The following is a 121373-nucleotide window of genomic DNA, read 5'->3' as shown; positions in this document are numbered from 1 at the left end:
TCAAGCAGTTGTCTTAGAACCAGGGTTTGCCAAGTGGGCAAACTTTGAAAAAACCCGCCCGGGTTTTATTGGGTGGGCCCACCTTGAAAAATCCCACTTGGAACGATAAGTGGGTTTTTTCAAAAAAAAAAAAAAAAATTTACTGAAACTTATTGTTTCGCATTTACTTTTATATAATTTATTGTGCAGCATAAATTTGTCAAATAGAGTTGCATGATTTATATGATTAAGTTTTTAATGTTAGTAAAGTAAAAGAAACTCGAATCTTCATATAATTTTATAGTAGGTACTATTGAACACTTCAAGTGGGTTTTTTCAAAAAGTAATATTTTAATGATATTAAATCAAATAAAAATTTAAATAATATAGTCTGAAAAGATCAATTTTTCAAATATAGTTGCATGCTTTATATATTAATAAGAGGGTTATTATATTAATTCATATGTTTAAAAAAATTGAAAAGAAACAATTTATTTCTTTTTTTACCAAGTGATACATTAACAAATTTAAACAGTTTTATTTTCTAGCTATAAAAAAAAGCTAAAACTTTTTATAAGAGAATTTTTTAAAATTATTTATCTAAAAATGAAATCATTTTCCTGGGGTTAATTATTTGAAAACAAATGGACAAGTAACTGATACTCTTTATAATTATATATAGTTTTAATTTCACTTTCTATTAATCTTATTATATAAACATGTAAGACCATTAAATATTTATTTCAGTTTCTTATTTAACTCAAGTCAGATGAAATTTTAGTTTTTACTGATTATAAATATTTACAGATTATAAATATTTGCAGATTATAATTTTATAATAGGTAATATCCATATGGTTAATAAATATAGTAGTAAATAAATGTGTGTGAAAACAAAAAGATTAATAAAATTGTTCCTTTTATATTACTGCATTTATATTTTATAATTCTTGAGTTAAAAAATTATGAAACGTAATGTGCTTAACAATAAAGAAGATTCAAATATGTATTAGTGATAATGCGTTATTTAAACTTATTATAAAACACATATAACCAGGGTTCCCCAAGTGGGCCCACTTTGAAAAAACCCACTTGGTGTTTTTTTTTCACAATTTTTTTTTTTAATTTGGTTCAAAAAGAAGTATCTTCTAATACTATCATTGGACACATTGTTGAAGTTAACAAATATTTTAGAAATGTTCATCAAGCACATGGATGGGCAAATGAAAAAAACAGCGGGATGACCCAATGATACTAGGTGGAATTCATATTGTGAGAGCGTAAAAACTTTTGCCAATATTTACCATAAATATGAAGAGATTGTTCTTGAACATCAAAATAAATCTAATAATAATATGTCAAAAATATTAAATAATATTGGGCTTTACCAATAAACTATCAATTGGGAAAAACAGATATCAATTGTTTCTGAAGCAGTTTTCATCAAAAAATAGTGGAAAATTACGGCAAAAAAAAAGTAAATAAAATTCCTAGCTTCCACAAAATTTCTGTCAATTCCTTTTTCTCTGCCCTCAGCACCAGCATCCTCTGTCTCTATCGAAAGACACTTTTCAACTTTCGGTTTGGTGCAGAGTAAACTTCGAAATAGATTAGGAATAGATAAAGCTGCAAAACTCGTAAAAGTGTATCACTATCTAAGAGAGAAATGTAGACACTTTGAATCTGTTGTATGATAATAATAATAAAGGAAAAAAATGGACCTTTTATTTAAGTTAACTCTTAACATCTGACAATTTTTAACTATTTGAAGAAAGTTCATCACCATTAAAAAACAGTTAAAAATTAAAATATTTTAAGATTTTTTAAATATTATTTTTAAGATTTCATTTGAATACAATTTATTTTGTATCTTTTAATCATGCTTAAAAATATTGAAAGCAAACAAAAAAAAATTCTATTAAGTGATACATTAAACAACAATAAACAAATTCAAAGTTTTATTTTCTGATTTTGAAAAAATAAGCTATAACTTTTTATATATGTTTTTTTATAATTTTAAGATTAATTTGTTTTTTTGAAACTATAAACTTAAAATGTATCTAAAAATGCATATATTTATCTAAATATTTGATAAAAGGGACACGTAAGTGATACTCTTTATAATTATACGTAATTTTAACTTCACGTTCTATTAATCGTATTATAAAGACATGGAAGACCATTAAATATTTATTCCAGTTTAATTTTATTACAGATTAAAGTCAAATGAAATTTTAGTGTTTACTTATACAACAGTATTTAATAAATAAAAATATTTTCACAGTAAAATTTAGGAGCACTAAATGAAAAAACCCAATTTTCCCCGGGTTTTTTCAAATAAAACCCAATTTTCCCCGGGTTTTTTCAATAAAACCCAGGCGGGCTGGGTTTTTTCAAAAATCCCCGGGTTTTTTCAAACCCTGCTTAGAACCCATCACTGGAAGGAATTCAGCAGCTAAGATCTTTCAAAAAAATGCATATATTTTTTTTAAATATCAGTACTTTTTCTTAAAAAATATTTATATAAATGGTGTAGCTGTAACTGTATTTATTTTGTTTTTCGAGTGACTGTAATTATACGAATTATCAAGTTTTAATAGCTTAACTATTGTTGAATACCATGCCAACTGAAACCAGTCGTAGAATTCCAAGCGTAACAGAGGGGAAATCACACAGGTATTTTATCATAAAAAATGTATTAAATATATGTGAAAGCAAAAATTGTGCAATAAGAAAGTTTCAAACTGAACCCCACTCGTTTTTATGAATATTAAATTCATAACTTGTAGGGAAGACCTAGGAATCATTTTGAATAAAAGACTCATCCAAAGATGGAGCCACCGAAGAGAAATAAGTTTTCACGCGTATTATAATTTGAGTATTTTTAACTTGAATTCCTCAAGTGTTAGATGTTCTATAGTTAGTACATCGAACCAATTTCTTACTGAAAAAAATTTAAACAGTGTAAATTATGTAAGAAAGCACCAAATGTAGTTTGCAGAAATCGCAATTTAACTTATCAAGCTTCATAAAAGCTTTTAAGAGAAATTAAAAGTAAAAATATATTATCATCTCTTTGAGGAAATTTATTTTCAGGTCTAATTTTTTTTAGTTTTTTTAATATCAGTAGAACAACTGAATTAATGTTATTTGAACAAAATTTAAATAATGGTTGAGGAACTGAATCATTCAAAATATTTTTTTTATTTCATATTATTTTGTTTTTTAACGCGCGACTTTATTGAAGCATATATTACAGTACAAAATGCAATGATGTTCAATTTCAAAAGTTATAAACTATTTTTTAGCCTTAAAAATTTATTTAAGTTTCTAATATCTAATTACGCTATATGTATCTTCAAGTTAAAAGAAATATATAAACAAATTCTTAATGCAAACAAACAAAAAAAATTATATTTCATAATGTAACAATGCAAAATCTTAAAGAGTTTGTAAAATAACTCATTTCATATTTAATATTCAAGTAGCAATCGTAACACGAATAGTTCCTTTCTTAAACTTACTATTTAAGATAATCTGATGTCCTAAAATTCAATTAAAAAAGTAATTATAATGCTATTTTTTTAGTCAAAAGGTATTTTAGAAAGGTAGTTAGTATATTTAGTGCATTTAACATAAGTATTACTAGAATTGACAATAAGCTATAATTAACATTATAATTCCTACTTATTTTTTAATTTTATTTTATAGCCGTCGTTGAACAGCCGACTCAATAATTTGGGTTTACGACTACTAATGTTCAACTCCGTAGCTTTGTAATTTTGAACCCAATCCAGAAGACAAGGTAACTCCTGGATCAAATATAGGGAGAAATTTTGCTTTCGTGTAGGACTTTTTGATGGAACTAATGCACATTTGCGTTACATGGAGGGGGAAACTACTAAAACCTCCCACGGTTAGCCTGACGGCAAGGGGACTCTAAACCATGATCCGCACCGATTTACCGATTTAAGCTTGGATTTTCAGAGTTCCTAGCCCGAAGGGCTATCTACCCTTTCATCGAAATTGTAATAAACATAAGGGAAGAGAGGCGGTTAGATATTTACTTAAGCATGGTACATATGATAAATAATAACAATGTAATATAACGAGAAAAAAGGCGTTAAAATAAACGCAGTTTGGGTTAAATAACGAAAAATACACGATTATAATACAATAATGATAATATAAACACGTTGAGAATAATAAAATATTTACAGATTTAGAAGTTATGTACATATATACGTCAAAAACGGGCTGATGCTCGAAGAGCGAAGGGATGCTGAGGAGCGGGCGCAACTCTTGAATCCCTGCATCACTCCCTTGCCTCCCCCCCCCCGAAGGGCTTCTCAGGTGCAGAGTGATGCAGTTCTTCTTGAGTAATTAAGTGTGGTTTACTTTAGTTAAAATATTTAGATAATATTCCGTCACTAATGAAAAATGCGGTGGCGGGGCTGAATTTCGCGTTATCGTTAATGTTCGAAGTCGAATATATTATTAAAGTTGCAAGTAGTACATTTTGTAGCATCTTTAAAAAAAGAATGCGTTTAGCCGTTGGAGATAATTTTCTAATTGATCAATTTTTAAGTCTTGATGAATAGTTTTGTTACTAACGTACCAGGGCGCACCTGTTACATATCTAAGTATTTTATTTTGAAAGGTGTTGAGCTTTTTGATTTTAATTTTAGTAAGAGCTCCCCATGCTGGGGGAGAGGGGCGTAAGTTAAAATGGGTCTGATGCACATTAAATAGATTGTTCTTTTAGTTGTTAAGGTCATTTTTGAATTAGATGATAAAATTGGTCTAAAAGAATGATAAGCAGCATTTGCTTTTTTGATGATATCTTTGATACGGATATTCCAATTTAGTGTGTTAGTCAAAATGACAAAGTATTTAGAGTCAAAGTATTCGTTCGTTAGTCAAAGTATTTAGAGCTGTTAACGATGGGGATGTTTTCACTGAATAATTTTAGATTATTATTGTCTACCACTGAGGGTATTTTACGTCAGAACTGTGGTCAGTGCTAGCCGGATAAGGAATTCGCATTGATCAGCCATCTCAGGGTTTCGAACCCGGTTCACCACACTGGAAAGCGAAACCTCTATCCCCTGAACCATCACGGCTCTTATAAACCGTCGTTGAACCGTTTATAATCGTCGTTAAAATTTAAGGAAAAAACGGAAAATCCAGAATAACTTTCGATTTAACAATCAATACCTCACGCACTAAGACTCTATCTTAATGGTTAGGGTAACATCAAATATGTTAATTAATTAGCGCAGATGATATTTTAAGATACATAATCAGACACAATGTACTTTCTATGAATGAACACAGGTTTTTTTTCCGACGGATTAGGATTTTTGGCACTCAAAATATGATATGAGAGATAGGGACAATCTGGAAAATTTGATCTCATGTTGGTCGAAAGTTTGGACCCCTTAATGTTAACCATATTTTTCGTAATATCTCGTTATATCTAGAGAATTGTTTAAGCAAATTGAAAAAAAAATTATTCACACACAATTATGAAATTTTAGAGAGGGGGCTAGTATGAACATCTTGAATAAATTTGATATTTATAAGTCAAATTTACTCCACGAGAATTCGAAAATTGGAATCATTAAAGGTACACTGTAACGTGCCGTTGCATAATTACACTATTCATACTTTAGTAGAAATTTGCAAAGGAAGGTTTTTAAAATGCAAAAGTAGCTTTTCTCTTTGCTCTTTTATTAACAAACTTTATTCTTGGAATTTCTACAAAAGGTGATTGTTGGTTGTAATAAATTGTGTAATATGTTATAAACTGTACGGTTTTTTACCTATTTTGATATTAATTTTTGCTCTGTATAGTTTCAATTAACCAGCATTCGGGCATAAATATATATGTCTTCGTGGGGCTAATGTAGGCGCCTGGTTGTGGGGTTCGTGTGAACATCTCCGCTCTGGCCCCGTTCAACTTTCAGTAGAAGAAATAGGAACTGATCACAAATAAAACACATGAATTAGTTACAAATGTAACACATTTAATGCTATTTATTTTCTAAATTAGAATAATTTTCTAAAGTGATACACCTTCAAAAATAGTGGTTTTACTCTCAAGTAAAAAATTTTGCGCGAAATCTTTTTATTAATTCATTTTCAGAAGGTTTCAAAAAATTTTAAGGAGGTGTTTTATCAAGTTTCTTTTTAAGAATATGATTCAATATCGTAAAGAAGAAAACAAAGTTTTTACTCCAGATTTATTTTTTGCCATACATTAAACTAAAACAACACATAGTGAACGGTTCCGTCTTCTTTCTATTGTGGGTTGTTTAAATTGCTGGAGTAAATGGAGGCTCTGACAGGTATTGCCAATTCGAACTATTTCATTATCAAAATATTACAATAGTTATTTAAGTTGATTCAGTTTAAAATTGGTTCTGCGTTTTTAAATAAATCAAATTGAATTACGGTTTTTAAATGCATTGATTTGCGTTCAAAATATTCTTTCTTAGTATAGTGACATTTCCGATTACAAATAAGTAGTTCAATTTATTAGGTCAATCTTTGTTCTAACGTTTTTGGCTAGTTTTCACTTTTTTTTTCTTGATTTTATTTTTCATTTTGTCTTTAGATACACTTTTCTTAGTTATTATAAAAAATTACTTAATAATTTATCAAGTTTGTCTATATTATCCCCATCGCATGTCTGCACAAACCTCGTTTAGTGGAGCTGTTGTGTGGATAAGATAAAGCTTTTTAAAAAAAATATTACAGAAAATGTAAACCAATGGAAAAATAATAGGTATAAAACAGAATGCAGGTGAACATCAAATTTATTGTAAAAAAATATACTCCATGAGTTAAAAATTGTATTGTAATTGTAATTGATCCAAACATAATTCCAATGCGAAAAAATTTTTTTAATAATTATTTGTTAACTTAATTATTATGTTTTTCAATAATAGTTAAAGAAATTGTGAATTGTAAGGTATAGAAAATTTTTACATAATTTTGAAGAATGTAATTCTATATGGTAAATTATAAAATTTGAACAAAAATGGTCAAATAGTTCCTAAAAAATCGATATTTAAATAAACGATTTTTTTTAAATTTTATTTTTAGGAAATTATTCGACCAATTTCGTTCAAATTTTGTATTTTGCCTTTTCATATTTTCAAATATACAACTTTTTTAAAAATTCGATTCATCAGGAATTATTCAACCGATTACGTTCAAGTTTTATATTTTGCATTTCAAAACTACATTGTAAAATAATGTAAAACATTTTACACCTTGCAGTTCAAAATTTTCTTAAACTAGTATTAAACAAATAAAACCTCCTAGGAGGATCTGGCAACCCTCTTCCTTGAGTAGTGCAATACAGGGCTAAAGAGAATAGAAGGGCTAGTTCACTCCGCTCTTAGAGCTGAAGCTACGATTTCCCTCCTCATGACGTCACTGTGTACACAGATCTCGGAGATCACAAGCAAAGATATTATGATAACTTTGCATCTTTCTCTTTGTAAAAATAAGTTAGATTTTTTCTGGTTACTAGCTTTCAAACTTTACGTAATTAACACATTATTTCCATTCATAAACATAGTTCAAAAAAACTTTCTTGGCCATTATATTAAAAAAAAATACCATTTTAAACTTATAAAAATGTTTTACTAGTTGGCGAAAATGACACTATAAATACTGATTTTAAAATATGCCGTTAATAGCAATTTGTTCATACTTAATCATTAGGAAACATCAACCTTAAACGCTAATTACTGAAACAAAATAATAATTTAGGTTCATAATGACATTAGAAATTTTACAATTGCTTATAGATATTTAAATTTACGATGATATAATTTATAGATATTTAAATTTAAGAGAATATAATTTTTTAAAAAAAATCATAAATATTTAGAATAACTACATTAAAAGATATGTCATGAAATTAGGAGAATTCCAACCATATACTATATTTTTTATTTATGCTTTTTATTTACATTTGAATTTTCTTTGACTTTATCCATTTTTTAATTTTCTTCCCCTGCCTTTCTTTTTGAAGTAACGAGGCGGTTTCTATTTAGATAATGAATTTTTGCAAAAGTTCTTAACGACAGAATAAACGTATTGCTGTTTTATATCAACTGTGTCACTTCGAAATCCATTCTTTACATAGTTGTTTATTTACTTTAGGGAACACGCGGAAAATTATATTTTTTCCTTTTGTTTTTCTATCAAAATTTTTTCAAGTTGCAATCGCGCAAACTGGCATTTCGATAATAGTTTTAAATTCTTGTAAATTCACTGCAAAAACTGAGGAAAGTCATTATAGAAAATAACAAATGTCTTAGAATATCTCGCAAAAAGAAATGATCCGATATTAGTTAGAGCTAGTAAGGCCGAACGCTGGGTTCTTGAAGTAAAAGTGCGAGCTTTGCGCCAAGTGACGTCACTAGAGAAAATCGCAGGATTGGCGCGGCGAGAGCTACTTCAAAGGAGTGAACCAGCCCTTTAGCCCTTAGTGCAATGTGTGGTTCTAGAAGTTGTCCTCACTGTATCGACACTGAACTCTCTCCCGACCATGTCTTTGATTGCCCAGCCATACTGGCGAAGCTCGCCAGGATCTATCTAGATCCCCCGCAGCAACTCCTCTATTCCATAGAGATTTTTGATGTGGCCAAAGCTGTTTTAGATACTTTTGGACAAATTTAATTTTCCTTGCACTACTGGACAAGACAACAACAACAACAACAAAATAAAAAATCATATTTAAAATTTACTTTTTTAGTGGACTTATCTTTAAATAAATTAATCTCATAATTGCGTGCCAAAACTTTCAATTCCGTAGAAAGTTCACGAGATACGCAAAAAGTATTTTGACTTTCTTAAAGTCGTCGTACTTACGAAGTACTTAAGGCGGTCGAAATTTTCGACATCTCTCCTGACGAAACTAATGAGACCATACTTCCATATTGCTGCTAATCCCCGTATTTTGAGAATTAGACATCCAAATCCGACTACAACAAAAAAAAAAAGTATGTTTATTCAGAGAACCCTGCAATGAAAAGGGTTTGTTAAAATTTGAGCAAAAATTTGCTAAAATAGCTCCAAAATAAATAAGAGTTGAAGTAAAAAAAACATGTATTCAAAATTGAAACATCATATACTCATTTTTGAGCAAAATGCATGTGGAGGGAGAATGTGGTCACTGCACATGCGTCAGCAGCAAGATATGTTTTCTTTATTGCACTGTTGAGAAAAATATCGACAGGATAATCTAATTCAATATAAGAAAAGTCTAATGCATCATGGGAATTTTATTCAAGTTCATCTGTGATCTTTGTTTTCCCCGACCTGTGTCAGAGAGATAATCTAATTTGTTATGAGGAGGGAGTAGAGAAAAGTACTAGCTAATTATTGTCGGCCCATTCTTTGATTTTTTTTAAATCAGAAATTAAGCTTATTAAAAAAATTATATCTTTTTCTGATTAATTTATTTATTAAAATGTTGCTTTAAGAAAAGGACGGGCATACCAAGTTTGAGCAGCTCAGAGTTTTCTTCATTAAAAAAGAAATGAAATTTTAATTTTTTTGAAACGAAATGCAATTTATTATTATTATTCTTTTTTAGTGTTCAGCAATTTTTTTTTTCTTTTAGACTTCTTTGCGTCATAGAACACTATAAACTCGCAACCCTGTTTTTCTAAAATATATTTTTTGGAAACTATGCTAGCAGTTTAACTTTATAAAACACATTCCATTCTACCTTGCTTGAGAAAGAGGTGCGGAAACTTTTGTTAGTGCCATTTTAATTTTTCTAAATTAATATTTCAATATTTTTTAAAGAAAAAGATGTATGTATGCTAAAATGTATGAACTATGCTAAAATATTTCAAGATGCATAGTCGAAATAAAATTTGCAAACAATGTTTTTGTTGAAATTAGGCAGCATGTTATTACTTTTTCTTATATTTTCAAAAAAGAAATTAAGACGAAATAACCACAATCCTTTAGTGTGATGTGCAATGCCTCGAGCTCATTTGTGTTCAGTTTTGTTGGTTTGCTTTTTAAGTATTTAGTTGTTGTTGCGTTTTTTTCCTTTTAAATGCTTAAAAATTTTTAGTTTTTAAACATTTAAGCGGACTTTTCTGTAACTTTAGGTAGGTTGAGATTATTCAATGACTCACACTTTTTAATAAAGGTTTAGCTAAGACGGTTTTGGAGGAATAGAAAAAAATTTAAAAACAGAAACGATACGTGTGGTTTCGAGAAAGTTCTATGCCATAAGAAATTAACAAATTGTTCAACAAACTTATCAAAACGTATATTTGCTTATAAAGCAGTCAACACATATGCCGCGAATATCTGCGACTTCAGGGTAATTGATTAAATACACAATACTATGCAATATAATTTGTTTATTCACCTGTTGATTTATTTTAAAAAGTGACTGGCTATTTCACTGTTTTTTTGTTTAAAGAAAACAATATCTACATCTTAAAGCAAAACATTTTTTTAACACATACAAGAGTAATCGTTGCATAATCAATTCTACTCATTGTTGGTATATGTCAAAATATTTTTGGCTGAAAAGAGAAGAAAATTAAAGTTACAAGTTTTCAAACAAACTTTAAAGTAACTAAATTCTTTTATCGCCTCATAAGCGAAGGAAATTGTACCGAATTAAGTAGGGTAAGTGGCATGGTCAAGTAATTATGATAAAAACCTCTTAAAATATATCATTGAATTCTCGCCAGTTTCGCGATAAATAATTTAACCTAGATGTTACATCTAATATCCATAATTCTCTTACGTGGCTCCCAAATTTTCGCTGTATTTCTTTTCCGCCGGTGGCAACGTTTGCTTTGTTTTGTTTACGTTACTATTTCTCATACACAGCGAATCGACCAATGATTGCTGCTAAAAATGTCACAGGCCAAATCTAGCTGAGGTGGCTCAACATATAGCGCTTTCAAAAACGGAAACTGAAATAACCAGAGAGCGTCAGCTGCGGCAATCTCATGCTATTAAGCTAGGCAGAAGTGAGTAGTCTTTGTCGATAGATCTCTATTTTAGTATTTTGTTGAAAGCGCTTTTTTCACGAATTTAGGCTCCCAAATTTTGGCTGTATTCCTTTTCCGCCGGTGGCAACGTTTGCTTTGTTTTGTTTACGTTACCATTTCTCTTACACGGCGAATCGACCAATGATTGCCGCTAAAAATGTCACATGCCAAATCTAGCTGAGGTGGCTCAACATATAGCGCTTTTAAAAACGGAAGCTGAAATAACAATTCAGCTGCGGCTATCTCATACTATTAAGCTAGGCAGAAGTGAGTAGTCTTTGTCGATAGATCTCTATTTTAGTATTTTGTCGAAAGCGCTTTTTTCACGAATTTATATATAACGAATTTATTTGACGATTTTTGATTTATATCACGAATTATACTATAGCACATTTCTAGTAGGTTTAACGAATTACATGTCATTTATTTGAATTCGATTTGAATTGTCATTTATTTGTCGATTGAGATAATTCTTTGGTAAGAGAGAAAGCTTTTATACAAAATAATTTCTAGACTTAATTTAACTCTATTCAAGTTAACAACTTAAAAATAGATCATAAGCTAAATTCTAAAATATCGCAGTTGGTTTAGAATTTTGTAAAAACCTTCCCTTGCGAAAATTTAAGGTACATTTGAGGTTGATTCGAGGTATTTTTGAGGTATCGAGGCTGTTTTGAGGTATATATGAGGTATATTTGAGGTTGCAGAGAAAACAACCATAAATTTACACCTCATAAAGGTTGTTATTGAGGTGTACGAGGTTATTTTACATACACTTCAGCACATTTTGAGGTTGCTTAAAATTCACTTCAAATCAACCAGGCTGATGGGATGGTTTTCAAGATATGCAGGTTGTTTTTCTGACACTTATAACAAAAAAAGTATTTATGAGGTATAAAAAAATTCCCCTCATTTCAACTAAAGAGGGTGAGGTATTTATTGAGTTGCATGGAGTCATTTTATTTATACCTAACCTCATTTTGAGGTTATTATAAATTCACTTCATATCAACCAGACTGATAAGGTGATTTCTGAGGTATACCAGGTATTTTTAATGACAGTTGTAACAAAAGAGGTATTTATGAGGTATAAAAATTTCTCCTTATTTCAACTAAAGAGAGTCAGGTATTCATTGAGGTGTATGAAGTCACACATATTTTATTTATACCTATGCTTATTGTAGGGTTGTTTAAAGTTGACTTCATAGCATCTAGATTGAGGAAGTGATTTTTAAGGTATACAGGTTGATTTTCTGACACTTATAACAAAAAAGGTATTTTTGAGGTATAAAGACATTTATCTTATTTCAACTAAAGAGAGTCAGGTATTCAGTGAGGCGTATGAAGTCACAAACATTTTATTTATACCTAAGCTTATTTTGAGGTTGTTTAAAGTACACTTCATATTAACTAGCTAACTTCCCAAAGCTCCGTGCAAGCCGGCGAATGGCGTGTGTGTTGACAATCGAAAGTCTGTGCGAAATTCGGTAAGTGTGTTTGACATTTATTAATTCAGTTTTCAAGTTTAAATTTTATTATTTTTGTTTTAAAGACGCATCTTGATCTTAAATAATTAAAGTCGGAGGATATTCTTCGAGGCTATTGTTGTATGCTTAGCAATAAGAGCGAAAAATCTGAATATTTCTTGTCGCTGTTTAATGTAATGCTACAAGTGAATCTTTAAATCAGGTTACGCACGGTATACTTTATTGTTTGCTATTTATTCAAATATAACTATTTTTTTTACTTTGCTTAAATGCATATGTTTTAACGTATCGGTATGCAAGCCGATTAATTGAATTAAATGTTCATAATTTCTCTTATAAATAAATCATTGAAAATTGAAAGATTTTAAAATAACAATTTTGCTTTGAAATTCTGCTACAACTGTATGATGGTCATTTGCCTCTTGGATATCTGTATGTATATGCAAAGTTTATATTGTTTATGAGTGAAATTACGTATTATAACACTGCATTTTAAATCTGATTAACATGAGATTTTGTTTTGTAACATATATATATATATATATATATATATATATATATATATATATATATATATATATATATATATATATATATATATATATATATATATATATATATATATATATATATACAGTAGAGTCCCGATAATCCGAGCCCCGGTTATCCGAGTTTCCGCTTTAACCGAGCTATCAAATATTTTAAGGATTTTTTTTGTTCTAGTTCATTTTTTATTTTTAAAAGTACCGCCGAAAAATAAATCTGAATTTTATCTTCCAAAACTCGGGAAAACAAAATCTAACAACTTGATCCCATGAAATGATCGTTAATATCGTCAATAATGAAAATGAACCTAGCGAAGATGATGAAGACAGTGACAATAAAAATCAACATATAAAAATCTCTCACACAGATGAACTTAAAGCTGACGAAAATGCTACTAAATACATAGAACAACAAAAAGAGGCGACACCAGCCTTCCTGTTATCCCTAAAAAATGGCGAAACATTGCTGCAGAAAAGCACCAAAGTTATGTAAAACAAAAAACGATTAAGGGCTTTTTTTAAGTAAAAACTCTTTAATTCTCGCAAAGTATACTTTTTAAGTTTTTTCAAGTAAGCTTTTTAATAATAATAGGAATTATATGTGGTATACTCGTATAAATTTTATATTTCTTAAATATATTGCATTTATACCAACTCTTTTTCTTTCTTTTTTTATACTCTTCGTTTTAACCGAGTTTTTCAGTTATCCGAGTTAGTCGTGGTCCACATTAACTCGGATAATCGGGACTCTACTGTATATATATATATTTACAGAGCTTATCCACAATAGTTCCCTGTTATTGCTGAGATGACCTAGGCTGTAAATAGCACATGTGCAGCAACGAGGAACAAGTGGCTAGCTAGCTACTCATCTCACATAATTAACTACTGAATTTATGTAATTGTTAATAGCAATGCTTTGCCTGATATTTGATGATTTAAAACTAGTAACTGTATTAGCTCACTTTTCATGTTTGATCACACAACTGTCATTTTTTCACTTAATATTTTTTTGCAATTTACTTATGTTAATTATTTACTAAGCAGATTATCATTACTTATTAGAATATTAAACAGAATTAAATGAAACCCGATTTCAAGTTTATATGACAATTGGCTTCAAGGTTATGAGCATTTTATGCAGCTGCTAATGGTTCGCTACTTAAAAAATTAACGAATTTCAGAAATCTTAAATATTTTAGAAATCAGTCAGAATTGTTTCTTGTGTAATTTTAATGCTGAATCGAATAAAAACCAATAGCAAATAAAAGCACTTATTGTTTGAAAGTTATATACAATTTTTTTTTTAATTTCATTCTATGAGATATGTTTTTATATTTAAACAAATGGTTGTAGCAACTAACAATTAGTTTTATTCTGCTCAGTGTTATAAGTTACATAGGAAATATTTTACTAAGCTTCCTTTAAAAGCATTATTTTATACCATTCTCTCTTAGACATTTTCGTCTCTTAAAATTGATCACAAATTTAAAACAAATGCTCCTATTAACTTGAGGTTAGTTTTATTCGATTGAGTGTAAAAAATGCATAAAAATTGGTACATAACTTTAAAATTTTATGTTATTAAACGATTGTTGATTCTTGATTACATTAATTAAAATATTAAAATAACTATTTTTTAAGAAACTCTGATGTGATTGACAATAATGGAAGTCCTTTTCAGAATCAGCGTCAAAAGTGTATTAACAATCTATTAGTTTCATAAAGTCTGACAAAAAGTTCAAAAATATTGACTAGTCTCATTGAGTATAAAGATAAGAAAGAAAATCTAATTATCAAACTTACAAGTACAATAATGAGCGATGTAGGATCAATTATGGGAAAATAAAAAGTGTTGAAATTTCCAAATAAGATTGGAATTATATATTTAAAAGTAAAGGTTGTTAATTGTAGTAATTTCTTCAGTGTATCTTATTTTGTGACTATGGTACGTGTTACATTTTTAAACGCTTTTAGCTACGAGGATTGATTAAAATGATAGAAGTAGAATGCAATTTATCTGAAGAAAAAAATTAATTTCATCCAGTTAATTTAAATCCTGAAGAAACAATTTCTAATATTTTAATATTTTAAAACCTGCAACTATTATTGTAAATATGACTTTATTACTAATTCATATTGTTTTCTTTTAGATTTCAATACTTCCAAGTTTCAACAGGGAGACAGAATTAATATTTAAAATAATTTTGTTGGTTTGTAAAAAAAAATTTATTTTAGTTTCAAATAAAAGTATTTTGAATTTCAGCCAAATAATTATTTAAATATGCAGTTTCATAGCTTTAAAAATTCAAGCACCTGCGACATCTATCTTATAAGAAAGTAACTTCCCACAAATTATTTTTTTTTAACTGTAGAACTGGGATAAGTGTCATTTCAAGATTATTTAATTCAATCTATTAAAATTGCCGGATAATTATGTACTTGAAACTTTCTTTTATAGTTTAACAAAAGAAGCAATTACTGCCGAAGATATAATCTTAAAAACTTCAGGTTAATAAATGAAGATCTTTACTAGTGAAAAAGTGTAAAAATATGCATTATTTTTTATATAATATCTATAATATCTTTGTATAATAGTGAGGTTAAAAATTAATAAACTAGGTGGACCGTATAACACCTCACGTTTGTGAATTATTACCTTCGTAAGTATTAAAAAAAACTTTAGATTGAGCTATATTAGCCTGAAGTGAAAAATGTCGCATCTTAGGTTGGTAAATTAATGCTTCTAAAAATACATAAATATGTACTTGAGGTTACGAAATAATAACTTAAGGTAGAACATGGAGCACCTCACGTTAGTAAAAAATAACCTTTCCAAGTGTCAAAAAGTACACCTGAAGTACATTTATAATAACCTGAAGTGTTAAATGAAACACCTTAGGTTGTTGAATAAATACTTCCACAAGTGTAAAAAATATATACTTCAGGTTGATAAGTAATAACCTAAGGTTGAAAACGAAACACCTTAAAGTAGCAAATGTCTACCTCTCCACAGATATAAAAGGAAACACCTTAGGTTGATACATATATACCTCTAGAGGTGCATTTAAGGTATATTTGAGGTTAATTTTGACGTATTCATTTGTACTCTTTTCAACCTAACGACGCATTTAAATAACAACCTCCTTTGTACCTTTAAAAATACCTCATTTATGCCTCAAAAATACCTCGATCTTTCCGTGTGGGTTAGCATAGAAGACTTGTAAAATAATATCAAATAGCAAACCATGCATACTTGTTTTCTAATTTTTATGTTTTACAGCAAACATAACATCATAAATCAAAATCTTTGTTGTAATAGTAAAGAAAGAACTATCTAATAAACTAAACTAATAATAATTACTTTTATTTCATTTGAATTATAAGCTTTAAAAATAACATGTTTAAAAATAAATTAAGTTATATACGAACAAACAAATCAGAAAGCATATATTTAAACCATATGACATTTATCAAAATTTAAATTTAAAACAATCGATGTAATACAAAACACTATTAGAAAAAAAAATATGTCAAGCTAATTGATTTACAAGAAAATTTCAAATATCCTACTCAATTACTTGCACCAACAAATAAATCTAAAATAACCGTTAAATGTTTTTTTGTTCTTCTTGTTATTCAATTAAGTCTGTATGCTTAGCATTTTTTTTTCATTATTCTGAATCTTCTGCCTCGTTCTTGGCGTCCCCTTTATCAGATTCTTCTTCTTCTTCAGGAGGAGCTAATTGCATTTTAATTCCTTTAGAAAGTATGAGGTCTGAAGCTCTGCTCCAAAGGTCTTTGATGTTATTCTCGGTCCACTCGCAGCTTCTGACGTTGCAGTTGCGACAGTCCTTAAAGAGTGATCCGGATTCTTTCAGGACATCCTTCGATCCCAAGCAATAAAGAATCGTTTGCATGCCTTCTTCGGTTGTTCTGTAGAGAGTTTTGGCGCAGGTTTGGTTCAGTTTTCCCATTGGGCCCTCTAAATGCTTGTAAAGTCCAGTGTTAACATAACCTAAGAGGAAAAAAATGTAAGAAATTTATCAGACAGTAAAAAATCACTAAAGAAATATAACAACATAATTTTAATACTTATTAACTCTTTAACAAAGAAATTTTATAAAACATATTTTTCATACTTTTTCAGTATTTTGTATTAATTAAGGTCAAAATAAGTGAAAAAATATCATGTTTAGCATTTTAATAGTTCATGGTTATGAAATGTAGCATGAAACGCCGCTGTCTTTTTCTACGTTAAGGTAAAATCTACCAAACTTGGCTCACTTCCAAAAAATACATTTCTTCTTCAAATTTGCACTTATTTGCAGTCAAAGAGAACATAACATCAAAGAGAAACAGTTTTTCTTCATTGAAATTTCTTTAGTTTACAAAATCAAATATTATAAGTTATTGAATATAAATAGAAAAAAAAATTTCAAACTACTTTTAAGGATTTTATATTTTAGTGTAAATATAATTCCGAGATTTAACAGAATTTTTTCGTAAGTATTATACTGTTTTTTATTCATTAAAATACACCAAAATGCATTTTTGATTTTTAATTAGAATGTTAGATGAAATATACATATAAAAGGGACACCGTTGTCCCATCTGAGTCAAAGGATTAAATATGAAATTATTATAACCAGTAACATAATTACAAATTTTCAAAATGTAATAACCTCCGCCATAATCACCATTTTACCAGAGCTGCAAACGCTTCACAATATTTTCTTCCATAAGCCACATTTTATATACTGATATTTTGTCTCATTCCTTACTCAAGGATATTTTTTAAAGTGTCCTAAACACTTATAAGATTTAACACAAAACATTGTTCTCAAGATAGATAAAACTAAGATAATACATTAAACTCAAGTCTGACTGTTAAAATGATCCTTCCTGTGCTGTAAGTTCAAGAAAATATACATTAAACAATTAATGAATGTCATAACAGAGACGAAAGCATAACAGAGACAGAAAGCATAGCAGTGACGAAAATGAGTTTGTGATATATTGCATTAAAAATATTTGGCTCGAAACTGTAACCAAATTATTTCGTGCAAGCCTTTCGTGCCAGAATTATCTCATTATCAAAGAAAGAGGTTTAAGAGGCGCAATAATAGTGTTTAACAACCAAACTTATAGCGAGAAATAGGAAGTAAACGCAGTGATTTCTGCACAAAGCTGAAACGAATTTCAATCAGAATTAGGGTACTCAGTGCAATTAATACAAGACATTTTACACAGTGGGACTAACTTCTTAAAGAACTTAGATTTAGAGTTTTGAGTTAATTAAAGACCAGAAATTGTAGAAAATCATTAACTTAAATTTTGATATAATTGAAAAACTGAAAATCGCAAATGAATGGAATGCTCTTCCTCTATAGAAGAAATTATATTCTTCTTTATGAGGTCATATTCTAGTGAGATATTGCTCAACTGTCATTTCACTACAGCATAGCTCGAAATTTCGACAGAAAAAGCAAAGGAAAGAGACTTCGTACTCTTGTGCATGTTAGTGAGAAAGATTATAACAATTAAGGAAAGGAGCAATTAATTATTAAGAATAGAAAGTCACAACATACGTCGAAGATGAATAAATCCAAATAATACGCAAATAGACGACAACCTTACAGCAAACGATGCATTTTCATTTTTATTTGGTTGGCATAGAAAGGTTAACTTAAATACCTTTTCTAAACTTAGTATAAATATTAGTGTGCAAAACTTGTTTCCTTAAAGAGTGAATAAAAGCATTCAGGCACCTTTATTAAAAAAAATCTCATATTTTAGCTCTTATTTACGAATACTATAAACCTTGTTTTTGCCTTTTTTCATTCTACTTCATCCAGGCTCTTCAATGCAATCATTGGATGAGTTAAAAATTTAATGATCAGGCAAACCTTTTTTTTAACCCTTCTGAGCGTTAGTCCCGGCATTTCCCACATTTTTAGCTGCAAGCTTTCCTGCATCAAAAAAAAGGGGGGAAGCAGTGTAACCATGTTATTCATGGAAAATAGCATTAAGTAGGTAAATTATCAATTATCAATTTTACCCAGGAACTCAATCATTGGAGGATTCAAGTGTTAAAGAAAGTACATAAGAGCCTGAGTAGATTAACTTTGTTTCAGTGAAGGTAATAAAATGTAAAATAAATCTTGAGAAAATGAATTTACCCTCGGTTTGAGAACGCTTTTTACTCTTGATTTGCAAATGATGATTCATTCTCGATTTCAGAGGATTTTTCCAGCTTTGTTTTGTAAAGGCGGATTTAATCCCGATAATAGGGTTGGTTATGGAATCTTAATGCGAATCCCACAGCTCGTAAACTAAAGTAAAATTAAATTTAACATTATTTCAAACCAGCGTGGTTTATTTGATAATCATTTATAAAACTTGTTGGGCTTTATAATAAAAGTTGGTGATGACATTAAAATCAACATTACACTACCATCTGGGATATAACCTTACGCTAGTTTTTATTTGTATCAGATCAAAATATTGCGGCCAAAAAGCCCTTTTGGATTCTCGCTGGACAATCTTGCAGGTATCAACAATAATAAAATATGGTAGAAACAAAACTTTTGTGTAATAAGAATAAGAGAACACAAGTGATAATACAGTATGGCATTGTAAAGAAAAACTTATGATGATTACAAAGCAGTAAAATTGACTGTTTAGTTTGAAAGCTGCAATTACATTATTACTTTTAATATTTTATTTCACTTTTTTTTACCGTCGTTGAACAGCAGACCCAATTTTTGGGGTTTACAGCTACTAACTCCGTAGCCTTGTAATTTTGAGCCCAATCCAGAAGACAAGGGAGCTTCTGAAACAAGTATAAGGAGAAATTTGCCTTCGTGGACGTCTTTTCGATGGAACTACTCTGCATTTGCGTTACATGGAGAGGAAAACCATAAGAACCACCGACTGTTAGCCTGACGACAAGGGGACTCTAACCCATGATCCGTCTACCACTAAAGATATTTTACGTCAGCACTGTAGTCAGTGCAAGCTGGATGCGGAATTCGTATCGATAAGCCATAGCTGGGATTCGAACCCGGTTCACCTCATGGGAAGGCAAACGCTCTATCCCCTGAGCCATCATGGCTCTTATATTTTATTTGATGCAAGTACACTCAAACACAAAATAATAAAGCATAATCTAATGAAGCCTTATCTATTAATCTTCCCAGATTTATTTTAATTCGCTAAAAAAATTTCAAAAGAGTATATACCAGGGTCGACAGAATATGAAACTACTCCTTCATCAACATATTTGTGAGCCAATTCTTTAGTCATGAGGTGAAGAGCAAGTTTGCTGCATCGGTAAACGTTTCTCATGTTGTAGCTGGACATCTTGCCTTCTAGTTCGTCCATATTCACAATGTGGCCGGAACGGAAACTACCACATACAATGTTTATGATGCGTCCTGGACTACTGGACGTGCCATGCTGGAGCATTTTTTCGCACAGTAGATTAGTGAGCAGGAAATGACCAAGGTAGTTGACACCTAGCATCATATCTAAATCATCAGAAGTCTTGTCTTGAGGACACAGTGTAGCTGTAACATAAAAAGTGCATAAATATGTTGAATGAAGAAAAAGTAACACAGAAAAAAAATCAAATCTAACACAATAATTAAAATCAAAATTTGCAAATACGCAGTTAGTATACATTGCATTACAATTACAAGTAACAAGTCCTTCTGCTTTCTGTAATCGTAATCATAAGTTTACAATTATAATTGCATTTAACTTGTTACATCTATAGTAACAAGTAATAATGAAGTACTATTACAAGCACCAATGATCAAGTGTTTAAAATGATTATGAATACAGCTATAATATTGAGTGCGTGAGACAAAAAATTTGAACTTGAAATTTGAAAAATTGAAACTTTTGATTCTAAGAAATAAAAGGATGCAGAATTATCAATTTAACTCTTGGTATGCTCTGCCTTTCATAATTTTTTTGAAAAAAAATAAATATTTAATAATACTTTATTCAAATTTGAGAATAATAATTCATTTGAAATTATGATGTGATTTTTAGAAGGAAAAAAAAGTTCCTTTATGGAGGCACTAGGCATGAACGGATATAAAGTTTTTGAATTTTTCAATATTAAAATCGACTTTTACTGTGGACCAATGGTTCATACAATTTACTAACATGAAAAAATAAAATTTTGATAGCGGAATGTTTAACCCCTTAACGATTGGTTAATTTTCAAGAAAACGGTCATAAAAGTGCCTGTTTTTTTCTTCTATCACAAATACACGTATTTGATTAGTGCTGACATCTAGTTTAAAATAAACTAATTATATCCAATTACCTTAAAAATATCCTGGTACTGTTATCTGTGTAAAATGAGAAATATGTGTAAAATGAGAAATAAAATGTTTTCCAGCAAAAGAAAAGAATTAGTTTTATTCTTATTGGCGCGTTACTACTGAACACTCCAGCGTGGAAATATCACGGGAGCAAGAAATAGAGGACGAAACCTCACCCCATCATTTTCACGAGAGCGAGAAGGAAGGGGTTAATTGAGTAATGCATACGAGTTTATACGTGTATATCTTAATTTTTACATTAGGCATATATTTATTTATGTGATTATTTTAATATCACAAATAAGGAAACTGTAACCTTTTATAGTGTTTTTCATGTATCCTTCAGCACTTATTTACAAACGAAAATCTTGCAAATCTACTGTAAAAACACACTTACCCGCATTGTTGACCACAGCATCTATTTTTTCTTCTGTTTCCACCAACTCTTGACAGAAGTCATAGACCGAGTCAAGACTTGTAAGATCCATAAACATGGTTCGAACATTGAAGGATCCTGTTTTACTACGCAAGAAGAACGCTGTCGAGTCTCTTCTGGCTTTTGTCCTACAGGCAACAATAACCCTAGCACCTCTTCGGGCAAGCTCAACTGACAGGGTTCGTCCCAATCCGCTACTGCCTCCTACAACAACAAAAAGAATCGATTAAAACTTAAGCCTAAAGAAAAGTAATAGAAAAACCAAAAAAAATACTTTAAAGTTATCAATAGTTTGGTAAATTCGGTTGGATGTATGGAGAGTTTACGTGGTAAAGTTATGCAGCATTCCTACCAAGGCAATTGAAAGACGCAACTCTAAGAGTGGAGTTGGTGCTTGGTTATGATTGGATAATTATGATGGTTCAAACCGTTCCAAGTGTTTCACGTTCCATAGTGTACGTTCTCAGAGTGCTAGCACAAAATTAAGTAACATAAAAAAAAATTTACAAATTATAACGGAGATATAATTTGGGACGAATTAAGTGTTTATTTCAAACTTATTTTCAAAGAGGAATTTAAAAAATCGCCGAGAAATCCTGTTACTAAAATGTATAACAAGTTGTGCAACTTATTATGAAATCGGACAGCTTGAAAACCTTATAACTTTAAAAAATATACAAATATATAAAAAAATTTAATTATGTAGATTCAAAAGCAAAAAGAATTAAATTTGAAGACCAAGAAAGAAAAACGATATATGGCCATGAAAGCTGATTCTCTGAAAAAAACGAATCTAAAGGCTTGAGATTTTTCAGGAGCTAGCATACGATTGAAATCATGAAAATAGAATATAGATGATTATCTCAAATACTTACTTACTTCTCCAAAAAATGTCACAAAATTTACAATTTTTGATGTTGCAAAAAATAAAATTCGAAAATCGGGCTGGACAAGAGCCATTTTTCTTCGAAATTCTTCTCTAATCAATATTTCCTCAGTAAAACTCCCGTCGTCTTCTTAAATATTTTTTTTTTGTTCGCCTTGTTTACGCATGAACAGAAACCATTTTCCTCATCATTACGCATGAACAGAAACCGTGACCCATCTTCAAAATGTAATAACTCTAGGGGAGGACAAATTTTTCACGTTATTGATATGACATGCCTAAACTTAGTATTCCTCAAAATGCAACAGATGGTTATCCAATCTCCATTTTTAGCAAAAATGGACGAAAACCGTTCTCCCTTATCTTCTTGGTCTTCATATATCCCAGATATTTTAATTAGAACCAATAGACATCTTGTGCGAAATCAGTTTATGTTGTAGAATTGATTAAAGTATTAATATAATGCTTCACTTAATTTTGCTCCGTGGACAACTATGATTCTTTATACTGGAAAAAATCAACAATTCTCTCTCCTTCTCTTTTTACATATTTCTAAGGCAAATACAATTTCAAAGTTCAAGTAATCACGGATAACGATTTCATTCTAGATTATTCATAAAATGATGCTTATCAATGACACTTTTCACTGCAGTAACTGCCATTTAAAACGGAAAAGATTTGAAATAATAAGTTTAATGCTAAACGATGACGATTAAGGCTGTTGAGAAATTTTCTCCAGAAAATTTTTAAAAATAATCGATAAAATTCTGAATGTTTCATGTTTTATTAATTTAGTTCGTGCTTAGATCGTGAAATTACTCTACTAAATTGATTCAAATAACTCAACTTTAACAAAATAGTCTTTCAAGGCTTAAAAGAAAACATGACATTATTGTTTTTAAATTCAATTTCCAAACTGAACAATAAAAACATTGAGTAGCATTCTATTATTTGCCAAATATTTTCGTAAGATATAAAATACAAATATTTTTCTTATTATTATTATTTTTCCTCTCAAATATAACCATATCGTAACTTGTATTATAAGATACTGCAATACATTTTGTCACATATTTATAAACTATAGTTTTGAAACATTCCATTACACAAAACAAATGTAAATTAATATTTAAGTGAGAAAATTATAAAGAAAAAACCAAACTTTGACCAATCATAATAAATGTAAAGCAGAGAGGAGATTAAAATTAAGAAGAGAAAGAAAAAAAAACAGTTTGCCTTGCTGTGCTAGGTTTCCAACAGGCTCTTAAGTTGTATACTTAAGTAAATTGGTTATCGATTATTTTCGTCCCTCCTTTGCTTTAAATGTCCTGAAGAGCGATTGCCCCGATTTCGAAAAAGTATTTTTTTTTTTCAAAAAAACAGTTAATGTATATTGACTTTTCAGTTCATTTTTTACAATAATTCTATATGTATAAAATAAAGGTGATATTGCGAAACAATAAGCATACTTTAAAATAGTTCCAGAATGAGTCCTCAAACAGCATTAAAGTATACCAGCAGAAAAATAATAAAAAGCAGCGTTTCCATTACTCCATTTTTTTATTTACTCCATATTTTCCCATTATTGATCATAACTGTAATATGGTGAGCTCGCATGTATGATGAGTTCCCATGTTTGAAATATTACATGTTTGTAATTGGTTCTGCATTCTTTTTTTAATCTAAATTTCTCTTTTATCATCCTACTTTCTCTTATGTTTAAAAAACACTCATAAAAAAATAAACTTTTTTAATGGTGAGATGGTGTTTCTTTTTTCTTATTTTTTTCTTATCACTTCATTTTCTCTGATGTTTTGAATCCTCATAAATTAATTTTTAAAGAAAAATAATGAGATAATACAGACTTATCTAACTACCTTTATTTTTCTCTTATCACTCTGCTTTCCCCTATGTTTTAAAATTCAATAATAATTAATGCATTTTTAATAGTGAGCTTTTGCGTGCTTTTTTTACCCCATTTTCTTTCCTATCATTTTACTTTGTTCTATGTTTTGAATACTTATAAATTAATTTTAAAAAATTCATGCGTAATTATGCATTTTTACCATTTCTTCATTTTATCTCTTATCACTCTACTTTCTAGTATGTTTTAAATACTCATAAATAGTTATACTTTTTAATAGTTAGATAACGCATGCTTCCTTTTATCCTATTTCCTTCTTATCACTTGACTTTCTCCTATGTTTCAATATTCGTAAATTTTTTTAAAAAATTATAGCGAGATAATGCACGCTTCTAACTACCTCGTTTTCTCTCTTATCACTCTGCTTTCTCCTATGTTTTGAAGACTTATAAATTAATAAATGTTTTAATAGTGTTATGATGCACGTTTTCTTTTATCTCATTTTCTTTATTATCTCTTCACTTTCTCCCATGCTTTGAATGCTTATAAATTAATAACAAAAAGTAATAAGAAATTCATGCCTCCAACTACCTCGTTTCCTATCTCATCACTCTACTTTCTTTTATGTTTGAAGTGCTCATAAATTAATAAACTTTTTAATAGTGAGATAGTGCATATTTCCTTTAATCCCATTTCTTTCTTATCACTTCACCTTCTCCTATGTTTTGAAATTGATAAATAGTTTAAAAAAAGTTATAGCAAGAGAACGCATGCTTCTAACTACCTCATTTACTCTCTTATCATTATACTTTCTCCTATGTTTTGAACACTCATAAATTAATAAACTTTTTAAAAATGAGATGATTCGCACTTTCTTTTACCCCATTTCATTTCTTGTCGCTTCACTTTCTCCCATGTTTTGAATGCTTTTAAATTAATGAAAAAGTAATGAAGTAATGCGTGATATATTTTACAATCATTTTTCGTCTCATCACTCTACCTTCTCCTATGTTTTAAACACTCATAAATTAATAAACTTTTTAAAAGTGAGACTATTCACACTTTCTTTTACCACATTTTCTTTCTTGTCGCTTCACTTTCTCCCATGTTTTGAATGCTTTTAAATTAATAAAAAAGTAATGAAGTAATGCGTGATATATTTTACATTCATTTTTCGTCTCATCACTCTACTTTCTCCTATGTTTTAAACACTCATAAATTAATAAACTTTTTAATAGTGAGATAGTACATGCTTATAATAACACTCATAAATTAATAAACTTTTCAAAAGTGAGATGACTCGCACTTTTTTTTACCCCATTTTATTTCTTGTCGCTTCACTTTCTCCCATGTCTTGAATGCTTTTAAATTAATAAAAAAGTAATGAAGTAATGCGTGATATATTTTACATTCATTTTTCGTCTCATCACTCTACTTTCTCCTATGTTTTAAACACTCATAAATTAATAAACTTTTTAATAGTGAGATAGTACATGCTTATAATAACACTCATAAATTAATAAACTTTTCAAAAGTGAGATGACTCGCACTTTTTTTTACCCCATTTTATTTCTTGTCGCTTCACTTTCTCCCATGTCTTGAATGCTTTTAAATTAATAAAAAAGTAATGAAGTAATGCGTCATATATTTTACATTCATTTTTCGTCTCATCACTCTACTTTCTCCTATGTTTTAAACACTCATAAATTAATAAACTTTTTATTAGTGAGATAGTACATGCTTATAATAACACTCATAAATTAATAAACTTTTCAAAAGTGAGATGACTCGTACTTTTTTTTACCCCATTTTATTTCTTGTCGCTTCACTTTCTCCCATGTCTTGAATGCTTTTAAATTAATAAAAAAGTAATGAAGTAATGCGTGATATATTTTACATTCATTTTTCGTCTCATCACTCTACTTTCTCCTATGTTTTAAACACTCATAAATTAATAAACTTTTTAATAGTGAGATAGTACATGCTTATAATAACACTCATAAATTAATAAACTTTTCAAAAGTGAGATGACTCGCACTTTTTTTTACCCCATTTTATTTCTTGTCGCTTCACTTTCTCCCATGTCTTGAATGCTTTTAAATTAATAAAAAAGTAATGAAGTAATGCGTCATATATTTTACATTCATTTTTCGTCTCATCACTCTACTTTCTCCTATGTTTTAAACACTCATAAATTAATAAACTTTTTATTAGTGAGATAGTACATGCTTATAATAACACTCATAAATTAATAAACTTTTCAAAAGTGAGATGACTCGTACTTTTTTTTACCCCATTTTATTTCTTGTCGCTTCACTTTCTCCCATGTCTTGAATGCTTTTAAATTAATAAAAAAGTAATGAAGTAATGCGTGATATATTTTACATTCATTTTTCGTCTCATCACTCTACTTTCTCCTATGTTTTAAACACTCATAAATTAATAAACTTTTTAATAGTGAGATAGTACATGCTTATAATAACACTCATAAATTAATAAACTTTTCAAAAGTGAGATGACTCGCACTTTTTTTTACCCCATTTTATTTCTTGTCGCTTCACTTTCTCCCATGTCTTGAATGCTTTTAAATTAATAAAAAAGTAATGAAGTAATGCGTCATATATTTTACATTCATTTTTCGTCTCATCACTCTACTTTCTCCTATGTTTTAAACACTCATAAATTAATAAACTTTTTATTAGTGAGATAGTACATGCTTATAATAACACTCATAAATTAATAAACTTTTCAAAAGTGAGATGACTCGTACTTTTTTTTACCCCATTTTATTTCTTGTCGCTTCACTTTCTCCCATGTCTTGAATGCTTTTAAATTAATAAAAAAGTAATGAAGTAATGCGTGATATATTTTACATTCATTTTTCGTCTCATCACTCTACTTTCTCCTATGTTTTAAACACTCATAAATTAATAAACTTTTTAATAGTGAGATAGTACATGCTTATAATAACACTCATAAATTAATAAACTTTTCAAAAGTGAGATGACTCGCACTTTTTTTTACCCCATTTTATTTCTTGTCGCTTCACTTTCTCCCATGTCTTGAATGCTTTTAAATTAATAAAAAAGTAATGAAGTAATGCGTCATATATTTTACATTCATTTTTCGTCTCATCACTCTACTTTCTCCTATGTTTTAAACACTCATAAATTAATAAACTTTTTATTAGTGAGATAGTACATGCTTATAATAACACTCATAAATTAATAAACTTTTCAAAAGTGAGATGACTCGTACTTTTTTTTACCCCATTTTATTTCTTGTCGCTTCACTTTCTCCCATGTCTTGAATGCTTTTAAATTAATAAAAAAGTAATGAAGTAATGCGTGATATATTTTACATTCATTTTTCGTCTCATCACTCTACTTTCTCCAATGTTTTAAACACTCATAAGTTAATAAACCTTTTAATAGTGAGATAGTACATGCTTCCTTTAATCCCATTTCTTTTTTACCACTTCACTTTCTCCTATGTTTCGAAATTTATAAATTTTAAAAAAAAATTGTAGTATGCTTCTAACTGTCTCAATTTCTCTCTTATCACTCTACTTTCTCCCTTATTTTAAATACTCAAAAAATAATAAACTTTTTAATATAGAGATTTTTTTCGCCAATATATAGGGAGCATATAAATTTATAAAAAGGAGTAAAACGTACATTTATTTTATTTCTAACGAATCTATTTAATTTTTAAAAGTTTCAAATGCCAAATATTCGCACAAATTTATTAACTTATCTTTATAAACTATATTTTACATTTCATTAAATCTTTATGAAATTTAACTCAGTAATTTTCAATCCAGATATTATTTTCCTTTTACAACAAATGATTTTGCTCTTAAATCAAATTACAAACAAAAACATTATATTTTACAATATTCTTACAATGTTAAGGAAGTTTCTAATTTCATCATCATTTCAAAATTTTAAAAAAAAAATTTGTAATATTGTTATTCCTTGGATTAGTACCTGATTCCTTGGGTTAGTACCTGAATATTTTAGTACTTATTTTATTAAATCTCTACATGTAATAGCCACAGTAATAGGGAGCCACAAAACAGCTGGTCTGTGAGGGAGAGTCAAATATTTAGAACAATTCTGCCAACTGCTGTAGAATGGTGTGCAGCAGCGAAGAGATGAGTTCGTGTGGGGGATCAAATTCTTAAATATAATACAAAACTTATTTAAATACAATTTTATAACTATACCAATTTTTAAATTTATACTATGTGAATATAATATAAAAATAACAAAAGCGAAATATAGGCTTGAAGTTTTAGCACAATAGTCAGCATAAAAATAACTTAAAATTTTAGAAGAAGAAAAAAATATCAATATGAATGAATGAAAAATGGCGAATTTGAAACTAATGTGGTAAGATTCATATTTCATTGAATTTGGGATTAAATTATTTTTATTTTATTGCTTTGGTAATTTATACTTTTCAGCTTACATTTGATCTCATCATATGATTATCATTCGAGAATATACCAAAACATCATTTCCTACTTTCTACCACTTGAATATTTTTTGTCGCATTTTAATTACAAAATTTAAAATTGAAAACATTTATTAAATAAACGTAAATATCTGCATGAAAAAAGTAACAAAATTACTAAACAATGCGTGATTGATTAGAGGGAACGTTCTTTTAAAATTGATCCAGAAGATCAATCTTCATGAGAAAAAAAGAAGAAAAAGCGCGAGAAAATTACTGTTCATAACCAACTGAAAGACGCAGCGTGATCACATTGGTGAAAGAACGAACTGAGGAAGGTTCTATTTTGGGGGCGTCTTTTTGACGCATGACAAACGTTAACGGCATCGTGGATATGAAACAGGAACCCGGATTTTTCCCACTCAATAAACAAACTTAAATATTCCCCGATCTCTACAAGTTCTATTCTGGTAACAGAAAAATGAATAAAAACTCGCCAAGTAGCGTTCATAACAGTGAAAAACGGTTTACTTTCCACTAATGATATTTCGAATTTTCTGCATATTTCTGCAACTACTATTAAACTTTGCTAGCATAAAATAACATAAATCTGCGTGAAAACGAAGAGAAAATCCTGCTAAAATTACCGCATTTATTGCTAATGACACTTCTGGTAAAAATAACCCATAGTTCTGGTTATAAAACCAAAATATACGGTATTTATGAACCATTCATTTGGTGATTTTTTCGGTTCAACGTTAACCATTTACAGGAAATTCTGGTTTTCAAAATTACAGTTCTTAAGACCACACAATTAGCAAAAGAATACAAAACTGAAATGTCATTTTAGCTGAAAAAAAATTTTTTTTTTTTTGTCTTGCTCTAAGATAAAATTACCAAATTTAGCCACACTTAAATGTTGTCACACATTACAACACTTTATTTTAAGGTTAATTCAACCAAAACAATTACCAAAGCGATTCGGTGAAGATATCAAGAGATTTGGTGTTACCATAAAGCCCGAAACACGGTAAATTTAACTGTATTCTGGTAGTTATAACCATACTTTTCTTGTTGGGTGAATTGTAATAGTTCTAATAAATCATTCATCATAAGTACTCAACAACTATACTTGTTATAATAGTTAATTTTAGAAATCGCCCTTTTGTCCCTCTTTCCATCAATTGGCTATACGGAGGTGTTTTTTTAAACTCGGCTTTGCCACAGCTAATCCAGAAAATTTTTAAGTTATCTTATCTGTGCAGTTTTGAAGTTATTAAACTCTTAAGAATAAGGATTTGATCGCAACTATTATGCAATCGTTTCGTTTAACGCGTCAAGTACCATTAGTTAAATCTTAAAAAAAGTACTTTGGCACTCTATTATACAATCATTTTGTATCATATATTAAAAATAGCATCACCTTGTGACACGATGTTGTTAAAATGTTACAACACGAGGCAAAAATATATAATAGTTCATCTGGACTTAATAGTTAACAATGCCTTTCTTCGTCTTCGGCATTCTTTTTTTTTTCAACTGTCATGCTAGGGAAGATAAAAAAAACTAAAACATATTGTTCTATGCGTTAATCTCATCACAAAACTTTCAGACACAGCTGAAGATCGTCTGAAATGCTGGCAGCCAGAACGTGTTTAAAAAAGACTTTAACATTGTTAGCGATCATTCGTAGGAATCAATTTGAATAGGAACTTAAAGAATGGCAGTGAGAATCTGTTCTGCCATTTTCACGGTGTTTGTGAGAAGTTAATTTTGCTTTTTTTATTAAAACAGCGTGTAGAAAAAGAGCAAACAAAGCAACTCTATTCATGAATAGAAATAATCCCTAACGTTAAATCTTAACTCTTTTTGGGTTTGAGACTAAATGTGTTTAATTGGTATCCAAGTAAATCTGATTTAAATCATTTGGTTAGGCGTAATCACTTCACTTCTTCTCGAGTTGCATGTACTCAATTATGAGGGAATCAATAAATAAAAAATATTCACTGATAATGAATATCTGTGATCATCCTTTTAGGTAACAATTGCCAAGACACAGAATTACACTTCGAAAACTGTTTTATCTTCACTCATTTTTTATATAAATCTGCATTTCAATGTGCAATGAATAGTTTCCATCAGTAGTTCAAATAACCTCTTAGACTCATTATCGTATAACCCATTTTATCATGTTAATATGAAATCAAAATCTATTATTCAAATCATAAAGGATTAGCTACTTATTCAAATGTACTACAGACGAACACCTTAAACCTACAATACTCAAACACTTCTCAGTACGGAACATCTGCTTTCCACGCAAAGTGGATATTTTTTTACACCTCCAAGTTGCATTCATAAGGGGGAAAAATTGAAAATCTAATTGAAGTAAATCTAAACAAAATACTGGAATTCGATTGCTATAAGTGATGTAGATTTTTATTATTTCTCCCTAATAAACTTTAGCAATGTCAGAGTTCCGCATAAAAGGAAGATTAGTTCCTGAGATATATTGTTCTCATTTCAAGAAAGAAAAATGAAATTTTTTTAATGATACCATAAAAGTTTAACTAATAAAAAAATCTCCAAGCAAAAGGAACACAAAAACATCTTTAAATAAATAAATACTGTCATATCTCTCTCATATTAAATTCAATAAATCATTTGATGGTCTGAATAGAAATATACGTACTACAGAATAATTTACTTAATTATTTAAATTTCCCAATTTGCCAATTAAAATTAAAGTTTGAGGATGAAATATATTTTAATAGTAGAGAAAGTTTCTTTGAACTATGACTTAAAATATTATCAATAACTGCGCTATAAAACTTTTCTTTTATTTGGAAAGGAACAGTTATGGCACCAAAACAAGTAAGCTATTACACACTTTCTATTTCTTTTTTAATGTCACTTTTAAACCTCGGTAGGCCACTTATGACTCTTACACTTTATCTTAGGAGTCTTAAACCTTTCGCAACAGAGGCTCAAATCAATTAATTCTAAAAATCCCACGGGCCTCACATCTGCTGATAACAAGCAATTTTTTCTTTAGTTACTCATTTTTTATGGTACTTTAGAAATAAATTGAATCAATTTATTTAAAAGTTTTGTTTTGTTATTATCTCAGGTAAACAAAAATTTATTGCATTCAAATGCTAGGTACATCTACACAATAAAAAATTACGGATCAAATTGCAGTAAATGTACCGACACTTTTACAAGAATTTTGACTTTGAATTTTCCTTTTCAAAAGCATTAATATGGTGTAAAGTATTTGCAGTGGCAAATATCTGAGTAATGTTGATTGTCTTATTGTTGAAGAAATGTCGATTTTGGGTTCTTGGATTGAATTGGTATTTTTAGTGTTCTATAGCTTCGCTCTCAATAAAGCACTTAAACAGACTAATTAGTCATATGCATCGACCACGAATATTGCTTTAATAATTACCATCTGAGTCAACTGTTCTTCTACGGCCTTTTTCTAATTTCTTGTCGAACCACTGGTTTAAACTGAATAAAATCATTCAGTGAAACACCAAACAATCATCGACTGGACACTATTGACCAGAGAGAGGAGTGTTAAAATTCCTCTGTGTTAAATTTGAATATTTGGTAAAATTAAATTTTAAGTATTTCAGAATTTTTTACGATACACTGTAAAAAATTCTGAATCAAATTACGGTAAACATTTCTGACATTCAAGGCAGATAAGAAGCACATATTGAGAAAAGAAAAAGTATGGTCTAAACTACCAGAATATGGTACAATTTACCGTGTTTATGGCTCTATGGGAACAAGAAAAAGGTTTATAATAATTTGTAACGAAACTCTTTGGCAATGATTTTGGTAAAATTAATAAAGATATTATTTTATAGTATGGTAAATTTGTAAATATGGTAATATTTGGTTCTTTTAACATGATACCTTATAACATTGCATAAAAACCATTTATAAGAACTACATGACAGTACATTTATAAGAATTAAGGACATTACATTTATAAGAATTACATTTATAACCATTACATGAATAGATAATTTACCATGTCATTTCTATACAGTACGGTAATTTCACCAAATTTTTTTTCTCAGTGCAAGTAAAAGGAATTTGACAATAGAAGCGTTCCTAAGGAACAAAAATATTGAATGTTATTCGTATAAAGCATACTTAAATAAATTATTCCAATTAAGAATGTATTCCAATATTATGATGCTTACAACATACCAATCTGCCTTCTTTACATTTCCTATTTCCCAATTTGTATTTTATGGTTATATACTTTAATATTTTCTAATTGAACTGATAGCTAGAATTAAACCTTCTCTAATAAATAATTTTATTTTATTAATTTACCTCATAATTTTTTGTTTATCAACTTTAATACTAGAATAAAGCAAATCAAATATAAAGACAATAAGCAAAAACCTCACCTGTTACAACAATTGTTTTACCATCAAATCTTGCATCGGCATCAAAATATTCAGTCGTTCGTATAAAATTCCTAATTAAAAATATCAAACCACCTATCACAGCCAGTGGGAAAATCACAATAAATGCATACACCGATAAAGTACCTTCCAACATATTGAATCACTATTTTCAAAAAAATGCTGATATAATTATAATAATATTTAATGCACCGGAAAAGAATAAAGAAAAAATGAGGTAATAAAAAAAATGTCGTTTGGTCAGAAAGATGATGATTCGTTCGATTTGGAAGACCAAACAAGAACCAGAGAAAGAGCGAAAAGATGTTCGCGAACACCCCCGCAAAAGGTGGAACGCGCAGGCGTAAGTGTTACGGAATAACTTGCATTGGCGTATGGTTTTTCTTTCAGAAATAAACTTAAAAACGTAAAAGAAGACATACTAATTTCCATGTTCCGAAAAAATTTTGTTTTCGAATTTCATAATTACGCGAATTGTAATCTTCGATAACATTAATGGCTGTCTTAAAATGAACTTAATACTCACAACTTTTTCGAATTTTTGGTTAAAAACTATTCCTGAACTGTTTTATTTCCTCATTTATGTTCTATTTTTCTTCGAACAATTAATCTGACGCTCTAAGTTTTCGAAAGATCGATTTAATCGTTTGGTTCTTCTAGTTTTAATTGCCATTTTGCCTTCTGAGCTGAGAAGGGTAAATTATATATGGTAAATCGTATAAATAAAAAAGAATACAAAATTACTTGGACAAGTTCTAAGAGAATGTTTGGTTTACGAAATCAAGCAACTGTTACACAACGTAAAACGTTGTATCGCGAATGTAAAAAGTTGCCGCAATAAGAAATTCTTTCTCTGTTTATCCCATCAAGTAAAAGTAATTAATGCCGAATTAACTTATAAGGTAAACGTTTCAAAATTTCAAAACTTGTTTTCTAAACAATACCACTTTTGCTTTAATAACCTAAAAAAAGTGGTAAATACTTGCTACTTTTATTATTATATCCCGGAAGACAGTCAGACTTCATCCTCTCCAGCTCTACAGTCCTTAGTAAACCATAGCTTTCTCCACTGTAGAGTTCCACTGCACACTGTTTTCCTTTCTCTAGTTTTTTATTTTAATAAGATTAAGGTCTTCCTCAACCTGATCTACTCGTCTCAGCTTTTATTTACCTCTTTTTATATTATTACTGAGTTTTCCTTTCATTGCTTTACTTCGCACATTTGTTTCTTTCATTATTTCAACATGTCCCAACCATTGCATTATTTTTGCTTTCAAAAATCTCGCGATGCATTTTTTCTCAATTAACACTCAATTTCCATCAAACTATGTGCTTTAAAACAGAAAAGTAATGCAAACAGAAATAATGCAGAAATTACATTAAATTTGTGACGTGAGCTTGATTCTATTAATCTTTTATTAATTATACGATGTTTTTGTTGTTATGTATGTATTGTTGTTTCCGTTCTTTTCCACTTTTTTCAGAAATATTTCGGCGATTTAAATATTGAATAAACAACAATAATTTATATTAAGACTTAATACAACAAAAAGCAAAAGAGATAATTGTACAGGATCAAATTTAAATACATAAATTTTTATAGCGATTATAATACTTTAAATCATCAATGCAGATTGTAGACCTTTTATAGATTTTCCTTTTTAGAAGAATGCTCGATTCAAAATTTCACCTCTTTCTCTGCAAGTCAACTTCAGTAATCGTCAACTTCAACAGCGGAAAAGTATATATAAAAATTTTTACACTGTTTGCTGTAATTAAAAAGTCAACAAAAGTGACTGACAAAATATTTGATAATGGTTACAATTACATATTTATAAAAACTTACAGATTATACCTAAAGTATTTTTATCACCTAATTAGTAAAGTATCACCTTTTACACTCTACTTTAGTAACATCTATCTTATTAATCGTTAGCTTCCACAGTGGAAAAGTGTATGCGAACATTTTTACACAATTTTTTGTAGTTAAAAAGTTAACAAAAATGGCAGACAAATAATTTGATTATGATTGTAATAACGTATTCATGAAAATGTACATATTATATAATTTTCATTTCATTAAGTGTTTTTTCCCAAATTATATTGCCATAGGGGAGTGTCGGGTACCCCCGCCCACTGTCAATTTCATATGTATAGAATATTTTTTCAAGTCAATGGGCCATCGGACATTAATTGTTATATTAAAAAAAGATTATTTTCAAAGTTTCAAGTATTTATGCAGCAGGTAACATGGTAAACAATAGTTTTGAAAATATGTTGAATACAGTAGTCAAATTTTTTAAGTTAAACTATTCTTTTTTTGGTTTATTCTTTTTGCATTATTTAATTAGATGATAAAACAATAGAAACATACAAAAATATTGATTATTACTCAATATAATGCAGAAATATAAGCAATTCTCCTAAGTGGGCAGGGATATTCGACTCTCCCCTATCTATTATCGAAAATAATTGCTTAACTAACATAGCAAAAATCAAACAAAACTGGATCTGAATCATAGTTAGTAAATTAAACTTTTTTTTTTCTTGAACGGTAAAGAAAAGAGGTCTCAGTTTGAAAGTTGCATAGGGACTCGAAAATTGCGCCAGAAGGACAATCACCCTCATTCGTATTAAGTGTCGTTACAGAAAATACTCGTCTAACTTATTAGGGTTTATATAGTGAGAATCCGAATATTTTGCTACATATTCTTTAGGCTAATATTGCTTTAGGCTTATTACGCACAAGATTACTTTCAAATTAATGTGTGATAATAAATAAATAAAAACATTCCTTTCATATTTTTTTTTTTTTTTAATATAAAATTTGCCATTTTGTTATTATCTCTATTAGTAATTGAATGGCGCATTTACATGAAATAATTTTGAATGTAAGTAGACTCAAATTATGAAAATTAAAAAGCACGCTTGAAATTAACAATGAATTAAATTAAAACAAAGAGCATTTTTCCACAAATTTTTACTTAAAAGACAAAGAAAAGTGGATTTTAGGAATGAAATTTGATGAATAATATAAAATCTTATTCATCTGGCGCACTTTTTCGGCGACGGCTTTTAAGGTTTTTACAGACTTCTTATTTGGACGCGGCATGCTTTCGCCAAGAATCATGAGTCTTCTCCCCCGCAAATAAATAAATAAATAAAAAGTTGATGACGTAAAGGTGAGTGAACTAAATACGTTTCCCCAAGTCAAGAGGGATGAAAATATTATGAATTTGATTCCCGGTTTACCGCAAAGGGGTTGTTTCAGAGTTGAGATGATATCGTACTGTTTTTAATTTTTTTTTTCTTTTTTTTTTGCCATTTCCTTAGAATATTTCAGATTGAAATGTTCATATACGCATAAACAGTCAGTCATAGTCATAAGATACATCTGATACGCACCGGTTAGAGCAAATGGAATCATAAATGTCTATATTTCTGCGTAACGGTTCTTAAAATTTTGCAACTTTTAAACCGATACTACTTAAAGACATGCAGATTACTTCGAAAAGTCCAAACTGCATGCAACTAATATTATTATTGTAAGGAACACACATTTTTACGTCGTTTTAAAAAAAGTAATTTCATGTGGCAAAACAAAAAATGTGACCGAAATCGGTCGAATAGTTCCTGAGAAATTGATTTTTAAAAATACGACTTTTTTAAAATTCGATATACATGGCAAAAAACGCAGAAAGTAAATTTATCTTTAGGGGATTCAAATTTTGTACCGCTTTCCTAACCAAGCTATTGGGAACATATTTCGAAGAATGCGGCTACCCCCTATATTTTGGGAGTCAGAAATATGAATCTTTTGAGGGGGGAAAGGAATTCGTAAAAAGTATGTTTTTGTGTCTGATTTCGATAAAAATTCATCTGCGCTAATTACTGGTAAATAACATACGTTTATTATGGTAAGTAAGTATGCTATATATTACTGGTAAGTAACATACGTAAGAAACATTCTGGTAAGTAACATGCGTTAAATTAAAAGTGGGTTTTATTTTGTGATAAAAGAAAATTGTGATCACTGTTTAATGAATCATTTCCTATTAATTAAATGGATGACGATATAATGCCGATTAACTCAATGATTTGTTCTGCTATCGAGATAGCTCCTTCAGACTTCCGTGCTCTTGCTTGCAGTGGGTATCTGTTGTGATGGAATTAAAAAGATGCCCGCTCACCGATTGTTTAAATGGGAATATTTAAAAATGTATTTTTAAAAAAATGCGAATTATTAATTCTCAAATATATTTAAATTTGAAATTTCTTAAAAATTATTAACTTTTGATTCCCCTATGAGTACTTTATACAAATTAATTTCAAAGTTCAAAGAGAAAAAGCGAAAGTTTTTAAACTTTCGATTTTTGAATGTTACACTGTTACAGAAAAAATACATGTCTGTAATAACAGAAAAATGCATGCTAATTTTTATTGAGAGAAAACAATCTAATACCAAAAGAGCCGGGATAGCCTGGTTGGTAGGGCACTGCCCCCATGTCCAAGAGGGCGTGGGTTCAATCCCCGTCGGCTGAAGACTCCCCGAGCAGTAAATAGTGACCGATGCACGTTAAATCTGTCGAGACGCAAAGTCCTCCATGTTCGCATTACAAATCATACCCCTGATCTGATACCCTGGTGGTACTGATCCTGGAGTTTCCTTGTCTTCTGGATTGGTTCAAAATTACAAGGCTACGGAGATTAACATTAGCAGTCGTAAATTGGTCGGCTGTTCAACAACGGATATGAAATTATAAAATTAAATAAAATCTAATACCAATAAGTGCTGTGAATTTCAGTTTTCAAATAATCTTAAACTTAAATAGTTCCGAAAAGCTAGTATTATATGTCAAATATTGGAGTTGTCCCTGAAATTCATAAACCTCACTCTCGGTCTGCGCGTAATTACCTGGATTGAATTTAATTGAAAAATTTATGACGGATGACGGGTTAAATCGTTATCAGACAACAATATTTAGAATGTTTCATTTACTTCCAGATATTACTACGATGGCAACATATCATAATTTCTGTGTAAAATTTACGGTAAACAAAGTGTTAACTGAAAAATCTTTTTTTTAAATTTCTATTCCATTCACAAACGTATGATTGTGTCTGAAAAGGAATGAGAACATATTTAATGAACATTGCAGTTCATTTATCATTCCTAATAACATCGAAGACGAATATTCTTCAAGTTATTAAACTGCTTGTCTGCCATCTATTGACATGTTGGCATTCATACAGAAAGATTTCATTTTAATTTTTGCCTCATGAGATTTACCCCATGCAAATAAAAATAAGTCATCTTTTTTACTAAGTTTTTAAGATCTCGCTTTCGAAACTTAGATCACTTTTTAACTAGCTAGAGCTTTTACGTATGTAAGAGAGATTCTTAAAGCCGTGGTGGCTCGGAGAATAGAGCACTCGTCTCCCAATGAGGTAACCCGGGTTCGAATCCCAGCGATGGCCTGTCGATACGAATTCGCACCTGGCGTGAAACATCCGCAGTGCTGACGTAAAATATCCTCAGTATTATATGAATCATGGGATAGAGTCCCCTTGCCGTCAGGTTAACCATGGGAAGATTTCGTGTTTTTCCTTTCCTTGTAACGCTAATGCGGGTTAGTTCCATAAAAAAAGTCCACCACGAAAGCAAATTTCTCTGAATACTTGATCCAAGAGTTCTCTTGTCTTCTGGGTCGGGTTTAAAGTCACAAGACTACATCGTAAACTCAGAATTGGGACTGCAATATACATAATAAAAATATGTGTAAGAAAGCCAGAAGACAATGCAAGTTTTTGACAGCTACAAGCAAAATTTATCGTTATGTTATCACCTCACCACTAGGAATTTATCTACAGTCCATATTTAGGCCACTGTCCTGCTGTTTAGGAGTGCTTAAATTTTGACTTGAGCTCAGTATCAGATTACAATGCAAGTCTCAATCGTTTCCAGATCACTTCAATTAGTCCTGGTATCACTTCGTGAAATGTAACGTCAAACAAAATCTCAAATACTTTCCGACTAGTTTAAATGTTCAAATTACAACTAGAGCTTTATGCGTAGTACAAGATGAAATTGTTTATTAAATGGGGCTAGAAAAAATTTGTAAGTAATAAAAAGTTTGATCATTTAGATCAAAGTGGAAATTAATAAATTTAAAAACTATGATTTTAAAATAGATAAAAATAAAAAATAAAAATTTTATTTTTGTAAAACTTAATACACCTCAGTAAATACATTTCATATCTATTAAGAGTATTGAAGAGCATTGCATCTTAAGCTTTTATTATAGGTCTGAGAAAAATAAAGAAATAAACTTCTTTGCCTACTTGAAAAATCCAGATTTTAAAATTTTTCTTTTATTTCATTATACATGCATTATTATACATACATTATACATATTATGAAGCATTATTATTACATTAAACATAGATTACATTCCTTTTCCTAATCACAATCTTCAAGATAAACTATCTCTTTGCTGCACATAGTAAAATAATAATAGCAAATATTTAAAATATAAATATCTATAGACTCAAGGATAAAGCACTTAAAAAAATAAAATAATGTACAAAGCATGATTTATGATCAATAAATCCACAAATAATCTAGTCTTAAGAGCGCTTACGTATCAATTTACATAACAGATCAATTTAACAAACTAAAAGGAATCGCTGGTTTTGATTACGATAATTATCTTCAATTATGATATTTTACTTGCAAAAAAAAAAATTGCACACTCTAGTGAAAGTGAAACATTATGCTGGCCATATTCCAGTTAAATAAGGACCCTCCATCTCATCAGCATAGCCTCCCCCACTTAACTAAATATAATTTTGCTCTTGAAAAGTGCAGTGTGGAATTTTATTTCGAGCCAGCTTTTATCTGACACAAATTCTAACCCAACATCGAAACACACCCAGATAAGACTTGTCACAAGATGCTCTCTAATGCATAGAAATACTAATATTGAAAATTAATGAAAATGTATTTTAAAAAAATAATAATTTTATATTTGAAGTCAATTTATTTTTTCAAAGTAAATTAAAATTAGGAAGAAAATTCGAAAAACTCAAAATACTCTTTCTCGTTTTGTGTTATGCACGTCAGTGGCATGCAAAGGTGTAAGAAAGCCCCTCGCAAACCTTTGATTTTATGCTCCTGAAAATAAAATTTTAAAAAAAGAGAGAGAGAGAGAGAGAGAGACTTAAAAAAATAGATTAAATACTTTTAAATAATTTAGATATTTTTTTAAATATCTAAATCTATATATTTTAAATTAATAAGAATTAATGTTTCAGTGTCTTTAGTTGTCTTTTCTTTGACCAGACTTTTTAAATATATAAATCTATATATTTTAAATTAATAAGATTTAATGTTTTAGTGTCTTTAAGTTGTCCTCTTTGGCAAGATTTTTTAAATACCTAAATCTATATATTTTATATTAATAAGATTTAATGTTTTAAGTGTCTTTAGTTATCCTCTTTGATTAGATTTTTTAAATATCTAAATCTTAATAAGTTTTAATGTTTTAGTGTCTTTAGTTATCCTCTTTGGCTAGATACGTTGGATCGTTGCCTCTAAACTACTGAAAATCAGATGGGCTTAGCCTTAGTCCAGGCACGATACGGGCTCAATAATTGTAAAAAGGTTTCGGGCTCAGATTCAAGATAAAATTTTCATAAGCTTTTTTACTACTTTTAAGCAAACGTTTGGTTTAGTCATCAAGTATAAAAATGCTAAAATTTACAAGGTATAAAAAAATTAGAGATTTTTGCTACTTTTGTCCGACGCGTTTGTTTTGTGAGGCTTAAGATAAAGATAAGTAGTTTAAGATTTTGAATTTTTATTTTTTTTTTTCTTTTGCCATTTTGGAGTTTTTGTCGGTACTATACCAGGCGTTAGAAGTCGTTCCCTGATGGGTAGACAGAGAGAAATACAGATATAGTAAATGTGGCAAAGATGGATAAAAATGTAGAAGAGCAGAAGCCATTTAAATACTCTAGCTACACCACTTCAGCACTGAACTCTATAATTGTGAGTTATGATTTATATTAATACTGTAATTATGAGTAATGAACATAAAAAATTCCACATACAATTTAAATAAACATTAAACATATCAGTGAACAAATTATTACAAGTAATGGATATTCTTTTATTCTTTTAAGGGTGCGTAGCTAAATTATTCAGCAAAAAATAAGCACCTTTTGAGCACTTTTCAAGCACTACAAAAATATTTTTAAGCACTTTCAAAAAATATTATAATTAGGCAGGTTTGGAAAGTTTTTGACAATTGAAGGTTTTATCTTGTTTTAACCGTCATGTCAAAAAAAAAAATAATAAATAAATTAATTAAAAAAATTTGGCATTGTTTTTGACAATTGTCAAAAATCATGAAATTTTGAATCATGTGAAATGAATGGCGTTTTATTCACACGCTACGGACTGACAATGCGCCGAAATAGACTGGGGTTGAATTAATTGTGGGAACGTTGAATAGAACAATGCGAACTGTGTTTTTTTGCATAATTCGAAGCGAAAATCAGCATGGTAAAGGAATTTTGAAAAGGAGAAGATTAAGCACTTTTTAAAAACACCCAATGAAAAAAGCACTCTTAAGGGCTTTTAAAAATCGAAAATAAGCACCTTTAAGCACTTTTTAAAAAAGCTTCTCACCCTGTTTTATGAAATAGAAAGCTTTTTGAAAATATAAATAGCGTAGAACAATCTTTCCTTTTTTTATTTAATATCAAGTGCATTTTGCATATTATTAATCTATAATTATAAAATTTTCATTTGTTAGTGTATATTTTTAAAGATTAGTTATCCTCGGACTCTGAGTATTCTTTTATATCCCGGGCGCGGATTAAAATAATTCGACCTCGGGCAGACCTTTACCTCTAAAAGTGAGTCTGATGAACTCATTTCTATTAGCTTCCCCCTTCGCACCTCACTTATGTTACAACATGGTTTTCATTCGAACAATGCACCTCATTCGAACAATGAAGTGATAGCTAGTTCTCTTTTAAGTCTGCTCAATGCCTGTTTGAGTAACTAAATATTTGGCATTATTATCAGAAGTAAAATAAATTGTTTATATAATAACTTGTCTAATCTAGGAATGAAAAAATTTGATTAGGCTAATGAAAATAAATAAACTAATATAGGGCTAAAATTATCCCAACTACTTTTAAACTCTTTAAAATTCATGATTTACTTGTCGCTTCAAATAACTAAATTATTTTTAAAGATTAACGTTAGTTCTGTTTTGTTTTAAAGTGAATTCAGGATTTTTTAAACAAAACAACAACCATTTTTGGCCAGCTGGTAGTATCTCTCCTTTTAGTTAGCCTCCCCAGTCTAGAATAAAAATAAGATTAAAAAAAGAATGCGCAGGAAAATTTTTTAATCACCATTAAATTAGCATGCAGCATCATAACTCAAATTAGAATTATTATTTTTCTTTGATTCTTAAGTTTGTCTCTTTGTGATAAAAAAAAACCCGTTAACTTTTCAGACATTTATGCTTTTTCGTGTTATTTTTAATTGAGTTAATGAAATTGTCTGCGGTTATTTGTTTATTTTAGATTGCATAAAACAAACAAATAACCAACTAATCACTTATTTATGAAATGTTTTGAAATTAATTCTTCAAAGATGTCATTGTTTAAAGACAAAAGATAATTTTGTAAAGTAAATTATGATTTGTCTTAATTATTTTAAATTCTAACCATTTTCTATGTTCATAAATTTATTTCAATGTTGACTAAAATACATATTTGTATGAATGACACCCACTATTGATTCTTTTCAACAATAGAAGAACAAATGCGTAGAAGCGTAATTAATGTAGATTTTTTTTCCCTCTATTTACTTTTGAATTCGTCATATGACAGTATGAAATAAACAAGAGTAAATAAAAATAAGACAGATACAGTCTCTGCAAGAAATAGAATTAAAAATATAAGATAAAAGCTTTAGAATTGATTAAAGATTTAAATTGCAAATGATGTCTTGCAAATAAATAATAACATCGAAGAAAGAAAGAAAAGGAGATAGTCTGACATCAAATGTCATATGTATGAGAGAGATGTCACATGAGAGAGACGGAAACGGAAGGTGTGGTAAAAGAAGAATAAGAATGAAAGGAAGAACTCTGGATGTTGCGTTAAATAAATATTAACATCAAACACCTAATTTAAATAATCCTTTTTTTTTAATGAACGGAGAATATTTGGTTTTACTCAAAGAAGACAGAAAAATTGCATATTTTTGTGTTAACCGTTCGAAATTATATAAAAAAAATTAAAATTTAATAACCTTTAACTATACGAAATTTTTATAAGAGTAATATTTTTTTTTAATTATTATTTTCCGTCAGAGTACGTGGCAGCAAAAAATAATAATTTTACTGAGATTAGTTTTTCCTTTACACAGAAAGAAAAAAAAATTTTTTTTTAAAACGTCAATATATTACTTATTTACAGACATGCAAGTACATGACTGCTTTAAAAAAAAAAAAAAAAAAACATTCTGAACATCAGAAGACATTCCCCTGTTAATAATTTTCACTTAACTGAATTACGTGGTGCAAAGAAGAAATCTTTGCCTTTGACATAAAATAACTCAAAAAAATAATAACCGCATCAATTAAGTTCTGATAAAAGAATAATCTCCAAACAATTTTGAAAAAACATGAAAAATTTCATAAAACACGAAAAGTTCCAAGTATTTCAAATTTTATGAGTTATTACTGTAAAAAGAGATCTCGGTGAAATTTTATGATGCAGCAATGACAGCGGTTGTAACTTTTTTTAACGTTAAGAAAATGCAATACATAAATGTTCTAGTAATAGTTAAGAGAGAATTATTTTTATTTAACTAATAAGAATACATTAAGTTGCTTTTTTTCCAAAAAGTTTTTGTTAAAAGACATTTTGTTCAACTAGTTTGCACTACTTTGAATGCAATGAATAAAATTATGAATTAAAGTCTCAATACTTAGTTATCTTTTCTGCTGTAATTTTGACTTAAAAACGTATTACGTATTGAATATAAATAAAACTTAATCCTTCATCAGTGTTATAATTTGCAAATAAAAATTGAAGGGCATGAGGCATTATAGCGCTCACACACGTTTTTTAATGCAGACAATTTTACATCATTAAACTGTTACTGAATATTGTTTTCAGATAGATAGTCAAAAACACAACACTCTTAAGTTTACATTTTTTTCTACATCAAAAGCCTCTTGAACAGTTCCAATTTACTTTATTATCTTAATTTCATTAAATAAAATAATTAATCGTCTGGTAGAAATTTAGAAGATAACAAGTAAGAAAATCTTCAAAAAAATGCTAGCCTTTGCAAAAAGTGAGTGAATTATTCAAGAAAATACGAAGAACTCAAGAATGCATTTTCACTTAGCACACTTCCGGGTTATGCAAAAATAAATATTTAATTAGAATAATTATTTTCTAACCCTTATATGATCGGGCAAATAGGAAAATTTTTGCTATCATTTGTTCAAAAAGCAACGTTTCTCATTTAAAAATTTCAGAAAAAAAAGGTTTTCCGAAAAGAAAAGCAAGGGTGTATTGCTACCGACTAGTGAAGAGCTTCTTATATTTTTAATTAAACAAAATTTACACTTTAATTTGAATGCAACCTTAAATATTTATACATTAGGCCAGGAAAACGATGGATATTTGTAAAAGACTTCATTGGCCTGAAACCAATTATGTCATTCAAAGTATTTTGAGCCAAAAGAACTTTTAATGTTCTTTAATGTTTCACAAGAACGAAAATTTTTAAAATGCTCATAATTTTCTGAAGAATTAATGTGCAAAACATGAATTTGGGTAAAATTTTCGAAATTTTGTTTATTATAAATTTAGTATACCTGTACTCTTAGCTTTATAAAAATACTTTACTTTTGTTAGTTCTCAATTATTTATCCAGCTATTGCAGTTTTTATCCAAGGAGATAACAGTGAATAGACTAATAATTTCAAGTCTTTATTTATTTCAAAATCAGACTTTTTTTTCACATTTTACACCACTTTAAACACTATATCTCATGTCGTAATTAAAGTAATTGCCTACAATTTTTCAGGAGAGTTCATGATTATAACACACGTTTTTAACTACAGACTAAGAGAAAAAATTTCCAAAAATGAATACTTATATTATTAATATATTATGGTAAATGGAATTATCTTGTTTCTGCAAAATAAATTTCCATTTTGAAACACATATAGTACCACTTTTTGCAAAAAGGAACCGTTCTTTTAGAACACTAGGAACAAATGGTTAACTGCAGATCTATATAATATGGAGATCTATATTTATATATCTATTTTTATACATATATAATATAGAGAGCAGAATATCGCCATATTATAAAAAAATGTTTGAAAGAAAATTAGATTTTTTTTTTGTACTAAATTAATTAAAGTTAGTTGAAAATAATAAATTTGAAACAAAAAATAAAGTATGCATAGATAATGTCTGAAATACATGTAATATTTCGTGCAATTCGATCACATAGTTTTTTAGCATCATGGTTCCAAGTACTTAAACTTTCCTTATGATTCACTAGTAATTTCCATATAATAAAAATAACTTTCATTTTTTACTGCTAAATTTTAATTTAATAATAATTTTAGTTCTTACCTATACATAGAGATAGTGTTAGAATATTAAGAAAAGAAATTTTTACTTAATTTTTTTTTTTTTTTTTTTTTTTTTGAAGTGATAGATCATCACGAATTTCTGTATTAGGACCTAAAATCCCTTAGTTATTAGTTTGAAGTTTCAGTCTAACATCTACTTTTTTTTCTTTTGAAAATCTATCAGTAGTATAGTGGCTTTGAAAACTACACATGTAATGAAATTCTCATTCTTTCAAATTTAAAAGGGAAAAATAATATAAACCAAAAATAATTGAAAAACTAGCACAATTATTTTATTCAATCATTTATGGATACATCACAAACATTAAATCTATAAATCATCAAAACAGCTTTTAAGTGGCACTAATTAATGTTTTTATACAACAGTATAATTGGACAATACAATAAAATCAATTATATTACAGAATATTAAAAAAAATCAATAATTTGTTTTCAGTCGTTCAATGTTACTTTAATATGAAAATTTTAATTCATACAAATGAAATTTTCTATACACAGTTTACAAAAATTTAACAATTTTTCTTTTTAACACCCGTAAATTAATAATTTGTTTTCAGTCGTTCAATGTTACTTTAATATGAAAATTTTCATTTATACAAATGAAACTTTCTATACACAGTTTACAAAAATGTAACATCTTTTTCTTTTTAACACCCGTAAATTAATAATTGGTTTTCAGTCGTTCAATGTTACTTTAATATGAAAATTTTCATTTATACAAATGAAACTTTCTATACACAGTTGACAAAAATTTAACATTTTTTTCTTTTTAACACCCATAAATTAATAATTGGTTTTCAGTCGCTCAATGTTATTTTAATATGAAAATTTTCATTTATACAAATGAAACTTTCTATACACAGTTTACAAAAAATTAACATTTTTTCTTTTTAACACCCGTAAATTAATAATTAATAATTGCTTTTCAGTCATTCAATGTTATTTTAATATGAAAATTTTCATTTTTACAAATGAAACTTTCTATACACAGTTTACAAAAATGTAACATTTTTTTCCTTTTTAACACCCGTAAACATTACAATCATTCAATTTACAAAACTTTTTACAGATTGAAAAAAAAATTATGAGTAAAAAATATTTCTTGAAAAATATTTGTGACAAAAAAATTATAATTTTCAAGAAGTTAAAAATATATATAAGATATTAATAAATTTCAAAACAAAATTTTCTTATGAACGTACAAATCAAGACATTTGCAAAAAAGCAATGTCCATTGACTATTTTTTTTAAAAAGATAAAACTTTTTTAATTCATTATAAAATTATAATTTCTCAGCACCATTTTTATTTCTTTTATCACATTAAACTTTTGTACAAGATAATAAATGTCATATTGACATACATTTATCATACTATGCATGTGAAACATGTAATTGATATAATTTAGAATTTATCAAATTCCATTATTTTGATATAATCCAGTATAATTTCTGTATTATAATTTTCTCTTAAAAATGTCGCATTAATAAAATATATAGTCTGATATTATGTAAAATATTACTTTAAAGTAATATAACTGAAAAAAATATTTTGATAATACGGTTTTTATATGTTTATCACAGTAATATGGAAATCATTCATTAGACAATCTGGAAAAAAATAGCTTCATTTTAAGTATTTAAATTAGAATTGAATGAATACACAAAAATATATCAAGATATAATCCATATTATTTAAATAGATAAATTTTTACAAGTTGTGTAATTGTATCTAAAATGCATTATACAAGAGTGTTCAGCTGCATTTCTAAGACAACAGCAGCAAGCTTTCAGGAACAAGTTTCATTTGATTGGAGAAAATGATGTGGGACGTAACCAACGACTCTTCATCTCACGAATTAGAGGTACTGCAATAAAATTAAAATTACTTTTATAGATTTAACTAGTTAGTTAAAATAAAATCATCTTACAGTAGTCAAAAGGGTAAAAGTAAAATAAAGAAATATATTACACAACTTTAAAAAAAACTAATTTTGAAAAATATCTTAATTACACATTATTATTAATAATACTTAGAAATTGATAAAAGAGAAGAAAGAAAATTTAAATTTTGAAAATTTTACCATCAGTGACAAAAATTGAATGATACGTTTCTGAAAAAGATGTCTAAAAAATTGCTTTCTTTAATTAAAAGGGCATGCAGATGAAAAAAAAATTAAGAAATTTTTTTAATTCAATTCTGGTAATGAATCTTTTTCAAATTCTCATCGACTGAATTGTATCTGCTTATTATATTGTCATCCACGTCATCCATTGTCATCCACAAACATTTTCAATTTCCTCATGGGATATAAGCAGCAGAATTTTTCACGGAACCAAACCTTTCATCAAGATTATTAAACAAACTAACATATGTGCTTTAAAGAAAAACAATTTTAACTTTATTCCTCATGACTTTAAGTTTTTTTTAGGTGGGGTTCTGCAAAAGATTAATTTTAAATGCCACTAAATAATGAAAAATACTTGATTTGATTACAAAATAAAGACTTGGTAGTTGAAAAAAAAATCATGGAAAGTAATAAAAAAGAAACATTACATAAAAAAAAATTAAACTTATTACAAACATCTATATCTATATAGAATTATTTAGAAACAATTTAAACTTTTAAAGTAAATACATTAAACTCTAATAAACACATGCATAAGCAACAGACGGAAATCAGAGCACATATAAAATAGGAGAAAAATAATGCAATACTAAAATAAATCAGTATTAAAATAAATATAAAAAAATAAAAAGCATTATACCTCATCAGCAACCAAAAACAACAGAAGGAAGTGCTGGGTTTTATTATAATCCAGTGGCATTATACAGCAATGCAGTATTAGGGCACAGATGTGCAATATTAGTGTACAATGATTTGAAAAAAGTTAGATGCATTATGATTTCAGATTAAAATTTTATTTTATATTAATGTTATATTTAATGTTATATCTACAATTTATATTTTTATATATATTTACAATTTATATGTTATATTTACAATTAAATGTTATATTTTAGAGGTTCTTATTTTGTGTTCTTAAATTCCAGTTGATAATGTAGGTTGAGACAATAAGAGCATGTCCAACAACTTTTGCTGTTCGCCATGTTGTTGTAACAAAACCCAGTACTTTGTTATAAAGATAGTTGTTGGCTGCTGATGACTTAAACCTTTTATTTATTTTTTTATATTGATTTATTTTAATATTGAATTCTTTTTCCCATATTTTATAATATATACACATACACTACCCTACAATAATGGAAGTGAGACTTTCAGTGTTTGACACGTTTTAAAATTTCTCCAGAAATACTTTGAAAATCATTTTGTAACTTTAGAGGTGTAACAATAAAGTTTCAAGCTTTTAAAAGTTAAAGAGACCAACAGTAAATTACGAAAGAAAACAAGTGTTTTTGAACACCCTATGATAGAAAAACCGAACAAAACTTGTAACTTGTATCGATTGCTTTGGTAGTTATTTTCAACAACTGCATAAAATTTCACAAACTTTGCTTAAATATTTATGGAGATATGGACATTTCTATAGAAAAAAAAAACAAATTTTTTGTCGTATGTTTTTTTTGCTATATATGTTTGTATATGTAATAATATTAAAAAAAATTTATGAAATTCAAAGTTAATTAAAAAATTGTTTTAAAAGTGGAAGAGAAGTAGATCGAAGATATGAGCATTTAAAATATTTATTTTATGCTGCGAATGCCCGAAAAATGTTAAACATTTCTTTCCATATTTTTGTAGTGAATTGTATCTTTCATCCAATAAAAAAAGTCTAATTTAAATATCTTAAAAATTTAAAAAGTTTCGAACATTTTCTTAAGTAGTTTTTGTACTTTCTGAAAGAAAGCTCAACATGATAAGGGGCTTTCCACAAATTTTATTTTGAATTATGAAACAAGATTCATTAAAAATGACATCAGCATTGTAGGGGAGCATCCCCCATAAATATTTTTTGCATGTTTATTTCTTTATACCAACATTTTTTGGTGCAGGGACGATTATCATTAGTTATTAAATTTTTTCTAAGAATACAAAATGCAATTTGTGGAAAATTCCTTATCATTTTGTGCTTACAAAAATTACTCAGAAAATTGATTGAAAATGTTTAAAACTTACTACTTTTAAAGTACTATTATATTAAATACTTTATATTAAATACTATTTTTACTATTATATTATTTACTTTTATACTATTTTTATTTACTTTTATTTACTTTATATTATATTTTTATTTACTTTTATACTATTATATTAAATACTTTTAAAGTTACATAAAAAAAACTCAAGACAAAAAAATTAGTTTTTCATAAAAATATTCATATCTCTATAAATATTTTTAAAAAAACTAATGAAATTTTATGCAATAACTGAAAATAACTGCCAAAGTAATTGAGGATAGTAACAAGCTTATTGTTAGATTTTCGGACATAGGATGTTAAGAAAAACCCTGCTTTCTGTCCTTCTTAATTTACTGTTGGTCCTTTAAACCTTTTAAAGCTTGAAACCTTACGGTTAAACATGAAAAATCGCATGAACTAAAGTTACAAAATCTCTCAAGTTATTAGTTAACAAGTATTACTAGTTAACTAGTATTCCTTGAAAAAATTTTAAAAAATATCAAAAACTGAAAGTGCCTCTTCCATTATTGTAGGATATTTAGTAAGATAAATAAAATACCGGTATATGCAACACATTCATCCCAGCCCGGCTTCCTCCATGCAGCTTCACGGAATTCTTTTCTACTCATAAGATCTTTATAACCTAAGAAGTAAGATTAAAAATTTATTTCACACAAATCACATGCTTGTAAAATATGAGAAAATAAACTGCAGTTTCAAAAGTTTAACAAAAAATTGTTTGGGAAGTACATTAAACAAAGAAGATACAATGATTACTAGCTTTCAGCCTAATCATAAGTTTTTCAAGATGATAGATTTTTATTTCTCACTCTCAGAAGACTAAATTTAAACTAAGTCAATTTATTAAAACTTATTTTATCCATAAATTAGTAACACAAAAAAACTTCTAAGTATAGCCAAAAGATTTTAGTAGTTGAACATTGAAAAATTTAAAATTTTAGTCTTACAATAATACTTAATACATTCCTAACTACAATTTCAGAAATTTATGTCCTATGATGCAATTTTTGTTACAAATTTAGTAAAGTAGGAAATGGGCCAGTTATAGAGGATGAGCAAACTTAAATCCTTTTTGTGACTTTTTTTTTTGTTGTTGTTGATATATTTATTAAATTTTCGGGCATTTCCCTAATTTTTCCGGATCGCTAAAATTCCCTGACTGTGGCTGCCATAATGAAACATACATTAAACTAAATAGTAAAACTAAAATCTAATTCACTGAAATTATTATCAACAGTACAACCTCATTAAAAGAATTAAAGAATATTTATTAAAGTAATTATTACAACTTGATTAAAGGTATAAAAGAAATGAATATATATATATATATATATATATATATATATATATATAGTGATTAGAAACTTTTCACAATTTATTTCCAAATAAAAAAAAATTTACAAAATAAGTACATTTAAACCAGAATAAAGTATGCTTTTATAAATACACACAAATAAAATCTCAAATTGTTTTTAAGATCTTTCTTAAAATCTGATAACGTATGCTTAAATAAAATCATTAATTGAAGACCTATGTTGCGAAAAGTGATAACACACATCTAATAAAAATTTTACTTCTTTACAAGTAGATAATCATACCTAGCACAAACATTCATTCTGTTTAAGCAACATTTACCAATAAGTTTCCAGTTTAAAATATGTAATAGAGAATATATTTCATAAAAAATATAAATGTTTATCCCTAAACTATAAAAGTATGGGTTATCACTTTTTACTCCAAAGGTATTAATTATTAAAAGAATTGTGAAAAAATTACTGTTGTATGACAAACATTCAAATTCTTGAAATAAAGAGAAATAGTTTAAACCTTCTGAGCAAAATGTAAGATGTGCTTAAGAGTTGGATGCAATGGCATCGTTAATATTAATTTGGGGGAAAAAACAAACACTCAGGGAAAAAAAACTATTCATCTAAAAAAAACTAACAAGCACCTAATATCAAAAAAAAAAAAAAAGATTTTAAAAAAAGTAAATGAACGTTGGCATAGGTTGAGTGATAATCAAGGGCGAAGAAGACAAACTGGGCTTATGCCAGGATCATTGCAATAAACTGACAGTAGAAAATGAGGCATACCTCATGTACATTTAAAACATGGTTCTAGTAAAAATGTATAAAACATTAGATTGAAAAGTAGAAAAATTGCAGCTTTTAAATAACACAGGCAATCTAGAAGTTTGTATGCAACAATCTTCAATATTTGGAAGACATCAGAAAGAAAAAATTAATGATTATTAAAATATATCTTATTTGATGATGTGAAAAATATAAACCTAAATTTAAACCAGAACGTTGAAATTGAGAATCAAACAGGGTGCGTAGCCAAATTATTCAACAAAAAATAAGTACCTTTCAAGCACTCAAAAAATATTTTGAAGCACTTTGAAAAAATATCATAATTAGGCAGGGTTGGAAAGTTTTTCACAATTGATGGTTTTATCTTGTTTTAACCGTCATATCAAAAAAAAAAAAAAAAAACTTTTGGCATTGTTTTTGACAATTGTCAAAAATCATGAAATTTTGAATCATGTAAAATGAATGGCGTTTCCATATGCTGCGGACTGACAATACAATACGCCTAAATAGATTGGGGTTGAATAGAACAATGTGAACTTTTCTTTTGGATAATTCATAGCGAAAATCAATATGGTAAAGGAAAGAATCTCATTTTAAAAAAAGGAAAATTAAGCACTTTTTAAAAACACCCAATGAAAAAAGCACCTTTAAGGGCTTTTAAAAAGCAAAAATCGAAAATAAGCACCTTTAAGCACTTTTTAAAAACGCTACGTACCCTGTCAACATTTTAGCACCTTTTCATATACCAAATAAATTTAAAAATACATGTTTAAACATTTAATATGCTTACAGTTTTTCCAAACTCAATTAATATTTACTTAGAACAGTAAAAAGTGTTAATTAGTTGATAAGTTCAAACAGTATTGTGTGTGCTTAAATACAACTTTTAAAGATAATGAGATAAATATTTAAAACTGCGGTTTTACATCGCAATCATCAATCTGCTTTAATGGCTTATAAAATTAATACTTATTAAGATAATTTTTTAAATGTTTTCATGCAAAATATTAATTTGATTTCCTACAATTTGTTCGAAGCGCACCTCAGTTTCAAGTAGAAAGATAGAATATAATAGAAATCGAAATAAGATTTAATATTTATGAGTGATACCTAAATTGCATGATACATTTTAAAATTCAATTTATTTTATTCAGGAGATATCTGAAGAACATATGGAGGTATTCATGTTAGAGGACATTCAATTTTAAGCTTCAATAATGCTCCAATGTTACTGAAAATTAATGCAACAAAGAAAGAATAACAATTCAAACAAATATATGAAAAGACTGCGAAAGAGGAGGTCAAAATAGTTGAATAAGCAGAAAATAGTATTAAGTAAAATAATTGATGTGTACATTAAAAACATTGACATTTGCCCTGTGGCAGAATTTTTTCTGGCTTTCTGCGACACACCTCTCTAGTACTAATATCTTTCTGTAAGATATTTATAAACATATCAAATATACATGTTACTAATTTAAAGTAACAGAAGCGTTGACTTTGAAAGAAAAAAAATTCTGATCAAATAAAAGAATTTTTTTAATTGAATATGTATTTTTTTTTTTTTTTTTCTAAAATTTTGGGCGATATTCTCGCATTTTGATGGGGAATAACACACTATTTCCTTATTCGAATTTTGTAATTCATCATCACATTAAAAAAAAAATTTTAAAAATTTTGAAATCCTTAGAAGTAACTACCGAAAAAAAAGATCGACGTCAAAATCACGCGAATTGGACTCTTCAAAAAGTAGTTACTAAAAGCGTGTTTTCATTTCGAGATTCAGTTGCTGTAATAAATAATATCGTATTGAAAATATTGGATTTAAAAGCTATGTGGAAACCAATAGTAATAACTGCATAAAAAATAGAATGAAAATTTATGTAGCAAAGAAAACAATTTTTTTTTAATTTCATTACTCTTCATTTTTCATTATTCTGAAATTAAAATAGAAAAATCAGAAGCATTTTTTTCCCACTCGGATGCGCGAGAAAGGCATCTTTTGAATATAATTTTGAAGAAAAGATAAAATCTTTCGAAAATTTCAGCAGAAAAGAAAACCAAAATTTCTTACTCCCCAAAGGAAAACTCTTTCTGCAAGAAATAGGTAACGTTCTGCGACAATGTCGCCGTGTCGCCACAATTCTGCCACAGGGGACATTTGAAGACTAGTTTTGTATATGAAAGCTAAAATCTGTGAAATCTTTATAGCATACAATTGGAAGCCTTAAACAAACCATAATAAATGTTTCATACTAAGTCAGTTTAATGCCTAAATGATCAACAAAAAATGTTGTTTTCAAATTAACTAATACACTTACTCCATATATGATGTACCATATAAAGTTGTCCAATTTGTGAAAAGAAACCAGCAACAGCACTGCTTTTTCTATAAGTAATACCTCTAGCCCTGAAAAAAAATGTATATTAATAGATTTTTCGAGAGGGACAATTAATACAAAATATTTAATTTACATTTGTGTGAAAATTATACAGTGAAACCTGTGCAAGATGACCACTTTAGATAAATAAATGGTCTATTTCGATAAATTAATGGTCCCATACAGATGGAATGTGTCATTGTTTTTTATTTTTAAAAAAAAAAAAACACTTTTTTGTATTATATTATAATGATATATTATCCTTCAAAATATTTATAAACATTATAAAATTTTTTAACATAATTTTAAGATTAGATTTAGAAAATAGCCCATACATCTTGGAAATGATTTCATTTTTCAGAATGAAATATAATTAATTACACAAATTAAATGATAAACTGATTAGATTTAAAGAAAGAAAAGACTATGCTTATTTTATTAGTGATGTGTTAGTGATATATGTTACTAGATAATTTCTTAAAAAATCACTACAAGAGAACAAATACAATTAGAAATTAAGATTATACTTCATTCAACATATTTTTAAAAAATTATTATCATTTTTGGAGCCATTTTATGTAAAAGTTCATTACTAATATATTTTATACTTATGTTTATTACAAATAGTTTTCCCATAAGCTCAACTCAGAAAAAGTTTTTAAGTTAGCTTTTTATTATACTAGATTAGTTAGGTCAGATTTTTAATACTATTTCATCAATTCAGTGAAATTCTAGTGCCAGAGATAGTGACAGAGAAAATGTCCTGAAGAGGTTTTCTTTATGAAAGATGTAGAATAGCTTTTAATAGCACAATAAGAAAAATCTGATTTATTTCAGCTGTCAACATACAAGTTAAATGAAAAGTTGGGTTATAAATGTGTTTCTCCCATTTATTACAGAGGATTAATTATGATCAAGAACAATTCATTATAAATAAAATTTTAGGTAAATTTTACTACCAAGAGTTTTAGTACTAAAATACATTACTGTATTGCTTTTTCCTTTCATAATCTCTGTAACATAAAAATAAAAATGAAAAATTTTATCAAAATCACACATTTTTATTTAAGTTAGAATTTTATCTTAGCAGATTTATTGAGTTAAAATAATAAATACTAAAGGTTTCTATATTTTTAAAATTAAACTTTTTTGAAACTTTTCTATGAAACCTAATTTAAACTCATTTAAGTTTAGATTTACATAATTACATTAATTTTTCTCACACTTATGGCAGAACAAAAGAAAATTTACTCATTTTCATCATAACCTTTCGGAACCAATTCTATTAAAAATTTGTAATTCGCACATACTCACTAATAATAAATATACGTGGAATTGAAATAAAGCATTAGTAACTAATAAATTCTAAATTAAGAAATTTTCATATTTATCAAAAAGAAAAGAATGTTGCATTTTTTTTTTAAAAAAATGCATTTTTATAATAAATACATTTAAGGTATATATAAGACAGCTAATACCTGTAATTCACAATTTTTTTCAATTATCTGTGCATAATTTTGAAAATAAGTTTTCAGTGCTTTGTTTGATAGTATATATAAAAATGTGTTGTAAGCTTGTTTAAATAATTTTTAAGCATTTTGTTACTTTAGAAAGGTTACGTTTTTTGTATTACTCAATCTTTTGATAAACAAGAAGAAAAAAATTTTAATCATCACTTTTTAGCATCAATGATTTAAATTGAGGAATTTTTTTAGTTTTGTGAATTAAATAGAGGGTTGGTTTTAATGTTAAGTCAATTCATTTTCTGTCATTCCTATACCCTATCACAAAAAAGAGAAGAGGTCACAAAACGACAACATGTTTGCTCTTGGTTTAGATATAAGCACCGCTTTTCTGAGAAAATAAGGAAATCATGTTTCATTCACGGACAATCAACACACTCCTATCCACCAGCAGTTGAAGAGGTGAGAGAATTTGAATTTTAGTTTTTTTTTTAAATTCGCTCAAATTCAAACATTAGTGCAAGGTAAAAGAAGAAAAGATACCTTCTGAATACAGAGAAAAACAAAAGTCAATAAAATAAAATGTTTCTAAAAATAAATAAAAATTACTGATAACATTAAACGACGTAATTACCACAGAAACACACAAAGGGATAATTTTAATATACAAATGAATACAAAAAATCTGAACTGAGTGACTTCGATAACAATAAAAGATTGAGATAACATAAACTACAATCAAATTAAGTCGAGACTACAGTGTGTGTGTGTGTGTGCTTATTAATAAAAAAAGTACTAAGTACTATAATTCTTCAAAATGTATATAAACAAACTCATATTTAGGTATATCTTTCCAAAAAAAGGTTTAAAATATTTGACAACTTTTCATGTAAAATTTAAAGCTTTAACTACAATAAACTTCTAAATTACTTAATTTCAAAAAAGTACAAAAAATAAAACATATGCATAAAATAACATACCAATTATTTCCCCATTCAATCATGGTTCCAGGCTGAAAAACATAAAGTTCATAATTATTAATTACGCAATTTTTTTAAAAAAACGCTTGTTAATATTTAAAAGAACTCCTTATAAAGCGTTTGGAAACAATGGTAATTTGAAATGCCTTACTTTAATGTGAAAATGCAATACAGTAGGGAACCGATTATCCGGAAGGATCGGGACCATCGCTATTCTGGATAACTGATTTTTCTGGTTTTCTGAATCACTACAAAAAGCCGTTTTTTTATTGTTAAACCCAACTAAAAAAAAAAAAATTTTTTGGAAATAATCTTAAAAAGAAGAAAAAACGATGGAGTAATACACTAATGATTATTTCCAAAATGATGGTAAGGTAAACATCTTTCAAATAAGAAAGAAAAATCCTAAAATCTTATGAGGAAAAAAAATTTTCTTTTTTAAATGGCGGGAAAATTTATTGAATTTCGTTCCTGTGTTTTGTTTTTTCGGTTTTCTGATTTCCAGATAACCGGTTCTGTACTGTATTTAGATAGCATAATTAGCTACTTAGTTAATCTTATCATCTTTAAATTGCAAATCTGGCATTTCAAATAGAATTGCTTAATAAAAAATTTTCAATAAATATTTTTCTTTTACTCTTTTAATGTTTTTAGGAAATAATTTAAAATACAAATTTAAATCCCAGTGCCAACAACCCTTATAGAATCAGATTTAATCTTGAAAGACCTCATAGTTTAATAACCTTTACTTATTGAATCAAATCTCTCAGTACATAAAAATGTAGCTAATTTTTAGCATTAACTTTAGCATGTATTTTCATTTAAACATCATAATAGGAATAAAGCATTCTTTAATTACTAATGTAACCAACCATTTTTTTAAGAAGTGAAAATTTATTCAATTATAAATTCATAATATATGCAAGAAAGATATTTTTATCGATGAAGATCAACAGTTTCCTTTATCCAACATTCTTCTTTGGTTTTTATATATTTTACAAATTAATATTAAAATAAAGAACTTAAATCTGATGTGCCATCAAACACTTAAATTTATAATTGCAAATATAGAGAAATTTTTTGATTGCTAGAAACATAGTTTTCAAGTATCATTGAAATGAAAAATCATAATGTACAACAAAAATTTATGAAGTGTATATAAATCAAAGGTTTTCCCGGGATGCATATGTTGCATATTTTTAGAACTTCAATGGGAACTTTTATGCAATGAGGGAGCAAAAATCGAAGGAAACTGGCAAAACAGCTTGTGGGTATGAGAAAAGTGACAAATTTCTCAAACAACATGTAAGACTTGGGTAACAGTTTGAGAAATTGATGTTAACTCTTAATAGTTCTATTTGATTGAACACCCCAACCCAATTCCATCTTCTTCGAGCTACTTTCTCAAATCTGGAAGCCAGACTGTCATAAAACGGTATCTCTATGAGTTAGCATAACACTGTCTTTTCATGGTGCATTGATTTTAAGGGAGTTAAATCAAAATGATCAAAACATTCATCAAAATGAGTAACCAATCCAAATGTTTATTCAAAACTTAGCAAAATAAGTTTTTAAGATTATTTGTAAGCACAATGACTATCTGATTAAAACCTAATTGCCAGTTTTTAATAAAATAGTCTATCAACTAGTTCCAAAAAGCTATTTAAAAAAGCTTATGTAAAATTTCAATAAATTAAAAAGAAATATAAAAGGAAAAGGAAGTTAGAAATTATTTACTGAAAGAAAACACAAATAATTAAATTCGAAAAGGTTAAAACATCTTTGAAAAAACGCACTAAGAAGCAGCAGAAATTTCAGAAAAAAGTATCAATACAAGAAACGAATTAAATAAAAATAAAAATATGACCACCGAAGCCGACGTCTTCAGGGGGTACCGGCCTCGGTAGCCATTAAAAACAAAACTATGTGTAGTAAAATATTCAAAAATCTTGTTTTTTCACAATTAGTTAGGATCAAAAAAATTTGCAATAATGTTGAAAGTTTTTGGGAAGCTGTGGATAATTTTTTAAATAATTTGAGTAAAAATGATTTTCCTTTTAATTTTTGTAATGTTAATTTTTTAATTAAAAAAATTATTGATGGTTTCTAAGTTTTTATATAATTTTTTCTTTTAACAGGGCGCAATTCTAATCTTAACTGAGCAGCCCCAGTTAAGCATTCTATTAATTTGTCTACGTATTTCTTTCTCCAGACCTTTTCCATTTCATTTTAAACTTCTTCTGCGCATTATAATAGGGGCGTTGGTTTTTCAGTTTTTAGTGTTTTCTTTTCTTCTACTTGCTTTTGAAGTTGATGCTTGACCTGTGACTTAGTGAGTTTTTATTTTTCTGATGATTTTGATTGAGTTTCTTTTCTTAATTTGTTAATTATTTTGAATGTATCTTGTTTTTCCTGGACCTCTATACAAAACCATCGGGGTACTGAGGGAGATATTTTAAGCATTTGCTTCTCCCTCAATTAGAAATGGTTTTGTTTTTAATGGCTACCGAGGCCGGTACCCCCTGAAGACGTTGGCTTCGGTGGTCATATTTTTATTTTTATTTCATTCGTTTCTTGTATTAGAAATTATTTACATACATTTCAATTTTAAAATAAGCACCACATAAAATTAAGCCAAATCATATATTAATACTGTAGTAAATAACTTATAATATTACCTTTAAAACATATGACCTTATTTCGTACATGCTATTCCGGGTTTGAGGTTCAGGATCACCCCAATAGCTGAAAGGCAGCATGTATTGATTAGTGCGACATATTACGTTTTTGACTAGACTTTTAGTCAATGAATGTAGCTCTTGATCTTCATGATATAATGTTAAAACTTCATTGGCATTTTTATATCCTTTATTGTACCGCCAAATATGTACTGAAAGAAAAATTGTTTTTAGCCATTTCAATTATATCTTGTTTTATTTACAAAAGAAAATATGAATATTCACATTAATTCTAAAATAATTATTCATTTAATTTCCATGACTAGAAATAACAACATGTCTTTTACAAAGAAATCATACAAAACCAGATAGGAAAACTAAAAACAATATGTAAATTCATATTTATTTTATTAAATAATTGTTTCTTTTCAGCTTTTCATCCCTTCAGTGGGTCGATAAAACGAGTACCAAGCATGCTTGGGAACTAAACACTGGGGGTTCTGCGTTCTGCTGACTACCAAACTGGAACATCTGCTCTTGCACCCCAGAGCCCAAGGTCAAGAAAACTAAGATGGGCACAGTAGATTTTTTTTATTTCAAGTAAGCTTTCATTCTTACTTTTTTTTTTTTTTGTATTTGTCTTGTTTTTATTCTACTGTATATGCTTCTGTATTTTATATTGTATTCTTCTGTGTTTTATTGTATTTTATGCATTCTTTTCCTGGACTGTGGCAAAACCTTTGGGGTACAGAGAAAGCAATTTTAGACTTTTGTCTTGCTTTCTCAATAGAAAAGGTTTTGCTTTTATGACATCCGAGGCTGGTACCCCCTGAAGACGTCAGCTTTGGTTGTTGTATTTTCCAATTTTTTTATTTTTTATTGTTTCATTTGTTTAATTCCTTTTGGAATCAAAGCTGCTAAGCGCGTTTTTCCATAGGGTATATTATTATTATTTTTAATTGCTTTAATATTTTGAATTCCTTACTTAATATGGGCACAGTAGGCCTCAGCCCTGTATGGGCTATCGCGCCACTGTGTTTAGAGATTTAGTAATTGTTTCATTTTCATGACAAGAAATAACAAAATACTAAATAATTCTGCCTAGGCAAAAATAAAAATTTTTAATTTTATTTACATTCCTTCAAATAATCAATAAGGTTGAGATGCCAATAATAAACTCAAGCTTTAGGAAACCAATATTTAAATTTTTAGAACAAGAGTAACAATGGGAAAAAAACAGCTTATATTTTACATTTATTTCGATGAGTTAAACTATTGGGATTACTTTTATATGATAAGCATTTTAAACCTATCAAATTTATTGATTTTTTTTTTCAAATTTAATAGCTGAAAAATTCAATTTTTACAACCATGAAGATGAGTAAAGTTTTTGTTAGAAATCAGCCAGTAATGTATTCAGAATATTTTATTTATAAGCAAACATTGAAATAACTTATTTATAAGCAAACATTGAAATAACTTATTTTTAAGCAAATATTCTAAAGTAGTAAAATAATTTGTTCTTTCATTTCTTTTTTTAAAACTTTCGTGTTAATTCGAAATTATAATGCAGTTTTGATATTGTTATAAAAAATATTAAAAAAATATGCATTGGTTTCTAAACTTGTGTGTAATATTTGAAAATATAGTGAATGTCTTACGGAAAAAGGTACTTAACACTGAAAATTATAGTCAGACCTCGATATATGGTCACCCTAAGGGACATCGCAAAAGTGACCTTATAAGCGGGGTGACCTTTTAACCGATTCATTAGCAGTTCGTAACTAAGCACATAAATAATACACATCATGATTTTTTTAAAAATGGTAATACAAACGAAACCGATCAGTTATAAATTAAATATTTAAGTCAATAAATTTTAACAGAATTAGTAAAAAATTAAAGAAAGTTAGATTTTTTTTTTAAAATTTATTTAAAATAAAGCTGTTTACAAATTTCCTCAAAATGTACCTACACACATTACATCTTACCTTATTTAAAATAATCATTTATGCAAGTCTGTTTTGTTTTTGGTTTCATTTTTCGAACAATATGTCTAGATTTTATAACTTCTCAAAATGTTCCTCAGCTCCCTCATGGTTTGTAAAAAAATTTCGTATGACATTTATTGCACTGAAGACTTCTACTTGGGTTACAGCTACAGTCTCAGGATCACTGTCATTGTCCTCACTGTCCACAACTTGTGAAACAATTTCAGAAATTATAGCTTGTTCGTGGGCTGCAACATTTTCCTAGAACTCGAGAGGGGTAATTGCCTTGTAAGGAAGTTAAATACGCTTTTGTTAGAAAAGAACTCCCCTCGCTTCAGATAAAACTGACCAATAACGATTTTTAAAACTTGACCATATATCCGATAATCTGTAACAAAGAATTCCTATTCAGTGAGCCGGGACTTTGGAAAAGTGACCTTATATGCGGGGTGACCTTAAATGAGGATGACCTTATAAAGAGGTCTGACTGTAATTATGCAGTTTTGTTTCAAATGCTACATAGAACATTAAAAACTAATGTTTCACTTTTTACGCAGACCATACTTCAGAGCAAGATTGGGAAATCAACAGTTCAATAAAGTTCGATTCTAGGTCAGTGTTTAGCATTGACAATAGTACCAAAATTGTCGTTTGTCTTTTAACTTATTAATTTGTGCATCTTACATTTCTACATTATTTTAAGAAGCTCAACTGTGGAATAAATTAGAATGGCTGTAAAATACGAAAATACCATTAGAATTGAAAAAAATATGAATCATCAACACAATTTATGCTGTATGTGTTATAATTCTTGCTTTATTTTAGAAAGCAAATAAATTTTTAAAAAAAATCAAGACTACATAGCTTAAATGCAATTTTTGAAAACTTTTAAAGTCAGTCACTGTTAAAATTATAAGAACACAAAATTCTAAAATAAAGTTTACTGTAGCAAAAATTAAAAAGTTACCGAATTGATCCTGGTTACCAATTTCAACTCTCCAACTCCCAACTAATTCAGAAGATTTTGAAACATCCTGGAGTTTATTTCTTAAATTTTCACTACAAAAAGGAGATAAAAAAAAGTACTTTCTGTTACAAAATTATGAAATCATCGTCAAATTTCACAATTAAAAATTTAAGCACAAATAAAAGGGTGATGAAGTACAAGGCATTATTTTTAAAATGTAGTTTAAGACTAGTAGGCATAATTTGTGATAAAAATTTCCTGAAAACCAAAACATTTTCACTCAATACAAAAATTACAATTTACCTAAAGAAATTAAAAATTTGATTTCATAGATAACTAGCTGTCTACAGTAATTGGATGAACAACTTTTTCAAGTAAAAAAAATCTCGAGATTTAAAATTGTACTTACAAAAATTAAAAATTAAGAGAATATATAAATATAAATTCATATTCATTCACATAATTTTCAGATGTTGGGTGCTTTGGGGTATTTTTTTTTCATTTTTTGATTTGAACAAAATGGTTATAATGGTGAATTTGTAATTAAGATGTTCAGTATGACATATTCTTACATTTAAAATGAAAAAAATATACATATATCAATGCTAATTGGCCCAATAGTGCTTTTGATGGATAATAAAATAAATTATCAACTTTGTTAAAATCAAATTGTGCACTAATTTGTTTTAATTAATTTTTGTTGTGTAAGCAATTAAAACTTTTTATTATGTTCCAATGAATTTTATCTGTAGGGGTTTTTTTTTTCATCAAAACTAAACAAACTTTAACTGTTATAAATTTCCAAGTTAAAAGAAACACAAATCTAAAAGAGTAAATTTTACATTTTAAAGCAAAAATACTTTTACATATAAAATAATTATGCTGTTTCTGTCTTGCCCATATCAGTGCTAAATATTTCCAGACATTATAATTGTTTTATGGCATGGTTGAAAGTAAAACCAAGTAAATGAGAATTTTTGTTAAAAAGTTAAATTTAATCCCTACATTTGACATGTTTAATTGGTAATTAAAATATACTTTTCTAAATTTTGCCAACCAGGTTTATTTAACTTTATTAAGCCAAATGGAAGATTTTTGATAGTTAAAACATTTCTTTTCTTAAAACTGAGACCCAAGCGTTGAGACTTAACTGATCTAAGTCCTAAAAGTGTGTAGTGAAATATATAATTTATGTACGTTTGGGGCATCTATCTGCTCTGTTGGCACCCTATCTCCTATCTTCTACTTATCAATAGTAAGAACTCTGCTGCGGCCTGCTTTTTCAAGTTGCCACCCACACAAAAATTAACTCCCATAGCTAATTAGTAAAAATATTAATATTGTGATGCATTGTCAAAAATAAATGACATAATTCACTAATGTTTATGTTGTTAAAAAAGCGATAAAACTTATTTTCTGAATTGGCAACAAAGAAATAAAATATCAAATAAGGAATTAGTCATGAGCAACTTCGAATTTAAGCATAACACATTTTTATTTAGATATTTTTCGTATAGGTTATGAAAAGCTAAAACAAGCTGAATTATAAGTTAAGCAAAACTGACCAGCTCTATAAAAAATAAAACATTTCTATATTCTACACTATATATAAGACTAATGCGTATAGTGTTTAAAAAAAAAAGCAATGAAATTTCTTTTTTGCATAGAAAACACAAAAGAGAAATATCAAATGAGTGAGTAGGCATAAATAAGTCTATAACTTTATGCTAGTTGAATTATGTTAGTCTATTTTCGATAACTTACGTAAAGCCTAAATATTACCTTCTAGCACACTTTAATTCAGTTCAACTATGATTTTAGCGATTTTTAAGGATACTTCATTTTTTTAGAGGTTTCGATTGCTTCAATTTCGTAAAAATTTTGTTTTCATGACAGCGAAAATTTTAATTGATAACAATGGTTTTCAACAATAAAATTTCTATTTCCGACATAAAATTTGTATTCCTTGAAAATTTGCTAACTGCTAAAAAAAACACGATCTAAATCAGTACTCCAGTTCTAGAGTTATTAGCGACGAAACATATAGGCAGACTTCTATATATAGGGATGTAGTACAAGAGCTATACAACAGAACAACTTTTTGGAATCCACCAAGAAATTTTTAAAAAAATTAGAAAGAAATTTTTCTTGACCTTCTAACAGCAAGATAACCAATCATGAATTAAATACTTCATTTTCAAATAAGCCATCACAAATAAAAATATAAGCCAATTATATTAAAAATATAAACCAAAAATATTAAAAGAAATGTTCAAATAATATGCTAAAAATTTAAACAAATAATTAGTAAAAAAAGATCCAACATTTTGAAATACTTGCAAGAATGAAAAAACATGTAGTAGAAAATATAAATCAATAATTAAAATATGAATGAAATAGAAATTAACTTTTAACTTAAAATTAATTTTTCACTAGGTATAGTTAAAATTATGCTGTGTTAATATGTAAAAATCAAATAATTATTTGGTCACTTGAAATAGGACAATGCATGATCTTTTCATGTTGCGACGTAGCTGTTAATCGAGATCCCTGTGGCAGAATCGCGGCGACACAGCGACATTGTCGCAGAGTGTTGCTGAGTTCTTGCAGAAAGAATTTTCTGTTAGGAAGTAAGGAACTTTGGTTTTCTTTTCTGCAGAAATTTTTTTTTCTCTAAAATTATATTTAAAAGATACCTTTTTAGCACATCAGAGAGGAAAGAAATGTTCCTGATTTTTCTATTCTAATTTAAGAATGAAAAATATAGAATAATAAAGAAAGAAATTTCTTTTCTGCAGAAATGTTGAACGATTTTTTTTCCCTCCAGAAATCATTCTTTTGACGCGCTTATTTTGCGCCAATATTCTTGTTAATCCACGCCCTATTATCACATTTTTAAAAGAAACAAATTCCGATATTTTTTACACAATTTAATTATACTCGAAACTGAAATCAATTATTTACTTTTACTGTGACGATTTCACTGTTTTTCGACTTTTTATTACATGTGCTATGCTACTGAATTCCATGAGATATTTCAAATTCCTGTTATTTTTCAGACAATATTATTTCTACACGTAAAATTTAAATTGCGCTATTAAATAATCTCTTTTTGAAGCTCTCACTTTATGCCGATACTACCACAAATCCATGTAGTGTTTAGATTGTATTTTCGGCAGGTTTATTGATATTGATTTTCCTGTGATTTTTAAGTATCCCGATATATTTCTGACAATATGGGGAATTCGAATCCTGCTTATGAATATTTAATTTTTAAATCAATGATTCTATAGTTTTTTTGGGGGGGTCTTTTATTACAACAACCGGATCTCGAAACGAAACAAGCATTTAGTACCCTCCCCCCTTTTTTTTTTGAAGAGTCCGATCAGCGTGATTTCGCCGTCGATCTTGTTTTCAGTAGTCACTGCTACGGATTACAAGATTTCAAAATTTTTTTTGATGAGATGATGTTTTACGAAGGAAATAATTAGTGTGTTTTCTTCATACAAAATGGGAGAATCTCGCCATTGTATTAGAATAATATAAAAACATTACATATTCATTTAAAAATTAAAAACGATTTTTATTTTATTCAAAAGGTTTTTTTTTTTTTTATTGTGAATGCAACGTTTCTGTTAATTCAAATTCAATTAGTAACATGTATACTTGTTATTATTAAAAGCATCTTGCAGAAAGTTATTAGTGCTAGAGAGGTTTGTCGCAGAAATCCCAAGAAAATTCTGCCACAGGGATCGAGATTACAGCCAAAATGTAAATATTTTCCAAAAATTTTATACAAATTGAAACAAATACCAATTTTGAAGCTTGCTTGTTCCTCCCAAACAAATTAACAGGCAAAGTTTATCATGTAACACAACTTTTTTCCTTGATTCAAAGATCAACAAAAGTTGAGGCAAATATTTACAGAAAAACAAAATGGTTAAAAACTGTGCCTATCACAGGTCTTCTATTACAAGCAACTAGCTAAAATTTCTAAATATAATACTCACTAATCTTTCAAATAAGGATCAATGCATTCAGGCTTTACATCATGAACTGCAAAGAATGTTAAATTTATAAATACATGAATATAATCATACTTTCTATAAATTAAAAAAAAAATACTTTTAATAAATTTTTCATTAAAGTAGCAAAAAGAATTCTTTTAGATAGCACTGACTGAAGTAAAAATATTATGTCATTTTGCTACATCTAAAGGTATGTCTAAGACTGATTAAAAGTACTTTTTATTAGTTTTAATACAAAAAATACTAGTTATTTTGACATATATATTTTAAATTTTTTTCATTAAAAATTAACAGTTTCATGCAAAAAGACTTTTAAATTATAAAAATGCTTAGAAAACTATCTTAGGTATTTTTTCTACCATGACTCTCATTTTTCTTCATAATTTAGGTTACTAAACTAAACTCAGCGGCACGACAGCCCATACAGGGCCAAGGCCTACTGTGCCCATCTCAGTTTTCTTAACCTTTTTTGGGCTCTGGGGTGCAGGAGCACATGTTCCGGTTAGGTGGTCAGCCGAATGCGAAACCCCCAGTGTTTAGTTCCCAAGCATGCTTGGTACTCATTTATCGACCCACAGAAGGGATGAAAGGCTGAGTCAACCTTGCCCGGCCTGAGGATCGAACCAGGGACCTGTGGCACGACAGTGCGAAGCGCTACCGCTCAGCCACCGGGCGTCAATTTAGGTTACTACGTCAGGAATTTCTGGCATTGAAACAACTAATACACACAGTGGATAATCAGCTTTTTTCATTTTTAACTTTTTAACCTTAAATCTAGACTACCTGTTTAAAGAACCAGGTAATATTTGCCTTCCAGAAGAATTTTTTCAAGTGAAACTAATCAGCATTTGCGCAAACTAGAGGTAAAAACCACAAAAACCTCTCATGGTTGGCCCGATCCTAATTGTTGATAGGATATACTTCTAAAAACATATTTTACTTAATCTATTAACTTATAGCCATTATTAAGAGCAACAAATATAAATTTTAAGAAAACTGGAACTATTTTAACTTAATTGTGTCAGTATCTCTTCAGTTTTTTGCATGATTTCATAGTGTTGATCATCACCGATTTATTCATTATTTAGTTTTGCTTCAACCCCTACCAGTAATAGTTTACTGCAAAAGTTGCATAAGTGCTATTTTTTTCCTTTTAATTATTCATTTGTTAAAAAATCTACATTCCTTCATAATGTATGGAAGCTATTTCAAGATTTCCTTTTCTCCAGAGTATTTTCAAACTCCCCAATCCTTAGAATTCGATTCTAAGGAAGCGAATTTCTAAAATAGTCAATGTCCAGGGTTCAATATAAATTAATGCTACAAATTTAAGTAAGACTAAAATAAGAACTTTCCTGAGAAACCTCTTTCCTTTAAAAAAAATTTCACTAACCTGGTTCTTCCACTAAGCTCTTCAAATATCAAATTTAGATAATAGAAACATTTAATATTTTATGAAAGATTAAAAAATACTACCACTAGACAGTTAAAATTCTCGCACTACTATCATTCATAAAAATTATTTTAATCTGAATTAGATATCTGTGCACTCGTAGAAATGGCCAAGAAATTTCACATAATTAAAAACAATTTCTGTACCCATCAGTTAACTGTAACTGAGCTCTTAAATTTTCTGTACCCAGCATAAGTTTTATACAAATAATAAAAGTCTATGTAAAGAAACAAATTTAAGTAATTTAAACATAAAATAATCATTAAAAAAAGGCGGTTGCAACCCTAACAACATTACTCATAATAAAGAAAATACAATGTATCATAATACAGGGTACTTCAAAAAAAAATTTTAATGTCAATTTATAAAAAATAAATTAATAAAACATAACAAATAATGAGAGCAGAATTTTACTAATAAATAAATTTAATTAATTTTAAAGTGGCCACCTTTTACATAGGTGCAAACATTTATTGAAATTTTCAACATGAATAAAACAATTAATAAAGAAATTAACTTATATACTTTGTAATTCATAAACCCTCTCAGTATCAGAAAGTAATTTTGAATGTGAATCTTTTCCAGGATCTATTTTTCGTACATGCAACAATTTACTAAGCCAGCCTTCACCACCTGCATTTGCTCTTATCACAGCAGATGAAGACACTAATCTATAATTAATATAATTTGTTAGTATTTGACAAACATAAAAAAGAAAAGAAAAACATCTTTATAAAATATAATTTTCAAAAGTAAAATTAAAAAAATAAAATCAGAATTATTTACTTTCAAAAAATCCCTATAAGATTAAATAACAGTTGTGATAACCAATTTTCTCTTAAAGCAATGCTTGTTTGTTTTTTAAACTAATGTGTTGCAATAAATTAGCATTTAATAACAAAGCAAGTATGTAGCATGAAAATGCAAAATAAGTCTCACACGAGTTTTTAAATTCACAAGAGAAAATTTTAATTATTCAATACAAACTACATATAGTACAGAACCTGTTATCTGGAAATCAGAAAACCGGAACGAAATTCGGTAAATTTTCCCGCCATTTTTTTTAAAAAATGTTTTTTTCCTCATAAAATTTTAGGATTTTTCTTTCTTTTTTGAAAGATGTTTACCTTACGATCATTTTGGAAATAATCATTAGTGTATTACTTCATCGTTTTTTCTTCTTTACAAGATTATTTCCATTAAATATTTTATTTTTTTAGTTGGGTTTAACAATAAAAAAAAACGGCTTTTTGTAGCAATTCAGAAAACCGGAAAAATCAGTTATCCGGAATAGCGATGGTCCCGATCGTTCCGGATAATCGGCTCCCTACTGTATATTACATAAAATGAATATAACCATACATCAAAAGTAGTTTTAATATTTTTCTTAATATCTGTAAATATGCATTGAAATATTAAAAAATAACCAATAATAAAACTTTTCAAGCATACATAATGAGATACATAATTATAACAATTTTCAAGCATATATTTCAAGTAAAAACTAGTCATATTTTCTATTCCACTGTGTTATGGAATTCAAATACAGTCAAACCTTAATCTGTCATTCCTTTATAATTTTGTTTTAACAGTCTTGCCACAAATTTCATTCTTACACAGTTAATAATATCTGTTTAAATCACTCTTAATTTAGCTGATTCCTGTATCTAAAGTTATAAATTCTAACGGTTTTTTAATATAGACAGATAGATATACGCACACATAAAGTTATTACATTTGAAGAAGAACAACATTTCCTGATGCTTATAAAGTAGAAAATGAGGATTTGATACAATTTGCGGAAAACCTCTCAAACAGTACATTTGACGTTTACGTGTTAGTTGATGAAAATGTAAGCTTGTGGTGCTGTCACCTCAAAAAATTGTTTCCTAAGCAAAAGAATCACCAAGTGACACTGATGAAGATGGCAAGAAATGGAACTCCAACAAGCCTAAAAACCTTTGAAACTAATAGTAACTTTCTGTATTCACAAGAAATTACAGAAAATTAACAGCAATTTGTCCCAAACATCCAAAATTTATTCTTTGCACTGAGAAGAAAAAGAGTGACTTCAAGTCAAAACTACCCAAAATTTGATGTTGGGTGATTTTTTTCTCACCAACCACTTTTGGAGCATCTTTATTGTAGTCGCTTTTGGCATGTGCCAAAAACAGAAAAACTAAATATTGCAATTCAATTAAATTTAAAGTTCACTGTGATGCCAGAATTGGCATACACATATTTATTTTCTATCTTTTAAAATATCCTTCATTACTTAAGCTTATTTTTATTAATAGAATTACTTTTAAAATAAATCAAAAACTTAATCTTTTTAAACGAACATAAAATATTTATTTCTTCTCTTCCAGATCAATGTAACGGATACTTTCTTTTTATTTCATTATTAAGCAGACATATTAATTCAATGTCGCCTCTAATCGAAAACAAAAATCTATTTATAACTTTTTATTCTAATTTTCCAACGGCTAAATGTTTCGGTTGCATGGTTATAATAATTCACATAAATTTGTTGGCGACTCGTGATCGCCAAGGTGTTCTTTTAAACCCATGTGGATATGCTAGTTGGCTTTGTTTTTGGCTATGATATATTATGATAAATCGCCAAATTTTGGATCTCCTACCCATACTCTTTCTCTGTCCGTTGAGAATAAATATATTCACTTTTTAATTTCAAATTGGTGGAGGCTGGGGGCCCTTTGGGCCTCCCAGTCTTAATTTCCTAACGGTCAGAAATGTTCTGGCTTTATGATCTCTCAATAGAGAGTATTATTTTTTTGATCCCTTTAAGGGATTTCTTATTTTTTGATGAAGTGGCCACTATCGAAATCTTAAGTTATGATTAATAAAATCTAAAATTTACATTCAATGATTTGCACATTATTTCCTGGAAACTCAACTGTTATTGTTTTATTCATTAAATATTGGCCTAAATGAACATTCCTAATACCACTATCAAAGACACGCCTAATGAAGGAAGCAGCTAAGCTTTCATCATTACATTCACTTGTAGTACAATCATTTTTTTAACAATACAAAATATACACACCTCTGGCCAAAAATGATAGTCTCCCACCCAAGCAACAAACTACGATTTTGCTCATCACTTCAAAATTAATTTAAACATTAATTTAATCAATGAGTCTGAAAACCAGTCATATCTTTTTTTTATTTTAAAAATTGATATTCTTGCATTTTTAAATTTAGCTGACATAAATACATAATTAAGATATAAAAAAAATCATGTTCTTCTACATGGAATAGTATATTTTGTGCAGTAAAATCTCAATTTAGTTTAAAAATATGCCATATCCTGAAGATTACCTTTTCTTAGAATAAATTAGGAACTATACCGCTAGATAGCAGCGGTTTTAATTTACAAAATTGTTCACATAAACTAACAATTATTAAGTTTAGGCTTGCTATTTTGTTGATGCTTTATATCACAGAATGAATGATTCAGAAGGTTCTTTTGATAATACATGCAAGAAAATAAAATGGGAAAATGTAACTATGAAGGAGGTGACTACAAATAATATGATACTTTTCAGTAAGCTAGTGGAATATGTAGTGTCCGGCTTTTTCATTTTTAAATGAAAAATTAATATTTTCGCTTGTTAAAAACATTTAGTATTTATTTCCAGCTTTAATCTGAAAACCAATCATATCCTTGTTTAAATTATTTTTTAAATTAAAAAATTAAGTGATGTTATCGCACAATTTCAATAGAATATTTTGTAACCAGCCATATTTTAATTTTTTTTAAATAAAAAGAAATCTGTTTATCAAGCTGATACTTAACTATTTAGCTTTTTGTCTCTCCTGCAAAATTAGTTTAGTTGGAGAAGACCAGTTTTCAAATTCATTGGTTGGATTTTGTTGGCACAAGAGCCAGAAATGTCTATACTGTGCCAGGCACTGGGCTAAAAGTCGGTCTCTAGGCCAAACTACTGTATTATTTTAAAGCAGAGAATATAGTCCTATAGTTTTGATAAACTTTAAAAGGTTGTGATGTATAGGGTCAGCAAGAAAAGATTGAAGATTAGGATAAAAGCTGCCAAACAGTTTGTTCCTCAAATGTTTGAATCGCTCACAGTCAGTTAAAATATGTTTAATTGTAATGTCAACACAACATAGAGAACAACTAGGTGCTTGTTCCGATTTAAGTAAGAGCGTGTGGGTAAAACGGGAATGTCCGATGGGCAGTCTATTGATTATAACCTGGGTTAAATTCATTGACTCAATTTATCTGGAGAGTGCAGATAGATAGATAAAAACATCCAGGCAATTCTTTAACCTCATGAAAAAAAAATCAGTGTAGTGAAATCTGGGCAAATTTAAACTGTGGAATTATTTAAACTTAAAATAAGTACATAATTTAATAAAAATTTATTATATTTATTGTAAATTTATTAGTTTTCAAGTACATTACTTCTATATCAATTTTTAGAAATTTTCCATTCATCCCTTAATATTTTATATTGACCCATACTAGCAGTTTTCCCTTAATATATCATTTGCAATGAATGATCACCATGAGAAACGATTTATCAAGATTCTACTACAGAGGATGCCATCACATCAGTCGAAGTATTTATTTATTTGATAAACTTTTTTATATAATTACAAAATACCTAAAAATTACACTTTTTATTTCTTTACCTAAAATAGTTAATTAAAAAAAAAACTAGAAATTTGTTTACAGAAGGATGCTATTAAATTCTATTTTTTTGTTCATTCGTTTTAGGTTTTTAAAGATGAGCATTGCCTTATTAATCAAAATGCTTAGGTTGGGGTAATATGCCAATCACCAAACGGATTTTAAACTTGAGTTTTTTTAAAAAAATTCAAAAAAACATGTAAAGGTTTGCACGAAGGTGGTTATACCCTAAGAGTTGGTACTATTCGATGATTTTTTTTTTCTTTTGTTTAATTTTCTCGCTGCCCCTGCCAGAAAATTGCTCAGCCTTGGCGATTATTCTGGCACTTATCCCAAGGAAATCTTCCCAAATTCAGGAATTAAATGTACGGGGCTCAATTAAAATGTAATATACAGTTTTTGTGAAAATTATATTAGAGCAAACATATAAATAAAACTTATTTGCATGCATATTTAATTGAAATTTTTTGCATGCAGTTTTTTTTTTTAAATTCTATTTTCTAATTCAATATGTATTATCTAAATACAACAATTCTAAGTTTTAACATAATAATGAGTTTAATCTAAGGTCATGCAGTTACTGTGTGTAGAAACACAGCTTTAACATTTAACATGACTAACAATTGTTGTATACAACACAGATTTATACATAAATTTAATATAAAGACATGAACAAGTATATAATTAGAAGGTAGCACCTTAAAAAATTTAGAACTGTTGAGGTTTTATTTCCAGCAGACGAAACCGTTCTCATGAGAGACATTTTTCATTTTGTTATGCTTTGCTTAGTTGTTTAGCCAATGATGGCAATGATAACGTAAATAAACACTCATTAATTATGAGTGAGACAGAATCGGAAGACCCTAAGTGTTTTTTTCTACTATTTTATTTTTTAATATATAAAAATAATATCAGTTTCTTAAAAAAGCAATGAATGGTTTTAAGGAATTTTCTTGCCTTATTAAACTAGAAAGCTTCATGAAAATGGCAACAGATTTTCTCATGAATTTTGATTAATTTCTGGTTGTCGGTATGTATGTGAAATGGTTTGTATTTGTTAATTTAAATGTATTTAAACATTCATAATTTGTTAAAGATGATTAAAAAAAAGACATTTTAGTTACTCTTATCTTAAATTCATCTTAATGTATGTATGTAATCTATAATATAAATTCTGATCTTTATTTTGAAAATTGCCTAGCCATGTATGAAGCGCCAATCCAGTTCTGATCAACGCTATTTATATATTTGTTTACCTGTTTGTTTAATTTTATGATTTTGAGCTATATTGCTTACTGTTGCAATATTAGCGATATTCTTGAATGTTTTTTTATATTAATTTTATGTATTTTTGTTTAACATTTACTGTTGAATTTAAGCGTATATATGATGGATCTTATAAAATTGAAGATCGAAATATTGTTATTATTCAAATATAATTTGTCATTTCAGAATCTGATGGGATTTTTTTCATTCATAAATTGCAGTTTTTTCTTAGAATAGTTTTCTACTTCCCTTCATTCGAATTAATGTTCCTCTTAACATTTTAACTTGATTTGTACTTGTCATAACCTTTTTTAGATCTTGGCCTTGTTATGAACTAATTAACTTAATTTCTTTTCAGGATTTGTTTAAATAAAGCAAATTATGTGCATTCAAGGTTTTAAAAAAAAGGTATTGACTATTTTTTTCAATCACTAATTTATTATCTTCTTATATTACTACTATTTTAAGAATTATAAACTATATTCAATGTTTTTCCTAAGCGTTTTAGAAGGACTGCTTGCCCTTTTATCCCTTTTTAAATTGCACTTTTTGTAAAAATTAGCCTCTATCTCTTAAAAACACTGCCCATACTCCATAATTTGAAAAAGATTAATTCAGAGTTGGCAAAGTTTAGGACAGAATGGATTAAACCAGGGTTTGACCAAAACCAAAACTGTCCAAAACTATTTTAATCAAATTATGTCATAATTTTAAAAAAATATTGTGAAAAATAAAATTTTACCTTTTGAACAAGAAACAAAATGAATGCAATTTAAAAAAGTTTATTATTATATTTAATATTGCATTATTAATCCTTATGCAAAAACATAATTTACCAGTATTAAAAGCATATACATTCATATTTAAGGGTTAAGGTATTCACTTTTGTGTTCAATGAATTGTGGAGCTTCGAAAGTTATAAATCTTTTTTTATTATGTTATTTTCTTTTAATAAGTTTAAGCAAATTGTATAAATAGCATCTGATATTTATTAATATATGTAATTATTATGTGTTACACATATAGAATGTTTACCAAAGTTCAAGTTTTTGGACAGTTTTAGGACAATTTAAGACAGTTAAAAGACAGTAAAACCCATGTGTCCTGTCCGAAACCATAATTATCGTTGTTTATTGGTTTCATTCTTAATACTATTGCAAATATTTACTTTGTTAGAATTGTTCTCGACTGGTTAAATGTCTATAAGTATCTCGTTTTTTCTGTGGATGAAATTAATAAATTTTTAAAATGATTTTAAATTTCACAATTATTTTTTAAATAAATAACTGCTTTAAAAGAAAAAGTGCAACTTTAAATGTTTATTTTCTCATTCATTTTCAGTTTTAATTATAGAAAAAAGATTTTAAGTTTTTTATAAATTTTTTTTTAGTGAACTTTTTTTAGAAAATATTCATGCAAAGAGATTGTCTTTTTTAGCATGCCTTTTATTATTTTTATAAACTACATGTTTTTCTCTTGCGTTAAAAAGAAGAGAGAATTACTTTTAAATACACACATAAAATAGCATAAGAGGGTATAATTTAAAAATTCAGTTATTACATAATATGATACATTTTAATAAATTTTTACACTGCTAAATGAGTGCCTTTTTCTGAGAGAAAGCGGTCTTCCATTTTTTATTCCTAGGAAGAACTCTGTTATTATTGCCACAAAATGAGGATAAACTCTACTTATGATGCGCTTTATATATTTTTGCTTAGATGCTAATAAATTATTACTTATTTAATAATGATTAATGCATCCAAATTAATTTTTTTTATATTCAAGAAATATTTTTATTTATGTTGTATGGGTTATTATATACCAAAAATCTTTATATATTGCATTTGTTTTCTTCCTCATTCTTCAAATACTTCATTTTATTAAGCCATATTATATTATTTTAACATTTTTTTTTTAATTATGTATGAATTACAATTTTGCATTAGAGTCATGTTTTGAATTTGTTTTCTTTATACTTGCTTTTGAACAAAATATTGATTTTTAACTTTTACTATGTGAATCTTGGTTAATAGCTCTATTATTTTGTTTAAATTTTCATTCTTAAACAAATGAACCTTGTTTTACTTTATAGTTTAAGTGAAAGAAAAGCCATAAAGCTTTTAGAGCATATAGACTATTTTTAAGTTTCAACCATAAGGCTAGAGAAATTTTATAGTTTAATTTTTTTTTCTTTGCTTATTTTATTCAGTAAAATCTTGTGATAAAGTTATCTCGTAGATCTGTCAACACTTTCGAAAATGCATAAATCCTTTGGCGCCATCATAGAAAAGCAAGCTAAACGCATTAAATTTATCAAATGAAATTTATAATGAAATAATTATAACAATAAAAATACGTAAAAAAATTTTGACATAAAAGAATCAAAACAAAGTAACAAATTCTAGTTTTTACATATATATATATTATTACACATTGAATTATTCTTGAATCTAACTATATATATTATTATAAATCATATCGGTAGCCAAAAATGCTTGATAGCTTTTAAAAAGCAATTAAACAAGTCATTATCCTTGTACAGTTGCTCCTCATAAATTTGTTTTAATACGCTATGGGCAACTAACTTACATAAACAGGGATTGCACAGTCAATATGATAAAATTTGCGGTTATTGGTGCAGAAGCTACCTTTTTGCAATAATATTGTGTTTGAAGAAAATGGCCGATGGGATAATCCCAAAGTACGAAAATGGTGGACGAGATAATCCCAAAGTACCAATCTTGCTTTAAAAGTATGAACAACTTACATTGCTAGGGTCATGGTGCGATAAAATGGGTACATGTTAAAAAGACTTCTATTTTCTTCTTCTTTTAGGTTGAGATAATTATTTAATATTTTTAGTGACATATACTGGGATTGAGACAAACTTTTTTATTTCTGTTTTAGAAACTGATAAAAAAAATTTAACGTTTACTCACTGTTTATGATCAACTTATTACATAAGTTAGTTTAAACTGTTGAAGAATTTTCTTCTTATATCATTAAAACTGTCGAAAACTTTTAATTTTTAGTCCAAACTGAAGAGGGTTGTCTAAAGAACAGATCTTCCTAGAAATTTAAGAATAAATTTCAAAATTCTAATTATGAATTGTTTTCTAAAGTGGATATGTGGTTAGGCCTAGCTAAGTGTTGTGAAATATATATATTTTTTTAACTTCTGTATTAGTTTTGGAAAGGATCTAATGTTCTACATTTTATGATGGAACAACTAAAAAATAATTTACTTGTTTGATTATAGCCCTACATAGTAATTATAATGCAGAAATCAAAATTTCTTTTATTTTTAATTTTTTAAAAAGAAGAATGATTGGGAGAATAACACTGTAACATGTATTTTAAAATTTAAAAAAATTACCAAAATAGCATAATGATAGAACTTAATGAGCATATTTAAAGTTATGGATAAGATTTCATGCAAGTTTCTGTCTTCTTATGGCAGTTTTTTCATGGAAAACAAAACTATTTCCTTAAAGTAACAAAATTCAATAATTACAGCTAAAAAATTTGTAGTTTATAATTTTAAAGGTATGCTCACTGAGTATAAAATTTTTAAACATTTAAAAACATTACAACAACTTAAAAATTTTTTTTATCTTATTTAAATAGAAAATCAACACTTAAAGTTGCATTTAAAAAGAAAATTTTATTTGAAACTAATTTTAAAAATTAAAACTATTAAATATCTCCCTTTTCCGGAAAAAAGAGATATTTATAAAAACTTAATGAGTTGATAATAATCTTAATAAAGTAAATATTAATCATATTATATCCCAATCATGCAATTTTTTTTTTAATTCAACTGCAAATTAATTAAACACATTTTGCTCCACCACATAATTCTAGTATGTCAAGCAACTGCCTTCTGTTTCATTCATTGTTTTATCTTTGTCAATCTTTTACTTCTAAAAGCTGTTATTATTTCATTGTGTTAAATATCGTAAAATTTAATATCACATAATTTGTTTTTTTAAAATGTAAAATGGCAACAAAATGTATACGATTTTTCAGACTCACATCTTTTCAGTGTGTCGAAAAGTTAATATCTATTCATCTTATTAATCATTTTACTTCCCAAATCAATGTATAATCAAGCGTGTTTTATTTCTGCATTTTGAAATGTATTTCTCATCAAACATTTAAAAAAATTAATAAATACAATATTTATATTTTTAAATATTTTCTTTTTAGAGAAAATCAGAAGTTTTGCATGATTTATCAGTTAGAGATGTTTTATGGTCAAAATTAATCAGTAAATTATGAAAACTACTGCTAGATCTTGACTCTTTCATGAATAATCGTGAATGGTTGTGTAAGGATGTCATCACGTCGATCTGTATCTGAAGGTAGCAAAAGATCTGTTTCACCTGTAGCATTATCTGGAGATTTTCATAATGAAGATGAATTTAATAAAGTATCTAGAGAAACAATATTTAGGGTTGTTTCTGAACTAGTTAATTTTACTGTGAATAATTCACCTGATAAAGATTCCCTATTAAACACTTCACAGTCTCGAAATAAAAACAAACATAAAATAAATGCTGATGAGCCACTAAACGATTCTAAAGATTTACCGGTTCGTAGGAGCTCCCGTATTCAGAGTAAAACTGTTAAAAAAGATGAAAATTTTAAAAAATCAAAGACTCCTAGGCAAGAGGACACAAATTTTATAGACGTAGTATCTGTTGACGACGAAATGGAAGTTGATAAAGGACAGTTAGAAACACCTGAACAAAAACCAAATATGACTATAATTCAGTCACCTTCTACTAAAAGTGAAACTGAAGGTAAAAAGCTAAAAGAAAATGCTTCAAAATTACCCAAAACTCCTAAGAGATCTAATAAAAAGGCTGATAAAAAGGAAGATGTAAAGACAGCAGAGAAACCCAAACCAGATAGAAAGAGGACAGCTGCCAGAAAAAGAAAGCAAGAGTTGACCGATTGCAACACTATTTTAGACGAAGATGAAAACAAGAAGGAAACCGAATCACCCAATGAAAATACTATATTTGTAAACATCATCAAAGATAGTTCGACTCCTACAACGAGCATTATTCGAGCCCCGTTTGTCAAGGTTCACGAAGCTGCCAATGCTGAAACAAAAAGTGGTGACCATGCACAACCTGTCAGGTCTGACGATGATAAAAGTAATGAAACTAACGACGTATCTGAGACAAGCAGCATAAAACCAGTGAAGGTCAAATCCAGGTGGTGGAGATCCAGTGAATTAGAAGGTGTTCTAAAAACAGAACCTACAACTCCTTCTGTTGTTGACCCAGGACTTGTAGCTCAGATTGATGTCATTAAGACTGCCAATTCTTACGAACAATCTTATTTGAAAATTGGCGAACTAAAATTTGAAAATCCAATCTCTACCCCTGTGGAACCTGAAAATATGACTCTTAAGGAAAATCCACCTGCTCCAAAGCCCGAGCCGGTTGTAGAACGACCTGTGTACGAGCATATTGATGAAAATATATATAAGTTTGAAAGGTAAGCTCTAATTTTATAAGGAGATTGTTATGCTAATTTATGTAAAATATCTAATCATTAGTTTTACTTCCAAATCCTATCAGCTTAGTCAAATTAAAGTTAAAATTTAGTTTTTGAAAATTTTGACTGTTGAGTTAATGTTTATAAAAAAAAAAAATTATCTTAGTTATTTGCTACATATATCATGGTTATATCACATACTTGCCCAGTGTTCTTGATTAACAGGAAGATTTCCTGATTTTAGAGTTTTCTCTTACATATTAATTAAAAATTTGTAAATGTATTTAAATTTCAAGTCATGCAATTGTGATATTTAAAGTTAATTAACACAAGTATGTATCTACTTTAGATCTAAATTTATCTATTACTTTCTTTTCCTAGTGTCAATACACTCCAATGAAAAATTAAGTAAATGTAAGAATAAGATTGGAAGTTAAAAAATATTATAATTATGTCTCACTAAAATTAAAAGTGTAGCAGTAAGAAAAATATAAATATTAAATTGCAGTAAGAAAAATATAAGTAGAAATATTTAAAAAAAAAAAAAATCAGTCAATGCACATTCAGACTTAAAGTTTTCACTTTTTTTTTCTTATGCTACTAACTTACGAGAAAGAAAACTTAAAAATTTGTAAAACAAAAGAAATTTTACGATTTTAAAATCAAAACAAATTAAATGCAAAACAAATTAAAAATGCTAATTATATTATAAAAAACATGTTGATTAATAAGAGTTTAAAGAAATATTAAAGACTGAAATTAAACAAAAACCAGAGAATTGTTTCATTTAAAACTAAGAAGAAGAAAAGCTGAAATGCAACCTTGTCATAAAAACATAAGACAAAACTTTAAAGCAAAAAAACTCAATTCACATTGATTGGCCACTTGTCCAAGGGACCACTATTATTTTAGGTTGGTCCAAGTCAAATTTATAGGTTTCGGACTAACGGACTGCTGTTAATTTAAAGTAATGATTTACTATAATTTCTGTATTCTTAAGTCATGAAATTTCCCATTTGTTAAATGATATGTTTTAAAACTCAATTAAACTTTTTTGCATGATTTGTAGCTTGATTTTCTTGGATAACTGTTTTGTTATAGAAAGAAGTTAATGTAATGTGGAGCAATTCCTTTTCACCGAAATCTAATTAAAATGCTAGAGAAGCAATTGACAGTTAACTACCTATTTTCATATTATTGCCAGAATGTGTTAAAGTTTATTGATGATTGAGGCTTAATGTTATAGGAAAATATAATGTATCAATAGTAGTACTTCAAAAGAGAAAGATATTCCAGGTTTTGTATCATATCTACATTGTCAGTCACATTTCTTTCTCATATGTACACTTTTCTTTCTTTTTTTTTTAAAAAAAAAAAGGTAAAGAAAAAATTACAATTTTCCATTTTAAAAAATGATAAATAAAACTATATTTAGTGTAGGGGTTATGTGTAGGTTTTTTCTCCTCCTATATTTTATTAATTTACAAAGAATCAAAACATAGTACAGTAGGGAACCGATTATCCGGAACGATCAGGACCATCGCTATTCCGGATAACTGATTTTTCCGGTTTTCTGAATCGCTACAAAAAGCCGTTTTTTTTATTGTTAAACCCAACTAAAAAAAATTATGTTTGGAAATAATCTTAAAAAGAAGAAAAAAACAAAGTAATACACTAATGATTATTTCCAAAATGATGGTAAGGTAAACATCTTTCCAAAAAGAAAGAAAAATCCTAAAATCTTATGCAGAAAAGTAAAAAAAAAAAATTTTAAGCAATGGCGGGAAAATTTACGAATTTCGTTCCGGTTTTCTGATTTCCGGATAACGGGTTCTGTACTGTATAAGTTGTTTTTCCCATGTTTCATAGATAAAATGATATTTTTTGGAAACAGATTTTATCCCTATTGCCTTTCTAAGTGATACTTTTTTGTCTTTTATTTTCTGTTTTGGACAAAAATGAAAGAAATATTTAGTCCTAATTCTTTTTAAAAATTGCTTTTTCCAAAAATTGTTTCATCCTTTACATTATTTTTGTCCCTTTAACTACTCATTGCTTCTAGTGGTCCTGCTTCTTAAGTTACTTTACATTTTCCTTATTCTGAAATGTTATAGCAATTGTTGAGAATGAATTATTCGGAGATTCTTTACAAGGGTCTGTTTAGAAGAAATTTTGGTCCGTTAATGGACTCTTCTCAAAATATCTTTTCATGAAAACGGACCCTTCACAAATTTGTTTATCTTCATTATTGTTTTGTTAATTGAATAAACCCTTCCCAGGTGTAAAAAAGAAAGATGGATGTAAACAAATTAAGTTTTGTCTTCAGACGCGCTTCTTCCATTATTCTTCCAAAATGAATATTCTGCGTTCAGCAGTATAGGCTAAATACCAAATATTTGTATGTTGCATCTCTAATTTAGAAGTAGCAATTGCTGTTTATTTTTTAAAATTGTAATTTTTTTTTTCATTATAATTTTATAGTGTTGGATACAGGACCCTATTTGCACAAATTCATAAAAGCAGGACCCAGGTTGAAAGAATGTGACTTAATGTTTATTTTATATTCACAAATTACAAGTAATTTTTTCACAATTTTACAAAAACCTGACCTTTCACAAAATGTCTGAATGACCCCCTGCTTTATTTGGAACCTTTGTTTGCTGGAAGCAAACACCTGATAGAGTTAATAATAATAAGTGCTGTATTTTATATGTTTTGTTATTAAAATAGATGTAGATTATTAACTTATATTTATTATCACTGTTATTTTTCTTGGCGAATTTTCTACATCTTTATTGAAAACCTATTGTAGGAAAAAGTCTAAAAGTAAAAAGCAAGTACGAAGAATGATTTGTGATTGTACGCTATCCAAAGAAGAACTTGAGAGGGACGTACTTGGCTGTAAGGAGGAATGCTTAAATAGACTTCTTATGATTGAATGGCAAGTATAGAGTTTATGCTGGTATTATATTAATTTAGAGTTATATTTTAGTTTTAATGATGCTTAATAATTAACATGACTGAGATGCATTTTATAAAAACTGCAAAACAACACACTCTTTGGAGATTATCCAGAAATAAGTTGCTCTTTGCTAAATATTTGTTTTAACCATTATCATTATATATGATTCTGTTTTTAACTACTCTGTTACTAGGATATTTTTTCTTTGATCCTTTCCTTTTCCAACCTTTTTCTATGATCTTAAAGTTAAAAGGAAAAACTTAAAACTGATGTATCATACTACTAATTTTTTTTTTTTTTAATTGTGCATTCTAAGTAATATTGAAAAGTATATAAATCAAATTGTAATGTATATAAATTGTTTAAAATGTTGATAAATCAAAGGTTTCTTAGGATATATATATGTTGTAACTTCATTCAGAAAGTGCATAAGCATGCATTCAAACTTAAATTTATTTCCATGACCTATTATAATCTTTGGATGTTTTTTATTAATATTTTTTTCCTGACACTAATTCAAGCTAAATTATATTTTGATATTTTTTAATTATTAAAAAAATATATAATAGATGCTTTAAAGAAATCTTAGATTATTGAAATTATATTTATACTTAAATGTGAAATGCTAAAAAAGTAGCTTTATTTATTTTTTTCCCCCATTCATATTCAAAAATTTATCTGTAATTGATTTTGTAGTTAAAAGAAATTTATGATAAAGAATTTATTTTATATCTAAAGAACTGTAAATTTGAAACATTATTGTCTGGAGGTGAGCTGTGTTTGAAAGATTTTACCTTAAATACATGGGAAAAAACACTAGTATTTCATGCTGTATTTCTAGTAACACTAGTATTTCATAGCCATAAATTATTAAAATGCTAAGTATACTATTTTTCACTTAAATTGATACAAAATAATGAAAAAAAAATATGTATGAAAATTCTGCTTCAAATACATTTGTGGGGAATCTGCCTAAGAATGATTTACAAAGTGTTTTATAAAAAGCTCTAATTTCTGTACTCCCTGGTTAGAAAATAAAGTTGTGATGGTCATTCGAAATAAATTTTAATTGTTCGATTCCAAAATGTATGGGAATCTATATAAATTGAATGCTTTTGTGGATAGTCTGTTTTCTCAAAAAAATTTAATTTCAACCCTCAGAAATGGTGCAAGAATCTTTGTATTTAAAAATTAGTAATTTATATAGATTTAGGTGTCTTCAAGACACAGGTTGCTTAAAAAATTTATTTAAATTTAAAAATGGGGACAAAATTTGATATTATGACCATAACAGTTGTAGCAATTTCTGTTAATTAAAAATAATATATCGTAAAAAATTCTGAGAATAATTTTTGTTCTATGAACTTTGAAGTACCAAACTATTTTAATTACTATACTTCTGGGAACCTTTTTTGCATCATGGCAAACATTTTGCTACCCGAACCTATTTTATTGATAATATTGATCGTTTTTATATTGTGTTTAAAAAAGAGTGTTACTAGTGTTTACGAAATAACTTATAAATTCTACTTTCTTTTTTTCAATTTTAGTGGCTACCGATGTCCTATAGGTGAGGCTTGTTCCAATAAAAAGTTCCAAAAGGTGAGATTTTAGTTACAGTTTTTATTTTTCTGATGAATCTAATGTTATAGGCTTTCTTACAGACTTATTTCTGATTTCAATTAAGTAAAAATTTCATATACTTTGCGTATGTTTGAAAAGTTGATAAGGTCTTGTTAATGCTAAAAGAGTCCTCAAAATATTTTATTTTTTTAGTTTATTTCATTATTAGTTCATATATATATATTTAAATTTTTTGTCTCTATGTACTATAAGAGCACAACTAATGAAGTTAGTTATACAACTTTAATTATTGCAGGGTATTTTCTCAATTTCTCTAACTTTTGCATACTTTAACAATATTTCTCTGACATATTTATTTTCATTATTTAAATGGTATGATTTGCCAAAAATACTCACAAATAGAAAAAAAAAATATGTATGGAGCGCATTTTGTACTTAAATTATATTTTTAAAAAATGAAATGTAAGTAAAAATTCATCATTGTCCGATGTCCCCAACACACATTTCTGAACTTTTAAATAATTTATGGCATGAAAGTGTAAATAAAATAAATTCATACATATAGTATGACTGTCTGTAAACATAAGAAAAACTGCAGTAGCTGAGAGTGAAACAGAATAAAATCCACGTGCTAATACTTAGCGTGTGGTTTCTAGAAATAACCATTTAATTGAAGAGCAGTTTGCAATACTCTGGAATTTTATATTGAGAATAATATTGTTTAAGTTTTTTTTTTATTTCGTTTTACAATTGGTTATTGCTTAACAGAAATTTAAAAAATAATGTATTATTAATCTTTAATTTCTTTTTTCAGAAACAAAACGCTAAAGTAGAAATTTTTAAAGCAGAATTAAAAGGTTGGGGATTAAGAGCTTTAGAGCCATTATCTACGTAAGTATCTTTTAATGCAACTGAAATTGTACTCTTCCTGTTTATCAAATTTTCATATGTTACTTACGGATGTTCTTATTTATTTTTTAGTTTAATTTTATCTTATTTCATAAATTGATTTGTTATAAATTAGTATAAAAATCCTTATTTTTATGGAAGCAATTTCCAACAACTTAGTTAATTAATTTTCTGTCTTTTTAGTGGTGATTTTTTGCTGGAATTTGTGGGAGAAGTGTTAAACCACAAAGAATATAGACAACGAGCGAAGCAGTATGCTAAGGATAAAAATGTTCATTGCTATTTTATGGCTCTAAAAACTGATGAAATCCTAGATGCCACCGTTAAAGGAAATTATTCTCGATTTATTAACCACAGCTGTGATCCAAACTGTGAAACACAGAAGGTATGGTAAATTGAACTTTAATTTTCTTTTTCTACTGAAATAATTTTTTTTTTTTAATCTTTGATTAACTATCTTATTTTCAATGTGATGTAAAATAATATTTACTTACTATCACTTTAACATAACTAAATTGACATGTTTCTGCAAAAATTGCATAAAATCTACACTTGACTTACACTTATGATTCCCAAGTAAATAAAAATTTATTCATGAAGTATATATACAGTTGGACTTCTATTTAACAAACTTCCATTTTGCGAATTTCTCTATTTTGCGAATTTTTTCGAGGAACCGAAAACATTTTGGAAATTTCTTCGTAAAATAACTTCCACATAGCGAAGTGAATTTTCTATTTAACGAAGTTTTCTTTGAGATCCTTTTTCCCTATTTCCCAAAATATTTCAGAACATTTCAAACTTGTTATATGCATTTTATGGGGGAAATGACCTTGAATTAATTTTTGAAACCACTTTTAGATAAAGCAGTGAAATCCCTTTCCCTTTTTGTTTGCATTTCAAACGAAAAATATAAAATTAACGGATTTTATCGGTGGCAATTAAACTTATGAACGCATGTGGTAATGTATGCTTAAAATTACTTCTATAATAAATGTAGCTATAATTTTATACATAAATTTAGTTGAAAATTTATGTAACATGATAGACTAACACTGCTGTTTTGATCTATTCTTGCTTTTCATGCAGATTTCTTGTATGGTTAAGATTTATAAGAAAATAAATAGTAGATACTAGTTTACTAGATAAAGGTGTATCAATTGCTATTTTAATTAGGTCTAGTGCTTATGAGTTTAAAACCTGTTTTGTGTCGTTTAAGTATTTCAAAACGTGATTTTCTATTTAACGAATTTTCCATATAACGAACTTATTATCGGGATTTAGCGACTTCTTTAAATAGAGGTTCGACTGTAGATAATTTATTTGAAATAAATCTAAGAGAATTAAATTGCTTCCATGCAAAGCCTCTATACTTTAAAAAAGACACAGAAACTTTTACTTTTTAAAAATTTTAAATAAACAAATGAAAATATTAGGAAGCATTTTATTTAACTTACATTTTGATTAACTTCATTTTATTCATTACTAAAATTTACCACTCTTTTTTGTAGTGGACTGTCAATGGGGAATTATTAAGAAGTATTTTATTTAACTCACTTTTTGATTAACTTCATTTTATTCATTTATAAAGTTTACCACTCTTTTTTGTAGTGGACTGTCAATGGGGAATTATTAAGAAGTATTTTATTTAACTCACATTTTGATTAACTTCATTTTATTCATTAATAAAGTTTACCACTCTTTTTTGTAGTGGACTGTCAATGGGGAATTACGAGTTGGTGTATTTACTAAACGCCCAATTGCTGTTGGGGAGGAGTTCACTTTAGATTACCAATTTCAAAGATATGGGTAAATATATTTCTATTTTATTAAGCTTGTTTTTTGTCTTAACCACTAATTTCAAGTACATGCATAGATATTTTTGTTAACTGCTGCACTTTAAGAACTCATTTTACTTTTAAGAATTCAATGTTTTTATTATTTTGTCTTGTACACAACTCTCTATTGAAAAATCAAAAGCATTTTTTAGAAAAAGTAAGTACTGTTTTGTAAAACTTAAGTTTTTGATATTGTGGTTCTACTGAAAATAAAAGGTAAGTTTTTTTCCCCCTTTTTTTTTTTTTTTGCAAACAAGATTTCAATAGTTAGAATGTTTCATTAATGTTCAAGTTCATTGTATTTGACAAATAATCATTTGAAATTAATTTTAGTTTGTTTTGGTTTGAGTTGCATTTTAATTAACATTTATATTATTTAATGTAGCAAGAATAAACTATTTTTTTTATGTAATTTTTTGTTCATAAAAATTATTAAGCTGTATTTTATAAATACAACTTTTATTCCTCAGTCATATAAAAAATTGAAGATTAAATTTATTCATTTTCTTTAAGTATATTTGGAACTGGTAAATTTGGTAATTATTTTGTTTATTCTTTTTATACTCTTGAATATATAAAGCCCCTTGTTTATCTCACTAGTCGTGCATCTTGTCCTTAGTATCAGATCTTACTTCTTTCTATCTAGAAATTTCTACTCATTTTAATATACATAAAAAAAATTATACACTGTCAGATAGATCTGGCCCACCCTCTTTTTTTTTTTCCATCTGGACCACAGGTAAGTACAATAGTATGCTAAAAGCAGATTTTTAAGATTTGCTCAGTCAATTTTATTTATTTTCAAAAAGTTTGTATTTGATTTTTTATGTAGGGTATATATTTGATGTATTTTTTAAAAACATTTTTTGTATTTATTTTTGATCCCAGAATTTTTTTTTTTTTATGTATTGAAGTTAAATTTATTAGTTCAATTATATAATAGCGAAATACTACATAGTTTACAAAACATTAATTGATATTCTCTGTTTTATTTTTTCTCTTTTTAATATTTGTAAATAAAAGCCTTTTTTTTTTAAGTTAAATTAAAAGCTTGGCACATTTTTACATGCTTTATTTCAATTGCAAATTAATCTTTAGTTTCCTTCAGATTAGAGTGAATATACTTAAGAGTTCAGTTTTTTCATTGTCATGCTAAATACATTGATCATAAAAATAAACAACCTTACATATTCATATTATCAAGGAACATTTAATTGTACAATTGAACTTGTAGTTTCAAACTATATCCTTTATCATGTGTCCTGCTGCTGAGGGTAATCACATTTTGATGTTTTTTCTAGTTACTATATTTTTTTAAGAAAAATATTTTTAACAAACCTTTTTTTTCTTTTAAAGTCGTGAGGCTCAAAAATGTCTTTGTGGATCATACAACTGTTGTGGCTATATTGGTGGGGATAAACAAATTTCTATTGATGCTTATGGTACTAGTAAATCTGGAACCAAAAATAAGAAGAAAGGTTATGAAGAAAAGAGAAGAGACTGGGAAGATATGACAGTAAGTCTTTGCTTTTTCTGTAATGATTTGACTTAAAAATAATCTTACTTTTATTATTTATTTATTTTTTCTTAAGTAAGATATGATGAAAAAAGCCAAAGCCACTTTACATTATATTTTTGTTTCAGTTGGAAGAAGAAATTGAAAAGTTAAATGGCTTCAAGGGTCTAAGGAACAGGGAAGAAACATTAAAATTTGCTCGATTAATGGTGCGAGCTGATGAGAATGCTACTCGGCACCAATTGCTCGACATAATTATTGTGAGTATATTTTAAACAATCTTTTTTCCCTCTGAACCGTGTTTCAAAATTTTTATCCCATGTCTAACTTTAATATATCAGTATTTTCAAACTGATATTTACATTTTAATTTAACAATTAAAATATATTAATTTCTAAAAGAAATAATTTTAGAACAAGCTTAAAAATATTCAACTACCAATCAAAACACTATCACTGATTGTTATTAAATATATGTATTTAATTTTTATTTATTCAATACTACTTTTATAGATAAAACTTTGCAAAAATAAAATTGATGCAAAAAATAAAAAGCACAAATACCTTAAATTATTTCATTTTTTATTGTTTCATGAGGCTTTTTCTAAATTTTAAAATAAAATTGTGTATATAAATTTGAATAGAATTGTTTGAAACATAAATGTCAACTGAAATCTTAAAACAAGATATGTTTCCAATTTGGAAATCTTATGGTCAGAGGAATTTTTTAATTAGAAGATTATTAAAAAGCTATTTATTACATTAATCAGAATTTAGAAAGTCTAGAATTATAAATAAATGTGATATTGTCTTATAGATTATTTATCGTGTAAACAAGTTTAAATTTGATTTTAGTACTTGTAAATACATTTTAGTTTAGTTTCTGTTAAGCAATTTACATATTAAAAAACATTTGTAAAATGCACTTAATGCACAGGGGCTAATGCAGCGTAGGCCAAATTCAAGCTCTTCACCCTCGCCTTTTGCAATGTCTTAGTAAATAACATAATTATTAATTGCTTTTATCAACAATCTTATTGGAAGAATTTTAAAATAAAGGCAATTTATCCTTAATTTATATATTGTATTATTCCATCTTGTATATCGTATTGAAGTAATTTAAAATTTGCTATGGCTCTGCTTTTGTTGAAAAGAAAGCTCATTACCACTTGCTTTTAATAATTTTTAAGTCTAGGTTTACTTCCAAAAAAAAAATTTATAAAAATATGTAGTCATTTTATTTGTATTTTGTTTAAAATTAAATATGCACTAAAAGAACAGTAATATTGTCAACAGCTATCTATTAACTCGCACGGAATAATACCCCGAACGCGTGTATAATTTAATTGCATTTTAAAATTGCTTGTTTATGAAAAGTTAATCGGTAATTAAGAATTGTGTGTTTAACATTGGTTAATTGATTCTTTCCTTTTTTAAAAATAAGTTCAAAATGAAACTTAAAATATAGCAATAACTTTCAACTAAATTATTTACCTTATATGATTATGAGTAACTGGCAATGTATAAAAATACTGTGTGCACTAAAATGGAAACTATATTAGCTGTTGCTGCAGTAGTCTTTTTAAAAAAATACAGTGCCGACAGCATATTAAAATCACCTTTGTTTTGAGGACATTTGATTTTATAAACCACACTTAGAGAGAAAGAGATTTCAATGTGAAACTTAAAGAACACATTAAAAGTTAAATTACATTTTTGTTTTAACTTTTTTAATTTACATTTAGCATTTTTATAAATTATATTCTTACATTTTTTTAATTTACGAAAGCATTTTTAAATATTTTGCTTAACTATGTTTGATAATTAGACATTTCAACATTGTCTATTAGTTTGTAAGAGTTTTTGTAGCTTTCAATATTACCTCTTTGCTTTAAAAGGCATCATAGAACATTTCATACTTTTCTGACCTCTATTGAAGAGTATAAAAGACAAGAAATTTTCATAGAAGAGTGTGAATATGTTCGAATAACATAACTAAATTTATCACTATTCTTTTTACTTTTATGCTAGCTTTATCTTTTTTTGATAATCACTTGTCATATTTAATTTTATATTACTATTCATCTTCCGAGGCTGACTCCTTGGCATTTTGATTCACCAAAATTGTATAATTTATTATGTCTTTTTCAACTTCACATAGTCAGATTTCTCTCCTGGTGTTTGTAAATTACCATCTATTGAAAAAAGTTTCATCCATTTCTACTTTGTTGATGATAATTTTCTCTGTGAAGCTATCAGCCTCGTCGGCAATGTTTAGTCCAAACTTTTTTAATTAGTTTGATCTTGTTTCGGACAAAACAATATCCCAAGCTCTGTCAATTGTAGGCATGGTTAAAGAATTCAAACAGGATAAACAAAATTTAGGATTAACAATGTTGTTTTTGTGAGAGTCATTGTCTCTGATTATTCGTTAAAAAATACTTTTTTGATTATAAAACTTGAAATATCTTATTCTATTAATCAAGGAGTTGGATTATTGATGTAATTTTTGGAGGCAAAAACGCCAACTTTATGTTTCTCAAACGTAACTCCTCTTCAGCCGGATGTGCTAAACAATTCTCCAAAAATAGAACATTTTTTTTTATTTTTCAAATCCTTATCCCATGCAAGATGGAATTCTTTAAAGATATTTTGTGTCATCCACATGTTATAGCTATGTGCATAATTAACTGGTAAGTTGTTTACTTTAAAGCAACAAGGCTTTTTGTTCTTTCCTACCACAAAAAGAGATTATTTTTCTCTTAAATTTCTTGTCATATTACATCTAAGCAGCACTGTTATACTTTTTTCCCCGTTGATTTGTTTTTAAACAATTATGTATATTCTGGAAATTCACAGAAAAATAATCTTGTTTCATAAGTATTAAATATGTGTTCAGATCTGTAGTCTTAAACAGGGTTCCCACAGTACTTGAATTGTTGGAAAAAATCAGGGCCCCAAAAAGTGCTTGAATTCTGTGATAGGGTCCTTGAAAAGTTTTTTATTTTCTGGAAGTAATTTTAAAAATAATATTTCTACAAAAGAAACATGGTAAAAAAGGGGGGGAACTTCTTGCAAAATAATAGAAATGTCATTCACTCCTCTTCGTTTCACAGTTTTCTTTATTGGACAGTAGAAGGTCTGCTAAGTTTATCTAATTTTCTAGTCTGGTCTAAATTTGGAAGAAGCTCTTTATTTACCCCTCTCATCTGATTAGATTACAAAATACAAGTATTTTATGGGAAAACCAATAGTAAAAGGAAAACAAACGAAACCATGTCTAGTATTAGCTTTGTTTTAACCATGTGTAGCATGCACTAATTTTAAAACATATGCAACTTTTGGAACTTTTTATTTTATTTGCTAACGTGTCAAGATAAGTTTTATTCCAATGCGAAGAAAATGGAAGGGGCTTGCCTAAGTTTTGATGTGTGCAATTTGTGATGCTATCAAATGTGAAATGATAAAGAAATTTACTCTTAACGCAATTTTCGAAAAGCTCCAATGAGTACATTCTTATGGGTGAAATAGAAATACATATTTTTTGCCTCCTACGTAGATCCTTGAAAATTGGGTGAGAACCCTGTTAAAGCAATGTTGGCCATTCATCCTTTATCTGGTCCTTGGCATACTTAGAATCAGCATCTCGCTTTTTGTCATGCATTTTAGATAAATAATGTTGTTGCTGTCCTTATATCAAGTTAAGCATCCATCTGTTACTTTAAAGTCAGACTCTCCTAACAGATTAGCAAATTCCTGCGCTTTCTGAAATAAAAAAGGGACATTTAAAGTTCGCCAGCATTTTTGAACCATTCCAGCAAAGCCATTCTTTTAATTTCATCAGAAATTTTTTGCCTCTGTTTTAGAATGTTAAACAAAGCAGTAGGTGAAATCCTTAATTTAAATACTGCTTCACGTTGACGATATTTAGGAAATTAATCGTAGTTGCCGTTTAGGCATGTTGCAAAGCAAAGTTTATATGATGTATGCATGTTGACTAAGATATCTGCTTATTTTCTTAGAAAAGAACTAGTATTTTTTAAATTATTGTTTAAGTTTGTAACTTATTTTTCTAACTAAAAATGCAAACTTTCTATTAATACAATGTACCAGAAACACTGTTTTTTAAAGCTTTCTTCCAAAAGGAAAAGAAACTAGAAATTGGATAAAACAGTTGAAAATCTAAAAAACTTATCTAAAATAAGGTCTTAAATAATCATTTCATTTTTGAAATTGCAACTAATTTATGTCAAAACTTAGTTCTGAATTTAAAGTTTTTTAAGACTAAATATCTAATTTTATTTAAAAAGTTAATTTTTATCTACAATTTTTGTTTGTGTTTCGTTATTGTTAGTTTAAAATTTTGTATAGGTTTATGAAAAAAGATTCCTATAGGAGCTTATTTATTCTTGTTTCCAAAACTCCACAATTTTTTCATGTTTAAAACTTAGTATATATTGTAAATTTATAAATTCCGTATTAACCTTTAGAAGGTATAATAAATTATAAAATTCAATTTTTACTTTGATGGAAAAAACAATTGTTCAGAGCACTATTGCCTGCATCAGTAAAGTAAAGGCAGAATTGAAAAACGGTGCATTTGTAAAGGCAGTGGTGTGGTGGTTTTGTGACTGTGTGCCAGATAGCTACCAATAGCTGTAATTTGGTGGGAAATGATTTTATTTTTTGCCCTTTTTTTTTAATCTGATAATTTATAAATTTGTTCAATAGTTGAATTATATTGAAGTAGATGTAATACATAATTTTAGTCAGCATATTTTCTTTAAATTATTAATTTAATAATTTTATTAATCTTGTAACTTTTCTTTCAATTTTAATATTAAATACAATAAATGTTTCTTTAATATGAATTAAGGTTTCTAGACAGACAATTAGCAAATATAAAGTCTTTTCAACATTAATTTATTGCAGAAAACGGAAGAACAAGCTTGTTTGCGGCTGTTTTTGGATTATCATGGACTGCCTCTTCTTTGGAGTTGGATGACAGATGTTGTGGACTTGGATTTGAAAACAAAAGTGAGAATAAAAGATTTTATTTATAGAAGCTACTTTATTTATACAATGCTACTTTTATTTATAGAAGTATTCTAATAACTTGTGAAGTTTTTTTTCCCAAATAATTTTTGATTATTTATTTTCTCAAAAAAGTATTCAAGAAAAATCTCCCATTAAAACAGAAGATATCTTATATACCAATGTATATACAATGTACCTATATGCCAATTGTTCGAAATTCTTTACATTTTGGAAAACTTAATATGTGCATTGCATCTCAGTGATATTTTATATTCTATATTTTTTAATAATTTTATTCAATCTATTTAAAACATAATTTCACCAATGAAAATTATTTTTGTACAAAAAAATCATTTATGTTTAGAAAACATATGGTCCCTATTTGCAGATTCAAGTACCTTTCTTTCTCTCTTTTTAATTGGGATTTTTTTTCCCCTTCCTTTGGATTCAAAAAATCTGTTCTGTAAATTTCAAACTTAAGGAAATTATATTTGTCTCTCTAATTTGTCACTTCCATCTTTTCCTTTAGATCCTTCAAGTGTTGCAACTACTTCCTATTCCCAACAAGACTATGCTTCTTGACAGCAAAGTTATGAGCATTGTAGAAAAATGGGTGCAAGAATGTGATGTGGTGAAAAAAGACAATTCCTTGACAAATTTCTCTTCTGAAGGAAATTCTGAATTTTTCACCAAAAAAATGAAATTCTCTGATTTTTCTGACAGTGAGACTGACAGCAGTGGTTCTCAGCATGCAACAGACAGTTCTGAAAATAAATCATCCTCTACTAAAACGAATTTTTCAGTTTCGGACATAAGCTTACCTCCTCCTGCTGAAGGAGATAACAAAAAATTTGATCTTTCACCATCCGATATACCATTGCCCGATACTTTACCTGAAACCAAGCAAAACTTAAGTTCGAAAACAAATGCTGCTGTTGAAAACACAGATACGCTTAGAAAAGATGTCTCCTCCATAGGATCAGAACTATTGTGTACTTGGAAGAATTTAAAAGTGAGTTTTGAAAAGTTTAATAATCATGTTGACTTTCTTTATAATTCAGTGCTAATTTTTCATAATTTATTTCGAACTGATTGACAAAAATATTTAGAATTATTTCGTGAAAAAATGAATTCTCAATTTACTTCTTTTTTATATATTTGAATTTGTTAAATATTTTATCAATTTTATCTTTATTTTATTTTTAAAAAAAATTTGACAAATCCAAATCATTTGTGATTATAAATTTAAGTTTTTCATGAATTATCTTCTATATATATATAGTTTAATTTTCATCATAATTATTTATCAGAATTTCATTTATTTATATTCTGCAATAAACCATAGTAATCAAACAACGGGCTTTGGTAAACAAACATCCTATGATTGCATTCTTTTTTATTATTATTTTTTTGGCGTTATTATTTTTATTCAAATTTCATTCATTTATGTTATAGTCCTACATTTGATAGTCAAACAACTAGCGGTATTCTAAACTAATTATATATATTTTTATATTGTTTTTTTCTATTTTTTATCATTAATTTTATTTATTTATATTATTCACATAAATCTGATAATCGAACAACTAGGATATGTAGTTTTCCTGGTGAGAAATATTTTGTCTTGATTTTCAATTTTTTCCTTCTAATATTCTTTATTTTTTATGTCTTCAGAACATTCAATTGTCTACAAATATGAATTTTAAAATAATCATTTTGAAGGATCAAAACATTTGCATTTTCTAACCAAAATCTTTTTATTTTTATTAATAATAATAGTTGTAAAAATTGCGAAATTCGTGTTAACTGAAACTTATGATCCATCCACTGATTGTATACCTTGTCCTGGCTTATAGCCCTATGTACAAGATTCATTGGTTCTACGAAGTCTATCACTGTATAAATATCTTTAATATAGTGTTTGCGCTATCAATAAGGAATAATGTGTCTAGAATAATTTATTAATGAATTACATATTTAATGTTTATTTGTATGTTCTTATTTTGTTAATAAAATATATCAACTTTCTAGTTGTCTTTGTTATTCTGTACAGTTCTACAATTTAAACCATTTTTTAATTATTAAAAGATTTTTTAAAAGAAAAATTTCCTACATAACTATAAATTGCTTTATAATTGTTTTAAAATTGACAACTTGAAACAAAAATGAGGCCTTTTAATTTGGGAATTTTTTTAAAGGTACTACTAGATGCTTTGCTTTGATACGGTAATTTCTTCATTGTACCAATTACTGAAGGATTTTTTTTTTCTAGTTCAAAATAACTAAAGCTCTAGACATTTTATAAGAAAAAAAACACCTTCCTCCTTTTTCCACCTAGATCTTCAATCAATTTGGTTATTTATCAATATTGAAAATTCCTTCTGATTAATTATTAAAACGTAATTTGCAATTAAAAGGAAATATTATTATATTAACTAAAACGTCAAATTGAAAACTTCTCTTGTGAAATTTTTTGAGGCTGATTTTAATAGTTTTCATTCTAATTCACATTTTAAAACCATTTATTTTTTAAATACAGATTGCCATATTTTTTAATGTTTTTAGGTTTTAAAAAAATTACCGTGTGGGATTTTTTTTCAGCAAAAACAAAATGCTGAACGAAGTAGATTCTATGATACTTCTCTCTTTTATCAATGAAATATCAAAATAAGACACTCTTGTTATTTAACAAAAAATGCAATGTTCAAGAAATTCATTATTTCAATTAATTTGACTCATAGATCAAGTGAAAATAAATTCTTTGTTTGATGCCCTATGAAGGCCTTTATATAAATAAATTTTAAAGAAACAGTTTTCCAAAAAATTAGTTATAATGACTTATGTACAATTGTATAGACTTTTAAATTGTGTGTATTATCATGAATAGGTACTTCTTAAAATAACTTTTATAAGTATTCCTTTTAACTTAATTATTGCACTTACAATAAAAGTTTATATTTCAAATATTTTGATGTGGAAATTTTGAGAGTTTTTAGGCTATTTGTCTTATGTTTGCTAGTAAAATTAATTCTAAATGTAACACTTTATTTTCTTTTTCTTTGTAACACATTGAAATAGTATTTGGTTAGCATTGAGAAATAATTTCTCTTCATAGAATTCTAAATTAACTATAAATTTTGTTTACTTGCTTTATATGGAAAGATCTATCCAAAGCTTATAAAAATAAAACTTGTTAAAAAATAAATTAATTAAAATGAGTTCTTGCATAATGAGATACAAAATTTGTATAATTACACATTATAATTATTTTATCTTGCATCGAATATCAGATTGTCTAAGTAACATAAAAACATAGTTAAAGTACTAAACAGCTTTATTTGTGGTGAGAGAAACTTAACTAAAACTTATAACAAATATGTCACTAAAATGAGAAGATCGTGTATTTGCAATTTTCAAACCATAAGGTAGTTGTCTAGTTCTAAAAAAAAAAAAAAAATTATAATTAAATTGGTACACCAATTTAAAAAAATTTTATAAATTGTGTGTTTTCAAAAATATTTAAGCAACTTTAATGTTTTGTATTATTTGTTTGCCAGGAAGTATTTCGCATTCCTCGCTTGGAGCAACAAAAACGAAGGAAAGAAGATGAGCGAGAAGCTGATCATGGTGTTATGTCTCGTGTTCAAGCTGAAATAAAAAAACCAGAGATTGAAATTACTGGAAATCAAATACAAGTTGTGATAGCTGGAAAGACATCTAACAACATGAAAAGTGAGTGAATATTATATTGACCTAGTTCATCATTTATAGTATTTTTTTTTTATCTCAATTGTTAAGAAATAATTTGCATTATTGAAAAACTTTTAATAACAAGTAAGAATTCATTTGTAAACTTACGTTGTTTAGTCTAACTAAAATATTCTGGTTAACCAATGTCAATGAAACCTTGGCTGTAGGTTAGATTGACCTTTTAAAAAAATCTGGATACTAGATAAGACAAGAGAATATATAAGAACACAAAAAAAGAATGAAATTGATGTCCAATCTATTTTCATCAACCGCATAATAATTAGCTCCACCATTTCATTCAGGGTTTTTTGATCTATGACAGCAACATGGCCTTCAAGTCTTTTCATTTATGATATGTTTCCATCCTCTTCCTTACATGCCTCTCTCTCCAGTTTTTGCGAATTTAATAATTACCTTTTCCTATTCTTACTCCTGCACTAATGTGGTGCAGAGAAATTTTTAGGTACCTCTGTTGTTTTCAACAACTCCTTTTAAGTGCATTAATATCCTTTCTCTAACATTAAAAAAAAAACTTGCTATCAGTCAAAATGTATGCTCATTTCTCCCTTATACTATGTATACCTAGTTTAAATCCCAAGCTTTTATTGTAGCTAGTCATGTTAGTCTTTGGTTTTTTCAAATGTTAACACATTTGGCTGTATTCGAATTTTCTAATGTCTTAATTGGAAATTGCCCTATGTACAATTTCTCAAAATCTGTTTGAAATAGTTAGCTCAACCAGCTTATATAATAGAAATTATTTATCAATAGTTAGCTTTATTATATTTTTCCAGGGTTCGATTTCGACAATCCTGATTTAAGCTTCAAGCATGATCACCACCATCGCAAGTAAGAAACCTTCCCTTTAATTTAAAAAAGAATTTTCTTAAATCTCTTTTTTTTCCCCATTTAAAAAGTATGTTTGCAGTAATGTTTTTTTTTTCCCTCTCCAGAAGCTTACCAAAACTGCCATGTGTAAATAAACCAATTAGAAGAGCTGAAGAAATACCACAGAACTTGGAGGAAGGTAAATAATTTGTTATTTATTTCAGCTTTTTAAAATAAAATATAGTTGATGGATGTTGGCTTTGTAAAGACAAGGAGTTTGGTTAAAAAACATATTAGCTATAAATATGGAACATTAAGTCTTTTAAAAATAAAAAAAAGTATTTAATAGATATCTTGTTGTTTTTTTCTAAACATTAATATTGCATATTTTTCCAAATAAGTGTAACATGATATTCCAGTCTTTTATTCAGCTTTATGTACTAAGCTTATTAAAAACTACTCTGACCCTTTTTTATTGTAAATAAAAAAAACTGGTACTTATAGTATAAATTAATATTTTTAAATCTTGTTTAAAAATACGGTTTCTTTTAATTTTGCACTTTTCTTACTTCATAGTATCAAGAGAAAAAAAATTTTTGTTTTTTTTCCTTTTTAGATCCACTTTTAGATGTGGAATCTCCAATATTGTCTATTGTTGCTTCTAGTCCCATTCCTCAGCATTCTACCAAACCAAATCTTCTTCCAATTCCAACATACTTGAATCAGCCACCTGTAAATTTTCCACCTCCTGTCTTACCAACTACTGCTCAACCTCCACCGATTAAAAGCTCACCAACAATGTTTCCTCAACAAATCATTTATCCACAAGCGCCACAGGTAATATCTTTATTAATGGAATATATTTTTTTTTACATAAAATGTACATCTGCAAGTGAAATCTATGGTATATAAATTTATATCAATTTCTATTAATCTTGATATTGATTTTTTGCACTTAAAATTTTCAAGATTTTTCACTTTAGTGTCAAAATCACCCCTGAGTTTAGTTTTTAAAGTTATGACCTTTTATTGTTGATTTCAAGTTTTGCATTTGCCCCGCCCAAAACTATTTCAGCTATTCAAAAAGTAAAGATGTGCGCACGGTTACTTAACTTGTTTATCCATAGAAAATATTCTGTGTTAAAAAAACGTTTTTGTTTCTTATCTCATTTAATACTCACCCAAAAATTTGGTTTATAGCGTATACATCATTTTACATTATTCTAAATTGTTTAATTTTGAATGGCAAAAATGTGAACAAAGCTGGTCAAATAGCTCTTGAAAATTTGAAAAGACAAGTTTTTTATATTTCTTTACTTAAAATCTAACTATTCAATTAATTTTGCTCATTCATTTTTTCGTATGATTTGTGACTCATTAATCATGATTGTTCATTAATTGCTAATTAAGCATGGCTAATTGATCATTATGAAATAGAGATTTATTTACGTGTCCCTATTAGTTTTACTTAAAGGTCTCGTTTTTGATAATGTCTTTAAATAGTTGACATATTCTATTTATTCTTATTCATTGATTAAATATTTTGTTTGTTTACAGGTTAACTTTCTGAATACTGCTGTTCCACCACCGACTATCACACATCCAACAAATATGCCACCGCCATCTACATTACTGCCAAAACAACATCCACCTCCTCCTCTATTACCACAATCTCTTACAAGTATTCCTCCACCCATTCAATCTGTTGCTCCACCATCTCTCCCACCACCAATTAGTACTAATTATATATTGCCACCAAATGTTCCTCCACCCTCTCAGTTTGTACCTAATCAAACAATTCCAGTATCTGGCTATCCACCTGGACCCAATCCTCTAAATCAAAACCAGTCCTTCTATTATGTTCAACAACCTCCTACTGTGTCATCTGCACCATTAGAAGGAAATTATCCAGAAAGTGTAAGATTATTTTTGATTGTTTTAAGTACTATTTGGGGCCGATATTATGCTACTTGGAGCTGTTTTAATATGTACTATATATTAATGTACGTGTCATAATATCTACTATTTGCTCGTGGTAAACATGCTTTTTACAACCTAGTGAATGGGATAAGTAAGAGAGAAAAAAAATTTGATTATTGTAATTGAGTTGATCTCAAGCAATAGAATTATGTCAAAGAATACTGAACATTGTTAATATTCATTTTGAGAGGACGAAACTCTAAAAATATGTTTTACTTAATCTAATAACGGAAAACCATCGAGAAGAGCAACAAAAACAATAATTAAAAAACTGGAATTTTTTAAGTTAATTTATTGTGTCCTCATATCTCTTTCAATTTTGTGCATGATTGTGTAACGTTGATCATTGCTGATTTATTGATAATTTAGTTTTGTCTCAACCCACAAAAAGGACGAGTATTCGGCCAATATCAATAATAATAAACTGAAAAAGTTGCCTAAGCACACAATAATATTTATTTTCAATGCGACTTTGCTTAGGAAAAAAAATTTATTCATTACCAGGGAAGTGTGTCGGAAACACAAACTAATGTGAGCCAGAAACAAAACAAATTATGTGTTGAAGTTATTTAAGAGTTATTTTTCCTTTTTAATTTTTGATTTGTAAAAATATATAGATTCCTCCTTAATCTATGGAAGCTGCTGTTTCAAGTTTTTTTATATTCACCAATTTTTTTTTCTTCCTGCGCCTTGCCAAGCAAGTGATTTTCTAGAGTAGTTTGTTGACTATTTGTTGCCAAGTAACTTAGCCGGTTCTTCCATCTAAAAATTACTCAATTGTCACTGAGTAGGTTCTTCTATTTAGTATCTTGAATTAATATATTTTGCAATATAAATGAATGATATATATTTAAATGAGACTAAACAGGAACTTTTGCCAAGAATTCTCAAGTTTTTTTCAAAATGTCATTTAGTTGGTTCTTTTACTAAGCTCTTCATTTATGAGCATAACAATACTAAATATTAGATAAATATTTATTTTGGTGAAAAAGTTAAACATATTTTCTCTTTTAGTTTTAAATATTTTTATTTAAACCGAAGTTTGGATTTTTACCCCTGTTATTACCTCCTTCCTTCCCCTTGTCTCAAACTGTCGCAATTTCATGAATCCCTTCCCCTCCAAACGTTATATCTTTTATGGATAGCCCCTTTATGTACTATATTATTTAATGAATAGTGTTGTACATAGCTCTTAACAAAAAAATCCAAGTTAGCTGTATTAAATATACCAGAAAACTACTAGATTTTGCTAATTTATACTCATATGCAATCAATGTTTCTACCACCTTTTTACACTGGAATTGTAGGGCTCAACAACTTCCGAAATCTAATTGTGACTTTCTCAATATCCATTTGTGATTCCAGCTTGCTTTGCTGTTTATCTTAAAGTGTTGTTAGTCCAAAAAATGTTGGCAAGACTCATAATATCAGCTTTTTTGTAGTATGGCAGTTATTTAATGGAAAATCTGACATGTTTTCAAATCAAGCAATTAAAGTACACTGGTTATCATAAATTAAGGAAAATTCACAAAAATCGCGATAACTCAAGAAATTACACATGGAATTTTATGAAACTTACCCACAATATACAACACATAGTAAGGTATTAAACAACATAAAAAGAAATTATCAGACATTAATAGTAGTATAGAAATTAGCACATGTATAAAATAAACAAATTGGAAGTATCGGTTTGCAATAGAAAAAGTACCTTTAATATGGAATATGATTGCCTCTAGAAGCAATACAGCACAAACAGCGATGTGTGATGCTTTCAATTATGCGGTCTATCAGTTCAATAGGAAGTGAGAGCCATTGCTCTTGTAAAGCAGTTGCAAGCGTGGCAAGGGTCTGAGGGGGCGGATTGATGGCAGATACACGCCTCCCTAGAGCATCCCAAACGTGCTCGATAGGATTCAAGTCCGGGGATCGAGCTGGCCACTCCATGCGAGTAATTGTTTCCTGTTGAAGATAATCATCAACAATGCGAGCTCTGTGTGGTCTTGCATTATCGTCCTGTAACAGGAAGCAATCACCAATTGCCCCGGCATATGGGCGCACATAAGCATCAAGGATGTTGTCTCGATAAACCTGAGCATTCACGGTTCCCCTTGGAAAGACATGGAGGTATGTGCGCCCTCCTAAGGATATGCCTCCCCAAACACAGACACTGCCTCTTCCGTATGCATCTCTTTCACGGATGTTTGATGGATGATAACGGGTCCCAGGTTCTCTCCATATCAAATAACGTCTACTGTCACTTTCTAGACTAAACCTGGACTCATCCGTAAAGAGAACAGGCCTCCATTGATCTGACGTCCAGTGGACATGTTGTCGGGCCCACTGCAAACGGTCTCTCCTATGGCGTGATGTGAGCGGCACGCAAATGGCTGGTCGTCTCGCATACAGACCACCTTCGTGGAGCCTTCTGCGCACAGTTGACGTTGACACCAACCTTCCGGTGGCTGCAGCAAGAGAGGATCTAAGATGTGTCGGAGTAGCGGTTCTATTCCTGCGTGCACTTAATGTCAAATATCGGTCATCGGCACTGGTCGTAACAGTTGGCCGTCCTTGACTGAACCTCCTAGATGCCGAATCTGTGGTTTGAAATTGCCTCCAAAGTCTATGAACCACAGATGGACTCACATTTAGCCATCTGGCCACTTCTGATTGACTCTGCCCTGCCTCTAGTCTCCCGATGGCTCTCCATCGTAGTTCTTCAGGCAAATGATGCCTAGAGGTCATTATTACGAATTGGCTATCTCAGATTTTCAATGTCGCAATCACAGTAAAATTTGTGTGCTTTCTCTCAAACTTGGACTTTTATGCTCCAGGCAGATGACGTAAGCCGAGTGCAGCGCCACTAATTTGCATATTGCAATTTTACTCAGCTACTCTTAGTGGACAACATATGCAAATTTTGCACGGTTTGGCTTACTTTTGAAAGAGTTATCGCTATTTTTGTGATTTTTCCTTAATTTATGATAACCAGTGTAGTTTGAAATTTCATAAAACAGCGATTTTTTTTATTGTTTTAATGATTATCGTTGTTTAAGTTTGCCATAATATAGCCATTTCTGCATTTTGTGCCTTTTTACTCCATGTGTAAACACCTCATTCACTAAAATCTGGCTTTATGTGTTCCTTAATTAATTTAATAATTTGCAAATTTTTTTTATTATTTGTATTTTTAATTGATGCTTGAATCTTTTTAAATGATAAAAAAAAAAAAAAAAATTTTGATTTCTTTGTAGGCATTAATTTTTTTTAACATGTTTGTAAATGTAAGGTCACCAAAAATTTTTGATAAATATTTTAGCTTTTAATGTGTTAATGATGTAAAGCATAATTGCTTACAATTATTAGTCATATAGGGCTTTTTTTTTTTTTTTTTTCTTTTTTTTTTTTTTTTTTTGTTGCTTATAGTGCTGCCAAGGAGCGATAATTTTTCTGAGTGTCATTTCTTCACTTCAAAAGCACTGTAGTTTACCAAAAGTAAAAACCCTTAGAGCCTCTAATTTTTTAATTAAAATTTTAAATTCTCTAATTTTGTGATTAAAGTTTTAAAAGTTGGCATTAGTATTATATAAAACAGAAATTCTGAGAAAAGTAAGTTAGCAATAGCATAAGACTCTAGCTAATTTTAAATTCCATATTTTTATTATTAGAGAAATTTATTTTTCAGGACTCTGATCTAGCATTATTGCTTGTATCAAGTAAATAAATAAAGGTTTTCACTTAGAAGTCTTAAAAGTAATTTTCCAGTTGAAAATTGGTATTTAATGCTACTATTCAAATTTAAGAAAATGGATTGTTTCAATGATTTATTTAGATAATTTTTGTTAAATAAAACTCTGTCTAAATGTTGTCTTCATTTATCGACTTGGGCAATTAGGATTAAAAATGCAAATTATTTTTAGACCTATAACTTAGTTTGAAATTTACATATTGTTTAACATCAGTCAATTCTAACTGATGAATTGATTAATAGCATCAGCATAATATTATTTAATTAAAATTTGCTTACCTGAGTAATAATCAACGTTTTTACATAAAAATAATAGTTTTTTAAGATGTTGTTACAGCAAAGCGCAGAACTCATTGCTAAAAACTTTTTTTTTTGTTTTCAAAATTAGCCAATTAAAATTTTTTATATAACATAAAATCTGTGCTGAGAAAATGATTTTAACTAAATGTTATTGAAATGTAAATGCTTTATTAACATATAGAATTACTTTTTACAACTCTTTATAAGTAAATACTATCTTAATTTTTGGTAAAATTATGTCTCTATTTTCTTAACTACAATAAGGTCTGTTGCCCCATGCACAAAGTTTTAGTTTCACTTTGCTCAGACAATTATAAGGTTTTCTTTTTTGATATAGTGTATTAATGTGACTTAATATTTTAGGTGCCTATTCAGTCTATCTCAACCATACCAGTGCAGTGTGGCACAACTGCTACCCCTCAATCAAATTCTCTACCACTGCCAAGTGCTAATCTCCAACAAGCACAACTCTCAAACCCTATACCATTATCTTCAAATGTGCTTCCAGTGCAATCAATCAACCCTCTACCTATTTTATCTACTTTGCCTTTATCAAGTACTATGCCTCTATCAAATACTTTACCAATTCAAGAAATGCCTCTATCAAATACATTACCAATTCAAGAAATGCCTCTATCAAGTTCTTTGCCAATTCAAGAAATGCCTCTATCAGGTGTGTTACCAATTCAAGAAATAGAACCTTCACCTATTGCTGAGGAAGTCAAGCCAGTAAAACTTCCGAAAAATTGGCGAAGTGCTACTGACTCTGAAGGAAATACTTATTATTATCATTCTGTAACTAGGTAAAAAATAGTTTTTAAAATTAATACAAATTATTTTTCTAAACTAAAATTTGTACCACAGCTGGGCTTGTTTTGTTTGGGGTCATAGTTGTCCTAATTTTCCTGATAAAAAAAATATTTTGTTCGGTTTTTAGCTTCTTTCTAAATGTTTTTGTTTCTTTGTGTTTAAAACATTTGGTCTTCTACTAATAGAAATGCAGCCTTTAAATTAATTGACTTGATAAACAAAAGATTTGAATTTTTGATGCAATATCTTGTCTTAATTTTTGTTTAATTACTACAGGATTGCCACTCCACAAGGAAAACCTGGAAAATACAGGGAATTTTAAAATCACCTAAAATAACAGAAAATGCAGGGAATTTTGATTTTTTTTTCTTTACAAACTGGGAAAATACAGGGAATTTAGTTTCTTATTTTTGTCTTTTAAACAATGGTGACCACTCAAAGCATAATCTATAGGATATTTCAGCTATACTAAACTATTTCATTTACTATAGCATTATTTCATTGTGTTCAGCTGTTTTTCCAGCAATTGAAACTAATCAATATAGTTAGCCCATTATAGCTCACACAAGAGCACTGTAATTGTTGTTTCCTCTAAATATATTGTGTATAATATGTGCCGAGAAGTTTTTTTTCCAGATTTGAGAGGCAGCCCTGTAATAGTACTAGTAAAAATTAGATTGTTCAAATATAGGCTCCATCCTCTAATTATATACATAATTTAACTTTTTAGGGCTTCAGACATTTTATAAAAGTTCAATTAACAGCTTTACATTATCAAGTTTTTATGGTGGTGAATTCAGGGAAAATACATTATTTTCAGCAAATGGAATAAAAAATCTTATTAAGAGTAATTTTCGTAGTCTCGCAATCATAGATTAGTCTCTTTCATCTAATTTTTAACTACCACATAGGTAACCAATAAAACTCTGGTAGTTTTTAATGCCAAAAATAAAAATAGTTATTTACAGAAAATGTAGCCTGCTGTTAGTCCTAAAGGAATCTCCATCGGCACCCAGAACCTTTTGACGAAATGTCTGCAGTTGTGACCTAGCAGTGAAACTTTGTGAATGCTGAAAATGTCTGAATGCTTGCATGTGGCTTTTTCATTAGTGAGGGCTTTTCATGAAAATGATTGCCCATATAGTGAAAGGAATGATGTGTAAGGTCTGCTGAGTAAGGAGGTTGTCATAAAGTCTAATGACATGAGACGGGGTATTATCATACATGTAGCACCTTTGCGATGCACCAGTGTTGGCTCCTTTTGTTGCAAGTGAAGTGTGTGCCATGACCGTTTACCTTGTTGGTAATCGCACATAGTGAACCACTTGACAACTAGCGTACCAGGCACAAATCATAATCTTGCTGGGGTGCAAAGATTATCTTGTTCTATGAGGAACAGTGTCCTGGAAGTGACAACCTATGTTTGGAATGCTTGGATATCTCACACAGGATCCACTTTTCACTAATAAGCACTTGATTGAATTGTATGCGATATGGTAGCAAGAAAGCTACGACATACAAGCAGCCACCGGTGCACAACTCACTTGCTCAGCCTGTATGTGTTACCTAAGCAGTGCAGGTAAAGCCTAACTATTTAATCAGAGAACATTAAACTGTCTTGTAAATTCACCACACGGTAGACTACTGTCCTCTTTAATGACCGCCAGCAGGGATTCGTTATACTACATGGTTTTTAAACTATGTGGTACACTAATTTGTTATACCTATTTTTACTTCATTCAGTGGCAAAGCAAAAATGGTAAACACTTTATTGGTTACCTTGTAACAAATTTGAATGAGGGGGACTGAATTTGACTGCACAAAAATTTAAAGTGACATTCATTGTGTTTTCATTTGAGGTTATTGAAACCTTACTTGAAATTTATTTAATAAAGCAAGTCTTAAAATTTAATACAAATTAAAAAATTTAAGTGATTTAAATTGCAAGCTAACCATAATAGCAATGTAAAATTTATTTCATGTTAAGAATTAATTTATTCAAATTTAAAATGTAAAAAGAATATTTATCTAAAAAATATTTCATTGTTATTTTCATCAACTTAATATGAACTTCAGTGAGCTAATTCTTAAAGACCCCTTTAGTTTAAGACACAGTCGCTATGGGTTAAGCCTGGCTGTTTTTATTATCATATTTATGGTATGTGTATTTTAGAAAGTAATTAATTACACATGTGTTTATATGCACTTAAAGGAATGTTTTATTTTTTTTTTTCATTATATAATCGCTTTTGCCCTTTGTGTTTGAAGCACAGTATAACTTCATTTTAATTTTTTTTTAAATTGTAAAACGCTTTTTCTTTTTTTTGGGGGGGGGGTTATATTAATGAATCAAAATTGTAAGTTGTGATTTGCTTTTGCTTATTGATTTAAAATTCTAATTTTCCTTTCAGAGAAACTCAGTGGGATCCACCTACAGCAGATCAAGATGATGACAATGAATCAGAAGATGATGATAATTCTGCTTCAGAAGAGTCTGAATCATCAGATACTCCTACTTATGATGAGCCAAAAGTTTCTACCAAGCACTCGAAAAGAAAGGTAATTCTCAGAACAAAAATATATGTGTGTGTATATATATATCCCTGTGAAAGATGTAAATCGGTGATTGGTGACTTTCACCAGTGAATGCCAACAATCATAGTCGCTTTGGTAAAAGTTCAAAATATGTGTTAAAATTTAAGTGCATTTGCCCTGTATTCTCTACTCTGATTTTCTTCAAAGGTAAGGGCTATTGCCCAGTATTCCCAATGCTATTGTTTTTCCTAATTGGTTATTAATATATCAAATAAATATTAAAATATCAATAACTAAATTGATTTCAAATCAGATACAGCAAATATATTGGACTTTCCCCCAAACTATGTGATCGTTGGCATTCACTGGTGAAATCGATATTCTGCAGATATGAGTCTTTCACTCTGCGACATTACATAAATCTCTTAGAAATTGACACTATAGCAACACAATACATATTGACAACTTAGTTGAACAAACAAAAGAGAGAGAAAAAAATTGGCTATAAAATTTTATTGTTTGTTTACTTCCCCAATCTATTGATTAATAAGTGAACTATATAAAGTCAATTCAGATACAGAATATCTAACATTTTTTGCATTAAATTTAATACTATTGATGCATTACTATGTAAATTTGATGACATTATGAGCACTACATATTTCTTAGCTTTTAAATTTCTTTTATTTGATAGATTTAATAATTTATAATCCTTCCTAATTATTATTCAATATCATGACAAGTGAGCATCAAAATTACTTTTAGCCTTTTTTTCTTTAAACACATTTAACATACTTAATTTCCAACAAACTTTTTGAGTTTAAATCTTGTCAGATTATTTAAAATCTAATGTTAGCAATGTAGGGTTGCATTTATTTTTGGCCCATCCTACTAATTTTTGGTTAGCAAATGCGCATTCGCTGATAATTTGAATTTGTTGACTTGAGGTCTTAGGAGTTTTAAAGCTTCCCATTCCCCTTCAGTCTAACTGTTGGATATTTTTTAAAAATTATTATTATTACATTTATTCGCTTCAACAATTAAGCTAAAAAATGAATAAATCTTAGAATAGTGCCAAAAAATAATTTTTATTGTAACTTTGTGAATAAATAAATGTATTTAATTTCTGCTCATCTTCTTCATTAGAATAAGATATACTGATTTTGCTATCCTCTATCATGGCTTAACAGAAATATTATAATTTTGCTGTTGAATGAATTTTTGAGTATGAACTGATGAACTAACTCAAAAGTTCATATTTATTTAATTCAGAAATTTTGAAAGTAAAAAATACTTTTTTTTGTGTGTGTTTATTTCAGTCAAAGAAAAAGAAAACAACAAAAGCAGCAGCTGATACCAGTGTTTCTTTTCCTGTACGGCCAGAAATTGCAAAAAAAATAAAAGAGCTTTTTAGAACGAAAATGTCAAGTTTCATTGTCCAATGCTTAAACCACTATAGGAAGCCTGATTGTAAAGTTGGGAGAATCACAAATAATGAAGACTTTAAATATCTTGCGAGAAAGGTTTGTCTACATTTCTCATTAAAAATTTAACGATTAACTTACTCATGTAAAAATCAAATGTTAATAAATCATTTATCTGTGGTGTCAATAAATAGATATGAGCTTAAACATACTGGGGAAAGGAAAACATGCTTTGACACCAAATCTAAGTCATAATTTAGCAAGATCGAGCATATCAGGCCACTACTTATTTTTCTATTTTGGACTTTTAACGCTAAATTTTAGGATGATATACTCATACCCATTGGATTTTATGTGGCTTTTTTCTGAATTCCACTTGGATATTTTTTTTCTTTTTACCAAAATTATTCAAAATAACATACGATGAAAATTTTTGATTAACATTTAAGCTGCAATGTATAATTAGTTTGAAATTATTTATTAAAATCTTCCATGAATTGATAATATTAGAAATTAATGTGTTATAGATATATGTTTGAATCATCATCTGTTTAAAATATATGAGTCTGATATCTGTTTAAATTGTATGAGTTTGTAGTAAAATTACTATTTAATATAACAGTTATATAGTCAGAAGTGAGAATTTAATGAGATATACCAGGGTGCGTACAGACTCCTTATACTCCTTAGAAATTCTTGGAAATAAAAAAGTCTCCAAGATGTACTTGGAACTACTTAGATTTCCAAATTAGTCCTTAGAAACTCCTTAGATTATTGTGTTGCATAGATGAACATACAACGTTCGCTGATGAACTTGCTGTCTAAGCAGAGAAACTGAATGATATGACTTGGCTGTTAAAATCTAATAGTTTAGGAGAAACTTTAAAAGAGAAAAAAATTGAATTGCAAGAGTTAGAAGAAAAAAATAACAACAAATAATTTTAATTTTACATGTTCCAAGCAAACTTAATTAATAATTTACTGTTATTTTTTTTTGTATAAGATGCCATAGATTTTCTTACGTATTCAAATTGAAAAATATAAGATTGGTCGGTTTTTATGTTAATCTTTTAACATCTGTACTCTAACAAGATTTATTGAAATATTTGAAACTGGAAAATGTATTTATGTGTAAAAGTGTTAACTTTATTTATTTTTCTTGATGAAGTTTGACAAAGTCAAAATTTATTTCAAAAGGGCTAGAAAAAAATATGCAAAATGTACATTTTTGCAAGTTCCTTATAATAACTACTTTTTAATTTTTAAAAGAAATGTTCTAGTTATCATTTACTCAAACTTTTGAACTCCTTGGATACTCCTTGGATTTCTTCTTCTGATCTCTGTATGAACCCTGTATGATATACCAGAACTCTATTTTTCTTTCTAATTTATAATGATAAAAAATCCAGGGTTTTTTTCTGGAAAATCACTTATTATGATCTGATTTTTAAAGCTACATAACAAAGCTTCGTCATATCAATGTTTTTATGGTCCCATTATGTAATGATAATGATGACTTAAGTGATAGCTTTGAAAATTCGATATATTAAATTGAAGGATTGTCCACTAAATATACAAAATTGTTACAGGCACTTTGCTGAATTCATTGTTTCAAAATGTTCTGTTGTTTTTTATTATTATTAGGAAAGTCTATTTTTATCCTTTGCAAAATTTGAGATTATAAGCTTTTACCAGTTTAGATTTTCAAAGAATGTTATCTGTTGTATACCACAGAGATTCGTCATATCCAATTATTTGTTATAATTTCACAATTGTAACATTATTATAAAATGATTACATTATGATAAAAGGCCATTCACATAACATATTTATTATTTTCAACCAATGCCGGGCAAATCTCAGGATAGAAATTTTCCTCCCTTTAATTCTTGAAAGAAAAATAATTAAAATCCATGTAGTCTTTGAAATTTATTAGATTCTTGTTTTTTATTATAAATTTTAGTAATTAATAATTTAAGATATGAAAGAAAAATTATTATGATTTGTATAATCATAATTATAAAAATTTATTAGACTTTCATTTTTATTTTATTTTAACCCAGTGAACGATTCAATCATAAAATTTCTAATTGAGGATTTGAGGGATCAACAACAATATTACATTTGTATGGACTTACATTTGTATAGAATATTTAAATGCCTTTTAATCTGGAAATCATTGAACTCTAATCATTTAATCAAAAAAGTTTTTAAAAAAGGTAACAAAGAATTTTAAAATTTATGGGATCATTAACTAATTGATATTTTTAATAAATATTCAAATTGTCATTTCCAAATTATCAATTCACGGTAAACAATAATTTGAAACATCCGACAGAGGAAATTTCATTTGAAATATGGTTTCTTTATTGATATTATTTTCATACTTAGATTTCCTTTACCTTTTTTTCTACCTTTCTTTATTCAGAATACTATTTTTTTTTTAATTGTTGCTTTTTTGGATGTAAGGAAATAAATCTACTATGCATTTGTTTTACCTTAGTATATTAATATTCTTTAATTAATTGTGTTTACTGAAAAGAAATATAATATATATATGAAAAATAAAAAATTTCATTTTACTTGTGTTGCAAAATCTTAAGATGCAATTTAATAACAATCATTTTGATTCATGTGTAGTATTGCTATTCATAACTTTGCTCGAATTTTAATACCTGTTTGCACCTTTCGCTTTAAAGAAATTTAAGTTGTTTTTTTTTTTTTTTTATGTTGGTTGCTTTTTGCCCTGATATTTATATAGGCATGCTTTTTTATTATACTTGTGTTGAAAGATCTAATGGTAATTTTCATTATGTTACTTTAAACTTGTATTCTAAAGTGTATTTTTTTAACTTTTCAGCTGACTCATTACATCATGACTAAAGAAATTAAGCAGCTTAAAAATGTGGAAGATCTCGACTGCAATGAAACTGTAACGCACAAAGCCAAAGACTTTATTAAAAAGTATATGTCAAAATATGGAGCAAAATACAATAGAAAAGAAAAAAGCTCACCCTCATGAAAATTATTATTTCATTAGCATTTTCAAAATTGAAGCAATATATTATGTGTTTGTTTTATATGTATTACACAAGAAAAGATTTTATTCCAGATTCCAAATTGTTTGTAAGGTGCTTTTACTGTTTGACAATGAGTATTGCTAGCATTCCTAAATTGAGACATTTTTGATTGACATAAATTCCAATTTTTAATTTGGTGGTTTCTTATTTATGTAAATATTGTTTGGTGTCAAATCAAACAGGTATTGTATATAGGTTTTTCACTTATATTTCACCTGCATCAGGTGACATCATCTGCCTGGTCATGTCAAAGATATTTGTCTTTCGAGTTTTCATGTTTTTTTGGTTTTATTGTTATTTGTTGAAAATTAATTATTTATAATGGTCAATATTTTACTACATTTAAAATATTTATTGTTTATATATTTTTCTAGAAAAACTAGTGCTTTCGACCTGATAGTAACTGAATTACATAGCCCCTTATTATTTTGCGTTTGTGAAAAAGACAGGAAAAAAATACATGATCTGTAATTTGTGATGCAACAGAAGTCAAAAGAATATAACAGAAAACAATATTATACATTTATATCAGTTCCAACTCATAGAAAGAACAACAAAAATTACTTTCTGAATCTAAATTGGTTTGCAATGCCCATTTTTATTATTAAAAAAATTGCAGACAATGCATATGCCAAGATAATAAGTATTCTTTTCCCTTCTAAAAGCTAATTATCATTTTGAAGTATGTAATTTTTATTTTATGAAGAGCATTACATTGAATCCTACTATAAAGCGGATCTACTGTATTTTAGTTTTTGTAATAATGAAAATTACTACAGGGTGGGCGCTCTGTGTGGAATAATTCTTTCTGAAATTCATAATTACTCTAAATTATTAAAATCTAAGCAATTTGTTGTATTTTACCATTGATTACACAAATTTTGAGCTAATGTGTTTTAATCTATTAATAGACATTAAAATTGTTAAATAACTTATAAAAACTTAATAAGCAGTATTAATATTTATTTTCTTGTCTTCATCGCTATTTTAATAAAACTTAGCTTTTTATTTCTGTAAATAAATTCATATTTATCTTGAGCATGTATAAAGTTAATAATAAATTTTTCTTGGTAAAAAATGAAACATTTAAAGCTGAAATTAAAAAAGATTCTAAATGCCATACACATAAATTCCTTATGTTTATAAATGTAAGAAAATGTTTAAAGTCTGAAATTGTGCCAATTAAAACCATGAAAATTGGACCCTTTCACCTGACAAAAAAAAAGAAAGAAAAAAAGAAATCTTATGGAATTTGGTTTTTTAGAAGAGTGTCCACCCCTGAAAAATTTTAATAAAAGAGCAAAGTGGACTACTATTGCACATTAACAAAAAAATGAGAGAGAGTGCATACATTTTTCGTGCTATCTTAAAAATTTAGCTGCTTTATAAATCGAAATTTATTAGTGACTGTGTTTTGAATCATTTAATAATAATTTGTGCAGTTAAAAACTTCTTTTTTTTTAACATTTTTTTTTCTCTCTGTGCAATAATTGAGGCTAATTTCTTTTAGATTATTAGTGACATAATAGGGAGACAAAAAAAAAGCTTTTTTAGATTTTTTTTAAATATGAAATAAGAAATTGATTTTTATGAAAAACTATTTAACCATAATTAGAAGAAAATAACTTTATTGCACAATTTGTTTGGAAGCCTTTTATATGAGTCTCATTTATTTAGTGTAACCTTTTTAAATTTTGTAATATTTCTGCATGTTTGAAACAAAACTATTTTTTTTTTAAACTTACATCTTTTATTTTAATTAGTGTACCTTAATTTTTAATATGTATCATTAATTTACAAATGATCAAAGTTAATGGATGTGGTACATTTGCAGTGTAAAAAATCTGTTATTTATATTAAAACACGCGTCAGGAAGAAATTATGTTGAGAATCATTAATTGTTAACATAGTTAATGTAATGAAAAAGTAATAGTTAGTAAAGCAAGCTATGTTTACAAGCTCTCTAATATATCTCACTAGTGTTTCTAGAAAGAAAGAAAAATTACTATTACAAAGTAACAGTTTTGTTATCATTACAAATAAAAAGGAAGTGTTTTTAAAGAAGCCTCTCAATAATGTATTTGAATTGTGTAGTAAAATATTATACATAAATATTTCTAATAATAAAATTCAAGTTGTTTGTTTATGTTAGAATTGTTACTGTTTTTACTTTTACATTTAGTTATAATTAAATATTTTAACTTAAATATAAAAATTCAATATCATACAATTGGTGTTTATTTATTTCTCTTTTATGATTAAAAAAAAAATTCATTGTATGTGAGTTATTTTCTTATTGAAACGTGTAACTAAACAATGTGCCTTTATATCTAAAATAAAATTTTTCATTGCCTATTTATTACTGAATCAACCTTTTTTTCATATTTCTGATAATTTTAGTATCTGCAAATTTTTAACTTAACATATAGTTCAAATTTATTTTTATAAAATGAAACTGCAATCATTATCTGTGGAACATATTTAAATTTGTGAAACTACCATAACCTATTGTGGTGGGAAAAATTTTTAATTAATAATGCTATATATTAAATTGCAGCTTTTACTTAAACTCTTATTAATTAAAGTTTAAATAATCATAACAAAACTTTGGTCTGAATCGACACTACTGCCAAATAGTTTTTGTCCTTTTTCTCTCTCACAATCTACTTTCTTTTATCCTTGATTGTATACATCTTTAACTTCTTTGGGTTGACCAGTACATATTGTTTTAATTAAAAAGTTTTGATCATGTATAACTTGTGGTTGTAAAACATTTGAAGTTTTGTCTGTCAATTTAAATCATCATTACAAAAATAATAAATGCATATTATTAAGTAATATTTTGCTGAAGTTTGTTTTTCTTGTTGTATTTTATTAATAACTGGGAGTTACTAAGAAACTTTTAAGACTGGAAATGGAAAAGCATAATTTTCTTTTTTAATACTTTCTATATATGTGTATACATATTCTTCCTTCCTCGCACAGTCTAGCTTGATAGCCCAGGATGGGCCTTGGCTTTCTCAAAGTAGCCTTTTCCAGCTAGTGTTTTTTTAATTCTTGGTCCTTAGGACTAGGATGTCTTTTTCAAGGCTGTTAATCCATCTTAAATACGCCTGCATTTTGTCCCTGTGCCAACTGGTCATGCAGTAAATATTTTTTTGTAACGTAGTTTCCATCCATTCTAACAGCATGAACTGCCCATTTCATACGTCCCGCAGTGGACTGATCGTTAAGACACGGTTCCCAGCAGATCACCGAAGTCAAGCATCACTGGCTGTGGTCAGTGTGCGGGTGGGTGACCACTTGGATTAGTCTGCGTAGGGACCGAGGGTGTGCGGTATTGGTCCTCGTTAAACTGTTCTACCGTAAAGTGCTCGACTTCGCGTGCAGGTCGTTGGGCTACCGAAGCGGGGGTGCCATCCCCTCTGCAGAGGATCAAAATTGTGATGGCATGTCTTCGGATCATCCTCAGGGATGTTTCCCAGACCGTCGCCAATAGCCCATTGTGCAGCTCTAGTGCGACGTAAATTAACTACAACTGCCCATTTCATACATTGTCATTTGATGAAATTTGCTATGATAGATTCATTTTATGAGCCTTAACCCTTTCGCGACGGAAAGCGCGCTTACCGCTGAGGCCGACAGTCTCTCTAGCGTGTGTCTCCCCAGGGCCGGAGGGTTTTTTGATGTTAAGCCTAATTCCATGAAATTACCGAAATATCAGTGCGTTGTTTAATATTGTTCTGTAGAGTATTTAAGTGACATATGCTTTATATATATTTCTATGGATACTTTATTTACTTAAGTTATTTCTTGTTTAAATGTGTATTTTACACATTTTATTTTCATTATAGTGTCACTATCACTACTATCCGAATCTGTTTCAGAATCAATATCTGAAATATTTTGCATAATTTCCTCTATTTCCAGCTCAGTCAAAATTTTTCGACGCTTCGACATTTTAACGGTAAAAAGAAAAAAAAATTCAAGCCTACAAGATCTAATTATCCACTAAAAACTAATCCGAAAGTCGAAAGTAGCGAGAGGAAAAAAAAACTCACTTACTTACTGTAAATAAATATCACGTGCTAATTTAAAGAGCCCTAATAAAACATTCCCCCCCCCCTCCACTCCTTCCCCTAAAAACCACGTGACTGTACTTTCATCTTGAGTAGAAGGTCAAATCTACATGTATCTGAAACCATATGGACACACAATGCCATCTTTTGGAAGAAATTTCATTTTTTAACGAGAACGAGAAACGGGGTGAACGAGAAATCTCTCTGACACGCGGGTGTGTCGGCCGGGAAGTGAGCGCGTTTCTTGCTGGCACATATATGTGACAGTCGGCTCGAAAGGGATATGGCTCTAAATTTAATCATCTTAGCTGCGTGCCATTATTTATTTTATTTAATTCAACCAAAAATACCTCTTATTCTTCCTTTTGGAAATACCCAATCATGGTCTCATCAGACCCGAGACATGGACCAAGATTCATTACCATAACTTAAAATAAATCTTATAGGACTCATACAATGAAACCTTCGTTTTTCTTTTGATTTCATATACTATACTTTCATATTCCATTTAAACAGTTAGCTGTAGTAATTCTCAAGCGCATCCTGAGAGCTTCTTGCACTGGATTTTAGGGCAATAATATCTATGCTATCAACAAAAGCTAATGATTGTATTGATTTATTAAAGATCTTTTCTCTGGTATTGATGTTGGCATCTTTTACCACTTTTTCAAATGCTTGATTAAAGGAAAGGCTACCACCTTCAGCTATCAATCAAGCCTCGACCACATAAATGGAAATACTAGGCTGTAAGCGAAAGCAAAGAGCTCGTCGCACCCTATAAATCTACTTACTTAAAGAGAAGGCTTGCTAGTGCATCTCTGGCATCATTTTTTAATATAGGGTTCGATAGATTATTCTACATTTTGATCATGACTAGTTTCATTTAATGTCAGGCTTATCAACATTAATAAATTGTCGTGAGTTTTAAAATCTCTCATGTAAGAGCTTTTAAAGTCAATTAAAGAGGTGATGTATCAATGCCAAACTCTTAAGCCTTGTCCATAATGTGTTGGAAGTTGAATATCTGCTCTGTTGTGGACCTTCCTTTTTGAAGTTCATTTTGAAAACCTCCAACTGTTTTTTCCAAATAGCAGAAAGTCTGTTAAATAGAATGTTTGAGAATATTTTATTTATAACTTATGCAGAGCATACTGATTCCTCTATAGTCAGAACACCCCTGTATATCTTCTTTCTTTTTTTGTGTTACACACGTTGTACTTATTTTATGTACTTCGGATATTATTTCCTGTTTCCATATTGCTTGTATTATTAATTCAAATAGTTTCCTTCAGAGGTGATTGTGCTCCGGAAAAAATCCGGATTTTTTCCTAACTGCGCTCCGTAAATTTCCCGAAATCTTAGGTCCAGACGTTTTAAGAAATCGATCACATTTGTGTATAAAAATTCTTCTATTTAATTTAAAATATTAGAACTAGGCTGTAGTGCCCAAGAAGAAGAACTGGAATTTATACTTGGCATCTTTCATTTGTAAATATTTTTTCTGGTAGAATAATAAATGTGATTAGAGATAAAAATAATTATTCATTTAAATTATGCTGTATATAATTTGTTTAGATTTCAATGTTTTGAAAATATAAATGATTTAAATTTATAAAGAGATTATGCGTCTTTAATGATTTTACTCAAGAAATTTTCCGGATTTTTGAGTTGGACTCACACCCCTGTATTTATCAGTAACTCGGATGGAGTAGCGTCATAAGCAGGTGCTTTTATTGTCTTTAATGGTAATTCCTATAATGACTTGTGCCAGTGTTGGTGGTTCAACCCCGTTTTGACTTTGAATTTCTGTGCTTCATATCAAGAGCGTTTCTACCGTTGGGGCAACAAACGGTGCAGTGCCCAAGGGCTTAAGAGTAAGAGGCATCCAAAATACTTTTGTAATTAAAACGATGTATCATTACATAATAAAAGTATCAGATTGTGGGGCTTTCGATAGTCTAAATATGTTACTGTTCATATTCTCCATTGTCGAATTTAAATACGTTACTGTTCATATTGTCGAAATTAAATACTTTACTGTTCATATTCTCCATTATCGAAATGTTCACATTTTATCTCCCCAACACTTCTGTTCTATTACTCAAAATTACTCCTTCCTTTCTACGACTAGAGGTAGTTCTTAGCTTGAATTACTTACGCCCAAGATTTATTTCTCGGGGAAAAAAGCTCTGCTTTCATTAGTTTCTCTCGAATGTTCAACATTTTTAAAAAGATACTCGAAAGTTTTTTTATCTTTTTTTTTTTATGGATTCCTTTCTTTTAGCACCTTTATATTCAATCACAGCGTTTCTTAAATCAGGGATGTGATTCTTCCGCGGATTCGCGGATTTCCGCTTTTTGTCAGATTTTTCCATTTTTCCCGCTAATTTCAGCGGAAATTGTTTTTTGAACAAGTTAAAATATTTTATGAGGAATTTTTTTTTTTTTGAAAATTCAGTCTTTGAAATAAAATAATTATATTTATTTACGATTTTCAAAGATAAACGGAAAATTCAAACTATATCCTAGCTGCTAACCCTTCCGTATTTTTACTTATTTTAGCTATTTTCTCCTCTTTTACACACAGAAAATAAGATTTTCCGTATTTTTTCGTCCGCCGGATAGCTCGTATTTTCGCAATTCAGACGTCGTGACCCTGTTGTCTGGCGTAAAAGCAAACGAAAATATATATATATATATATATATATATAGACGTGTATTTGCGGTGAAAATATTTATTTGCTCATTCAATTAATCTTGAAAATTTCTATTTATTAGGTCTAAACAAAAACAATACTAACAAGCCTTTTAGAAATCCCAAGTCCAGACTCTGCAAATATCTCGATTGTTATTCACGCGATTTTAATATCAATCATCGATTTTCGTATTTACCTGATTTAAAAGTTGCGCATTGCGATCCTTATTTACGCTATTTAAACATCGTGCATTATGATTCTTATTTACGAGATTTGAAAATCCAATATCGCGCTTTGTATTTATGCATTTTTAAAATCGAGATTTTATTATCAAACATCGATTTTCGTATTGACCGGATTTGAAAGTTGAACGTTGCTATTCTTATTCAGTCTATTTAAATATCGTAAATTGCGATTCTTATTTACGAGATTTAAAAATCCAATATAGCGATTTGTATTTATACGCTTTTAAAACTCTATGTAGCGATTCGTATTCACGTGAGCTTAAAATCCAATGTCGTGATTCGCTATTGCGGTTGTAATATCAAACGTCGATTTTCGTAATTATACGTGCTTTAAAAATTAGACATTGTGATTTGTATTCACGCGATTCAGAAATTATGCATTGTGATTCGTATTTACGTGATCTAAAAATTACGCATCATGATTTGTATTTTCGCATTTTTTAAAATTCGATACAGAGTTTCATATTCATACAATTTTAAAATTAATCATCGGGATTTATAATCACATGGCTAAAATCGCACTTTTTTCGTCAAATTTTTGTGTATATATATATATATATATATATATATATATATATATATAGATTATATCTTTTTTTTTTCGGCTTTTTTTCCGGTTTTTTAATTAACATTTCACTTTTTTTTTTTTTTTTTAAATAAAATATTGTTTGTTGTTTTTTTTTTTTTTTTTTTACTTATTATTTCCCACCCCCTTTTTTTCATATGTCTATAATTTTTCTTTGTTTTATTCTTCATTTTGAACTTATCTAATGAGTGCTGTTTACTTTGCAGCTTAAGCGCAATAAATGTTACTTATTGTTTTTCTTAACTTTCTTAGTGTTTTCTTGTATTTATTTATTTATTATTATAGTGATCATATCTAATGCAGCTTTAGCGCTTAATATTATCTACTATTAACTTTCTTTCATTCTCCTTCTGTTTTCGTTTTTATTTCCAGTCTTTAGGACGTTACGTGTGTTTAGGATGTTGCTCTTTGAGCCTATTTTTATGGAATTAAACAATTATCACAATTTAGCGCCTGGTAAAAAATGTGTTCAATATTTAAATTATTCTTCATGTTGTACCCGGTACGGAGAGCCTAAATCAGAGGGGAACTTCGGATCGACATCCTGCTACTCTGAAAGCAAAAGCGAAAGCAAACGATTTTTTGAATTGCATTCTATTCCCGAAACTTTACCTTCCTATAAAGCGTGTGATGATAAAAGATGCAAAACTTGCCCTAATATTGACAAAAAACATACTGTTCCTTATAACATTAGCTCCAAATCTTTTTGTAAAATTAAAAATGTTATTTATATGTTAACCTGTGGTTTCTGTAATATGAAATATGTTGGACAAACTAGTAACTCACTTAACATTCGAATTAATCAACACCGTTCTGATATTAACAGTAATAAGGCTATCAATAACCTGGAATTGAATCATTTTAGAGTACATAAATTTAACAGAGTCAAAATTAATATCTTAGATATTATAGAGGATTTAGATTTAAGACTACAGAAAGAAAATTACTACATGCTTCTATACAAAACAATTCTGCCGTATGGGCTAAACGATACCTTCCAACATACACAGATTAACTACAATAACTCATCAACTTATTCACTTTTTCATATTAAAGATAAGCGTACAAATCGAGGTAAACGGGGTTCAAGAAGTAATAGAAACTCTCTTAATAGTGACAAATTAAATATAAAATTTCTTTCTAATATGGAAAAAGACTTTAATAAACAATATAGTATTAAACCAATTAAAGATTTTGTCTTCTCCCTTAAGAATTATGAAACATATAAGTTCTACGATCTTATTATTAACTTTTCTTTCATTAATCTACATTTCAAAATTCTTTGTTTCGATCTTATAAAAGCCAAAATGAGCAAAATTTTGCCTAATAATAAGAAAAGTTTAGATAATTTATATTTCGTTGTTAACTTTCAAAATCCTATTTTCGATAAGATCAAATTTCACAACATATTTGAAAATTTTAAAGCTTTATTTCCATTAAAAGATTTTAACATTATTAAAAGTTTTAAATATAACAAATCACTTGGTAGAACCATTTTTAACTATAATGATATAAGCAAAAATTTAGGGAGTATTAATATATCCGATTATGAATGTCACTGTGAGGAGGATAAATATTTTGATTTTGTTGATAAACATCATAAACATATTA

General features: G+C 28.2%; 3 protein-coding genes across 7 annotated transcripts; 1 reads left to right on the top strand and 2 right to left on the bottom strand.

Annotated features, from left to right (window-relative positions):
- Positions 1 to 16406: 16406 nt before the first annotated feature.
- LOC107443795 (retinol dehydrogenase 14) lies at positions 16407 to 33824 on the bottom strand. Its single transcript, XM_016057787.5, has 4 exons — positions 33477 to 33824; positions 21797 to 22039; positions 20305 to 20631; positions 16407 to 17078 (listed from the first exon to the last, which is right to left on the bottom strand). Exons 1-4 carry the CDS (start codon positions 33628 to 33630, stop codon positions 16735 to 16737), a joined length of 1068 nt encoding a protein of 355 aa, XP_015913273.1. The 5' UTR covers positions 33631 to 33824; the 3' UTR covers positions 16407 to 16734.
- Positions 33825 to 46454: 12630 nt separating this feature from the next.
- LOC107443794 (protein NipSnap) lies at positions 46455 to 73934 on the bottom strand. 3 transcript variants are annotated; one of them, XR_015435527.1, is made up of 10 exons: positions 73775 to 73934; positions 68924 to 69069; positions 66928 to 66973; positions 62918 to 63009; positions 59960 to 60171; positions 57282 to 57313; positions 54779 to 54867; positions 50903 to 50986; positions 47212 to 48070; positions 46455 to 46841 (listed from the first exon to the last, which is right to left on the bottom strand). XR_015435527.1 is itself a non-coding variant. In XM_016057786.5 (9 exons), exons 1-9 carry the CDS (start codon positions 73837 to 73839, stop codon positions 48006 to 48008), a joined length of 831 nt encoding a protein of 276 aa, XP_015913272.1. In that variant the 5' UTR covers positions 73840 to 73934; the 3' UTR covers positions 46455 to 48005. The 3 variants fall into 3 exon arrangements, 1 of the variants encoding a protein (XP_015913272.1); XR_015435526.1 differs by having other exon boundaries at positions 46455 to 46813; positions 47055 to 48070; positions 73775 to 73915; XM_016057786.5 differs by having other exon boundaries at positions 46455 to 48070.
- Positions 73935 to 73988: 54 nt separating this feature from the next.
- On the top strand, positions 73989 to 114994 carry LOC107455936 (histone-lysine N-methyltransferase SETD2). 3 transcript variants are annotated; one of them, XM_087167858.1, is made up of 21 exons: positions 73989 to 74122; positions 74701 to 74750; positions 78555 to 79856; positions 82669 to 82797; positions 84369 to 84420; positions 85217 to 85293; positions 85495 to 85696; positions 87023 to 87120; positions 88506 to 88665; positions 88794 to 88925; positions 93597 to 93701; positions 94231 to 94713; positions 97259 to 97433; positions 98246 to 98300; positions 98405 to 98478; positions 98896 to 99116; positions 99837 to 100196; positions 104671 to 105110; positions 107529 to 107676; positions 108972 to 109175; positions 111937 to 114994. In XM_087167858.1, the coding sequence occupies exons 3-21, from the start codon at positions 78682 to 78684 to the stop codon at positions 112096 to 112098; spliced, it is 4452 nt and encodes a 1483-aa protein (XP_087023984.1). In that variant the 5' UTR covers positions 73989 to 74122; positions 74701 to 74750; positions 78555 to 78681; the 3' UTR covers positions 112099 to 114994. The 3 variants fall into 3 exon arrangements, with proteins under 3 accessions (XP_087023984.1, XP_087023986.1, XP_087023988.1); XM_087167860.1 differs by having other exon boundaries at positions 74004 to 74106; XM_087167862.1 differs by having other exon boundaries at positions 74115 to 74227.
- Positions 114995 to 121373: the final 6379 nt, after the last annotated feature.

This window comes from Parasteatoda tepidariorum, chromosome 1, assembly GCF_982258835.1.
Source record: "Parasteatoda tepidariorum strain Cologne lab strain chromosome 1, Ptep-v5.0, whole genome shotgun sequence".
NCBI lineage: Eukaryota > Metazoa > Arthropoda > Arachnida > Araneae > Theridiidae > Parasteatoda > Parasteatoda tepidariorum.
The sequence above is the reverse complement of the archived record's forward strand: the minus strand, read 5'-3'. Positions and strand labels throughout refer to the sequence as shown.

Bases quoted from the DNA above. Each gene is read 5' to 3' on its own strand.
- LOC107443795 (XM_016057787.5), bottom strand. From the start codon at position 33,630: ATGTTGGAAGGTACTTTATCGGTGTATGCATTTATTGTGATTTTCCCA. The intron at 22,040-33,476 runs GTGAGGTTTTTG...TTGTTGTTGTAG, and splicing joins TAAAACAATTGTTGTAACAG to GAGGCAGTAGCGGATTGGGA. The intron at 17,079-20,304 runs GTATATACTCTT...TTTTCCTCTTAG, and splicing joins TTCATATTCTGTCGACCCTG to GTTATGTTAACACTGGACTT.
- LOC107443794 (XM_016057786.5), bottom strand. From the start codon at position 73,839: ATGTCTCTCATGAGAACGGTTTCGTCTGCTGGAAATAAAACCTCAACA. The intron at 69,070-73,774 runs GTGCTACCTTCT...TATTAATTATAG, and splicing joins ACAGTTCTAAATTTTTTAAG to ATTAGTGTCTTCATCTGCTG. The intron at 63,010-66,927 runs GTGAGTATTATA...TCCTTTTTGTAG, and splicing joins GATCCTTATTTGAAAGATTA to TGAAAATTTAAGAAATAAAC.
- LOC107455936 (XM_087167858.1), top strand. From the start codon at position 78,682: ATGTCATCACGTCGATCTGTATCTGAAGGTAGCAAAAGATCTGTTTCA. The intron at 100,197-104,670 runs GTAAGATTATTT...TTAATATTTTAG, and splicing joins AAGGAAATTATCCAGAAAGT to GTGCCTATTCAGTCTATCTC. The intron at 109,176-111,936 runs GTTTGTCTACAT...TTAACTTTTCAG, and splicing joins TTAAATATCTTGCGAGAAAG to CTGACTCATTACATCATGAC.